The sequence below is a fragment of the Cupressus sempervirens genome, chromosome 1 (genome assembly GCF_028749045.1).
Source record: "Cupressus sempervirens isolate cs-2001-9-10 chromosome 1, ASM2874904v1, whole genome shotgun sequence".
Classification (NCBI taxonomy): domain Eukaryota; kingdom Viridiplantae; phylum Streptophyta; class Pinopsida; order Cupressales; family Cupressaceae; genus Cupressus; species Cupressus sempervirens.
The window spans coordinates 218176427-218320605 of record NC_143118.1 but is presented as its reverse complement, the minus strand read 5'-3'; the positions used below and the strand labels follow the sequence as shown (position 1 = coordinate 218320605).

The 144179-nt window shown below is 33.6% G+C and overlaps 1 protein-coding gene and 1 long non-coding RNA gene across 2 annotated transcripts; one reads left to right on the top strand and one right to left on the bottom strand.

The window, feature by feature from the left end:
* Positions 1–60616: 60616 nt before the first annotated feature.
* Positions 60617–75985, top strand: LOC149576929 (uncharacterized). The gene is made up of 3 exons (XR_016362445.1): positions 60617–60771; positions 74640–74786; positions 75206–75985. It is a non-coding gene; the product is annotated as an uncharacterized LOC149576929 (long non-coding RNA).
* Positions 60658–137321, bottom strand: LOC149576928 (purple acid phosphatase 2-like). Its single transcript, XM_089820834.1, has 8 exons — positions 136612–137321; positions 135947–136147; positions 118661–118772; positions 80061–80284; positions 64634–64772; positions 61294–61514; positions 61049–61170; positions 60658–60862 (listed from the first exon to the last, which is right to left on the bottom strand). The coding sequence occupies exons 1-8, from the start codon at positions 136783–136785 to the stop codon at positions 60658–60660; spliced, it is 1398 nt and encodes a 465-aa protein (XP_089676960.1). The 5' UTR covers positions 136786–137321.
* Between the last annotated feature and the right edge of the window lie 6858 nt (positions 137322–144179).

The following is a 144179-nucleotide window of genomic DNA, read 5'->3' as shown; positions in this document are numbered from 1 at the left end:
AAGTGAAGCACCTGAGAACAAATTGAAATTAGTTATGGTCTCCAACCAATCACAAACTAATTAATTATATCATTTCATCAATTAACATGACTAAATTAGCATTAGATTAGTGTAGAAAACTTTCGGATAAGAATTATGACTTGCAAAGTTAATATGAGTAGAACCTATTGTTAAGTGTGCATATGATTTTGAATCAATATGTGAGTGTGTGAAGTAAAACAAGGTTACTAGTAAAGTATGCACAACTTTTTCAACTATAAGTACTTACATAATTAATGCATAAGTGAATTAGATGTTACTTAAAGGGAAAAGTTGAGTTTTCAAGTACAATTTTATCACATAAGAGTTAAAGGATTCCTTGGAGAAAATTAAAAGGTGAAATTGAAATGTTTTAAGTAGAAAATTCAAGAAGCCCTACTTTTACAAATTTGAGGTATTTATCGCTTGCACAATCATCATTCAAAGTTTGAATCTATACGAAATGGAAACCTCAATTCTATGTGATGTTTGTGAGACGTCTAGGTACAAATTTAAGATTCATCCCTACATTTCATTAGAAGATGACCAATTAGGAGCATTAGAAGAAGTACCCAACAATGTTTTACACATAGAGGGCATTCGTGTGTATATAAATTATAAGTTTGAGATTATAGGTGATGATGATATCTATAATGACATGGACTTGGTTTTCAACAATGACCTATGATTTAAACAAGGGTTTGAGCATATGAAAGACCTTAACATCACTAGACATATGTTTTATATATAATTTGATAATCATGAATGAACAAGGTTAATTATGAGTTGTATATATGAGGACATGTTTTGGATAGGATATATACTTGTCATGACAGATAATGCCATGATTCACAAACTCACTAGATTAAGTAATGAAGGTAGTAAATCTATAAATGTCAACAATGCTAAGAAGTTGGTTGAGATAAACTTAAAGACAGTGTCAGGTGGCAGAAACATGAAACTGGACATGATCAAGGAAACTAATGCCAAATTGATAACAAAAGTTATTGGGTATAAGATGAACTATAGTTTAAGATTGAACTCATCACCTACTAGATTTATCCATGCAACCTATCTAATGATGGTCAAGAAAGAAAAAGTGAAAATTTCTGAGATACTTAAGCAATAGATACTGGATGACATTAACATAATCTAGAAGACAAAGAATGCAATGTTTAGGTTTGAATCTTTCATTCCACATCTATTCTTTAGAGTGATAAAGAAACTCCATGGAATTCTAGACTATGAGTTGAACACAAATAGATTTATAATGAACCTAGTCACATATTTCTACAAAAAACATTCAAAGGACATAATGACTAAAGATATAAAAGGGATGATCAAAAGTTTTCAAGAAGAGATGAAACAAAAATATAGGATGCCTCCTCCATTGGTTGAGAAACACAAATATGACATCTATTTCATGTTTGAAACTAATATAACTTGCATAGAAGTAGTTGAATCAAGGGTAAAGTTCATTGATGCTATGGGGTATGAAGTGATAGAAGAATTGATACAAGGATATGCAAAGATTATTCTTGAGTTAGAAAGAGGCAAGGAGTGTCCTAGATGAGGCACATTTGAAGAAAAAGTCAAAGAAATACATATACATTTTCATAGAAAAGACATCAAGAAGAAAGTGGAAAAGAAGATCAATATTATACTAAAGGAATCAAGAATGAGCAGAGAAGAGTTTAAAGAAGCCATGGGTATAATAATGAAGATGTAGTCTAGTGGGTGATCAGAAGTACTCATTTCTAAGCCTTTAGTTATTGGAAGTACTATAGAAGGAGTGACTATAGTAGGACCATCAACACAAATACCAAGCGCACCCTATGTAATAGTGTCATAGGTGCAAGCTCAGTTTATCCCTCATATTCAGAAGAAGCAAGAAGAAGATCTCAATATAATTAAAGTACATTTAGCCACCCCTCCAAGCACCATAAGGTCTATGAGGTTAATTGAAGTCAAAAAAGAGCCAACTAAACCTCCTAAATACAAGAGAGTGAAGAAAATTGCTAGTGGGAAAGAAAATAAAGGAAAGACACTTCTTACTTACAAAGGCACACGAAGAAGAAAAACATAGATTATTGAATCAAAATCAAAGGAATTTGAGAAGGAAGATACATAAGTAGAGGAAATGGTGAAAGAAAATGAAAAATAAAAGACAAAAGTTCATACTAGAGGAAGGAAACCATGGAAGCCAAAGATTGAGACATTGAATTGCACAATTATAAATGATGGCAACTTTGTGCAATTGAAAAAATTTTAAGATTTGTATAGTAATTTTGAAAGGTTTGAACTTAAGAACTGATAGGGAGGATCATCACAACATCCTAGTTTACTCACTAGCACTCTCTTAGGGTTTCTCTACTAGCCTCTTAGGGTCTCTTAATTTACCCAAACCTAAGGTAAACTCTTCTCTATTCCCCTTAATCTATGATCCTCACCAATCAATTAGGTCCACTCCTCAAACCTTGAAACTCACCAATGTTCCATTGTGTCCAATCTTCCATTCGCTCACCCAAAGTGCTTACCTAATCAATATGACATGAAAAGTCTCCTATTATAATCCATTTAGTTTATTTTTGAATTATCTTTATGGTTAAGTTCATGGGTTTATATCAATGTCATAGAAAACTCTTTTAGGCCTTATAGCCCTTGAGCCGCAATTAGGTCCTATTGGGAATTTGAAGTAATACCTCATCAAACTACATAACTAGGTGAAAAAATATTGTTGGATATAGACATCCTTTTGGACAACCTTAAATATTCTTCAAGTTAGGGTTTCTCCTTCCATTCGTATAGTACATTTTCACATACTCCCTATTTTAAAAGGTTTTTAAGAGTTTAGAGTAGCCAATCTTTGTTTAGGGTCAAATGGGCAGTGAAATGAATTCAAATTCTCACCAAGTCCTATTCTAATGGCCTCCATACATATCTCTTCATCCTACCAAAATTTTTTGGCATGAAACAATCCAAGTTGATTACCTTATTCTCTCTACAATCAACAAAACACCTTGTCTGACACACCATGACTCATCTAGGGATTGGTGGTAAAAATAGTAAATAGTGATTTAATGAAATAAAATTAAATATATAAAATGTATATACATTCCTCTAACATATTCCTAAGGTCTATTATGTTTCACCTAGTAGATTTCATGCTAGAGGAGGTTTTGTGACAACAACCCCAACTGGGCCAATGAACAAGTGACTTATAGAAAGATTTAGTAACACCTTTGAAAACAACATAATTTTTTTTAAAAATTGCACACACTAAACCAAAAATGAAACACTAAATTTCCATGCCAACAAGGTTCCTAGGTTAATCCATTAATTTGTGGATGTCGGGCTTGTAAGTTCACTGTGATAGTTTACAGGTATTCCTTATTACTACAAATGGTTAAGTCATACAAAATTCCTTCCAACCCCTCTAATAGTTTTGAAAAGGGATTATATACTTGATATTTAGGTGCTACAATCTTATAAACCAACTCCCAACTCATTCTTGTTTTGTTGGAGAAAGTTGCTCTTTGTTGTCAGTGTAACTTTACAAAGTTGCAAAGTTCTCATTGATAACTTTTGCAATTTTTGAAATCTATATATTTTATCCCTTTCTAAGTCCAAAAATGGATACAATTTGGTCCCTTAAGAATATATAAATACTATTCACACCATTAAAATATTTTTGGGGTCAAAGTCAATTATTTGACCAAGTTTGACTCTTTGACAACTATTGCCTATTATAACCTATTGAAGCCAAAACACTAGGCTAAAAATTATAAATTCATGAAGGCAACATCTTAATCTACTAAATACACTCTAAGGACTCAAACCAAGTCCTCATTCTCCATTGGTTTGGCTAGAACCACTTACAAGCCAAAAATGCATAGGATTAAGCCATAATCCCTAGGTGTTCTTGCACCATTCTCCCTTGCAACAAACAAGTCAAGTTACCCCTTGAGGAATGAGGCCTAAATTGATTCCAAACTTGTGGAAATCACCTTCATAAACCCAAGTAGCCTCTAACTCAGGTTGGCTCTTCCACTTTACTAGGTGCTCCATGTATACTTGATGCCTAGTTTTCTTCTTCACCATAAAGTCAAGTATCCTTTATGCTTTGGGGTTTGGGTTGATTAAGTACACTTAGATCCCTTACATATTTATCCAACTTTGTGATGCCTTCTTTCTCTATAACATCAGGTCCTTTTTATTTGACTAATTCTTTGACATTGAATATAGGAGAGATAATAAGCATTTGGACCATATTTCTATAAGACTATGCAGGGTCCAATCATCCCCATTTGTAGCTTACATGGTACATTCTTATAAAGTCTAGCCTTATTAAGGTGAACCATCACCCAATCTCAAACCTCAAATTGAAGGTCTCTCCTCTTCATGTCCACCTTAACTTTGAGTCTTTGATTTTCTTCTATGAGTGTCTTCTTGACTTGTTCATGTATCTCCTTCATAAACTATACAAAATCATCAGCAAGGCCACTCACTCCTTCTTGGCTTGTAACTCTCTAAGCTCACATACACCCCTAGGATGCATTCCATATACTATCTTAAATGGAATTTTTCTAGTTATCATGTTTGTGCTATCATTGTAGGAAAACTCTACTTGAGAGATAACTCGGTCCCACACTTGACCATACTCCTTGGTCAAACACCTAAGAAAGTTTTCAAGCACACTATTTACTACCTTAGTCTAAAAATTTGTCTAAGGATGATAGACTAATCCAAAAACTAGATTTGTACCCAATATCTTACATAGAGTCTTCCAAAAATGGCCCATAAATTTGACATCTCTATCTAAAACTATACTTCTTAGCAACCCATTAATCATGACAATCTCCTTGAGGAAGAGATGTGCAATATGGCTAGCATCATTTTTTGTCTTGCAAGGTATGAAGTGACTCATTTATTGAACCTTTCTACCACTATAAACACATTGTCAAACTCAATAGTGGTTCTTGGCAAACCTACTATAAAACCTATACTCAAGCATTCTCATGGCCTATTTGAAGTTGGTAAAGGTTGATACGAACCAACATTAGTAGAGATTCCTTTATCTTTTTGACATAATCTGCATTGTTCAACATATCTCCTAATGTCCTTTTGCATCCTAGGCCAATAGTAGAATCTTTTTACCAGTTCCAAGGTTTTGTTTAGGTTAAAGTGCCACTCAAACTTCAATTATACTTTTCTTGTATTAGGTTCTCCCTCATGGAACCTCTAGGAACACATGACTGGTTATCCCTAAATACTAAGCTATTTTTCCAAGTAAAGTTAGCAAATTCACTATGAAAATGGTTCTTGAACTCTACACATACCTCGTAAGCTTCTCTAAAGTCTTCATCTTCCTCATAGAGGTCCTTGAATCCTTCTATTTCAATACTCTTCAATTGAATCTCTTAGACTATGAGTAGTCTTCTACTCAATAAATCTACTACCTTGTTACACAACCCCACCTTGTGCTTGATGGTGTAGGTTTAGGTTTGTCAAAATTCCATCCACTTGATGTGTCTCAAACTAATCTTATCTTGAGTATTGATGAAGCTAAGTGCTTGATTGTCAAGAAACACCACAAACTCTTTAGGTAACAAGTAGTGCCTCCATTTCCTAAGGGCTTGCACCAATGCATAGAGCTCTAGGTCATAAGATGATTACCTAGACTTAGCTTCATTTAAGCTTTCAGTAAAGAATGTCATTAGTTTTCCCTCTTAGCTCAAGATTGCTCCCACTAATATATTGCTTGCATCACACTCCACTATGAAAGGTTTCTCAAAGTTTGGCAACCCTAGGATGGGTTACATAGCCACTTCTTGTTTTAATTTTTCAAAAGCTACAATGACTTCTTTGGTCCACTTAAAGTTGGTCATGTGTCCTCCTTTGATGGTGTTTAAGATAGGTGCACCAATTTCACTGAACCTTTTGACAACCTTCCTATAGAATTGTACTAAGTCATGGAAGCTTCTCACCTCAGTCCATGTTCTAGGTGTAGGCCAATTCAAATGACTTCCACCTTGCTTGGATCCATCTTAAGGTTTCCTTATGAACCAAAAATCCTAGGTATACTATCTCTTGTTTTAAGAATGAACTTTTCTCCAAATTGATGGCTAATTTCTCCTCTTGTAACCTCTTCAACACTAACTCTAGGTGTTTTATGAGCTTTTCTTTTAAACTAAGTGAAAATAAGTATATCATCTAGGTAGACTACCACAAACCTACCTATGTAATATTTTAACACTTCATTCATCAATCTCATGAATGTAATAGGTGCATTTGTGAGGCCAAATGGCATAACTAAACACTCATAGAGACCCTCTATGATTTTGAAGGTTTTCTTCAATTCATCTCCCTCTTTCATCCTAATTTGGTGGCAACCACTCTTAAGGTCAAATTTGGAGAAATATTTAGCACCCCTTAAGCAATCCATTAAATCTTCTACTCTATGTATAGGAGATCTATATCTGAGAGTAATCATATATATTACCCTAGAATTAGTGGACATTCTCCACTTACCTCATTTCTTTAGGGACGATACAATTGGAATTACACATGGGTTGATGCTTTTTCTAATTAGGCCTTAATCTAATAGCTCTTGGGACTTGTCTAGCAATCTCCTTGTGTTGGTCTGGTGTCATTTTGTATGTAGCTTTATTGGGTAAAGATGCCCCTAGTATGAATACTACTTATTGACTTTCTTCTTTTTGAGGTGGTAGTGTAGCTGGTGTCCCATCACAAAGAATGTCCTTGTATTGTGCTAATAGTTGTTTGAATTCTTCTAGCATGATTACTTGTGTAAAAAATTGCTCTTCTTTAGGTTTCACTATGATAGCAAACCCTATTTCCTTGTCTTTCTTGAGTTCATTAAAAAAATCCCTACCACTCATTAGAAATACATTGGTTTCCATTGCCTTATCTAATTCCTCCTTTATCACTAAATGAATCTTGAAAGTGATATAATCCTTCTTAAAAGTATACATTTTTTTCTTGCCATGATGCACTGCATCTTTTTCATACTCCCATGGTCTACATAGTAACATGTGGTAGGCATCCATTGGCACCAAATCACACAATATTTTATCTTGATATCCACATATAGTGAACTCTACCCATACTCATTCACTAACACATTTTTTCCTTTGTTCAACTAGGTGACCCTATAAGGATCAATGTGAGGTAATGTATTCAGTTTTAGCTTCTACATTGCCTCCTTTAGGATGATGTTATTAGTTGACCCTAGATCTATGATGACTCTACACACTTTCCCAAGTATCTTATATTTGACTCTAAAAAATTCCCTTCTCTACTTTGGTTCTTCTTTACTTGGTTCCCTTATCAACACCCTCTTGAACACCAGAGTCTCTCTACCCTCAGAGTCAAGATTGACCTCAGGTGACATGACACTACTAGTTTGTTCTTATGCATAGACTATCTTTTTTTCACTTTGTGACATTGATACCTTATCAGGATAATTATAAGCCGATGACCCAATTAGCCACAGTTGTAGCATTTCAATGTTAGAAAAGTGTGAACCTCTTCTAAAGTTACCAAACCTACCTCTTCCACTATTTTTAAAACCTCTACCTCTATTGTGGTTTCCCCTTCCACCTAATTCATTACTTTGTTCAATCATTTTTGAGTCTCCCTGAGTTTTATTCTTAGTAATCCCACCACCATATCCACCCCAATTTCCTCCTCTTTATTCTTTTCCTCTACCTCTTCCCCTTGAGGTTAAATCTTGCTTTTTCTTGTTCTCTTCCTCTACCTTAAGTGCCAACTGATAACAATTGTGAATGGTGGTAGGTGTCTACAAACTGACATCTTCTTGGATGCTCCATCTAAGACCTCCTAAATACCTTTCCACCCTAATATTTTCATCTTCTTATATTTTTTACCATAAACACAATCTTTAAAACTCCTCTATATAGGATGCCATGTCCATACCTTTCTACCTTAAACTTTGCCTTCTCTTGTGCAACTTAATTTCATAGTCTTTTCATAGGTAATTCTCTTTAGCTTTTTCCATCATAGCTTTCCAATTAGCTATTGGCTTCTTACCTTCTCTCTCCCTTTCTCTTGGAGGAACTTTCACCAAGTTAATGCTAATTCTCTCAACCTTTCTTTTTCCACCTTCACCTTTTGAACCTCTGTGACTCCTTCACACTCAAAATGGTGTTGGAAATATTCAAGACTATGCAAGGTTACTAAGAGGGTAGGGGTGAATTAGTAACCTCAAAAACTTTACCAAATTCAAATCTTAATTGTAATCATCCAATTATCATTTAATTCATTAAATCAGATCTAACTACACACATGAGAAACTGAAAACATAAACATCTATAACACTTGAAAACAATAATTTCGTGACCTAGAAACCTTCCAAATAGAAAGCAAAATTGGGGTGGGGATGATACCCACAAAACTTCAATACTGCAGCATTAAGTATTAGTGCTAAGGACTTATCCCAATTTTCTTATAAAACTTTGCACATATGTAGAGAAATTTGGACTTCTACAGAGAGTTTTATCATGTGATTTGCAATGGAGAAGATGTTGTCATGGATCAATGTTTTTGAGTAAACAATGTGCTTCTATATTGTATCCATGATGGGAATTATTATATTCTGAACATCTATCAATGAAGACTAGATCCTTGCTACTTTTCTCAACAACTCTGCCTACATATCTAACAAGAATCTAATTTTCATATGATGTGCAGAGCTTGAACTAGGGTCAAGTTGCAACTATTGTGCACTAGCCTTCAGATCTTCATCAATCTTTGTTAGTTTTCTCTTTATTTCCTTTGTAAATAAGGTAACATTAGATAACTTTCCAAAAAGTAATGTTACATTTGTGCAAGAGGTTTCAAGATTGGTCAAAATTGAGGAAAGCTCTACTTGCTGAATGAAAATTTGTTGTGCAATGTGCTCAAGCACTTTGTTATCAAATTTCTTCTCTGCTTTCTCAATAAATTTGTCTTGACCACTAGAGTCCTCATTAAATTTATGGACTGCCTCTTCCAATTGAAAAAAAATGTGTTGAGAATTATCAACTTCAACACCTATCACCTCGGTCAAAATATTCTTAGCATCTTCTATGATTTTATATTCTTCATCTCTTTCCTCTCTCAATTTCTTATGTTTTTCCTTCTTTTGGAGGAGTTGAGTAGCTATTTGCATTTGATCTACAATGGCATTATCAAAATCCCATTTTGGAATCTCAATCTCCTCATCTAGGTCAATATCCTCCTCTATCTCCTTTCACTCAAAAATCTTGTACTTGGTTGAGCCTTAGGTTCAATTTCCTTTATACTTAATGCCTTAAAATCTAGAATGGAAATAATAGTAGAGATAGTAGGACTAGATGTGAAAACTGATATAGTACCAATAGATGGAGTTCTAACTGGTATGCTTACTGAATCCAAAACTGAAGTACTTATAGAAGTATCTAAAGTTGTAGAAGAAAAAACTGTAGAACTCGAAACTGAATTACTTACTATTGAAGAACACAAAATTGTAGAACATATTGTACTCATTGTTGATGATGTTAACTTAGGATTTGAAGAAGATTGAGGTTGTAGTTCAGTAGATGAAGTGGTAGACACTTCTATTAGTGATGTACTGAGCTATGAGGGAATGAAGAGTGATTGGACATTTGATGTATCTACTATGGTCACGATCAAACTTGTTGAAGTTGTCTCTGAACTTGATGTAGCTATTGATTTTCTTGGAGAGTGAGGAAGTGAGGTAATGACTGTAGCTACTATCTTCATAGGATTAGTCTCCTCATCATCTTCTTTTTCTTCCTCGATAGCTTCTTTCTCTTTAACTTCTTCAACTTCTTCATTGTCAAAATGTGTTGGTACAGAGTATGTTTCTTCTTCCTCATCATCACTGTCATCATCCTTGACTTCTACTAGGAAGTCACTTTGTTTATGCCAATGATAAGCATTCTTCCACATACCTGTGGCATTCTTGACTACATGCTCTATATCCTTTAACAAAATTAAACAAGTATTAAATCCAAGAGTCATCTTGTCTTCATTTTTCTTTATAAACTCTTTTACCTCAGCATTTGTGATGCTCAGTAACAACTACCTCAAGGTTTGTTCATAGATATCTTTTTTTGTTTGCATAGTTGAGTCCCATCTTGGCTTTAATTTCTCTAATAATTCATTAAAGATCTGGGAGGCTATCTGATCAGGGCAATACTTCCATTTGCCCATCTTGGTTAGCACCAATTCTTCAAATTGTTTCTTCTCAACCTCTGTCCTAGTCTAATACTTTAATGATTTGAAGTTAGTTATACCTTCACCTTCTTCTAATTTTTTTAGTTTTTCTTGGAAGGTGGGAGGAGGCTTGCTAAACATAACTTCACTACTTTTCTTCCTAGATCTCCTAGTGAACACTGCAGTGGATGGCTTGGGTGGATTTCTGATGATCATCTTGCCTTTCTTCTTCACTAGATCTTCTTCCTTTTTTAACTCCTCTTCATCCTCTACTTCATCATCATCTTCTCCCTTACCCTCAATCAACATAAGAGGTGTGTTGATTTTGAGTTTTTCTAATCTCCTCTTCCCTTTGTTAATCGCCTATGGAAGCTTGATTTCAAGCTCTATTCGTGCCTTGACCTCATCATATGTTCCAAAGTGTGGTGTCTTTGGATCAATAGGTTCATTTATCAAGGCTTCAATTATGTCCTTTGCTTCATCAATGTTCACCTTGTAGGGAAGAGATTTTACCCATACAACTTTGGATTTCACTGCCTGAATGTAGACTTTTTCACTATCTACCATGAAACAAACATTCTCTTTGTAATCTTCAACCAATTTCCTGGGAATCCTGAATCTATTATTCATTTTCTCCTTGAAAAAATCAAAGTAATTATCCATTATACTAACAAAATTCTCACCCATTTCTGCAATATAATCATTAATCTAATACAAAACTAGCACATCCTTTCTCCATACTACCGTGCCTTTTGAAGGGAAAAACTTTTGAACATAGAAAAAAAAACATGTCAAAAAAGAACCAAATTTACAAGGGTTGTTCTTGGATGTCCTTATACTTTCCATGCTTTTTTTAAACTGTTTCAACAACAAATCTACAAGATCATATGATAGATTTTTCTTCACAACCTTGAATGCCAAGTCTACTACTTCACATGACACACTATTTAGATGACTAGAACTGTAGATCTTGTGAGCATCACATGTATGCTGAATTTCAGTGCTACATTAGTTACCTGACTTAGGGTTTTGGTAGTTTTGGCTTTGAGAGGATGGAAAGGTTGGTAATACAATGAATCATCTTCTTAGTGATCAAAATTGGTTGCTCAAGCCATAACTGACCATTGTGAATTTGGCTTAGGATGTATTTGATCCATTTGATTTGGAAGCTTTAGGGTAGGAGGGGAATGTGGGTTAAACCCTTATCTTCCAAGTGCTTATGTTCGAGTTTAAGAACACCATTCACACACAATTCACCTAGGGAATCATCTATCTCTAGGGTTCTAATTTCTTGAATTGCAAACTAAAAATGAGTTTGGATATCATTAATGAGTAGTACCTTAGGAGGGATCTGTGATTGTGCTTCATTTGGATTGAGGGTTTCAACAATTGCTAGTACAAATTTGAAATCTAGTGGTTTCCATTCAACTCCTCAAACCAACATTTATGACCCTTTAGTTTCCTTGCTAGTGTAACTTGATGTTTCCATGGCTACTCGATACATTATGGAAAACTTTGAAAAACTTTATTGCAAATTCCACTTGAAGTCACTTGATCGCTTTGCAATTTTCTTGATCGCAATAACACTTAAAATTCTCGATGAAAAATGAATTTGATTTCATGGTTTTTTATAAGACTTCACCATTAATGTTTGATACAAAGGTAGCTATAATGACATCATTATGTGCAACAGGCTATCATCCACTATCTATTCAGATCACTCAGTGAATGCTTCATAACTTAGTAACCAAACATGTGTGACTTGTTACTCCTAACCTTGCTCGATAGAGTCCATGACCTAACCTTACTTGATAGAGAAGGTAACTTGGTGATAACTGATACTAATCTTCTATGATCCTTTTATATCTTGAATACTAATTTGGATCTTTGTTTCCTTTCAATTTTGAAACTATTTGGATGTGATCATGATAATGCAATTCTAGTTATTACTTAAGAACTTAGTTGGAAATGGTGGAGTCACCCACTTCTTGAGTGACATGACCATCATTTCTTGGACTAGCTTCCTTGGTGGATTTAGGAATCCATTGCTACCTCATTTTCTTTTTGATGTTTTTTGCTTTTTCTTTCTTTTCATCTTCAATTCTACCTATATTCATGTAATTCTTGGCTAGTTGACCAAGTTCTGTACAAGTGAAACATCTTATGGTGGTATTTCTCTTCCTTATGTGATGTTTAACATAGTTCATGCTAATGTGTCCATACTCCCATAGTAATGACATCTACACCAAGTGTTATAGTCCCAATCAAATATTGCTTTCACAATTTGCTCTACTAGATTGAATGACTTGGTTCTATAGTACAATGCTTTGTGACCTTGTTTCTTGCATTTGTGACACTTGCCTTCAAATTTTGGTTTCTCTTTACATTCATTAACCTTGTGACCATGCTAATTGAAATTGTAACATTAACCATTGAATTTTTCTTTACCATTACTCCAACATTTGTTTGATGTATGACCTATCTTACCACGGTGATTGCAAGTAGGTCTTTGATTCCTTTGAGAACCTTGTCTAGAGGATTCACCTTCTTCTTTGTATCCAATTCCTACTTTACCTTTTTGTGTATAGAGATTTTTCTCATTCATTTGATTCATGTCTACTTGGGATTTCATCATTCTCTCATTAATTTTCTTTTTAGTATTTAGGTCATTTTTCAATCTTTCACTGATTTTCTTTTCAGATCTTAGCTCACTTCTTTTTTTTTCATTGATTTGTCTTTCTAAATCTAGATCATTCCTTAATCTTTCTTTGATCTATCTTTGGCTCATGATTTCCTCATTTTCATCAAAGATTTGATCTATAAGATCTATATGTTCAAGGGATTGGTTCTAGATCTCATTGTTTCTTCCATCCATTTCTTCTTTCATCTTGTTCCTTTGTTCCAAGATTTCACATAGCCTTATTGACTGAATTTCTTGTTCTCTTTTGAGATTTCTTATTTCTTCTTGTAGGGAACTATTCTTCTCTAAGAGTTCTTTGATTACATCATTTGCTTCATCTAAACTACTTGAAGGAAAAAGGTCTTCAATGCACTAATGATCATTCATTTGATTTGCAAGTTCCTTCCTTCTTTTCAGGGATTGGGAAGGTTGCTCCTTAGCTTTCTTGAGTTGTGCAATGGCCATTTCTATATTTAGCTTTTCATTGTCAATTGCCTTATCAAATCTAAATATCTCCATCGTCCTTGATCTTTGCTTAAGCTATCAAGCTTTATCCTGAGAACCACAAAGCTCTAATACCAATTGTTGGAAATATTTAAGACTATGCTAGGTTACTGAGAGGGGACGAGTGAATCAATAACCTCAAAAACTTTGCCAAATTTAGATCTTAATTGTAATCATCCAATTATCATTTAATTCATTAAATCAAATCTAATTGCATGCATGAGAAACTAAAAACATAACATCCATAACACTTGAACACAATAATTTGGTGACCCAGAAACCTTCCAAATAGAAAGTAAAACTAGGGTGGGAATGATACTCACAAAACTTCAACACTACAGCATAAAGTTGGTTGTTAAGGCTTACAATGATCACTTTTGATGATTTTTCCTATTAGGAGCAATTAGGATTGCTAGGTCCACCTTGTTAGAGGTTTTACAAACATACAATGAAGTGTGCACTTGGTAAAGAGATTTGTTAAAAGACTATTAAGTCTACCTTGTTAGAGGATTTGGACTGGTTCACATGTTAGGATGAAATAGTAGATCTCTAACTTACAACTAATTTGCTAACACAGATTCTTTGAAGTACTGATCACCTTTATGTGATAGATATGACTCTGTTGCTCCTTTGTTGATATGGCCTTACAATACACTTTGCCACTGATTCACATTCACATGCTTTACATCCATCCTTCTTACTCTTTCATCATTTCATGCTTGCTTTCTTTTTTTCACACTTGAATATGATATAATACATTACATATATATCAATCCAATTTACAAAACTACAAATTCAGCCAACATAGAAGTTAAAATTAATATTACAAAATCAGCTCAAATGAAGACACTCGAGTTCTAAAGACTGACTTGCTGAAGTTTTGATACATGGCGTCCACTGTCACTACTTGGCATCATCATGCATTCAGTAGAAGTAGAAGCTCGATCCATACTAATCATCTCAGAGTAGTCTCAAACTCAGTCTACACTAGTGACTTGGTAGATACTGTGTAACTTGGTAGAAATTGAATTACTCATTTGCCATGACTGCACTCAGTAAACACTAATTATCACATAGCTTGGTTAACACTAACTTCATATCACATGAACTACTAGCTCAGTAGAAACTACAAAGCTTGGTAACCATTGAACTACTCGAGTTGAACTATTGGACTTCACACTGCGTGATTCTACTCGGTTTAAACTATTGCACTTCATACTAACTAAATTCACTTGGTAACCACTGGGATGCTCGGTAGGAACTATAAAGCTCAGTAGGTACTAAATTACATGGAAAACACTATAGACTATTCAATGAGATTGGTAGTCATACATAATCTAAATAAGTGTTGTCACTAATAACAAACTTGACTTAATGTCAACAAATGGTTCTTTGTGCCTTCTATCCACCCCATTACTAACTTGATATCCATTTTACCAATGAACAAGGGATATGCCTTCTAGTGCTTTACCACCTAATACCTTGATGGCTTTGAGGAAGGGTTATTTTTGTAAGGGAAGGTCTAGTTTAGGTATCACATCATCCTCATTCACTACTTTCCCCTTGTCCTCATCTACTTCTAAATTTTCTTTCACACACTTGTCTTTCTAACCTCATCCAATTTGTTCCTCATAGCCTCTAGGGATTCCTCTAGGATTCTATTCCTCTCCTTCTATTATGTGACCTCTTTAGCTAACTCAATATTAGTAATCATGATGGATTCACCCACTGACTCAAACATATACAATGCTAATCCCAAGTCTATTAGTGCTTTGATACCACTTTGATAGGGAGGATCATCACAAGGTCCTAGTTTACTCACTATCGCTCTCTTAGGATTTCTCTACTAGCCTCTTAGGGTCTCTTCCTTTACCCTAACCTAAGGGAAACTCTTCTCTATTCCCCTTAATCTCTTATCCTCACTAATTAATTAAGTCCACTCCTCAAACCTTGAAACTCACCAATGCTCCATTGTGTCCACTCTTCCATTCAGTCACCCAAAGTGCTTCCCTAATCAAGATGGCATGAAAAGTATCCTCTTATGATCTATTTATTAGATTTTGGAATTATATTGATGGTTAACATCATGGGTTTTCTACTAATCTCATAGAAATTCATTTTAGGCCTTGTAGCCCTTGAGCCTCAATTAGGTCTCCTATTGGAAATTTAAAGCAATATATCCTCAAACTACTTAACAAGGTGTCAAAATAATTTTGGATCCAAACACCCTTTTGGACAACCTTCAATATTTTTTAGGTCTTAGTTTACTCTTCAATCTGTATAGTACCTTTTCACATATTCCCTACTTTTAAGGGTTTTCAAGGGTTTATAGTAGCCAGTCTTTGTTTTGGGTCAAATTGAATTCAAATTCTCACAAGATCATGTCCTAATGGTGTCCATACATATCTCTTCACTCTCCAAAACTTTATTGGCATAAACCAATCCAAGTTTATTACCTTTTTCTCTTTGCAATTACCAAAAATCCTTGCCAAACACACCATGGCTCACCTAGGGCTTGGTGGAAAAATAGAAAATAGTGCCATAATGAAACAAAATTGCATATATATAATGTATATATATTACTCTAACATATTCCAAAGGGTTATAAAGTTTCATTAAGTAGATTTCATGCTAGAGGAGATTTTGTGACAACCCCAATTGGGCCTATGAACAGGTGACATATTGAAAGATTTAGTAACACCTATCAAAACAAAAAAATTTGTAAAATAAAATTGCACACACTAAACTAAAAATTAAACACTAACTTTTCATTCCAACAAGATGTCCAAGTCAATCCATTAATTTGTGGATGTCAGGCTTGTAAGTTCACTATGACAGTTTACTAGTAATTCCTTATTGTTGCAAATGATTAAGTCATGCAAATGCTTTCCAACCCCTCTAATGGTTTTGAAATGGGCTTATATACTTTATATGTATGTGCTCCAATTATCAGAACCAATTCTCAACTCATTCTTGGTTCCTTGGGGAAAAATTACTCTTTATTCTCAATGAAACTTTACAAAGTTGTAAAGTTGTCATTGACAACTTTTGCAATCTATATTTTTTATCCCTTAATGAGACAAAAAATGGGTCCAAATTGGTCCCTTAAGACTATATAAGGACTATTCACGCCATTACAATCTTTTTGGGGTTAGAGTCAACTATTTGACCAAGTTTGACTCTTTGATAGATATTGCCTATTATAACCTATTGAATCCAAAATACTAGGCTAAACATTACCAATGCATGAAGGAAACATTATAATCCCCTAAAAACACTATGAGGATTCCAACCAATTCTTTATTCTAGATTAGTTTGGCTAGAACCACTCACAAGTCAAAAATTTATAGAATTAAGCCACAATCCCTGAGTGCTCCTACACCAAGAACACAATAATAAAGCAGTTGATACTAAGTGGCAAGAAGTTTCTAGATATAAAAAATCTTATTCCAAAAGACTTGTATTCAAGACTTACTAATTGAAATAAGAGAGTAGTAGAAGAAGACCAAAAACTAAGAGAAAATCAAGTGAGAAAGCTTTGCGCAAATACTAGTGAAAAGAATAGAACTTGCAAAGCTTAGTGAGTAGTCTTGGACCCTATCTTAGGAACAATAAAAGGCCTATATTAATCATGGGGGGAAACTATAAAGAGGTTAATAAGGAGAAAAAGGAAACAATCATAAAGATGATGGTAGACTTCAAGACATCTAGCCTAGAGACATTAGAACAAAAGAAAGAAACTATTGTGATAGGGGTAGGAATTCCTATAGTTCAATCACCAGAAAAGTTAAAGGATAGAGAAGAAACACCAGCAACACACACAAAAAATGTTTACAGATGAAAGAAGTAACATAATCATGAAACATGACATAGGTAACAATTGTCACAGACTCTATGCAAATAGATAGCTATTGGAAATATAACAATGAAGTAAACTCTAAGAGGGGGGGCGGGGGGGCATCTGAATCAATACTTAAAATTTTCAGCCTCAAAAAATATTCACCACACATCCATCTCACAATCTATGCATATAAACTAAAATACCAAATTAAACATATACATCGATAGCATGAAAGTAAAATATTCAACACATGTATGACACAAGATATTTGGTTACCTAGAAACCCTCCAAGGAGAAGGTAAAACTGGGGTGGGGATGATGCCCAAAAATCTTCACCATTGAAGTAATAAAATGTATCGAATGAAGGTCACAATGTTTGATCATGAAACATGATCTATCCCATGAAAGGCCTACGCTATTAAAGGCTTACAAGATTTTTAGATCTTACCCTGTTAAAGGATTTATACACCCTACTAAAAGTGTGCCTAGTAAGAGGACTTCAACTTACAATGAAGTAAGCACACTATTAAAGGATTTACAACAGCTTATTAAGATTACTCTGTTAAGAGATTTAACTAATTCACCTATTAAAATTTCACAACAATAATCCTTCGGTTAGTACTATGTTGCTTGATGTTAGATCACCTCTATACTAATTTTTACTTTTATCCTTTTTGATTAGATGTATCTCTTCTATCCTATGATTCCTTTCCTCTATTCTCCTTTAACTACTTATGCAATGTAACTCAGTTCATAACACCTTAATCACCATGAATGCTCTATTTTCGCATGCAAACTCTCTTCAACTCTCCTTTTTTTTTTGCATTTTTGAAATTTTAGGGTTTGTCTTCCTTAAGAAGACCTAGGTGACTTAGGGTTAGGTATGAATCAACAATTGTGACTCACCCATATTGCCACTTAAACCTTCCCTTTTTATGATTGGATACATCTAATGCATAGAGATTCACATTTAAGATTCATCCTTATCAACAAAGATCATAAAATAATCCTTAAGTCAGCCCAAAAATAGTTTACATAGAAGTTTGTGCCATTACAAACAACTATGTCAAAACTATGTAACTCGGCACTTGAAGTCCTTGATGCTTGGCATCAACTACAACTTTAATGTTGTAACTCAGCCTCTAAATGACTCAGCATCCACTGATAACTCAACATCTAAATAGCTCAGCACATACCATCTACTTGGTACTTGAGTGACTTAGCACTTACTAGTTACTCGGCTCACACCAAATATTTCTCTCCCAACATATACTATCTAACAACCTATGCTTGGCATGTATTACTTGTTTGGCATGAACTAAGTAAATGACTTAAGTATATTGTCACTCATATGTCAAAACCAATCTGAGATTAAAAATCTTCCCCTTTGACATGAGTGGAAAAATGCTTGATCATGTATGAATAACTTTTAGCCTTGCAAGCATAACTCAAATAATATTTATATGAGTAGATGCACTTGTACTTTGTTTCTATCATTAACATCTCTTTTCTTCAAAAATAGTATCTCCCCCATACTTCTTATTTATCCCTTCATATTACTCCCCACTTTGCATTTCCTCATTTCTTATTCTCCCCCACTTTGACACTTAGGTCAAAGGGTTATACACTAAGAGTGTGTTTGTCCAAAAATGATTTGTAGACCTCTAGCATTATTTTCAAAGCTATATTTGAGTTATCACAAGCTACCTCCAATGATTTGATCTGGATGGCCAGCTTGGCAGTAAGGTGAACTAAGCCTTCATGAGTAGAAAGATTTGGATCTTTCTTCATGAGTGTTTCTATAAAGGCTAGTTCCTTGTGCAATATCTCCATATGTGGAGTTAGAATAGACTGGATGTTGATCAGTTTAGTGTTGATGTTAGCCTCATCTATGTGTAATACTACTAACTAACTCTAGAAGTTGAGGAGGTTTCTGAAATGTTTCTCACTCCAGGCTAGAGACTTAGGCAGAGTAATACCAAATGACTATATATGAGTCTCCAAACTTAGTATGTGACTCGTTATTTCTTGTGTGAAGAGTGTGGGATTATACAATTTGATGTACAAAGAGAAAATTTTCTCTAGTACCTTCTTCACATAGTCAATTTTGGTTGCTAACTCAATCTGTGATAGCACAATAGTACTTGATATATTTTCATCAACCTTATGCTAAAACTTCCTTTCAAACCATTCAATAGTTTAACATTTGAATCTAGGTCTATGTCATTTGGCTTCTCTACTAAGCTGGTTAGCTTCTCTATGATCAGCTTTGTTGCTTCTAGTGCTGGTAGACTAAATGCATCAATAAAAATAACCTTTATATCTATCAAGGCTTGCTTCTTCCTATGCTCCTATCTAAGTAGTTGTTGATTCTTCTTCTTTGCAGTAGCATCCTAAAGTATGTTCATTTGTTCTATAGTGATAGTTGCAAAATCAAACTTGGGCAACTCAATCACTTCATCCAAGTTCACATCAACATATGATATAACTTTAGCTTCCTTGGATGTGCTTGGACTTGGTCATGATGATTGTAGGGGTATAGCTTCTATACTCAGCCTATGAAGAGCTTGAATAGGAGTAGTAGTTTATGGTAAAGTTACTAGTGTTCATATTGCTAATTGCTCCTCATGTTTGGTAGTCATACCTAGCTCTTCAATCTTGTCCTTTGCCTTCTCTATATTCATAGATGAACCTTGGTCTTGTGTTGTAGGTGCAGGAGTATCTACCTGACCTGTTAGAAGTTGGGTTCCTTCATTCTTTTCTATCTCATCTATGTGTTCTCCAACTATCTTACCCTTATCATTTTTGTTTTTCCTATATATTAACTAAGACTGGAGTACCTTTGCATCAATGCAATAATAGTGGAAGTTGTTGTCTCCTTCCTTTGATATACCACAATGGGTAATATAGATTACATTAATGTGAATTAAGAAGGGGCTATATATGTCTCTTTAGTTTGTACTTCCTCCCCTATAGATACTTTGTCTACCTTCTCAATTTCATCAACACTCGCCAGTATAGGATTTTCACAAAGTTTGGCTTGGGTAGTGAATTCAACTAGCATCTTCTTAAAGTCATCCTCTATGAGGGGATTGATGTTCTAAGTGATAGTATTAGAAACATCATTAATCTTTACATTATCACATTTTTTATTCACCTCATGTTGAGGACTAGCACTTGGCACTAGTGTATCTTGTACACTATGTTCTATCTATTGCTCTTCCTTAGCTAGTGCATGTGTTTCTTCATTTGTTTCAGTTCCTTCCTCTTGTGTAATTATCTCAGTGTCAACTATTATTATCTTAGTTACCTATTGCTGCTCAACTTTTTCATTACCTACCTCAATAGCTGCTTGCATAATTGCCTTGGGTGTTGTCAAATTATATAATGATCTCCAAATCAAAGTGATCTTTTGTACAACATCCTCAACCTTGTTTTGAAATATGTTGAATGCCCTATATTTTAGTGTAAATTTTCCAGAATTCTTCTTTAATGCCTTGGCCATTGTTTCCCTATCCAATTCTGGCATTACTTGTGCAAGTTTAGTCTCTCTAATTTATCTTTCAATGTTTAGACTATACTACCACTTCTGCTCAACTCTATTAGATAATCCCTTTGGTAGAGAGTTGGCAATCTCAATTGCAGTTTGTTTAAATGTTTCCATCATGGCATATATTGACTCCTCTACTTGGTTCATCTCAACTTTTCCAAGTGTATCAAATTTAATATGTGTGAGACTAGATAAATCAACATTATTCCTTATGTTCTCACATATATTATATAAATATAAAGAAGGACAGTGACTTACCACTTGAAATTGGTTGTTGTCATTAAATTTTGTCTTCTCTTCATCAGATTCAACTGAAGCTCTGCATTTTCTCCTTGATCTCTTCTCAAGATACTCTCCATTGCTAGTTGGTCTAGCTTTCTTCTCTTTTAGCTTCTCTTCTTCTTGAGCCTTCTTTGTAGTAGCCCTTGTGTTTTCTCTTGTAGAGGAAACTGTAGGCTTAGGTTTTGCAACCTTCCTTGGTTTGCTAGTAGCTAGGGTCTTAGCTTTCCTCTTCTTTTTCTCAGGCTCTTCATTGGTTTCTTCTCCCTTAGAACATTCTTCAATTTCCTCTTCTTCTACTTGATCCTCTCCTTGACCTTGAGTTAAGGCCAATGGTTCTTGAGCTAGTATTTACTCTTCTTCATCATCATCATTTGCTCCTTCACCAAATTTATTTTTTAACTTCTTGACAATTTTGTTCTTCTTCCTAATGACTGAGGTAGTCTTCAAGTTCATTGTTATCTTATATTTGGCCATCTCATAATTTACAAAGGTAGTAGCCTTAACATCTACATATTTTGCAAGTAGTGATGTTATTGCTATAAAGGCTTCGTTGACATTGATGTCATAGCCTAGTGGCCTTAGCCACCTCACCCTTGGAACAATAGCTTGAACATATGTAAAATTAGTGTCAACTAGAAAGAAAACATCATTAAAATGTTTCTCAACTAGTGAAACTGGTATCCTTAGACTTTTCTTCATTGATTTCTTGAAGTCCTCAAAATAGTTGGTCACAATTGACTCAAAATTGTTTCCTAGTTTCTCAATAAACTCACCTATCTACACTACAATAGATCCATTTTTTTTCCAAGAAAATTTATCAAATGTGTGGAATGTATTTAGTACATAAGAGAAGATACATACAAGAATTGAACCAAATTTACATTGTGAACTTTTGGTCTTCCTTATAGCTCCCAAATTTTCTAACAATTGTTGCATCTGCAACTCAGCAAGGTCATAGGTATGATCCTTCTTTACTATCTTATAGCCCATGTCAACATCAATGCATGGTACATTGTTGAGCCTTCTTGATTGGTAAAATTTATGTGCTATTATCCTCACTACAAATGCAATTTTTCATGCCCCATTTGTTCCACATTGTTCTTGTATACTTCTCAATTACCTCTTTAGATTAACTTCTCATGGTTTTAGGTTGATGAAGTGTTGGATATCTTGTTACTCTATGTATAATTTTCTTTGTGATTTTCACTGGTCCATTATCCAACCATATAGAATTATCATGAATTCTACTCAGGACTATCTTAATCCATTCAGTCTTGAAAACATTTGGAAAATCTAGGGCACGGGTCAACCCTTTTCTCTCTACTATTTTGAATTCATCCTTTAATGCTCCAATTTCACATAATTCCCCATAGGTCTCCCTAATCTCCATGTCTCCTATACTACCCACCTTGCATATGTATCAACATCTTACATCTTGAATCATCAAAACTCGAGGTGGTATCATCAACAATGCACTAGATGGATCTTTCTTGTAAACAATATCAGGAATGGCTCCAAAGCTTGGTTTTTTGATCTCATTGCTTACCAATTTCACATTCAAAACTTATTTACCTATTTAACCTTAAGATTTGAAGAAATAGATGCCATTATGTAAACTATGGTTTGCAAAAATTCAAACTTCATAGCTCGACACATGATAAATAACTTTACAAATCTAATGTTATTGTGCTGAGAAACTGTTGAATTCTACCTGAAAATGCTAGTATGATCTCTTTAAATTCAACTTTTCCTCTTCATGCTCTCCTTCAAATTTGAATGATGTCAAATGAGCAGAAATCAATCATATAGACCTTAAAATCTTGCATTTAATGCTTAGTGCTTACACAATTGTAAGCTTGACTTCAATAAAAAAATTGACTCACTCAACTTCCATGAAGTTTCCTTTTCACTCATCAACCACTAAAAGCTTAGTCAACACTATCACCTTTGATAGCTCAACATCTACTAACATTTCACTCAACAGCCATAGTGAAACTTTTCATGCTTAGCAGTAACACGAAAACTATCAAAACTTAAAGATTTTTTCTAGATTATAATCAACACTTTGCATCTTTCTTCATGCATATGTAATATTTTTAGAACTCAATCCTTGAAACCAAAGTATAGTATATCCTTTTAAATATCATTCCCACTTACCTCTTGATTTCTTAATTTGAGGAAGTGTGACCACCTAACCCATTGGGTGAAGTGATCCCTTCTGAACTTGATGTGATGCAATATTTCTTTCTCTTCCATGTCATGTTCATCTCTTCTCTAACATTCTCTACATCTACCTTTCCTTTTCCTTTGTTGAACTCACTACATGGTGCCTTTGACCTTGTTAAACAATTTTTGCTTATGTGACTAGTCTTCAAACAACTAAAACATGTGGTTTGACTCAACCACCTTTTGCAGTCACTTCTGAGATGTGTTCTTATGCAATTTTCAGCAACATGTCCATACTCTTGATAGTAGTGACAACTATACCTTGTATTATAATCCCAATTATAAGATTTTCCATTATGCTTTACTTTTGTCTACTTGTTTGATGACCATTTAGGCTTGGATATGCACTCATATGCTTTATTTCCATACTTCTAATAGTTATAGCATTATCCTTCAAATATTTGTGTGCTTATGGTCTTGGTTTTGCATTCATGTACCTGATGTCCTTGTTTGTTGCATTTATCGCAATGACCCGTGAACTTTTGCTTAGGATTCTAATTTGTAGTCTTGCTCCTACAAATATTAGCAGTATGACCTATCTTACCACAATTATGACAAGGAGGTTTGGAGTTCTTACCTTTATTACCTCTTTCTTCACCACTTTTGGATGATTCTCCTTCTTTAGTACTAGTGTATACTAATCCAAAAGTATCATTGTTGGATCTAGGGGATCCCATCAAGTGTTTAGAGTACTAGATAGCTTCACTAGGTTTGTTGAAATTGTTAGCAAACTCTTTTTCTCATTTCAGATCATTTCTCAGTTGTTCATTCTGCAACTTTAGTGTTGTGATCTCAATATCATTTACATTCAGTTCATGATTTGCAATAATCATTTGACCCAAAGTTTCCAATTACATGTTAGCAATCCTAGTTATCTCTAATGTTTCCTCTTCCAATCTGTTGGTCAAAATCATTTTTTCATCTTCAATCATGACTTTGTCCTCTTCAACTTTTTTTTTCTACTCGATCACCTCAAATCGCAATATTGATTGGACTTTTGGTTCTCTCTTTAAATTTTTGACTTCTTCAGTTAGGGTTCCATTCTTTTCCATTAGATCTATAATTTTTGCATCAAATTTATTAGAGTTTCCATTTGCAAATAATTCAGTAGTGCCAATCTCTTGGTATTGTGTATTATTCTCTTCAATAGAAATTTCCTTCCTTCTTTTCACTGATCTCTTTAACTCATCTCTTGCTTCATTTAGCTGATGTAGGGAAAGTTGTATTTTAATCATCTAGTTCTCAATGTCTTTCCCAATTTGTACACTTCCATCTTCAAGATCTTTCCTCAAAGCTGCAAAGCTTTTCTTTTAGAGAACTATGCTCTAATACCAATTGTTGGATATATAATAGGGAAAAGTAAACTCTAAGAAGGGGGGGTGGGGGGGTGGGGGGGTAAATAAACACTTAAAACTATCAACCTCAAAAACTATTCAACACACATCCATCTCACAATCTATGCATATAAATTGAAATACCAAATCAAACATATACATCCATAGCATGAAATTAAAATATTCAACGCAAGTATGACATAAGATATTTGGTTATCCAAAAACCCTTCAAGGAGAAGGTAAAACTAGGGTGGAGATGACACCCACAAATCTTCACTACTATAGTAATAAAGTGTATCCAATGAAGGTTACAATGTTTGATCATGAAACATGATCTAGCCTGTGAAAGGTCTACCCAATTCATGGCTTACAAGATTGTTATATCTTACAATGTTAAAGGATTTAAACACCATGCTAAAATTATTTCTAGTAAGAAGACTTTAACTTATAATGAAGTAAGCACCTTGTTAAAGGATTTATAATAGCTTGTTAAGACTAATCTATTGAGATATTTAAATGATTCACCTATTAAAATGTCTCAGCAATGATCCTTCTCTTAGCACTTTGTTTCTTGATGTTAGATCACCTCTATATTGATGTGTACTTGATCCTTTCTAATTAGATGTATCTATGTCATCCTCTAATTCCTTTCCTCTATTCTCCTTTAACTAATTCTGCAATGTAACTCAATTCATAACACCTTAATCACCATAAATGCTCTATTTGTGCATGCAAACTCTCTTCAATTCTACTTTTTTTGCATCTTTGAAAGTTTAGGGTTTTTCTTCCTTAAGAATACCTAGGTGACTTAGGGTTAGGTATGAATTAACGATTGTGATGCACTCATATTTTTGTTTAAACCTTCCCTTTTTCTGATTGGATGCATTTAATACATAGGGATTCACATTTATGATTTGTCCTTATTAACAAAGATTGTAAAATAATCCTTAAGTTGCCCAAAAATGGTTTACATAAAAGTTTGTGCCATTACAAACAACTATGTCAAAACTATGTAACTTGTCACTTGAAGTTCCTAATGCTCGACATCAACTACAACTTCAATGCTATAACTCAGCCTCTGAATGACTCAGCATCCATTGATCACTCGACATCTGAATAGCTTACCACATAACATCTACTTGGCATTTGAGTGACTCAGCACTTACCAGTTACTGGGATCACACTAAATATTTGTCACTTGTCATATACTATCTAACACTTTATGCTCAGCATGTATTACTTGTTTGGCATGAACTAAGTAAATGACTTAAATATTATGTCACTAATATGTCAAAACCAATCTGAGATTAGCAATAGAACTAGCAGAATAGTGGATACTACAAAAGATATACTTAAGGACTATGGTACTTCCATTGTTGACAATTTGGTGGGCTATACAAGCTCAAAAGATGAAGGAGAGGAAAAGAGGAAGAGAGGAGAAGAAAAAAAGAAGAAAGAAGCAAAAAAGAAATAGAAAATAGAAGAAAGGAAGAAAAAAGTAGAAGAAAAGAAAGAAGAAGAGAGAAAGAAGAAAGAAGAAGAAGAAAAGGAGAAAGAAGAAAGAGAAAAGAAAGAGGGGGAAGTAAAGAAAGATGAAGAAGAAGAAGAGAAAAAAGAGGAACAAAATCAAGAGGAGAAAATTTGGAACAATTGGAGAATAATCATGTAGGAATTAATATGTTTTTCATAGTTAAAGTATGCAAAGACCGTGATTGATAAAGTCATCTTCTATCATGAGGGAGACATCCTATTAGAACCCCAGTTAAATCCAAGTCTCCATTGGAATCAACATTGGAAAATTTATATAGTGATGATGATGATCAAATTGGACAGATATCATCTTTAATTAAATTGTTTGAAAAGAAAAAGAAGATAAAGAGTCTTCATGAAACTTTAGAGCAAGTCTTTAAGAAACTACAAAGTATTGTGTCTACCAAAATAACAGAGGTAGATCCTCAAGTGAGAGCCAAGGAACTGATTAAGGCTTTTGATAAAGAGGTTACTTAGTTATCAGAAGTAGCAGCTATATATGATGCTAAACTATTTGATACAATGTATAGTAACATTAGAAATAACTTAAAATAACTTGACTCATGTATAGAACAATTAAGGAGATGTGTAATAAAAGGAGGGAAATTGTATGGACAATCTACATATTCAAACAATTTCATCAAATATCTAAATGAGGAGCTAACTTATAAGCAAAAAAATGATAGAACTTTGCAAATGAGATTCAATAGCGTGATAAGATGATTAAAGACTTATAGATAGGAATTGCAAAGATTTATGATGATATAGGTTTGATTGAGTTGAAAAGAGAGAGAATTATCAAAAAGTTCTCATTATTTAGAGAACATTTGACATTAAAGACCACCAATGTGTAGAAGTGACTAGAGGAATGACTTAAGGCTAAGACATCATTTGAGAAATAATTTCTATATTCATATTTAAATGCAGTAGAGGTAGCATCTTATGGACTATGTGCCATGATCAATGTATTTGAAGTAGTCAAAGACATGTGAGACAAATAATTTGGAAATATGAAAGCAAGCTTTGTTGATTGCATTTCAAGAATATCAACATGAAGAAAAAGGTAACACAATTTTGACATGTATATAAGTTTTGTCACTACCTTTTTCATTTATGTCAAAGGGGGATTGAATGAGGAAAATTGTATGTAAAAATATGTAAAAGATAGAGTATAGTCAAAGGGGGAGTATCCCTATGTATGTAAAGAGGGTATATATGAAAATCCACAATTTTTGTAAATTTTGTATGGCTATATAAAAAAAGTACAAGTTTTTGAACTTTTGGTTTTGGAACTTAGCCAATTTTCCCATATGTTTTGGTCAATGCAAAAGGGGGAGATTGTTGAAAATTTGGCTAGGTTACATAGGATGATGTTGCCATTTATGGAAAAATATAGTCAATATTATGTCAAAAGATCTTGGAGATTAAGTTTTGGGATAAAGACTTAGAAAATTGTTGAAGTACAACAAAGTTTATCCATAAGCACGTGAACTATTTTGGTCTGTGTAGTCTACATAAGAATTTTTGGCATGTGTGTACTTGCCTAGAAGTAGTAGAGTATATCAAAATGATGTATGAATGAGTGCAGGATAATACAATTAGTATAGAAAAAGCTATTTTGGTTTTACAACAACGGTGTTGGAAAGAGAAAATAGAGCAAACTTGAGAAAATGGGTAATTTACATTAATGAATTATTTTGTTTATCAAAGTAATTACTAAATTAATTAGGGATGACATCCTATATGTTAACTTGAGCAAGAGTTAATTTTGTGATTTGGCAAGCATGTGAAGTAATGAAGGCCATTAGAACAAAGAAATAAGGTATAAAGGAAAATTTGTAAATGTGAAAGTAAGTGTGGTTTTTGTGATATGTAAGTGATTGACTTAAGATGTGAATTCTAATGTATGATCAGTAGTACATTTATTTTTTTGTGAAGAGCAATGAAAGAAAAAATTAGATATTGAAGATATCAATAGTAGTGAAGAGGTTTTTGTATCGATCTCTTGAATTGAAGAACTTCATTGTATACTTCATGTTTGGGTAGTGGGCTGATCTTGCATACTATGTATATTGTAATAACAAGTACTAATAGGGTTGAGTCTTCTAACAAGGCCTAGTCCTCTAAAATGGATTGAGACACTATGCAAATGTAATAGCCCCCTAACAAGGTCAATTTCTTTAACAAGATATTTTTGATTAGTAGATCATTTAGTCGGTACCATCCCCACTGAGGTTTTTCCTTAGCTAGGGATTCCCTAGTTAAAAAAAAATAAGGTGTTATGAGTTGCATTACTTTATGGTTGTGTTTTATGTCAACATAAATAGTTTACTTTCATATGCAAGTTATTATTGGAAACTACAATTGGAACAATTGTTATGTTGTCATCGATGTCAAACCTTATTGATGAGACAACTGCTACCTGAGTAAAGTTCCATATCAAGATGATCAATGAAGAGGATTTGGAAAAAAAAAGATAACAAGAGGACCTAGTGGAAAGGTTGAGTTATGTGGAATTATAATGGGCACTTGATCAGTTGGACCTTGACAAGATAATGTGTTTTTTAATCATAACACTAAGTAGCTAGAAGAGATTTTCAATGAAGAACCAAATACATAGGCTAAATCAAGCTTCAAAGAAGAAGACTAAGGAACTTATAGATGAAATTGAGCTATGGTAGTATCAACCAAGTGAAAAGTAGAAGCTGAGAAAATATAGTGTCCACCGAGCACCAATTAGACAAAGCATCAAAAAATTTGACCAAGAAAAGATAGTAATAGCTAAGAAAGACAATTAGTATTGACCCAGTTATCTAGTGATGATAGAAGCCCATGAACAAAGTTTTGGCTAAGTCTTAGCATTTGTTATTTTGTGAAGGAATTGAGATTCTTGGCCAACATAGTTGAGTTCTTGAAATATGTAAATTATTTTGAAGATAAGGATTGATGACTTGGATCATTTAATGGAAGATAAACCATGCTTGAGTGTTTCTAGGCATGGATTCAAAGAGACTTTTTGAGAAATTTCTAGAAGGAGAAGGAGGAAATGAAAAGATGGAAGGATTTGATTAATCTGACCTAAACCTAAGATCAATGGTGATGTTTTATAAAAAAAAGATCAAAGCGACCTATTTAAGGAGGCATAAGGATTAACCTAAAAGAGGGTAGCAATTTCTAAACTTGTTGACTGGTGAACTTGAGTAGAAGCTTGTGAAGAAGGAGAAGAGCTTAGGTGAAGAATGGTTTATTGAAGGATTTTCCAAGAAGATCAAAGATAGTGATGGAGAAATGAATGAAGTTTAATTGGTGAGTTAGTAGATGAGATACATTGTGATCTGCATTTGCAAAGTGAGTTGTATTTATCAGATCAACATCATGTTACTTTCTAACCATTATATCAATTTAAATCCTTTAATAAAGGTGACATTCTAAAGGAATTTTCTTAAGTCCTCTAACAAGGCCACTCCTAATAGGGTAATTAAATCCTTTAACAGGGTCACACCTAACAATTTCTACTATAACCTTTAATAGGGTTGGTTACTAATAGAGCTCACTTTAGAAAAGTGAAAAATTGGTGACATGTTACTGGTGATTTTTCCCAAATTGGATTTCCATGTTAAATCCTGGTGTCTTACTTTTTTTGGATGTTATTTGAGATGTTTTACTATTTAATGTTTTACATTATGCAATTTTTTTATTATTAGGATAGAGGAATAAGTTTATGTTACTAATAAGTTGCTATAGAGATTGAGTGGATTAAACATTAGATCTAAGTTGTTTGAAGAGTTCAAAAGTTTAATTGTTACATCTGGACCTAAGGATAATTGATTCACCTACCCCTCTCAGTTATTACAAATCATTCTACCATATGGTATCAGAGTTGTGGTGCTTGTAGAGCAACGTTTGAAGGTACTCGAAGCTAAAGATCAAGATGTATAAGAAGGAGATACCCAAGTTGAAAAAGGAGAACTTTCCTGCATGGAAAAGTTTGATGAAGTTACACATTGCTAGAATTACATATTTAGTATTATTCTACTTAGATAATGAATATGTAATTATACCTACACCTATGACAACCAATCAGATAAAGAAGAAACAAGAACATAATAATGCAATGTTGGATATTACATTTAACCTAAGATATTTGGAATTTGGTGATATAAAGGACTACAACACTACAAAGAAGATGTGGCAAAAGTTGACAAAGGTCGATGGAGGAGATAAGAATTTACTAAGGTCCAAATAAAAAATATTGAGAGGAAATTTTAATGACATAAAGATGGTAGAAGGTGAGAGCATTGTTCAATATGTTGGAAGAATCAAAGTTTTGTGAATGCTATCAGAAAAGGTGATGGAAAAATCAGTGATGAGACTATGATAAGCAAGGGATTGATAAATTTACTTCCTATTTATGTTATTAGAGTTCCTAAAATACAAGAACTAAGATGTACACTTGGGAATTATCTAACCTTGGATAGTCTAGTTGGTAGACTAGTTGATTTTGAATTGTCAAATTTTGATAATTTTACTACCCCTGCTATTGAATCTTCTTTCAAGTCACAACTGGTTTTGCATAAGTTTGAGAAAAAGAAAGGAAAGTATGATGATAGTGAAAGTGAATATTTTGATGATGATCTTGATGATATTGAAGTATTAATATCTAGGAGACTACCTAGAGGAAAAGGAAAATTTAAAGGTAAACTTCTTATAATCTTCTTTTCATGCATTACAATTGGTCATATTGCTACAAGATGTCCTGATAGGGATGACAAGGATGAAAGGATAGATGAAAATTTCAAAGGAAGAAGATATTTAAGAGACAACAAATGATACAAATACTACAAAGGAAAAGTTAAGAAGTCTTGTTACATTGTTGAAGAAGAAACTGATGATGATTCTAATACTAATGATGAAGAAGTTGCTTATGTTGCTATGAAAGATGATTCTGATGAAGATGATAAAACTACACTTATTTCATATGTGAGTAAAGGTGATAGATGGATAACTGATAGTGCTTTCTCACATCACATGACTGGTGATAAAAGTAAGCTTGAATCCTCAAAACATTATAAAGGAGATAGTGTTAAGTTTGGTAATGATGTACCATGTATTATGAAAGGTAAAAGGTTAGTAAAATTGATTGATAAGATCATATGTGATAATTCCTATTAGGTTGAAGGACTTAACTATAACTTGTTAAGTGTGGCACAATTGAACAGTTTAGGCTAAAAAGTTGAATTTCAGCACAAGAAGGCTAAGATCTACAATGGTTCTAGTGAAATGATTGGAAGTGCATACCAAACAAGAGGTAATTTGTTCTATCTAGACCTATCTGATAATACTTTTTGTTTGCACAATGTGATGATATATAGTTATGATATAAGAGGCTATGTCATGTGAGTTTTGATCATTTGGTAAGCATTAGTAAGATGAAAAAACTAAGAGGTTTACCAAGATTGAAGAAATCTAATAATGTGATGTGTAAACAATGTCAATTGGAAAAAATGACACAGTATAGTTTCAAAAGCAAGACCTATACTTCTAATGTTATTTTGGAGTTGGTCCATACTCACTTTTGTGGACCTATTGGTGTACAAATCTACTATGGTGAAAAAAAAATTATTCTATTTATTGATGACTACTTTAGAATGATGACTGTGATTTTTCTTTAAGCACAACTGATACATTTCAAATATTTAAGTGGTATTTGGATAGAATTAAAATGAAAATAGGAAAAAGATTGAAATGTATGAAATCTGATAGAGGAAGTGAATTCATATCTAGAGAAAACATATTCTATAATGATAGAGGAATCAAGAGATAGATTTCTACACCAAGGACCCTCCACATAATGGTATAGCTGAAAGGAGGAATAGATCAATCATGGACTATGCTAGGACATTGATGATGGAGAAGAATCTTGTACCTAAATATTGGAGAGAATTTGTAAGTACAATAATTTATACCTTGAATAAATTACAAGTCAAGAAAAGTAAAAAATATCACACATTTTGAGTTATGGTATGGTTATGCACCTAATGTGAAATATTTCAAAATTTTTGGAAGAAAAATTCTATATACTAAAAAATAACAAAAATAGAAAATTTGATGCAAAAAGTGATGAAGGCATATTATAAGGATATTTCATAAAGAGCATGCCAAGCGTCAGGAAGAGCATGTCGAGCATCAACAAGTGATTGTTGAACAACTAGAAGAACAATCTAAAATACATGAAGTGCTACCTATAGCTAATCTACAAGAAGAACCTGAAGAAGAAGTGAGAAGACCTAAGCCTACATTAGAAAAATATGTGATAAGACATCATGTGATGTGGGAGGATCTTAGGTTTCCTTAGTGACTACTTTGGAGTTCATGGGAGGAGGCTTGGTAGTTGCTTTGGTGGGTGCTTGGACTAGTACTCAGTTGAAGAAGGAGTGGTGCTTAGTCACTGTTGGGTTTAGTGTTGGTCGAGTACCTCAGTCTTGGAAGGGAGCTCAACATACACTATGGAGATTGACATGGTCTTGGAACTTGGCATGGTCTATGGAGCTTAGCATGGTCTTAGAGCTTGACATGGTCTTAGAACTTGACATGGTCTAGGAGCTTAACATGCTCTAGGAGCTCGGCAATGCTTGGGAATTTACTAATGCTTGATTTAGTCTTTCTAATGATTGACTTGGTCTTGGTTCCTATTGGTGTTGAATTGTTTGTGAGCTGACTTTTGGCATTTAATTTATGTATGGGTATTTAATTTGTATTGTAGCCAACTTGTGGCTCCACATATATTTAATGTGAGGGATTTAGTTTAGTTTGTAATGAACTAGGCCAACTTGTGACTTAGTTGGTTATAAGTAGGGGGTCTTGTAGATTCTTTAGGCATTATTAGGAGGATTCATCTTGGAGAAGAGGATGTGAAATTGCAAGGGCCAATAGCTACAGCTTGAGGATTAGAGGATTGCTTGTTTGGTGGAACCAAGGGTACAAGTGTGGATTCTTCTTGGTATTCTTATCTAGTTGTGGATCTAGACTAGCTGGGATTGTGATTGTAAGTTGGATTTTGTTAGATCTTGCAGAAACGATATTGTAATTTATGTTTATATTTGGCCCTAACTTGGAAGGCCTTATAGTTGAGCATATTACATGTAATCAATTAATTTATGAATAAAGAGTTGTGTTTTGGTATCAGATCTTGCATTCTTCTTGCCTATTATTGTACCTCCATTATGTGCTTATTTGTTGGGGGTTTGGACATCTCCTTTGGGGATTCTCCTACCTTGCACTATGTCAGGTGGTATTAGAGTATGTTCCTAAGTGTGTAGACTGATCACCAAAGTTAGGTAGTTTGCACCACTACTTGGGTTGAGAGAAGTTGATCTGAGAAGATCTTGATTTGGTGGTGTATTTTTTTTTTTTGGAGTCCTAGATCTCTTGGTTGGGAGGTGGTAGATCATGGTTTTGACTTGCGATTACAGAGGACTTGTAGATGGATTGATGTATACTCAGTTTGAAGCTAGCTTAGCTGATCAAGTTAAGGATGGGGTGTGAAAGGCACTCTGTTGATGTTTGTAGAGCTGAAGCCTACCAATCTAGAAGAGATTTTTCTAGTTGGTTAAGAGACTTGATCCAGAGAGGACATGTCATAACAAGGTCAAGGTGGAAGATGATGGTTTTGTTGATAAGTTTGTGGAGTCTGATATAGAGCTTGCAAAGCAACTTGAAGCTATTGTTAAGGATATTCCTAACCTTGTTGATGTTGGGATGGAGATTGCTTTTCATGATTAGTCGGTTGGGACTGACATGGAGATTACAAAGCACTTGGTTGTGGATGATCTAGTTGTTGTTGGTGATGAATTGTGTGTTGCAGAGCATCTTGTTGTGAGAAATGAGATTGATGGTGTTGTGAGTTTGACATGTGTTAATGGAGATCTACATATTACAGTTGATGTGGAATTTTTTGTGCTAGTGTGGATTCACTAGTTGTTGCTGTGGATGAGGATTTGTCGATGAAGCATTATGGTTAGTTTGTTCTTGGGAGTGATCATACTAATTGGTTGGTTGAGATTCTAGTGTTTGATAGTGCTGCAAATGTCGATGATGTGCATGTTGGTTTTATTGTCCCTATTCGAGTGGAAGCCTTTGGTGAACATGAAGGTGGTTGTTGATCTTTCTTTGGGCATCAAAGTGTGGGACACACTTTTCTATTTACTTGGAGAGTTTGATGTAGGAGCATCTTGGGTTTTCTCAATGACTACTTTGGAGTTCATGGAAGGAGGCTCAGTAGTTTCTTTGGAGGGTGCTTGGGCTAGTACTTAGTCGAAGAAGGAGTAGTGCTGGATCACTTTTGGGTTTAGTGTTGGTCAACTAGCTCAATCTTTGAAGGGAGCTTGACATACACTGTAGAGCTTGGCATGGTCTTGGAACTCGACATCGTCTATGGAGCTTGGCATATTCTTAGAGCTCAACATGGTCTTAGAACTTGGCATGGGCTAGGAGCTTAGTATGCTCTAGGAGCTTGGAAATGCTTAGGAATTTTTTGATGCTCATCTTGGTCTTGGTTCCTGTAGGTGTTGAGTTGTCTATGAGCCAACTTTTGGAATTTAATTTATGTATGGGTATCTAATTTGTGTTGTAGCCAACTTGTGGCTCAACATATATTCAATGTAGGGATTTAATTTAGTTTGTAATGAACTAGTCTGACTTGTGGCTTAGTTGGGTATAAGTAGGAGGTCTTGTAGAGTCTTTATGCATTATTAGGAGGATCCATCTTAGGGAAGAGGATGCAAACTTTGAAGGGATAGCAGTTGGAGCTTGAGGATTAGAGGATTGCTTGCTTGGTGGATCTAAGGGTACAACTATGGATTCTTCTTGGTATTCTTATCTAGTTATGGATCTGGGCTAGCTGATATTGTGATTGTAAGTTGGATCTTATGGGATCTTGTAGAACTAATATTGTAATTGATGTTTGTATTTGGCCCTAACCCGAAAGGCCTTACAACTAGACATATTGCATGTAATAAGTTATTTTATGAATACAGAGTTGTCTTTTGGTATTAGATCTTGCATTCTCTTGCTTGTTGTTGTGTTTCCATTGTGTGGTTATTTTTTGGGGGTTTGGACATCTCCTTTGGGGATTCTCCTACCTTGCATTATGTCATCATGTACCTTGATTAGATAATTGGAGATAAAAACTCGAGTTATGAAAAGAAAAATATTAAGGAGTGATAATGCCTACTATGTGAATTTGAGCCTAAATCAATAAAGGATGCCTTGAATAATAAACATTGGATTCAAGAAATGAATGAAGAGATTAAGTAGATAGAGAAGAAGAAAAAATTTGTCACTGGTACCTAGACCAAAAGACACAAATTCTATTAGAACAAAGTGGGTATTCAGAAATTCAGAAACAAGCTGAATGAAAAAGGTGAAGTAAAAAGAAACAAAGCAAGACTAGTTTGTGAGGGATATGCACAAGAAGAAGGTATTGACTATGGGGAGACATTTTTCCTTGTTGCAGTATTAGGAGTGAGAATAATAATTGTATATTCTACTTACAAAGGATTCAAAGTGTACCAAATGGATGTCAAGTCTACAATTCTAAATGGAATTCTAGAAGAAGAAGTCTACATTAAATTACCTAAAGGATTTTTTGACCCAAACAAAACTGATATGGCATGTAAGTTGCGCAAAGGTTTATATGGATTGAAACAAGCCCCTAGAGCATGATATGAGAGGTTTCACACTTAAGTGAAGATTGGTTTTGTAAGGACAAATGATAATGCAACCCTTTACTTGAAGACTGAATCTAAAAATGGGACACTACTAGTAGAGATATTTGTTGATGATATCATATTTGGAGGAAAGGATGGATTGTGTAATTCATTTATAGATCAAATGAGGAAAGAATTTGAGATGTATATATTTAGAGAGATCAAATTCTTTGTTGGCCTATAAGTGTATCAAATGAAGCAAGGTATCTACATTACTCAATCAGAGTATTTCAAGGAGATACTTTAAAAAATTGGTATGGAAGACTCAAGACTAGTTAGAACACCCATGGCTATTGGACATAAACTTTTAAAGAATGATTATTCTACTGATGTGAATCAAACCTTGTACATATCAATGATTGAATTTAGTTGCAATATGGTGCTCATAGAAAACTAGATATTATACTAGTAGTTGGGATAGATGCAAGATTTTCTACAAAACCTAAGGAGAAGTATATGATGGTTGTAAAAAGAATACTTAGATACTTGAAAGGAACATATAATTATGGATTGTATTACAAGAAGAATGACAAGTTTGAGCTTAAAGTGTATTGTAGTGCCTTCCCCTAGTTTACATTGTTGCTATTATTGCCAAACTCTTTTAAACCAATTTTATGTTTGATGATTAGTAGCATTATTTTGAGATTATCAGATATTGTTTCAGATTCAGTTGATATATGATGAGATTACTTGGTACTCTATACTTCATGTGTGCATGATGACTATTATAGTGTTTTTCAATTATTGATGATGTTTAGTTAGATGGATCATTATATGTGTTTTCTTATGGATACTTACCCCATATTGCATGTGTATGGTGTGCATGCTTGTTTTCTCTATGTATGGCATTTCTGATGTGGTTGAGGGGAGTCATAGTCACCTACTAGTAGGGACCTACACGATGCACCACTTCCTACCATTGCTTGTTTAGCTTAGTATATATTGTGTTTGTACATGTGTGGATTTTATGTAGGTTGCAGGTACCGGGTATCAACTTCCCTGAATTGCTAGGATCATGAGCATACCCTATCGCATTATCTCAATGGTAAGAGAGGGGAGATAAACTCTTAAGTCCAAATCCTAAACCTTTGAACCATTTGTCTTAGAAAATTAGGACAAGTATCTAAGTTGTGTACCCTCTGAATGTGTCAAATGATATTAATTCATGATTATAACCCTGTAGTTTGATTTTGTATGTATTTTTCTATGATGGGTTTGTGTATTTTATCTTATGAGTCTTTGATGAATTTTCTATTAATTAAGTTTAATTAAAGGATTAAATTAATGATTTAATTTAATAGAAATTATTATGATTTTTAATATTTAATTAATTGAGAAATTAATTAAATAAAAAGAATTGAATTTGAAGATAAAAGTTATAAGTATAAATTTTGAACGTGATAATATTTATTTAATTTAATAGTAATATATATTGAGTTCATTTTTAAATAAGTGCTAAATAATATTATTATTTAAGTTAATAAATAATTATCAAATTTAATGTTTGAAAATAAATTTAGAAGTGGGAAAAGAAATTAATTTATTAAAAGTTTCATGATTGCATGACACGTGCATGAGATTAAATTTAACAAATTAATTTAAAAAGAGTCAAGTAAAAATTAAATAAAGTAATTTAATTAATTAATGAATGTGAATGGAAAAGATAAAAGAAAGATAAATAATAGTCAATAATGAGTTAAGGGTTGTGAGCAAGGAGTTCTTTCGGTTGAACGCACAATTAGTGCCCTGATTTTTGGGAGAGAACTCCATATCACAACTTGGGGGTTCATTTTCGAATCACTGCGAATTTTGGAGAAGGAAGAAATTTTTGAAAAGGAGAAGGTTCTGGGAGGAGAAATTTTCTCTACAATTTTCTGGGGCATAGCAATTAGCATTAGTGTCTAGGTAGACGCTTGTGATTTTTACATATCTTAATACACTTTTTTATTTCTTGTCTTCATCGTGTCTGTTAGATAGTTGTCTGGATAATTCTTGTAAGGAATGTATTATGTTGTGAGTTCTAGACATTTGATATTTCTTATGTACATGGAATGTTTTTAATTGATCAATATAGTCTTTATTTCAATAGATTAAAAAATCAATCAGGGAAGGGTTGAATTAAAATGGGAGATTTCTTTTTAAAATAATAATAATAACTAATTGGTGGGTTCACTGTAAATTCCCAATCAAATTAATGCTGAGATTTGATTTAAATTATTTTTTAAAATATAATTGTTTGGTTTAATTCTATTAATTACGAAATTGTTATTTAAAAAAATTAATTATATAAAAAACCTTTTAATGGGGAAATGTTGTTTATCTATATATATATATATATATATATATATATATATATATATATATATATATATATATATATATATATATATATATATATATATATATATATATATATATATATATATATATATATATATATATATATATATATATATATATATATATATAAAGTGGGAAGGGTGGAAATAACCTCGTACCCCACTATCATTGGCTACACGCAAAGTACCTGCCATCATAGGTACTGCGACAACAGCGGTACTCTATACCTGCTATCGTCACAGGCCCTACAACAACAAGGTATTGCATGCAGGCCGTGGCCCAACATGTAAGCCAACGGGCTTAAAACACAATTTTATTTTATTTTATTTATTTTTAATGTTTTAAATGTTATTAAAGTTAATTTATTTAAAGATTTTAAATATTATTTATTATAAATTGTTTACTATTATTTTTTTATTAATAAAATTTGTTAAAATTTTAATTTATAATAATTAATAAAATGATATTTAATAGTTATTAATTTATTTTAAATAAATTTATTATAATTAATTAAATGTTATTTAATAGATATTAGTTTAATTATTTTTTTTTTAAGGATAAAGGGAAAAAAAGAGTGGTTCAGAGTAGTTAATCTAAGTATATTTTATTAATAGAAAATGACACTATTCATCAAAAAAAGAGTAGTTAATGAATTTAATTCATTAATGATTATTAAAAAAATTGTAATTATCTTATTGAAAGATCAATAGTATTATTTTTATGATTTAAATAAACAAACAAATTATCCTTAGGGTATTTTGAAAAGTTGATTTAAAATATTATGGGTTGTAAATCTTTGTTTTATTTAAACAAACACATGGGTTAATTATAGGGAAAAAAAGAATCTTCTTACTTAAAATCATACTTTGAAATGAAAATTGAAACCTTATATTTAACCTAACCATGTGCTTTCAAGACAAACCAAAACATGAAACGTACACCTTGATTTTTGTGTGATGTCTATGTTTGGGGTTTGGGGTTGACTAGATTGTTAACCAGTTATAGGATGTCTACTAGAGGCTCAAGCGTTTTGTGAGTGTGGTATCATGCTAACTTGATCTTGATTAATTTTACTTAACCATGGTATGTGTTGATATACTCTATGTTGAGTGTGTTTATATTGTTGATTACTATTTTTGATGCCTTAACTAGGAGATATCTGACTTAACTATTTTTGAGTCATTGATCAGTATTATTGGGATACTTTTTGGTTGCTCATTGAGAACCGATGGGTATTGTGATTTATCTTTTGATGCTTTCTAGTCACTTGTATAGGACTAAGATGAATTTTACTATGATTATTTGATTTTTGATTTCACGAGCTTAGGGTAGGTTATCTATATGTAATGTCGGGAAGTGGCTTGCAATGGAGGCTAGGGCCCTAAGTGGCTGCCAAGGTAACTATTGTAAGTTGTTTAATAAGTGAAAACATTACACTAAATGAGAGTAAAATGAACCTAATAAGAGTCTTTGTATGTTCTCGCCCATGCCTTTAGTGCTAGTATAGACTAGGATGGGAGTAGAGAGAACACCTGGTTGTGACCTTGCATCCATAGTATGCCTTTTCAGTACGAGAGGATAATAGTAGCCACATAGGGATCACTAGGGGGCTGGGGCCCTGAGAGACTACCAAAGTAACTCTAGTGTGATTCATGCGATGAAACTTGTCCGCTTACATAGTAGGTTTCCTACATATCTTGTGTGCCTCTGGTATAGATGTCAACCTATCTTGGAACTCTTTGAGTTAGAATACTTTTAGGATTTCCTAGACTTAGAGAGTATTTTTATATTTGGTTTGATATCATGTTTGGGACTTGAGACTATCTCCTCAATGTGGTGGGAGTGGGCCATTTAGGTTTCACGTGGTTAGGTGGTAGTTCTTTTTCACTCTTACCATTGAGATTCATCCATAGTCATCATAGCTAAGCATTCCTTATCTTCATTTACTTTCATTCTTTCTATGTATCATTATCATGGATGGTTATATTTCATGTTGGATGTTATATCTTTTATGATGGATGGATGTATCATGTATGGTGGATGGTTTCATTTATTTTATTGTACTTGTATCATGGATCTAAAGAGGATGATGTATTTCTATTTCTACATATGTATATTCTTTTAGCCTTTCTTACCATGTGAGATATATAGTGGATGATTGAACATTTTGAATTTTATTTACCAAGAGGCATTTGGAACAAATGTATATTATTTAAATAGACATTGGACTTTATAATTATTCTTTCATATGGATGCAGTATTTGATGGACTTAGTATTAATTAAATTTATATGTGATTCAACATCTGGGGATCCTCAAGAAATGCAACCTATTATGTATGTTTTAGTTGAATGTATGTTATTGCTTCCACTACTATGTGTTTGATGTGTATATTATTCTTCTTCTTTCAAAAAAAAATGTTGGCAAACTTAGTAAAACTTTAGGTTATTTATTTTGGATCCCTTGGTGGGGTGTTACATGTATATTGATGCAAATTGGGCTAGAAATGTTGATGGTAGAAAGAGTACAAGCAGTGGAGATTTTTTTTCTAGGAATTAAACTAGTTTCACAGACAAGCAAGGAGAAAAATTGTATCTCCTAATCTACAACAAAAGTTGAATATGTACCAAAAATAGTTTATTGTTCTAACATAGTGTGGATCAAATAATTGTTGAAAGGAATGAAGGAAGATATCATTGAACTAGTTGTTATATTATGTGATAACACAAGTGTTATAAACATATCTAAAAATCTTATGATGCATACCAAGACCAAGCATATTGCTATCAAGTATCATTACTTGAGAGAGTTGGTACAAGGCAAAGAAGTGAGATTGGAGTATGTGAATACAAAGGAACAAATAGATGATATATTCACAAAATTCTTACCTAAGGATGCACATGAATATCTAAGAGGTAAATTGGAGGTGATCCCCTTAACTAAAGCTACTTAAGTTGAGATGGAGTTCTGCATCAAATATTTTGATCAAAATATCTTACAAATTGATGTAGAAGGTCACACTTTAGGACCTGCCTATAGTTGTGAGGAGAGATAAGAAAAAGATGTTGAATCAATCATAAGCAAGATGAAAAAAGAAGAATCTAGTTTAGAGAACTAACCAAGAGATATATACACATTGAAGATGTATGAGATCAATTTTACTAAAGATGTTGAAGTGTCTTTGGCATTGTTGTCAAAGAGGGAGAGAATTGTATATTAGTTACCATGAGTCAAAAAATTTAAGAGGGTGAAGTTCATAAGTTACATGAGTGAAGAGGGAGAGATTGACAAAAAAGATAAAGAGGGAGAGTATGTTACATTATAGCAAGATGGAGAGATTATGAAGTAGTTACCTATGTAGTAATCAGAGGAAGAGGTGTTGCCATCAAGAGATAGTGGAGAAGTTCAGGAGATGTATATCAAAGAGGGAGATTATGTTCTGATATGATAGAGAGATCTATTGCCATTGTTACTAAGGGTCTTTCATATTAAAGCTACATGAGATAAGAATAAAAATAGAACTAAGGATATTAATGAAGATTTGTTACTAAACAGAGAGGGAATTGATTGAAGAAAACCAAGTGTTTTGGATTGTATGGTAACTAGAGGTGTTGCCATCAATTCTAAAGAGGGAAATTGTTGGAAACCACAATCGGAACAATTTTTATGTTGTTGTTGATGTCAAACTTTATTGGTGAGATAGTTTCTACCTGAGTAGAGTTTCATATCAAGATGATTGATGAAGAGTATTTTGAAAGAAGAGATAACAAGAGGACCTATTGGAAAGGTTGAGTAATGTGGAAATGCAATGGGTACTTGATAATTTGTTATTTATTCATAACACTAAGTATAGAAGATAGTTGTGTTAACACCTAGAAGAGATGATCTATGAAGTGTTGGAAATATAAGAGGAGTAACTAAGAAGGGAGGGGTGGATTAGTTACTACAAAAATAAATCCCAAATCCCTTAGATGTCAATTCAAAATTCAAACAAATAACTAAATGTTGTTAAAGCTCAGTAAACACACAAAATGTTGTAACTCAATAATAACTGGATTAGCTCAGTAAATGATTAACACATAAATCATTAGATGTTATCTATGTTTACCGTTATGTTAACTTAGTTGCAAACACATAAAGAAAATAGCATGAACACATTTGACAATAGGATTTAACATGGAAACCCAATTTGGGAAAAACCACCAATAGGAACTAGTTATTGATTTTCACTCTTTTGAAGTGAGCCATGTTAGGAGCCAACCCTGTTAAAGGTTACAAAACACACTATTAGGTGTGACCATATTAAAGGATTCAATCACCCTATAGAGTGGCCTTGTTAGGGTCTTGAGAAAAATCGAATGGAATTGACACCTTGTAAAGGATTTGCAAATAGTAGTTAAGCCAACTCTGTTAGGAGATTTAGATCACTGCTCCAGTGGTTAGAGAGTAACAATGAGATGACCTGATTTGAATGCAACTAATTTTCTAATTTTAGATCTTTGTTCTAGCTTGTACTTGATCCTTCTTGATCAAATATGGATTTGTTGCATTGCAAGAATATTTTGTTTATCCTTCAAATTCGCTTCCTTTGCTCATCAATAGATCTTGAATCACATCATCACAATTCACACATTCACTTCCACACTTTGAAATCACAACTTGACCTTATACTTATATCTTCCACTTTGTTAAGTCAGCTCAAATACAACTTAGAATAATCAATATTCATCACCTTAGTCAGCTGGAATCAATAGATAAATCAGTTAATCTTAATACAACAAAATAAGAAAATTCTTCATTAGCCGACCCTACTCGATAGAAACTAACTCTAAAACAATTTCTTTTGTTAATCAATAGAGCCTTGGTTAACACTATAAACTTACAAAAATCCTTTGGCAATTAAGTGAGCTCAGTTAGCACTGGTTCCATCTAACTTTCCTCTATTACCCGAGTGAGCTCAGTTAACACTCACTTCCTACAACTTTACCTTTGATGCCCAAGTGAACTCAATAAACACTACCTTCTAAGCTAGGCAAACATAGGAATGCTTAGTGAACACTAAGAATTATCTTCACTGCCAAAGTGAGTTCAGCATATACTAACTAATAATGATATGACATTTGTGTATCATCAAAGACAACACACAATTGACCAATTGTATTCAACAATCCCCCTCTTTGGAATTGATGGCAACACAACATGTCATAGCAAAATGAAATTTTGGATTTTAGACTTGAGAACTCCCTCTATCAATATGAGCTCTTCCTTTCACTAGATTTTGTCTTCAACAGTTGCTACCAAGTCCATTTAGAACATTCTCCCTCTTTTAACAAACTTCTTCTTTGAAAACTTCTCCCTCTCTAGTTTCTAACTTTATTCTGGTTCCAAAAATTTCTCAGAGATATGACAGTAAATTTTTCCCTCTTTGACAACACATGCCAAAGACAATAACTTTGTAAATACCAATGTACCTTAAGTATTGATTCATCTAGCAATATTCCCTTTCCAATTCTACACCAACTGATTGATCTTCAACATGTTTTGGTTGATGCATTCAATAAATTTCATTTAGTGAATTTCAAATAGGGGAATGACCCCTAGCTTACCTCTTAGATACAAAAATGCATATGTAGGTAATGGCTTAGTGAATATATCCGTAATCTGTTCCTTTGTATTCACATATTCCAATCTAACTTCTTTATCTTGCAATAACTCTCTTAAGAAGTGATATTTTATAGCAATATGATTTGTTTTGGAGTGCATTACTAGATTCTTTGATATATTGATTGCACTGGTGTTATCACAGTATATGACAACTAGATCTTTGATCTCTGCCTTCATTCCTTCCAACAGTTCTTTGAACCAAACAATGTTAGAATAGTTGACTATTGTTGCTACATATTTTGCCTCTGCTATGGATTGAGATGTACAATTTTGCTTCTTGCTTGTCCGAGATATTAGTCTTTTACCAAGAAAGAATGCTCCATGAATAGTGTTTTTTTGTCATCAAGACTTCCTACTTAGTCAACATTAGTAAATACTTTCAAGTCCAAATTGCCTCCAAGTTTGTACCATAAACCATAATCTTCGGTACCTTTCAGATATCTCATGATTCTCTTCATTGCCATCATATTATTTTCTTTAGGATTTGCTAAGAATCTTGCCACTATTCCAACTGCTAGAGCAATATTAGGCCTTGTGTGTACTACCTACTACAATTTTCCAATTATTGATTTATAAGTGGCCTTATTTACTTTTTTGGAGTCATCATTTTTGGAGAGCTTATGTCCAGTAGACATAGATGTTCCTGTTAGAATTTTTTAGAAAAACTAGGGGGGGGGGGTGGTGAATCAGTTATTCAAGGTCCCATAATGTTCAATCCAAATTTTCTAATAAAATGAGAGTGAATTAGAAGTACTATCCTTTTTACTTTCTCATCATGCATGCAATTAAACATTAAACAATCATCAAAAGTAAACATGCATCACACCATAACACAAAAGATTTTGGTGACCGAGAAACCCTCCAGGAATAAGAAGGTAAAACTGGGGTGGTGATGACACCCATAAAATAACTGCGCAATTGATTTCAACCACTTTTGATGGTTTTCCTTGTTAAAGGTTTGTCCTATTAAAGGCTTTACACATTGTTAAATGTGACTCTGTTAAAGGATTTCTACACCCTATTAGGAGTGTGCCCTGTTAGAGGACTTAAGAACATTCAACTTAGAATGCCACCCTGTTAAGGGATTTACGTAGAGCTGTTAGACTCACACAAGTCCATGGGATTTACAGTCACCTTCTCAAAAGAATCTTTTATCCCTCTCTAAGGATCTCCTATCCTTCTCCTAAGGATCTTTTATCCTTCTCTTGAGGATCTCTTATCCTTCTCCTGGGGATCTTCTATCCTTTTCCTGAGGCTTATCCACCTAGCTATTAAGCTAACCTAGCAATGTGGGATTTCAATGTCTAATACAATGGTAAGAGAGTATTAGAAAGGTTTTGACCTAATAAAGATTGCAACTTTAACCTTGCAGATTTTAGATCACTCTTTAGTTCTTTTCTTTGCTTGGCTTTTCTCCCTTGCAATGCTGACAACTTGTTCACCCTTCAAGATCTATCTCCTTGAGTTCTTCCACTCGTTATGTCAATGCACTCTATGGTCACTTGATCAACTTAGAGTCTTGATGCTCTATGCTTACTCCTCACTATGTCCTCTTCTTGACACTTCACACTAGCCTTCTCTTGGCTTCTTCACACGACCACTCTTATGACTAACTCCCTATCACACACACGCTTGATCTCTAACCTGTAACTCCTTATAAAGAAGTTATGTTCTTCATTTCCTGCTCATCAATTTGATTTAATCTTGAGAAAAAGATATTGTTTTCCCTCCAAATTATTTCTTCCAGAAAATTCATGATAAATCCATCAACATTCACCTTGAATTGGTTTGCATGGTTTACATAAAATTCTGTGACATCTACTCATCATCCTTATCATCCAACTAATTCACAAAATTTAATGTAACAAACTTATTATTACTGATCTGGTGAATCTTTTGACTTAACAAATAATGCAGCAACTCGACATCATTAGTTTACTAATGCTCGACACCTGAAGAAATTTTCTCAGCATCCATTACCTTTTTTTGATGCTCAACACTTGTACAATTACTCAGCACCTGAACAATTACTCAGCACCCACTAAAGTTGAACTTGCTCGGCTCGCTCAAATGAACTTAGTTAGGCTTTACAAATGACTTAGTTAAACCTTACATCTTTGATGTGTCTCAGTGTGTCCATCCTAATGACTTAGAAAAACCTTACATCTTTGATGTGTCTTAGTGTGTCCATCCTCTTACACTATTTCATCAATGGCTTAGCTGATCCTTATACTCCATTACAACATCATAACTTCAACCTTTCTCTAGGTGCTCTAGTTACATCTTATTGATTGCCTCCCCCTTGTCAATCAACCAATTGATAGTATTTGGATCACTTAAGCAATTGTCATTCCAAGTTTGACATCAATGACAAAACAATGATTGAAAACATTCTTTACTAGTTCCATCATTCTTCATTCATGATCTTTTCAATCATTTCCAACAATCTCCCTCTTTGGCATTGATGGCAAACCAAACTGATCAATTGATCGAGCTGATCAACTTAGTTACCACCAAAATTATATACCAAACAGAAAACTTGTTGTCATTACATATCTTCGTCTTTGTATCATGTCTCCCTCTTTTGATGATACTAACTGAATTCTTTGTTCTGCTTCTCACTCTTGATTGTTGTGTCTTTACTCTGTATTCTTGATCCTTCCTTCATAGTTGCTTGTTGATCAGTTTCTTATCCCTTCAAAATCTCCCTCTTTCATCTCTCCTTTCATACATTCTCATACATCTCCATATCTTTACCTTTCATTGACCAGTTTCTCATAAATCTCCCTCTTTGACATAAATGCCAAAGATGTAGCATCTTCAACATGCTAAATATAAGCTTTGCGTCTCATGTGTTCTCCCTCTGTCACCATGCTTGTGACTGATCTGGAATTTCTATTCCTATTGTCATCCTCTGCATCATTCTTCTGATATTGCAAGGATCTACTCTTGTTGATGCAGGGCAGCTTCTTTGTTGCTTTAAAATACTTGAGTTAGGGGCATTACCCCCAACCTGCCTCTAAGATATTAATAAGTATCCTTGGGCAATGGTTTGGTGAAGATATCTGCAATTTGTTCCTTTGTGTAAATGTACTCCATCTTCACTTGTTTGTCTTCCACCAATTCTCTAACATAGTGATACTTGATTGCAATATGCTTGGTTTTTGCATGCATTACTAGATTCTTGGATATGTTTATAGCACTTGTATTATCACAATACAATATCATAGGTTTGGTTACCTCTTCTTTCATCCCTTTCAATAGATGTTTGAGCCACACAATATTTGTGCAATTGACTATTGCTTCCACATATTCTACTTATGCAGTGGACTGAGATGTGCATGTTTGTTTCTTGCTAGTCCAAGTAACTAGCCTTTTACCTAAGAATAATGCTCCTCCACTTGTGCTTTTCCTGTCATCAATGTTGCCTCCCCAATCTGCGTCTGTGTATGCATTGAGCTCAAACTTCTCATTCTTTTTGTAATATAGGCCAAAATCATCAGTCCCTTTGAGATACCTCATTATCCTTTTTACTGTCATGAGATGATTTTCTCTAAGATTAGCAGAGAATCTAGCCACTATTCCAATTGCTAATGCTATGTCTGGTCTGCTATGTACAACATATTGTAGTTTTCCAATCATGGATCCGTGCATTGTTTAATTGACTTCAGTTGATTCATCATTTTTGGATAGCTTATGCCCTGTTGCCATTGGTGTGTTGACAGGTTTGGAGTCTTCCAATCCAAACGTCCTAAGTATCTTTTTGATGTACTTTGATTGTGTCACGAATATACCATGTTTTAGTTGATGTACTTGCAATCCAACAAAGAACTTGATTTCTCCAAACATAGACATCTCAAACTCATGTTTCATTTTGTCAGCAAAACTTTTGCAAAGTGCTTCCTTTCCTCCAAAAACTATGTCATCCACAAAGATTTTAGATACAAGGATATCCTTAACTTTTTTTGATTTGATGTACATGTTGATGTTATCATCAGTTCTTTCAAATCCTATTTGCACTAGATACTTGTGAAGTCTCTCATACCAAGCTCTAGGGGCTTGCTTTAATCCATATAGAGCCGTATGCAATTTACATACCTTGAGCTATACAAGTTTCTAGGGACTCGGGAGATGAAGCTACTTTTCTCTCAGATATATTTGGGAGAGTATCAAGTTCATAGTAAATGAATCTTTTGTAGTCTCCAGGTTCCTTGTTTCTTTCTTCTTCACTCTTTTCTACAAATTCATCAATTTTGACATGTGCACTCTCTATAATTTTGTGAGTAGACAAATTCAAACATCTGTATGCTTTACTTCTACAGGAGGATCCTAGAAATATACTTTCATCACCTTTCACATCAAATTTTCCTTTTCTAGATTATTTTAATATATAACATTTGCTGCCAAATACTTTCAAGTAATTTACATTAGGTTTGTAGCCATACCATAGCTGATAAGGTGTCTTGTTTGAATCTTTCTTCAACTGGCCTCTATTCAAGGTATGAACTATAGTGCTGATAGCTTCCTTCCAATACTTGAGAGCAACATTCTTTTCAATCATTAGGGTTCTTGCACAATTCATAATAGATCTATTTCTTCTTTATGATATACCATTCTGTTGTGGTGTACCAAGGATTGATACTTGTCTTTTGATTCCTCTTTCAATGCAAAAATTATTGAAGTCATGGGAGATGAACTCACCACCTTTGTCTGATCTTAAGCATTTCAACTTCTTTCCAATTTCTTTTTCTACTCTTGCTAGATATGAATTGGATTTTTGAAAGGCTTCTGATTTTTCTTTTTGGTACATTAGTGTCATCATTCTAAAATAGTCATCAACAAAAAGAATGAAAAAATTTTCTCAACTATAACTCTCTATTCCAATAGTTCCACATAAGTTTGTATGAACAATTTTCAAGACTTCTTCTGATTGATAGTCTTTGCTCTTGAAACTAATCTTTCCCATTTTACCAATTTGGCAATTCTTGCATAGACCCATGTCAGGTTTCTTCAAACTAGGAATACCTCTTCCTCTTTTATATTTTCTTATCTTAACTAGATTATCAAAATTCACATGACATAGCCTTTTGTGCCATAACCAACTTTCCACTACTTGAGCAATGAAACATGAGCAATCATTTAGATCAAGATAAAATAGATTACCTTTTGTTTGCATGCCAAATCCAACCAAATTTCCTTTCCCATCCAACAGTTTGGCCTTCCCATTCATGAATTCTACCTTGAATCCAATGTTATTCAATTGTGTCACACTTAATAGATTATGCTTTAATCCTTCAACCCAATAGACATTGTCACATACAAGTTCTTCAGTCAACAAGATACATCCTTTTTCTTTTATATTACAAGGTTCATTATTTCCAAATCTTATACTACCTCCATCATAATATTCCATATGCTCAAATTTTGTTTTGTCACCAATCATATGATGTGAGTAACCACTATCAATAATCCACATATCATTTTTGCTAACATAAGAGATAAGTGCCATCTTATCTCCTCGATCATCAAATTCATCTTTCACAACTATATATACCATTTCATCTTCACTGTTATCAAAATCTTTGGCCATAAAACAAGATTTCTTACCCTTTTCCTTGAAGCTCTTGTAGTTCTTGGAGTCCTTCTTGCCTTTATGTTTGTTACTTTTCTTTTCATCCTTGATTTCCTTGTTTGGTCACCTAGCATCAATGTGACCAATTTCTTCATAAGAAAAATAGATCAGAGGAACTTTACCTTTGCACTTTCATTTTCCTTTGGAATACTTCCTTGCAAGTAGGGCTTCAAAAACTTCAAGAATATTGTCTAAACTTTCTTCCAATGATCCATCTTTTCCACTTCTTGATTGACTGGATTTTGACTTTTCACCCTTTTCTTTGAGTAAAAGTTTAGCTTTAAATGTAGATTCAATATTCTTTGAAGTAGGAACATAATTATCATAATTGTTTAATCAAAGGTTGTCAAACTTCCAACTAGAGCATCCAACCCTATTTTATTATTTGGATCACATCTCATTTCTTGAATAGAAGATACTCTAATTGCATAAATAGGAAGAAGAGTTCTAAGCACTTTACTTGCAACAACTTCTTCCTTGATGTTCCTCCAAATGCTTTGGTTGCACTTACACTAGCTTTGATCCTTTCCACATATTTTTTAATGTTTTCATCTTATCTCATTTTCATTTGATCAAATTGTCCTCTAAGATTTTCTGCTTTGACTCTTTTTACATTGTCATCTCCTCCATAGATATCTTTCAGTTTGTTCCACATTTCAAAAGCAGGTTTGTAATCTTTTACTTCATCAAATTCAGCATAACTAAGAGCAGATGCAATGTCAATCATCATGATATTATGATTCTTCTTTTCAGCTATGTCTTCAACTAATAAAGTTCCAATGGGAGTCTTATACTTAGCATCAAGATACTTGTAACCTAAATCACTAATACTAGCTAGATGTAATCTCATAAGTCCTTGCCATGCTGCAAAATTGTCTATGTTCAGCTTGGGAATCTCTCTTTTGTAAGACATCCTGATCTTTAGCTTAGGTCCTTGCAACCTTCTCTGCAAGCATCACAAGCTCTAATACCAAATTTTGGAAATAAGAGAGGAGTAACTGAGAGGGGAGGGGTGAATTAGTTACTACAAAAATAAATCCTAGATCCCTTAGATGTCAATACAAAATGCAAACAGATAATTGAATACTACCGAAGCTCAGTAAATAGATAGAATCTTGTAACTCGGTAATAATTAGATTAGCGCGGTAAATGATTAACACATAAATCATTAGATGTTATCTGTGATTACCATTACTTTAACTTAGTTGCAAACACATAAATAAAATAGCATGAACACATTTGACACTAGGGTTTAATGTGGAAACCCAATTTGGAAAAAACCACCAATAGCAACTAGTTACTATTTTTCAGTGTTCTAAAGTGAGCCCTGTTAGGAGCCAACCTTGTAAAAGGTTAAAAAACATGCTGTTAGGTGTGACCCTATTAAAACATTTAATCACCTTGTTAGGAGTGGCCTTGTTAGAGATCTTGAGAATAATTCAATGGAATTGCCACGTTGTTAGAGGATTTGCAAATAGCTATTAAGCCAACTCTGTTAGAAGATTTAGATCACTGCTACAATGGTTAGAGAGTAACAATGAGATGACTTGATTTGAATGCAACTAATTTGCTGATTTTAGACCTCTGTTCTAGCTTGTATTTGATCCTTCCTGATTGAATATGGCTTTGCTACACCACAAGGATATTCTACTTATCCTTCAAATTTTCTTCCTCTGCTCATCAATAGATCTTCAATCACATCATCACAATTCACACATTCACTTCCACACTTTGAAATCACAACTTGACCTTATACTTATATCTTCCACTTTGTCAAATTGACTCAAATACAACTTAGAATAATCAATATTCATCAGCTTAGTGAGCTCAAATCAATAGATAAATCAATTAAGCTTAATACAACAAAATAAGAAAATCCTTCATTAGCTGACCCTGCTCGATAGAAACTAACTCTAAAATGATTTCCTTTGTTAACCAATAGAAGCTTGGTTAATATTTTAAACTTATGAAAATCCTTTGGCAACTGAGTGAGCTCGGTTAGCACTGGTTCTATCCAACTTTCCTTAGTTACCTGAGTGAGCTCGGTTAACATTCACTTCCTACAACTTTACCTTTGACACCCGAGTGAACTTAGTAAACATTGCCTTCTGAGCTAAGAAAATACAAGAACGCTTGGTAAACATTGAGAACTATCTTCACTGCTCGAGTGAGCTCAACATATACTGACTGATAATGATATGTCATTTGTGTAATATCAAAGACAACACACAATTAACCAATTGTATCCAACAATTAAGGACCAAATAGATAGGCTAAACTAAGCTTCAAAGAAGAATATTAAGGAACTTATAGTTGAAGTGGAGTTGTGCTAGTGTCAACCAAGCACTAGTAAAGATAGAGTATCAAAAAAGTTGACCAAGAAAAGATAGTGTAAGCTGAGAAAGAATGTTACTATTGACTGAGTTATCTAGTGATGATCGAGGTTGAGGAACACAATTTTGGTCAAGTGTCAACATTTGTTATTTTGTGAAGGAATTGAGATTCCTGGCCAACATAATTAAATTCTTGAAACATGTAAAGAATTTTGAAGATAAGGATTGATGACTTGGATCATTTCATGCAAGAGGAACTATGTTTGACTATTTCTAGGCATGGATTCAAGGATAAGTTTCTAGAAGGAGGAAATGAAAAGATGGAAGGATTCGATGAGTCTTACCTAAACCTAAGATCAACAGTGATGGTTAAGCAGAAAAATATCAAAGCTACCTATTTAGGGAGGCATATAGATTAACCTAAAAGAGGGTAGCATTTGCTGGTTTTTTTTACTAGTGAACTTGAGCAGAAGGTTGTGAAGAAGGAGAAGAGATTATGTGAAGAGTAGATGCTTAAAGGATTTTCCAAGAAGATCAGAGATAGTGATGGAGACAAGAATGGAGTTCAGTCAGTGAGTTAGTAGATGAGCTATATTTTGATTTGTATTTGCAAAGTGAGTTGTATTTATTAGATCAACTTGTTGTTACTTTCTAACCATTATATCAAATAAAATACTTTAGTCAAGGTTGACCTAACAACCATTTGTAAATCTTTTAATCAAGTGACATTCTAAAGGAATGCTTTTAACTCCTCTAACAAGGCCACTCCTAATAGGTTGATTACATCCTTTAACAGGGTCACACCTAACAATGTCTATTGTAACCTTTAACAAGGTTGGCTCCTAACAGAGCTCACTTCAAAAGAGTAAAAAATTGGCGACATGCTACTGGTGGTTTTTCCTGAATTGGGTTTCCATGTTAAATCATGGTGTCTTATGTTTGTGGATGTTATTTGAGATGTTTTAGTGTTTGATGTTTTACATTCTGCAAGTTTGTTATTATTGGGACAATGGAATACGAGTTTATGTTATTGATAAGTTTCTATAGAGACTTGGTAGATTAAAGATTGTATCTAAGTTGTTTGAAGAGTTCAAAAGTTTAATTGGTACATCTAGACCCAAGGATAACGGATTCACCTACCTCTCTTAGTTATTTTGAATCATTCTAACAATTGGTATTTGAGCTATAGTGTTTGTAGAGCTCACTTTAGAAGAGTGAAAAATTGGTGACATGTTATTGGTAGTTTTTTCAAAATTGGGTTTCCACGTTAAATCCTAGTGTCTTATTTTTGTGGATGTTATTTGAGATGTTTTACTATTTAATGTTTTACAATTATATGCAAGTTTGTTATTATTGGGATAGTGGACTGCAAGTTTATGTTACTAATAAGTTGTTATATAGACTAAGTAGATTTAAGATTAGATCTAAGTTGTTGAAGAGTTCAAAAGTTTATTTGGCACATCTGGACCTAAGGATAACTAATCCACCCCCTCTCTCTCAATTATTCTAAACCATTCTAGCAATTATTAGTCTATTAAATATATCCAATTTTGGGCAACAATTTGTGAAATACTGATTCACCCCCAACTCAATATTTCCTATTTCTAACAAACATACAATTTCCTCAAAAAATAAAAGGGGACATCCAAATTTTTATGTGGTTGTTTGTCAAAATCATCCACTAACAATCCCAAAAGTTTGCATACCTCATGTATGCACCATTTTATTGACAATTTGGGATTTTTTTAATATTATGGTCAACTTTGAGTACAATTTTGGGGTTCAAAAATAGGTCAGCTATATCATGTTTACTTATATTAAGGGTTGTGACCCAGTCATAATCCAACCCATCATCAAACTTGGCATGCATCTACTCATGCCAATGAATAGAAACATTATGTTACTCAGAAAATTTCTCAATATTTTGCATAGTGGAATTAACATAGGGATATTTGGATATGTGTTCTAGAAGCCCTAGAGTTTGTTTAGATTGTCTTATATGAAATCTTCTATACAATGAGGGTTTTGAGGGACTGTGAATCATTTGGGGGTGGTTACAAGTTGTTTTTAGGATCATTGTTTTGTGGGGCATGGTTCTAAGGTTTGTTGGTGTCAGTCATGTCTAGTTAAATAGTAAATAAATTTGAAATTATAAATTGATTTGAAAAAATATAATAAAAAATACAAAAACCCTATATTAAAAAAAAAACCTAAATTTGAATTAAAAAATTAATTAAAAAAAGTGAAAAGGTAAAAAAACTATTTCAACTTATCATTGAGGAAATAGTTGAATTTGATAAATAAATAAAAAATGATTTGGTATTGTTGGTTATTTTTCCTTAATTTAGCCCATTAAAGATAACCAATCTAAGGAATCTTTAATGGGTTGAGATCTATTATAGTGGGTTAACAAGAAAAATTTGTGGCTAACCTTCATGTTATGCCTCTTGGAGGGTTTCTGTTTTTTCCCCTATAAAATGGAAAAATCCTTATGCTCTGCCACATGTTTTCATTCCATTTGGCAGTGGTAGTATATTATTTTTTAAGTTTTAAAGCTCAGACTTGTACTATATGGTAGGGTGTTAACATTTTGTGTTATCTCTTCCCACATTTCCTTTTTCCATCTATCATGGGGAGCTATGCCAACCATTTGAATTAAAGGCTTTTCTCTACTGATAGGCATTGTGGGCCCATGCCAATGCCACATTTCTCAAAGTTTTATGTTGTGTGTCTTTTTTATGATCAACGGACAAGGTTTATTTTCATGTTTTCACCATAGCTTGTTGAAGGTGCTTGCAAAATTATGACTATCAACAAGTCAATTTTACAGGTGTGTGCAGGCAAGTTAATACTTCATGTTATCCCATCTTGATAGTTTTTGACAACAATATGATTTGATTTTTTATGATCATGATAGGTTTGTAGGGCCAATTCTTTAATGTAAAGAAAATTTTTGGGCCTTATTATTATGATGCCAATGCACTCCATGTCTATTCATTGCTTGCAAAGATTTTCTTCTACCAAATTTATCCTTCTATGAGTTGGGTGCATTCATTTGGCTATTTTCTATCACTTCCAAGAGCAAGTTGCTTACAAAGATTTGGTTCTATTCTTATATTTCTTTAATGTTGTCCTCTGTAATCTAACTCCACCATTTTTGGTGTTTGAACTCCAAGTTGTATTTGAGTCATACTTAAACTCTTTAAAAGGCAATTTTTTGTAAATATTATGGGTTCTTCTCTATTTGTATTTTGTAGCAACAATATGCTCTGCAATTGTGTTCCTTTTATCTTTCATTAATGAAATTACTTTTTTTACCTCTTCTTTCCATTCATTAATACGTTCATGCTTCTTGCCTTATTTTGAATTTTTATTTTCTATTTTCCTAATTCATATGTTGTGTTTAACCTATTGCTAGTTTCTCTATAGTGAAAATCTATTTTCTTTTAGCATCTGATCAATTCTAACCTACATACAAGTTCTTCGAAGGTAGATTAGATTTGAGACTAGTGTATTTTTGATGTTTCATTGATGTTTAGTACAACTATAGCCAAATATAGTAATTGTGTTTCAATTTGGTGCATCATTCCCCTTTCCCTTTCAACATTTACTCTCATGCAATCCTTCTTCCATTTCCCTCAAAGTTTTAGTTTAGATGCATCTTGATTGTAAGGAGGTTAACCTTCCCCAAATATTCAACCTTAGAGAACAAGTCCTACACTTGGAGGTTATTTTCATATTACATGAGGTTACTCAAGAATAACACATCAGACATGGGTGCAGACTTTTGTGTCAATAGTTTTTGGCATGCCTGGTGGGACCTATTGGTAGCTAGTTCAATATTTATTTAATGAGAATTTGGGTGTTATTCTTGGTTCTATCATCCTTTGGAGGAATTTCATCAAACACCATAGCAACTCTTAGTGAAAAATCTACTAGTTTCAAGTAGATCAAGTGCTATTATATAAAGATCATTCATGATCTTTTGTGATTTTCAAGATTTTTTATGAATTTATAGTTTTTTTATGAAGTTCTAATCATAGAACCATTTCATAGAAATGAATACTACTCTTCTCATATCATGAACATGTTATTCCCTAACCCTTATATTATCAATATCAATCTCAACCTCAAGTTGGTTGTGGCAAAAATTCATTTACAACACCAAATGGCCAATATGCTTGAATTTTCTACTAACCTCCTACCACTACTTTGCTAGACCCAACACCTTTAAATGATGAAAAAAAAAAATCTATGATGAATAGCATGGGTGAGAACCTTTTTGAGCCTCTAAAGGAAAACAAATGAATGAAGTGGATAGACAGACTTTAGGTTTCAAGAAGAGAAAAAAAAGAGTTGATAGCTTGGGATAGACAGCTTGATGAGATTGAGAGGCAACAAGAGTTTGACTGACAACAAGAGAAGATGGAATACATGGCTTATTTTTAAGAAGAGAAAGAGAGGGAGACACAAGAATGACAACTTGAGGAGAAAATCACTATGCAAGTTAGTGCAAAAAAAAGAAGAGGAAATGAGGCTCAAGTTAGCTCATTTTCAGACCAAAGAAGAAAAGGCAACCCCTTCTCCAAAAAAAAATCATTCCATGCTTCAGGAAGCCCTATCCTTTACAAGAGCCTATTGTTTGTGAGCCTTCACCTAGGCAAGAGGAAAACAAAGCAGTGAAGGTAGAACAAAATGAAGAGGATTTGGTCCTCTCATTTGAAGAATTTCCTTCTTTTATTGAGGAAGAAGAAGAAAACAAGGTTGTTCCTATCCTTGTGGAACAAATAATGGCTTTTGAGCCTTTATAAAATTAGAGGATTTTCTACAAAACCAAGAAGCAAATAATGATTGTAGTAGAAAATCCTCCATTATATGGAAGATGATAAAGATGATCCTAAGGACAACTTTGTCTTTGAGGAAGACGTGCTAATATGCATGAGGTTGTTCCTTAACCTATGCATATTATTGTAGCTATGATAGAGGATATTAATGATGAAGATGACCTTACGAATGATTTTGATGCTATTTTCTCTTCCATTAATATTGATCCATCATCTCCTATATGTGAAAAGTGTGTTCTACAAGAAGAAGAAGAAGAAGAAGAAGAAGAAGAGGAAGAAGAAGAAGAGGATATCCACACCATAACAGCATGATACAATCATTGGGAAGTATAAAAACATGGACAAGGTTGATTTCTTAGACCCGATACCATCAAGAGGATGTCTCATAAGGCATCTAGCTCTAAACAAATTAGCAAGTTGTCATTGATCATGCTTGTTTCAGAGCATGAGGGAGAGTTTCACAAAAAGGAGAAAAAGTGTCTTGCTCAAAATCAAGGTGTCTTAGTGCTAAAAATCTTTTTTTTCTCAGCATTGGGAAGGTATTCTAATGTGCAACAATATTTCTTGCATACTTGTTGCTATATCTAGTTTCCCACATGCATATCCATTAGTAAGGAAGGGCAACTATTTCAATAAGCTAGTTAATGACTTTGTTTAATTTCTTTTGTTGTAAATAGTTGTATATATTAGAGTAGGTGTTTTCATCTTTCCAATTGTACGCATGCACAACTATTCCCTCCCAAAGATAGAAAGTTTTGCAGTTTTGCTTGTAGAGGTTGTAGATTTTTGTGAAGTTACACATGGGCTAACATGTCATTCTTTGTTGTGACTCCAGTCCAAGTGGATTTCTTAAGGCCATTGATCTTATGCCTAACAAACAAGCATCCCTTTTAAGTCACTATAAATATTGGTATTATTTTCCCCATTTAGTCCATCACAAAAAATTGGTTTGAGAAATCTTCAATGTGTTAAAATATGTCACAGTGGGTTAACACAAAAAATTTGCAGCTAACCTTCATCTTATGCTTATTTTGCTACTTCACAGGGCTATCTTATTCCCCTTGCAAAATGGTGAGGTCCTTATGCTGTACCATGTGTTTCCATTACATTTATAGGTAGCAATGCAATTTTTTTTCAGGTTTTAAAGTCTTGAATTATGCAATGTGGCAACATGTTAACATTTCATGTTATCCCTTCTTGCATTTTATTCTTCTAGCTATCATCAAGAATTGTACCAATCATTTGATTTAAAGGCTTTTCTAATGCCACATTTCTCAAAGTTTTATGTTGTGCATCTTTTTTATGATCAATCGACAAGGTTTCTTTCACGTTTTTGCAATAGCTTGCTAGAGGTTCTTGCAAAATTATGACAGTCAATGAGTCAACTTTACAGGTGTGCCCAGGTGGGTTAATCCTTCATGTCAATCCTTTAGGTGTTTGCGGCCATGACACATTTCAAGGGCTGATTCTTTAATGCAAATAAATTTTTGGGCCTTGTTATAATAACACCAGTGTACTCCATGCCTATTTATTACTTGTCAAGAATTTCTTCTATCAGATTTATCCTTCTATCAATTGGTTGCATTAATTTGGCTCTTTTCTTTCTCTTCCAAGAGCAAGTTGCATACAAAGAGCATATTTTATTCTAATATTTCTTTAATGCTTTTCTCTGTAATCTAACTCCATTGTGGTTGGGGTCTAAACTTCACTATGTATTTGAGTTATACATGAAGTCTTTTAAAAGCAGTTTTGTAAATATTATAGGTTCTTCTCTATTTGCATTTTACAATAGCAATATGCTTTGTAACTATATTCCTTTTTCCTTCCATCAATGAAATTCCTTGTTTTTTTACCTCTTCTTGCCATTCATTACTACGTGCATGTTTCTTGCCTTATTTTGATAGTTTCTTTTCAATTTTCCTAATTCGTGTGTCATGTTTTAACCTACCGGCAGTTGTTGTATAGTGAAAATCTATTTCCTTTCAACATCTGATCAATTCTAACTTGCATATACAAGTTCTTGGAAGGTAGATTAGAGTTGAGACTAGTGATGTTTGGTGTTTCATTAATGTTTAGTGTAGCTATAGGCATAGATATTAACTGTGTTTCAATCTAGTTCATAACTCCCTTTCCCTTTCAACATTTACTTTCATGCAATCCTTCTCCCTTTTCCCTCAAAGGTTTAGTTTAGATGCATCCTAATTGTAAGGTAGCCAAACTTCTTTGGAGATTCAACCTCAGAGTGCTAGTCCCACACTTGGAGGTTGTTTCCATGTTACACAAGGTCACCTGGGGATAACACATCAAGGATGGGTGTAGACTTTTATGTCAAGAGGTATCTAAAAGCAATCGTATACCCAAGAGCACATGAGTGAAAAAGTTGTTTTGGTAGGAAGAAATGGGGACAAATTGCATTTTTCTTAAACACACAGTTATTGAGTATCTGATAGATATCAGGTACTTGATAAGCCTTGGTATTTTCTTTTTGGTTCAATATTAGGATTGGATGGGGAAAAAGTCAACATAGATTTTGAAGTGCTTTTGGACGATTGAAAAGTTTTTTTCACATCGTCACTTTTTTGCCCCTCGTGATCTTGCACATACCCTATACATAATTGATAGGTGGGGGTGAAGGTAGTAACATGCTTAACAAGATAAGGGAACAATAAGGATACTTCCCAACGCTCCCCCATCCCCACATTAATTCATAAGATTACTAGTAGCCTAGTGCATATTAATCCATAACTTATGAAAAAATAAAGATGTAACATACTTTGACTTGCAATTTATACTAACCTTCCAAATTATCTTGCTCTTTATTAGATTCTACTTATAAATTATATTACAAAAATCAAGCTCTTCCCTTAAGTTTAATAAGTTTAGGAGGCAACTAGGGGAGGGACAGTATAACACCATCCGTTCATTTTTCGAAGGTAGATAATACCCTAGGTTACAAACATATGATTCATGAAGATAAATAAAATTTACATCATTTATATTCTTATACCATTACATAAAACAAACTCATGGGTTTTTAATTAAACTATTTATACTTAGACATTTTAGAGCTTTTACACAAATTGCAACAACCACTATAATTCATGTGAGCTAGTGACATAATTTTGAAGCCTTTGCTTCTATCCAAAAAATTCACTAATGAGCTATAATTTGCCTTCTGTGAAAAGAGCTAATTAACACCTTTTAGTATTTTTTTGGTTATCTCTAGGGGTAAATAAGGATAGGCATATTTGAAAAAGGTTTAATTCATTACTAAACAATGTCACTACTTGAATTTTAATTTTCATTTAAAATCTCACTTCCAAACAACAATGTGATAAATATCCTTTTACAAATATCTAAACTAAAATTTAAAATAATTATCTTATCAATTTGAAATGTAAATAAATAAGGAATAAGTGCTCACTCTAGATTTCTTTGGTTCACTATTTTATATTAGCATTATGCTTTTAACATTATGTTATTTAACTAAAAGTCGAACAATTTTTAAGGAGGATGACAATTTCCAACTACACTCAAGTAATTTCTACTTGTTCATAACCATGGGTCTTTATTGCTCACATATCACTAAAATGCATTAGCACTCAGCTATTCTATGAAACATAACTTAAATGATCCAATCATATCTTATACTAAAAACAAAAAAACATACCAATTCATAGCTTTTTTAAAACTCTACAATTACTAAAATTAAATAATTTAAGTGCTAAGTCCATTGCATTAATCAGCAAGTCCATACAAACATGCAAAAATGGCATGCATGATTATAAGTTCACACCTAAGTCCAAATGCATCGGGCCATTGGGCAGTAAATATAAAAAGATAATATAAAGTTTGCAGGATTGTACGATAGTTAAGCTTTGGACATATCTGATGCAGCTCCACTGTGAGGATACCAAACCCTATTGTAGAGCCATTGGGAATCAGCAACTACGGCATCTCCGTCCTGATTACGATGCCAATAGAAGTAAGCATGTGTTCTATTTTTTACATCTAATATTCCATGCCCAAAACTTGCTTCCCTGTATGCTGAGTATTCAGGTTGAGGTTCCGTATAGCTGCAGTCAATTCCCATGCAAAACATGTGTGATTCTCATTAGCTGACTAATGAAATTCAATGGTTGTGATAGACAAACTAAGTATTCTGAAATAAAAATAAAACCTAATTGCAACTTATGAAAGAAATTTGTTCCGTTGCATGATGCAGTATTTGACCTAAAATGTCGGCCACTTTTCAAACTTACACTGCTGCAAGGCCTTCTACATTTCCTCCGTCACCTATAGTAATGTAAACTGGAGCAGATGAATTATACACAGGTGTGCACAGCCCATTCGTTACGTTATAAGCCACATTTGATACCCGCTTCTGCAAAGAAATATATCAGGGATATAAGTCAAAGTGGAGCGAAAGGGGATATCTTTTAAAATACATGTTCACATTCACCCTTAATTTCAGAAAATTAATCAATAACTGAAAGATGAAACTTACTGATCTCTCATAGGCATGAACATGCCCTGTAAAAACAACGTCAACTTGGTATTCTGTAAACCACGATTCAAATTGGAGTCGTAGAGTCTCTCCTTCCATGTAGTGGGCCTTGTTGCTATTGTACCATGGTATGTGCATGATAACAATCAACCATGGAGTTTCTGATCTGTTTACTTTTGGAAACTCTTCCTTAAGCCAGTTGTACTGTGGAGTATATTTTGCTGTGCATCGAACAAAACAACTTTGTTAATCTAATGTCATATTGTATCTATTTTTTTTTATGGGTAATAAGTCGAAGTCAAGATTACTACATTATTATTATTTGTTAAACTTGAGTAGACTTTCCAAGACCTTCCAGATGATAGGCTCATAATTTACCTGCTTTTTATCATATTAAACTCGCAATTTATCATTGTGTTATAGAATATTACCTTCGTCATATTACATCTATTGTTCAGAATGATCCAAACAGTATATTTTCCTCTGACATTGAAGTTCAACTTGTATTTACAATCTATTTCAATGCGGAAGGACAAACATGATTTTGGCAAAGCTCTTAGGAAATACACGAAATAGGAGATGTTAATGCATAAAAGATGATTTCTACCTTACCACATGCTCTAGAATTGATCCAAATTATGCAAAGAGTGTGGATTGGTTTGCTTAGAGGAATAACATGACCTATGAAGGCACATTTTACAACTGCATATTTAATCACTGGGCTCAACTTTGGTGGCAATCAGTTGCACAAGCGAAATGGTTTAGCTTCGGGGGTTGAAGCATCTAAATAATTAATTACATATAGTTTAACGAGCATATGAGAAATTGGAAAATAACTTAGCTACTATAACACAATTGCATACCATGACGTTCAAACTGAAGCTTACAGAAAACAAAAATTGATAAATTGGACTTTTTGAATATCCAGGGGATTGAGTTTACCTGTCTTCACAACATTGCATTCAACAAATTTGTGTAATAGATGTATTTCCATTGACGTTAAGCAGTGTCCTTCCAAACATGATTCAATTTTTAAATGACTTCCTTAGCATGAGATTTGTCAATTGATATAAGTACAAATTTAAATAGAAATTGAAAGCCTCTAAACTACCCAAGAAAAATCATATGATACCATACAAACACATTTTCAAGATATCTTGGGGTCTTTTGATATTTTGATTGCTTTTAAGAATAATTTGTACTCAACACATTAGCTAAACAGAAACAATCGATTCAGTTTATTTCTGTTAAAAAATATTCTTAATCATTTCTGAATTTGCACAAGATAGCACATAAAGATACATCTGCAGAGTTTATCCAGTGGGTTATATTTGAATAATAAAAGCAAATCAATATTTGGCAGCACTGATATCTTTTCCTTTAAAGGAAAGATGATTCAAAAATTCAAAATATTAGAAATACTATTAGTGTTCAAAATATATCTTATGCAGTGTCATTTACTTAATAGTCTGTCATGTCATCTTCTCTCAGTAGTTTAAAACTTGAATCCAACTACAGCAGTTCAGGGTCCTCAAATCCTCTGGATTCATTTTGAATCCACAAAAATAGTTTAGAGTCATTTTCATCATAAGAAATTACAAATATATAAAGTTTTTGACTTCAACAAGATCCTATAGTTATGCAAACTGATACAATTAACAGCAACCTAGATACAATTAACAGCAACCTAGATATGACTGACTACTAACTAGAACTATTTGTCAACTAACTCAAACATATTGGACACCTAATCCTATTTGATGACACGTACTTATGACTTATTCAATTATGTTGGAGCATCAATTCCAACACCCCCTCTTAATGTGACAACATTAAGCTGACATACAATAGGAAATATGTTATGCATTTTCTTTTAGGGCAATTCTTGGACCAGTGAGACTTCTTCAAGCTCCTTTCCAACAATAGGTATAGTCATGCAGCTATCATCCAAGTTCCCAACACCATTGGACACTATTTTCACTTAAAGTGCCCCATTATCCTCATAAAAGAATGATGTTAAATTTCTGGATTTTAGATCTCCCCTGAACAAATGGACACAAATCCTCACATAATTGTCTTATTGCCCCAGTGAGGTATAGTTTCTCTGTTCTATTAGCACCTTAGACTATTAAGCATTTTTCGAGTCCCTACCACACCCTTTCTTGTCTTCAAAACATTGAACTCTTCAAAATAGAATATATGTCTTATCCTCAATGAGATCATCATCCCCATCAATATCTAGTGGTTCTTCCTTAGGCCTCATTTCCTTGATAACTTTTTCAGCAGCACAAAGGTCTTCTCAAGAAAACACACTAGACAGATTTTCAATAGGAAGATACCTCTAATACCATATTAAAAATTTAAATATAGAAGAAAAAGAACTTGCAGCTTATTATTCATCATAAGAAATTACAAATAAATAAAGCCTTTTAACTACAACAAGATCTAATTATGCTAATACACATGACAGCAAACTAATACAATTGACAACAAACTAGATATGACTGACAACTACCCAGAACTATTTGACAGCTAGCTCATACACATTAGACACCTAATCCTATTTAATGTCACATAATTGTGCATTATTTCTTTATGTTAGAGCATTAGTTCCTACAGAAAACTGTCTGAAATTTACGCTTATTTTTCTCGAATGTTGAGAACTTGAGACTATGTTAAGATGTCAAGCAACAGTTTATGTGCCCTAAATAATTTGGAGAAGCTGTGATAAGATTTTTGAAAGATTTCCAATACTTTTAGCCATTGTTATACTGAAAGACTGGTTTTAACTTTTTAGAACATGGATTATAAATTTAGACGCTAATATTGATCCGTGGTCATTAATTCTCAATGAAGTGATTTTAACTGTGAACATGATTTGATTTAGGTGAAGAGCGTGTTTAGATAGTCAAATAGAGACTGAGTGGAATCAAATTATCTGAATCCAAGAATGCTGAATACTTTTGGAATGAAGTAAATTGTGACTCATTTCTATGTGTAAGTGTAGAGAATCAAAACGATTCAATCCCTGTCAAGGAATCCTAATGGAAATCACAGAAATGTGGGGAATATTTTATTTGAAAATGAACTTAGCATGCTCTGTTTCTAAGAAATTTATTTTCTAAACAGGCTGCACCATACTTCTAATGCCGATTTTTTATTTCCTTGAATTTCCATACATTTTATCATATGTAAATGAACTGAATTAGATAAAAGAAAATTTGGGTTTATCTCTACTGTTTGCTGAGAAAGCCATACAGCTTTATATCTACAAATCTTATGTTGGAAATGAAAAGGAACAAAATTGAAAGCGTTGAAAAATAATCTGAGGAAGACTCACCATAGGCTGAGTATGAGGAGATAACAATGATGTAAGCTGATGCACGCTTAATTGAGTACCATAAAGGAGATGAGCTTCCTGAGTACTGATACGGGGTTGGGTATCTATGCGTATATGGTTTGAAAGTTTCTATCTCTCCCTGGTATATACAACACCAAAATAAATTAGAAAATGAAAAAAAAACATTTGTGGGAGCACTAAAGTACTTCACTTCTGTGAAGTAATATCCACTTCAGAAATACATACATGCCAAATTATTTAGATCAATAGACACAACCAGAAAAATGAGGACTGAGATAGACGAAAAATATTTTGAGATTATGTATACAAGTGTTAGTAAACAGTTTTGTCTTTCCAAAATTAAATACAAAGAATGACTCAAAATGCCCAAATAGAAGAACAACTGCCACTAACGGTTGGAAATACTATCATTAGATTGATAGCTTTCCTTTGAATTGAGAGGTACAACTCCCTCTTAGAAAGATATTCAAAGAATTTTAATAGCTGGTTATGCCTTTTACCAGAAGACACCAAGGCTTTCTAACATACACTCATCAACATGAGATGAACAGGATTATAAGGTTAATAAGTTGATAATGAGAGAAAAACTAGCAAATAGCCATAGGACTATCTACCAAGTCTTTCACATTACAGAGAAAACTGAAAGAGAGAAAGTTGTAAATATCTTTATGCAAAAGCGTGAATACATAACCACAAGACTACGTATATCACATTCAACATGGTAATAAAGGACTGTATCTAAAATAGAAATAAAAGGACTCAAAATCCTTCCAGATCAGAAACACAAATATATATGACTACAAAATCAAACACACTCATATCTCTCTTTATTTCAGAACATGACGAAACAATAATAGTATTGTTCAATCCCCTTATCACAGTCAATTTGCATAAAGAAAAATTGCTTCCCCTGTTACAGAAACATAACTATCTTCTCCATGTAGCAGCAGCTGTAGAACTCCCACCCCCCGGAAAAGAAGAACCCTCCTCTCATTATTCTGTGAACTATTTATCTTCTCCTTCTATCGGTTCTTTTCTAGTTTGAATAACTGTTTCTTGAAACTACTCACATCTCCCAATATTATTCTGTCCTCATATGATAATTAAATAACCTTTCCTATTCCACTGTCCATTATTGAGGAAGGGTAATGTATCATAGATAAACATAATGTTTAATAAACATTATGATATTGCTTACATTCCTCCAAATTCCACTTATGGACACCTGTCACTATAAAATTAAAATGAATCGCATGTGCATATTGGACAGGTAGCGTATGCTGGTAACAAATTACTGTCATGATCTTGTAACTGTCATTGATATACTGCTGCACTTAAACAGTCATAAATTTTGATCCGTTATGAATTTTACAAAATGACTTGGACAGATTTTAGATAACTAGGTTTCCTCAAACATATCTGAAATTTAGCTCAATCCAACGGTTGGATTAAAAGTTGTGGGCCCCACAACATGACTGTTTTTCTGATTACAGAACATTTGCATTTGCTAGTGCGTTGATAGACTTGCATACAGTTCATTATAACTTTTGACTTTGGCCAAATTTTAAAGATCGCTTCGGTGCACATTAAGAAAACTTGATTTTGGGAAACATATCCAAAATTAAATCAGATCCAACGGTGGAGCTAAAAGTTATGCTCCCTGCATTGTGACTGCTATTTTAATGTTGACAAAAATTTGTGGTTGCAAGCTGTATTAAAACTTATAATAGTATATGCACCAATATCTGCACATAAATCACATGTTGAAGCCTTCTTGTTGTACATCTCATTATCCACCATCACCTTCTACTCGTGTTTGAAGTGAGACCCTTTTATCAAACAATTTAAATATCACTCTTTATTGAATCTAAACATGCTCAAGCCTTAATGAGGATTCTGCCACTACGCCTTGCCAAGATGATCATGACATGTTTGGAGCTGCGATTTGTTGAGGGTTCACTCAAGTTGTATCTTGAAATTCAAAGAAATAGTGTCCATTGATCTGATTCTAGAAATCTGAACTAAGCATCGAATCTTGATCTTGAACCTTGAAGCTTGAATTTTGACTTTGCAGGCTCGAACATGAACTTGAAGTTGAAGTTGAAGTTGAAACCTTTGGTTCAAGTTCGAGTTCAACTTCGCACGGGTATGCTGTACCTTGGAATGTATTAACAATTCAGCCTTCTGCAAACCCGATCTTAAAATGAAGCAGAAATTGAAGTTCTGAATTTGATGGTTCCACCTCAACATATCTTCATAACTCTATCTTCTTCATAGGTTATATCTCATAAACTATTAGCAGTGATTAAAAATTGAACAAAATTTACTTTAGGGAGTTGACTTGAAAGCTTAGAATGCTGGTGTTAAAAGCAGGGTAACAATTGGCTCTGACTGGGGATGTGAGCCGTAAGGGATACAAAGAATCCAGCAATTTGTGGTTGAGACCAGTGCTTAGCCATTGGGCAACAGAGTCATGGGAGAAAAGAAAGGGGGCTGCTTGCAGAGAGAGAGAAAAAGGGACAACACTAAAACAACCAAAGCAACCAACAACACAACAACTGAACAGCTACACTAAACACCACCAAAAATGGAGAGCAGCGATATTTACAAATGTACATAGGTGAGAAGAACTCACCACAGGACCAAAGGTGAGGGAAAAACTTACACGAAGCCATTCACTGGCTGTGAGAAGAAAGAACCCATTTTGAATAGCGAGTTGTGCTGGCATGGTGCAACCCAACACTTCCATTTGGCAAACTTGTCTTCTTGGTATTTTAGGCTGATCATGCATAGTAACCTTATCCGCCAATCATCACATCCAAAGAGCCACATCTCATCATAAAATTCTGAGTTTTCTTGGTCACTCTGCAAAGAATTTTCAAGTCCTTTTCCAACAATCCACTGAAACAAAACTTGCTCTAAAATTTTCAAGGTAGGGATTATGTCATTTTCAGTACACATACCCTTTGGATCAGCACACAAAAGAGGCTTTTTAGAATTCAAAACACCCTCAAGATAGGAGTGAGCCTTTTCAAGCATAGGGCCAATTTCAATCAGAACAAATCCATCATCCTTTGCTTCTAATAAGTTTGAAAACTCTTTATCTAAATTACAGGAATTTGAAGGGCTTATACCTAGAGTTTTCATGAGAGCAACTCCTTGCTTGCTTGCTGACAGAAAGCAGGACAACACTTCTTCATTGTAAGATAATGTGTTTGCTGAAACCTTCAATGGTCTTTGTGGCTCCCCTTGCAGTATACTTGTTTCAGCATTCTCTATTCCAAGGGGAGATAAATAATCCTTCCCACCCGAAGATGATTCTTGTATTTGGAAAAGAGGATTTTCCCTGATAATGACATCTTCATGAAACCTCGTTGGTAGATATAACAGGTTAAGCTCATTCCAAGACCACTTATCATCCAGCTCTTCAAATTCTGTTTTTGTCTTACTTGCTGATCCATCCATTGCTTGAAGAGAGTCTCTTTTACCCAAGCATGTGAGAGGTTCTTCCTTTTGGGAACCTTTGCTGTCAGGAGTGAGTGTGATTTCCTTTGACTCATGAAGATTGCTTGACTGGGGTCTAACCTTAGGCTGCAAATCAGCATTTGAACACCTCATAGGAATGTAGAAGTCCTCTTGCTATGACCATTCTTCTTGAGAAGAAGGGAAATGAAATAAAAAGGCTTCATATTCGACCTCTCCATCACCTTGAAAGATGCCTTTCATTCCTTCCTCATGAATCTTTGCTTTGTTGTACTGATTTGACATGCTTTCCTGATTAATGCTGATTGCTGAAATGGCATTAGAAAATTCAATAGAAGAAGATTCAAAAATTGGCTGAGAGGTATCCATTGGTAAGCTTGTATTTAACTCATTTTCAGCCGGCTCTTCCTCTATAGGAGGCATACTTAGGTGCTTCATAGAATCATCTAATTGGGAAATATGTTCGCTATTATTCTCATTGTGTGAATAGCAGCAACCTATTATATTAGAAGAACTATTTTCTTCAAGTGTGACTTCTTGAGAATCTTCATCATCATATTCGACATGCAGGTGATATGATCCTAGTGTATGGTGAGAATTGTTTTCAGATAAAGGAGGTATTACCAAATCCTCTACACGAAAGACTGATGTAATTTGACAATAAAAAATAGAGGGTGTTGTTTTTACTTTTTTGAAGACAAGTCTTCTCATCTTGGGTTTTGCCGTCGGATGATATTGCTCTTCATAGAGGCAAACTCTTTTCTGTGAAGGTTTATCGCTTATATGCTCATCTTTTAATTTAAAATCTGGACTTGAGACTTTTGCAATATTGTCTTGTTGAAACCAACCAGATAAAAATAAATCATCTTCAATTTTAACAGCCTCTTTCTTGGCAATTTCAAAGTCACATACCTTACTTCTTTTGAGATGAAATCGAACTTCTGGATGTAATGCTGCAATAAAGATTGACAATAGGTTATCTTGGCTGGGATGGTCAACTTGTGGAATCTTTGTCAAGGTTCGTGTGAATCGATCGACAAAGCTTCTTATCTCTTCATTTTCTCCTTTCTGAATCTTGAATAGTTGGCATAATAGGTGGCCCACATTAACTGCTGGTTTAAATCTCGCAAGAAATTTATTTTCCAGCACATGCCAACCAGTTATGCACCCATCTTCCAAATGCTGAAACCAAACAGCAGCATCATCGACAAGAGATTTAACAAATAAGCGAACATACACATCTTCTTCCAAAACACCAAGAATCCCATAGGCTATCTTGAATGCTTGAATGTGGCTATCCGGATCTTGATCGCTTCTTCCAGCATACTTAGGAAAATATTTCTTCGATCCAGCAGGCATGAGTGTGAAATGAGGCAGACCAAAAGAACCAAAATGCAGCTGCCATGATTGAGTTGCAGCCAAGGCCATGATTAAACTAGGCTTCTTTTACCAAAAAGATCAGAGTCGCCAACCTCCGTCCTCGGGGAGGTAACCTTTAGATATCCAAGGAAAGAAAGCACTGAAACTTCACTTTCTTCCCCAGCGGAGTCACCAAAAACTGTTAGTAAACAATTTTGTACTTCCAAAATTAAATACAAAGAATGACTCAAAATGCCCAAATAGAAGAACAACTGCCAGTAACGGTTGGAAATACTATCATTAGATTGATAGCTTTCCTCTGAATTGAGAGGTACAACTCCCTCTTAGAAAGATATTCAAAGAATTTTAATAGCTGGTTATGCCTTTTACCAGAAGACACCAAGGCTTTCTAACATACACTCATCAACATGAGATGAACGGGATTATAAGGTTAATAAGTTGATAATGAGAGAAAAACTAGCAAATAGCCATAGGACTATCTACCAAGTCTTTCACATTACAGAGAAAACTGAAAGAGAGAAAGCTGTAAATATCTTTATGCAAAAGCGTGAATACATAACCACAAGACTACGTATATCACATTCAACATGGTAATAAAAGACTGTATCTAAAATAGAAATCAAAGGACTCAGAATCCTTCCAGATCAGAAACACAAATGTATATGACTACAAAATCAAACACACTCATATCTCTCTTTATTTCAGAACATGATGAAACAATAATAATATTGTTCAATCCCCTTATCACAGTCAATTTGCATTAAGAAAAATTGCTTTCCCTGTTACAGAAACAAAACTATCTTCTCCATGTAGCAGTAGATGTAGAACTCCCACCCCCCGGAAAAGAAGAACCCTCCTCTCATTATTCTGTGAACTATTTATCTTCTCCTTCTATCGGTTCTTTTTCAGTTTGAATAACTGTTTCTTGAAACTACTCACATCTCCCAATATTATTCTGTCCTCATATGATCTTTAAATAACCTTTCGTATTCCACTGTCCATTACCGAGGAAGGGTAATGTATCAAAGATAAACATAATGTTTAATAAACATTGTGATATTGCGTACATTCCTCCAAATTCCACTTATGGACACCTGTCACTATAAAATTAAAATGAATTGCATGTGCATATTGGACAAGTAGCGTATGCTGGTAACAAATTACTGTCATGATCTTGTAACTGTCATTGATATACTGCTGCACTTAAACAGTCATAAATTTTGATCCGTTATGAATTTTACAAAACGGCTTGGACAGAATTTAGATAACTAGGTTTCCTCAAACATATCTGAAATTTAGCGCAATCTAATGGTTGGATTAAAAGTTGTGGGCCCCGCAACATGACTGTTTTTTTTACTGCAGAACATTTGCATTTGCTAGTGCGTTGACAGACCTGCATACAGTCCATTATAACTTTTGACTTTGGCCAAATTTTGAAGATCGCTTCGGTCCACATTTAGAAAACTTGATTTTGGGAAACATATCCAAAATTAAATCAGATCCAATGGTGGAGCTAAAAGTTATGCTCCCCGCATTGTGACTGTTATTTTAATGCTGACAAAAATCTGTGGTTGTAGGCTGTATTAAAACTTATAATAGTATATGCACCAATATCTGCACATAAATCACATGTTGAAGCCTACTTGTTGTACATCTCATTATCCACCATCACGTTCTACTCGTGTTTGAAGTGAGACCCTTTTATCAAACAATTTACATATCACTATTGAATCTAAACATGCTCAAGCCTTAATGAGGATTCTGCCACTACGCCTTGCCAAGATGATCATAACATGTTTGGAGCTGCGATTTGTTGAGGGTTCACTCAATTTGTATCTTGAAATTCAAAGAAATAGTGTCCATTGATCTGATTCTAGAAATCTGAACTAAGCTTCGAATCTTGATCTTGAACCTTGAAGCTTGAATTTTGACTTTGCAGACTCGAACATAAACTTGAAGTTGAAGTTGAAGTTGAAACCTTTGGTTCAAGTTCGAGTTCAAATTCGCACGGGTATGCTGCACCTTGGAATGTATTAACAATTCAAGCTTCTACAAACCCGATCTTAAAATGAAGCAGAAATTGAAGTTCTGAATTTGATGGTTCCACCTTAGCATATCTTCATAACTCTATCTTCTTCATAGGTTATATCTCATAAACTATCAGCAGTGATTAAAAATTGAACAAAATTTACTTTAGGGAGTTGACTTGAAAGCTTAGAATGCTCGTGTTAAAAGCAGGGTAAAAACAAGGATGATCAAAATGGATGTTATTAGAAATTTACTGTAGAGCTAAAAATTCAAAGACTAGCAGTAAGTTTCCCATATCAAAGGCAACTGAGTTTAAGAAGTTTATTTTCTCCTGTTGTGGAATTCCAAATTTCATGTCCGTTATTGTGAATATCTCATCGCAAGCCATGTGAAGCTAATATAATTAATACATAATCTTGTAATTTGACCTTGCATATCAAATGATGGTGCCTCCATCATGAACTAGATTAACTTCTTCGACAAAGAATCTTTGAATGATCTTTTAAATGCCAGTGGGTTGGCTTAGTGTCCTTTTTTCAATTATTTGATTCAAACAATTCATGTGCTATTGGAAAGAGTTTTCCAAAAGGAGCAAAAAGAAAACTTCTTTGTGTTATTGAGGAAGTGGTATCCATCCATAGCTAACCCTTGGAATTGCAAATCTGTTATGTTCTCAAAGTATGACACTTGAAAAATATTCAGAGCATGCAATCTAGACAAGCAAATTGGATGCTGGTACAGGTCTAGTTTTTTACATATTTTTATTCTTAAATCGATGGGAGGAAAGGAAATCATTTGAATGCGAATTTTCTTGAAACACTAGCTTTCAGTGTGATACAACGGCTTAATAGGAAGGATGCTTCAATGCTGGACAATGGTGTTTCTAGTTTAGAATTACCTGTTTTCATTACACATCTTGGAATTTGTTTTCACATAACATTGATCCATTATTTTTGTTTTCTGAGTAAAGTGGAAAGAACCTTACTTAGGAAGGAACCTACTAAATTCCTGATCACTCGTCCAATCCTTGTTGCTGTCACCTTTTGATTTACTTCCATCAAGTTGATTTTAATCCTTTAGAGATATCAGATTTCCACTATCCATCAGTATTGCTATTCTGTTTTCTGGATTTGACTGTGTAAACAATTTTTATCATCAACATTTCGGATCACACTACATGATCCATCATCGGAATGTTCATGCATCAGAATGTACTTTTGCATGAACATCCCGATGTTGGATCACGTAGTGTGATTTGAAATGTTGATGATAGAAAATATTTACACTATCAAATCCAGAAAACAGAATAAATGGTTTTAATCCATCCAAAAGGAAGATCCATATAGTTCGAGTGAAAACCTTGAAAAGCTGGAATTTTTAACAGAATGGGATTTTCTGTTCTTGGGCAAGCCCTATGTCCTATATATTAGGAGAGAGAGAAAAATGTTGAGCCAATTACAAGAGAGGATATCTAGTTCTCTGTATGATTTTTTTATAAGGGGTGAAAGTATTTTGTAAGGTTATTCCATTGTGTTCCTTTCATAGAAACTAGAGTCTTAGTATTGTTATAAATAATAATAGAAATCTGATATTGACATTTGCATTTTCTGTGACGAGCAACTCTTTTTGTTCTTTGGGTCACCCAGGGTATCACTCTGACCTAAGAGGTGTACCATTTTGGGGTGAGCTAAGGAAAGAATAGTGTTTGGAGGTAAATCAAGCAGCCATAAGCAAGGTCCATTGGGTGAACCAGAGCCTCAAGGTTGAACCGGTGATTTATGGGGAGAAAACCTGCTGCCCAAGCTCACTCTCACTCTGCCACCCATTCGGACTACCAAGAAACTCTTATTTTATTTTCTGCACAGTTGCCACTTTGGCACTAGAGTAAAATTTCTCAACAAAAGCTCCCCAAATAGAAGTAGCAATGGGAAGGCGAATGACAAGATGCGAAATTGTTTTATCACCCTTAAGGCAATTTTGATAGATCGAGGAAGTAAACAACTCTTCTTTTATGCAACTATTCCATAGCAAGTATTTTTCCATGTCAAACTGATGTCCTTTCTCTTTTGCATATTGATATAGATACATATTTATGCTCTAAATTTGCTACTAATCTGCATATAATTATCAAGATTTCACAGATATCCAAACAGAAGTGAGTGGAAAATAAATACAATCTTTTATTCAGTTACCCGATTGTTCTGAGGGTATTACATTGTTACAATTATAAAGACATTCAAATTGGAAAGTGCACTCAGAAATGAATCTAGTTCTTCATATTAACTCACAGGTTTGCCCTATCTGCACATCAGCTTGGCACTTATGAAAGTTTAATCATTCACATGTAATAACAGCTAAAACACCCCTAGTGCTCATGTGATTGGACCTTGTAAGTGTGATGACTGTGACAGCAAGGCAGTATTTTCAATTTGAGGGTGTTGTGATATGCTTGAAATTAAAATACTCCTTATATCACCTTAAACTAGTAATTTCCTTGAGTAGCTCTCAATTCACAGATGTTCAATTGTGATTTCCTTATTCCTCAGTTTCCCTGCTCGTGACTTTATGCTGATAATTATGGAGTTTCTAGCTTCACATCTTTATAGCAATGATCCAAAGTAAATGGATGTCTAGTATCCACCATGCTGTGCTGCGATCTTTCTTACGGTTGGCTAGTTCGGTTATTTGAGTGACCAATATTTTCTTTTCAATTGTCCTAAGATTTGGCACCTTTTGTGGCAAGTGATTTCTTTAGGGCCTATGATTTGGTGTGCCAATTTACCTATAAAGATTCAACTAGTGACTTGGTAATAGTGATTTGAGTATTTGATTATAATTATTCTAATTGCATCGCAATTGCCAGATTGCAGGACAACGCAATGTCCCCAAAACGTCATGGGGATGCTAGACATCCTCTATTGTCCCAGGGATGTCTGTGCATTCCCCCTTGGTTGATGACCTATAAAGAGGGGTTTTAAAAAATATGCAAGTTTTAAATTTTTTTTAGGTTCTATTCAAACCCTAATTTATGGTGGTTCCCATCTAAGCCCCTCCAAGCTTCATTTTAACTCACAATTTCATTTCTCATTGTTAGCTACAACAAATAGAGAAGAGTGGAAAGGAGAGAAGAAAATGATTTGAGGAGTGAAAGGAGTGAGTGCAAGTGAAAGAGTAGTATAAAGGAGCAAGAAGAAGAAGAGGAAGATTCTACACCTTTTTGAAGAGATTTTTCAAGCACAAGGTAAGTTTTTTATTTATTTTTATTTTCTGATTTTCATTTGTAAATTGTAATTGTTTTTGTTGTTTCAATGTTTTTTTTGTTTTTGCTGTTTCATTTTCTAAATCACGTTTTATGTTGAACCTTGAAGGAAAAATGATTCTTTATTTTGCCCTAGAGATAGAAAGATTTCAAATTTTGTTTTAGAATTAAACAATTTACAAGAAGAATACCAATCCCAATGCCAACAAGTGGTGGCATAAGGAAATGGAGATGCAACATCTGTAATATGGAATGGTTTGGCAGCATTACTAGAGTTAATGTGCACTTCCTCTTTTGGAAAGGAAAAGATGTTGATTCATGTAAATTTGTGGAAAAGTCTAGAAATGTCCACTACAAAACTAAGTTTAACAAGATCTGGGGTGTTCTTGATGACAATGCAGTTGTAATGCCTACTACTTTGTGTAGTATAGTTTAGATTCAGACTATTCAGAAAATGTAGAGCCATTCATATGTTGCTACTCATACATTGCGTCAAAGAATAGGAACAATGTTAGGGTCAGCCTCGGGGCCTTCATCCACTCGTAGTATTGTGCCAAAATCATGAGAAGGCAAGGGGGAACACAAGGTGCAAAGTAACTGCATAGCCCAAACTATAGGCAAGGGATTATTAAGATGCAACAAAGATGAATAAGAATTAAGGCATTGGAGGACCTCATTCTGCAGTGGAACTATCATAGAAAAAAATTAAATAATATCACAATAGCCATTTGTTTACTATCTTGGGTTTTTATTTCTTCACCTGTAGACAGGTACCAGTCTACTTATAGCTTCATCCAGTCTATTAAGAGGAAATAAAACTTACCTCTGGCAAAGTAGAGAAGCTAGTTATTGTAAATAGTACTTGTATCTCATTGACTGCAAGATGTGTGCACAAGAAGAGTCTAGCAGCACAAAGGGATGTAAAGCCAGAGGAGCCATCACAAACTGATGAAGATCAGCACATTGCAACTTCAGTTGCAGGGATAGTTGGTGTTCGTTTGGCGGATCTTGATCGTGAGGAGTCTAGTAGTTCCAATGATGAGGAGTTCTCCTCCTTGAGGGATGATTAGAGGCCTCCCTTCATTACATTTTGACATTTTGTACTTGTTTTGATATCATGCTACTCATTGTAATCATATTTATGATATTTTTGATATAAAATGAAATATTCAATTTGCTGATTTGACTATTTCATTTTTTAAATTGATATTTAATTAACTATTCTTAGTTCTATTTATAAGTGTTTTCTATTTAGAATTTAGAATTTTTCTATTTTACTTCTTATTCATCTTTTCATAACTAGCATTTCAAGTACTATATGTATAGTATATAGTATAACTATATACAACACAAGCCTTTGACAACCCCTGGTTCCATCCCCATATCCTCGAGGAGTGGTGGAACACTAGTCTTAAGCTCTAAAATAATTGCCAAGGGGTTTCATTGTTGCAATTATGTATATTGGAACCTTAATGTGAATTTCTTATCTCAAAAATTGGTTGGTCAAAATGAACAAATGGAACTTGTACATATACCTCTCATGAATTGAATGCATGGACCCAATTTTGTCGCCAAATTTTGAAATTACTCTTATTGATTTATTTATTTTATTTATTTGATGCAAATTAAAGGTGCTTAACTTTGGGCCATCTTGGATAACTCCATAACTAGTTCCAATGCACATTATGGATTCTCTTCTCTAGATAATATAGTTACATATGCAAAGCCTATTTACAATGTCCTAATCGAGTGAAATCGCATCAGATTAGATCTTGGGCATTGGTAAGATGAATCGTACAAAAGTCCAAATTTTTGTATTTCAAAACTAGGCAACATGTAGGTCTTCTAGTAGTGGTGCTCAATATTTGACTATTGCATATTAACATACAATGGACAATACTTCATTAAGTGGTTGGAGTTTATTTCCTTAGAGCTAGGCATGACCATCACTGTGGTCATATCAAATCTTATTTGATCGTTTCCCATTTACAAACCGAGCCTTGCCTGCATATTAATGATTTCTTGTTTAATGTGCTTGGCCATTCTAGAAAGCGATTTCTTTTTTTTTATCATTTTATGTTTAGTAAGAAATCAGTTTCAAAATTCGTATGTTTGTGTTTGAAAACTGCAGCAGAGAAGAAATAGCAGAGTCGATGAACATTCCAAGCAAGCAACATTACAATGGCTTAGTTGACTACTTCCATTCTTTTGATGTTTAACTCCCCTTCTTCAGTTGTCCCTACCATGGTGTCCTAAATTGGAACCCCTTACAATTTCACACTCCCTTTTGTGCCCTTTCCTTAGTGTGTCTCCTCTTTGCTCTTTCCAAGCCCATCTTTGGCAGAAAGTATTGTCGAATTATTGTGTTGGTATGGAGATCAAATCATGTACCCTGGACCTTTCATGACCCTTGTACCATTCTATCACCCTTTTTGGGCAGCCTATGGCTCTTGGCACCAGGGTCCTTGTGGACTATGGAACTAAGTGTCAGAGTCCCTCCAAAATGGGCCCAATTTTGAATATATTGTCATGTCACTTCCTGCCAATTATTATTTGATCTAGATATTTTCAGATGACCATTGGAAGGTTGGCCAAATTTATGAAATACATTGGGAACCCTATATAAGAGCATCCTCTCCCCATTCATTGTCATATATCATTCACTTCTCAAGTCTTCTGAGAGAAATCATTGTGGACAAATTTCTTTAGATCTAAGCCTTAAGGAGAAGCAAATTGCAATATTCTTCATATCAAGGAGCTTTTTATGTTTGATCTTGTTTTGAGGTGTCATGTTGTAGCATCAACACTCGGAGATTTTGTCCAAATAGCATTAGTACTCATTTAAGCATTATACTTCAGATTTTCTTAGCATCATTACCATTGGGAAGGTTGAACTCTCCTCGGGCTTGACTGAGGCAAGCCCATGTACAACACAAACACCATTTTTCTCCCTGTCGTGTACAAGCTCACAGATCCATAGGTGAAGTGTTGCACATCTGAAGAAGGTGGAATGAAAGAAGAAGATTCAGAATCTGAAATAGGGACCGGGATGCTTTAGTACTCTGCACACACTCCACGGTTAGCAAATTAGTCCAACACTTTTTCTGAGGATGCATTAGAGCTATGTTCCAGTTTTGGATCTGCAGATCATATCGTTTTTGGGTCTACTAGGATGATGGCACTAAGAAAAACAGTCCTATTTTGATCCTGAATTTCAATGACAAGTTCCTCCATGAATTCCCTTTCCAGATCTATGTTCTATACTGCAGTGTGAGAGCTGTAGCCCTTTGTTTATGCTGATTATTGTTGATTTCCATAGTCTCAACAAAACCAAACCATCAACCCAATTCAATAAAAGGGGTGTATCTTCCTAAACTCCTTTGCATTCAACTCTGTGTTGCACCACCACCCCCCCCACCACCCCCCCCCGAAAAAAAACAAAAGTGGAATGAGGAGTTGGCTTGATCTCTAGCTTGTATGATTAGACCCCTACTAAGCTCACAATTTCACTTACAATGATATCCCAAGCCACAAAGGAGCGTTTGAAGATTGGATCAAACCTCTCCAAGAGAAGTCCTCTAGACCCCTTTGATAACTAATAATTCCACCCTTTTCTGAAAAGGGGAATATAATATTAAAGAATATATGAGTGGATTTGCCAACCCTTATTTGCTTCCTTGAAGTTGTTTAATATTCAATTAATATGATCTTGACATTTTTATCTCACTTGAGCATTGAGCATAGGATAATATCACTCAGAAAAAACTTGGAATCCCGAGTAACTCTATCCTCCTCCAAGAAAAAGTAATCTGTATCATTTTCCTTCTCTTGAGGTACTATACAATAGCTAAAGCAGAGAATATCACTCTTGATGATGATTATATACTGTCTTAGAAGTTGTCTTTATCCCAGTTCATGGGAGAAGCAAAACCAACATCCAGGATAGTCATTCATGGTAACTTAGAATACAGAAGTGGCTATGCAACACCTTGCCTAGGCCAAGGCTTTGATGCTGAAAGCAAAGGGCTGTCATAGTTTTAAGAATAAGAGTCCAAATATCTACTGAAGGTTTTGGACATGTCTAATTTTATGAATAATTGCTGCTTGGTTATCTAATATTATCCTGTGGTGATCTTTATTGAGTCAAGAAGCTAAAAGTTTGGCTATAATTTAATAGACCATATTACGCAGGAGTATATATTGGTAGTGATCTAAGAGGCAGCCTTTGCTGTTTGAGGATGAGAACTAGTTCCAAAGTGTTCATTTGGGTGAGCATTTGATCTTTACATCTAGATTCTTTTAATACTTTCAGTGGTTCTTATAAGATTCTAGGAAGTAGAGATCTGTCCTTGTGAAAGAAAAAGACTATTCTCTCCAATTCCTCTTCCTTCACTCCATTTGCTATTGAGCACTGTCCCAACCTTGGATTAATTTTCGAATCTTATTGATCTGTTCTAGATGTGTATTTCATTCCTTTGAAAAAATTGTTTCTTGAAGAAGTATGCTAAAGTAATTTACTCATAATTTCTGACAATTATTGTGTTTATCGGGGTGGTTGATTTGGCAGTGCCCATTAACATGTCTGTCTTCGACAAAATTACTAGAAATTAAAAACTCTTTGAACATGGATTGGTAAAGCTCACAAAATAAAGCAAGGGTATCAAATTCCCTTTCAAACAATTGGGAGCGAAAGAGGATGACCACATCATAAATAAAACTATATGGTAGTCAAAGCATGATCTAATAGATAACCATCTTCTACACAAGTATGATTTTGGGGAAAATCTTCAAGCTCATCTAAGTATATCACTTTTGGTAACGCAAAAGTAGATATAGCAGTCAAAGACATAGCTTGATGTAGTAATAAACAACCACCATCTTGTAAGTTATAAACGAGCAGACAAAATAATGAACATATTCAAGACAGCAATGAAAGAAGATAAAATACAACACCACAAATTATAGTGGTTCGCTACATCCACTCTTAAAACAGGGAATATCTTATTAATGTTTAACCAATACAACTCTATATTCATGGTCTGCACACATCTATTTATACAAGCATATAGAGCAATCAAATGAAGAGATGAAAAGAGGTAAAGTCATGTGACTGTTAGGATTCAAAATCCCAACACATCTGCACAAAAATGACGCCTAAGAAAACACTAAAGCTAATCTATGTAAATATCTTTAAGTAAGATTTTTGAAGCAACACCAATGATAATCCCAGTTCATTATAGAGGTGTATCTACTTACAATTTCAAGATCAAAATCAATATCGTGATTTCCTACTGTAAATATCCAAGGTTGGTAAGCTGCACTTTTTTCAGTAAATCGTCCCCAAGTATCCCACCTCCTATTGTCGTGGAATGGATGCTTATCTGCATAAGATAGATCTCCTACAAATAGAACGGCCTGTCCGTTGGTCTTTAAATAGTGCTGGAAGGTCCTATTTGAGTCATATGTTTGACCAAGATCTCCTGCATATACAACAGCACTTATAACAGTGAAATTACAAAAAGTGAAAATAAGACAAGAACTATATCTTGTTTGCAAGGAAAGACTTAGTTACCCTTTCAAGTTAGAATTTCATTGTTACCAATCTTGAAAATAAGTTTCTATCTCGTAAAATTTCATAACTTCTTGATAACTTTATCAACAATAAAAGCTTTATATTAGAAGATCTCCAAGACTCAGCAAACATATTATTACAAAACTTGAACTAAGGAGTTGGGACTTTGGAGGATGGTTATTACCATTCTTATGAAATCCAGAAATTTCATATAGGCTTTAAGAGTTATAATTAATGGGAGGATTGGATTAAATTACATTAGACGACATGATCTTTGGGATTAAAATCTTTCTGCCAGAAAAGTTTTAAGGGATTGGTAACATTCTATCCAAAGTTCAGAATAGTTTTATAGATTTTAATAATCACAAATACATCCTTCCAAAGCCAATGAGAATGGTAGAATTGAAAATGAACATTGGTGAAAGAGATTATGTCAATATGTTTCTGAATCGTTGCATAAAACAAAATCCAATGCAGGGGATAGTACACTTCAATATGAAGACAACAAATAAAATGGATTGTACAGTTGAATATTTGTATGACCTAAGGAAGAAAACCAGGATTTTGAAATTTTTACAGAGATCGCATCACCCCTTTCCTTCCTCTTATAATATGTTTATCTTATTTTGTCAATGTAGACACAATTTCCAGTGTTGATATTTATTTACTCACGAATGAGAAATATGATGAGACAACGACAGATATAACTTGTGAATGTCTATCACCATTAAACATCACACAAGTAAAAACTAAACTTGGAAGAAAAAAGTCAACACTTTTACCCTAGGAATCAATCCTTAGTGTGTGATGTTTAAGTCATCTGGTGAATGTCTCACCTTTTTTGGCACCATCTTTTTTAGTCTGATTCTCTTGATTCTTCGTACTTTGTTGGAACCTTAGTGGTGGTTCCCACAGTAGCCTCACCCCGTAGTTTACAATCTTTGCCATTTTGGGACTCTATGACTTTACAATGTTTTCCTCCCAGGTTTGATATGTTGGTTGTAGTAGTTTTTTTTGGAATCCTTTTTAAGTTCAATTTCTCTCTTTACTCATAATTCAATATTTATCTTGGAATATACTTCTTCCTCCCTATGGATTTTGTAATATTTGTTTTGTACTGGTTGTATTTATTTGCCCATCAAACGACTAGCTTCCAAACTCCACTTCAAGGTGGAGGGTTGGTTTCAAGAGGGATGATCTCTAAGTACTTCTTCAAAGATGATGTCTTTGGCCTTAAAGAGTACTTTCTAGATATGTTCATTGTCATCTTGGAAGGAGAATGTATGATTGAAAGCTAAATAGACTATATCCAAAAAAAAATTCCTTCTCCTTTTTTAGTTGATATACCAATGTTGTACCACTAGTGTAAAAGTCCAATAGAAGAGTTGTATATATATATATGAAAAAGACAAAATTCCTTTTTTGTCTAAATCTAGGTGACAACACAATTGTAAAGGTGGTCCTCTAGAGTGATCAATCCTTCATAGTTGGGAATATTAGGATAATCTTCGCCCTAATCTCTAATATAGATAGTAAAAGTAGGTCAATCTAGAATGGTATGCTTATGAGTGTTCCACCAATAAATGATGATGTAAATTAATGTATCTTGAAAACATCTTGAAGTGCAGTAGTTCTCATTTCTAGTGAAAAAGTCCTCTCTATTGCTATAATGTACTCTGTAACATCTCCTACTCTAGTAAATCTTGGTAATTTTATGTGAGAACTACCATCTATGATGTTCTTTGTCTTTGGTATTTCTTCTATTTTCTCAGAGAGGGTATTGGTGTGACTATTGATCATACGTACTTGTTGAAATCCATACCATGTGTGGAGATGGTTAAACATTTGACATATGGTTGGCTAGAGCTCTAGTGTTATGTTTCTACATATGATCAATTCCCAATTTTCAATTGGATGTGTATCATTCACTTAATTTTCTGTACTTTTTGAGTCAATTATGTCATTTGTGTGTATAATCCATTTATGGCCAAGAAGAGCCCAAAATGTGTTAAAAGGTTCTTTCATCTGGATCACTTCATCTGGATCACTTCAAAATCAACATATTTGATGAAGGGTGCTCCCCTTAATACCATAAACCATTACAGAAAAAAAAGAAACAACATCAAATGCAAGAACAAAATATAGATTTCTTATGTGCACCGCAAATGCGGAATTACAGAATTCACAAGTACAATATGCTAACTCACATGGGTGCTTTCATTATAATAATCTTCAAGACAAGTAGCGAACTATCACCCAGAACTGTTCTAGACAATGTTCGTGTTACATCCCAAAATTTTGAGATGTTCGCTTAGTTCTGTCATCAAGATTGACAGGTATGACCTTAAATTTCTTTGAAAAGGACGCAACGACTTGATCATAGGATACATTTATGGGATCCGCATGAGTTATTAAGAAAATAATTTAAGAAAATATAAAATAATCTAATTAAAATATATAACATACCTCAAGAGATTTTTAATTTATCTTCATCATATTATTATAATAAATATTTATATATGTACATATAAATATAAAAGTGAAATGGCACCAATAAATTATAATAATGTAATTTAATGATGTCATCACATTGATATACTTACATGAACGTATATAAGTATATATTATAAAAATGATTGAAATTATAATTTTTTCAACTCTTTTCAAATTTTTATTTTTCTTTCCCTCTCTTTTCATAATCGATTTGATACTTGAAATTTTGAATTGACTATAATCTTTTGAAACCGACGGAAGCCAAGGAGTCATGATTGCTCTCCATATATGGAAGTCGTGAGGGAGAGATGGGATCACCTTTTTCCTTGGTGCCCGAACTTCTTTCTACCTTGCTAAGTTCCAAATTTTCCTCGTCTCATTAACCAAATTTGACCCTACATTGTTACGTTTGCAATCTACCATTGTTACGTCTGCAATCTGCCATAGTTACATTTGCAATATACCATTGTTACAACCTTGTTCAGATAGTGCGATTTCACCATAGCCAAGCAAGCATTCCGGTAGGAATACAAAGATATAAGTGCTGGAAGTGACGTTTTTAAGTAATGAGAGGGAGCCGATTAGTTTTCCAATTCCTCAAGCAATACATATCAAGTCATAAATTACCTTTCAATGTTTTTGAATACATATTTCATTGCAGCCGGCTAAGTTTAGGAGTTTCCTTCTCTATATTTGTGATCATACTATTTAACTTCTTGAACATTCCTGTGATATACATTGAGCTTTTTACTTTTTATTTCATTGTATCTAGAACCAGCTTCAAAGAAGTCAAGTAGTACCTGTTAAAAGGATTCTCAGAATGTAGTAAAAACCTTATGAAATTATTGATTTCAATAATAAGTTTTATGTTGTCTCAAACTATGATAAAATATATTAAGAGTAGATTGCTCATAAGCATGCCAAAACCCCTGGAAATCACCAACAAGATAGCCATAATATGGTGAAGAGGTGTAAAAGGGTAGAGTGCTCATAATTTTAATATACTTGGGAATCACTAGCTATGTAGCCAAGTATGGTGTATAGGTGGAATGAATTTGCATGAAAATAAAATATAAATCAAACAAGAATACCTTAAATGAAATGTACTTACTAGCTCATGCTCATCTCTGTAATGAATCTTGTTGTCTAGTTGAGCGACGGTGATCGGGTCATTGAACCCATCAGAAATCCATGGCCAAGGTAGTTTATAGGTATGTGTGCCATCTAATGATCACTCGATGTCAGTAGCATCAGTTATGTAAGCATGTCTGTTTCATAACTGAGCAGACATTCAAAACACCACGATGCTCAGGTGGCTAGACTGAAGAACATCCCAAGCCCGATCCCGAGGTAGGGAGGGTCATTCTAATTTGATAGAATGTGTGGGGATAAGTATGGTTTGAGGTTGGGAGGTTAAGCCTATGTGAATGCTTCTCCTCTCACCAAAGCCGAGGCTTGCACAACCAGCTAAAGATCTTTTGATGATACTTGTATGTTCCATTCCTTCTTTTCTTGTTAAGCATTTACTTTACTTGAATACAGTTATGAATAGTTAATTGTTGATCTAGTTATTACAGTTGATTATGAATACAGTTATGCTAGTTAATCATTAATTTATTTATTTCAGTTGAACATGAATATAGTTGTGAATGGTTAATCATTGATCTAGTTATCTCAATTGAATGTGATTTCAGTTATTTTCTATTAATTGTTAAAAGCAGTTAATGTCATGTGAAAAGGATTCAGTTATCTAATTAAAAATATTGGGAGATTTTAGTTTAAACTGTCTTTGATTTAGATATGAAAATCCGTATGCTACATATGGTATCAGAGCCCTGGGTTCAACACTAAATGTAGGGCACACTACCTTCCATGTAAACCTAAAAAATTCTTAGAATGATTGTACAGGATGCAAGTACATAAAACACCCCGCAAGAAGGCTTGACATCCCATCTTGCCCTATTTAGTTAAAAACATGCCTAAACATGATTATACTTGTTGCTCCATGCCCAAAGATAACGAAACTCGGAACCAAGCATTACAATGAATGAAGAAAGAAAGAGTGAAGTGGACCCCTGGTAGTAAAGCAGCATATAGGAATAAGTTCATTCAAAACTGGAATGTTCGATAGGGCAACTCTCTTTTGCATTTCCACAAATCTTGGATGGTGCAGGATATGTACCAATCCGAGTAAAAAACTAAATGTTGAAAAGCAAGATTAGATATTCTGATGTAAACATCATCAATAGAGAATTTTTTTGTAAATAAGGTTGCTATAAGTGTAGTAGCAAAGTATTAAGTTAATCAAATAAATTTATTTAATTCATGTATTTCATGCATTCACAGAACTCTTTCTGTTGTGGAAATACTTAAATATGTATGAATTCAATAAACCGACTCAAATTTTGTAAATTATCAGGTGAAACCAATAAACAAAATAAAATGAACAACAACAAGAACGTTGTAGATCATGACATGGTCCATGAAAATACTCAAATCATCCATTGAATTGTTACTTCAGATTTTGCAAGAAATGCAACTGAAGTTGAATAATATGGAAAGGAGAATGAATGAGATGGCAGCCTAGATGGGGCATAACCATGAGGAAACACAATCATCACCTCCTCTTAGAACATAGATAGAAGTCTCTAGATATAACAAGAGAACCCCTTCACCCATTCAAACCGAAAAACAAAAGAACCAAGAAATAGTGGCTGATCTGTCAGCAGATATTAAGAAAATCAAACCACCCAACTTTGTCGGTTATGAGTCTAAAGAGGATGCAGAGGCTTGGCTAACTGAAATGGAACAATATTTTGAAATTATGAACTTTTCTGAAACCTCAAAAATGGTTTGGAAAATATACCACTTTACAGGAGAAGCTACAACCTAGTGGGGAAACACTAAAGTCAAGCAAAACATTAAAACCACTAAGATTACTTGAGAAAGTTTGTAACCATTTTTAGAAATCACATGCTGCACCAAACCTTTTAGGATCAAAAACTTCTAGAATTCCAGAACTTGAAGCAAGGAGATATGACTGTATATAAGTACGGGGATAAATTTACCCAACTGTTGAAGTATGTACCACCATATCAGCAGGATATAAATCTGAAGGTGAGGAAATTCATTATGGGTTTGAACAACAAAATAGGAGGAGCAATTGATGTTCTCACTCCTCGAACTATGGAGGAAGCTCTAGAGAAGGTTATTCGGTAAGAATACAAAATCAAGAAAGATGACTCCATCCAAGACAATAAAAGGAAATCAAATTGGAATATAGAAAGTGCTAATTATGGATCTTAGAAAAGATAGTTTAAGGATTTTAAGTACAAGAAGCCAAAATAAAAAGGAAATAGAGTCAAGGATGTAAAAAGTAATTTTAGTACAAGTAAGAATAATAAGGGTAATGAAAGGAAGGGACCACCTTTAGGGTGCTACATTTGTGGAGGAGATCATTATGCTAATAAATGCCCCATCAAATCCAACACTAATCAGCTACAATGACCACCTCTTTCACAACAACATCAAATTTATCAGCAAAGGATCCTTACGGCCCTAGAAAAGAGGCAAGCAAAACATCAAATAAGCTCGATTGAAACTCTGGGTAAGATCTACGGGAAACCTATCTCCATTTTAATTAATACTATAGCTTCGGAATGTTTTATATCGCCTAAATTGTTAAGTAGATTTCCAAAGAAATCTAGTTTTATGGCAAAACCATGGATAGTCAAATATGCAAACTAGTCAAGAGCTAAGGTAGAGCAATGCCTGTTTGAAGCTCAGGTTGACTTTTCAAATTTCTCAAACGGAATTGAACTTGTATGTAGCACCTCTTGGGTCTTACAACATTGTCATAGTCATTAATTGGCTCAGTGCATAAGGCCAAGGTGGATTCTCTTGCCAAAACTGTAAATTGTTTGGATGATCGAGGTAGGCCAACAAACATTATTGGGATTAAACATGAGAATTAAATCAAAATAGATATTTGCCATACAACTTAAGAAATATGGAAGAAAAGGTTGTAAGATCTTTGTAGTCAGGGTTGAGGACATGAGAGAACCTAAAAACACCACATATGGAGATGACTACATTTTTGAAGATGGGGAAATCAGAGAATAGTTAAAGGAATCTTTTAATGAAAAATATCCATATCTAAAGAATTATCAAGATGTGTTTCCTGAAGAACTCCCCAGTCTACCACCTTCCTGAACCTTTGATTTCACCATAGATTTGATACCAGGAGCATAACCCATTTCTCAAGCACCATATTGAATGACTACCATGAAATTAATGGAGTTGTAGATACAACTACACGACATGTTAGACAAGAAACTGATCCGACCCAATGTTTCACCATGGGAAGCCCTAGAGTTGTTTGTCAAGAAGAAGGATGGAACTATGAGATTATGTATAGATTACAGAATGCTCAATAAGGTTACCATCAAGAACCGGTATCCACTTCCTAGAATAGATGATCTTTTTGATCAAATGAAGTGCATGACAATGTTTTCAAAAATTGATTTGAGGTCGGGATATCACCAGCTTTGTATTAAGGACAAAGATATTCACAAAATTGCATTCAGAACTAGGTATGGACATTACAAATTTATAGTATTGTCATTCGCGTTAACCAATGCACCAACAACTTTTATGAACTTAATGAATAACATATTTCAAGATTGCCTAGATAATTTTGTACTAGTTTTTATAGATGATATTCTAATATATTCAAAGAATGAGGAAGAACATCAAAAACATTTGGAAACATTTTTGCAAAGGTTAAGAGAACATATATTGTATGGAAAATTCTCTAAATGTGCTTTCTATCAAAAGAAAATTTAGTATTTAGGGCACATTATATCAGCTTAGAGCATAGCTGTAGATCCGTCAAAAATTAAAGCAATTAAGGAATGGCCTATAACTAAAAATGTGTCAAAAGTTAAAAGTTGTATGGCATTAGTAGGATTTTATAGAAAATTTGTCAGGAACTTCTCTGAGATAGCTTACCCAAATACATCACTTCAAAGAAAAGGAAAGAAATTTGTTTGGACAGAAAAATGTCAAACAACCTTTAAATTTTTGAAAGAAAAGCTAACTACAACACCCATACTAAAGATATTTGATCCACAAAAGCAATTCTTAGTTATAACAGATGCATTAGGAGAAGGTTTAGGAGGTGTAGTAATGTAGGATGAACAAGTAATTGCATATGAATCTAGAAAATTTAAGAATTATGAACAAAATTACGCACCTCATGATCTAGAATTAGCAACTATAATACATGCTCTTCAGATATGGAGAAATTATTTGATTGGAAAACCTTTTGAACTTTGATCCGATCATCATGGTTTAAAATATATCTTTACTCAACCAAATCTAAATGCTAGAAAAAAAAAGATGCTTAGAATTTTTAGCAAACTATAAATTTGCAATAAGTTATATTAAAGGCAAGGAAAACAAAGTGGCAGATGCCCTAAGTAGGAGAAGACACATTTCTCTAATGACTACTATAAACTTCAGATTAAAGGACCAAATTTTACAACACCTAGAACATGATGAGTTATATGCAGAAATTAGACTAGCTCTTATCAGGGACCCACAGGATTCTAAGTATTTGGAATTTAATCTAGAGGAGGACAGATTGTTAAGATATCATGACATAATTTATGTACTTAACAATTCTAAACTTCGAAGAATGATTCTGGAAGAATCTCATTCAACTCCATATTTAGGATAGCCTAGGGTAACTAAAATGTTGTCTGATATAAAACCTCTATACTTTTGGAAAGGAATGAAAATGGAGATAACAAAATTTGTGGTAGGTTGTTTAGAATGCCAAAGAGTTAAGGCAGAAGATTAATACCTAGCAGGCCTCTTGCACCCTAATGTAGTACTAGAATAGAAATGGCAAATAATTTTCATGCGTTTTGTACACGGATTACCTATGACATGAAATCAACACAATACCATTCTGGTAGTAGTTGATAGTGATGCTGAAGCATCTTGAGTTGCCTTGTTATCCTGCTCATTTTGTTCATTCTGCAAGTTGGTGTCTAGCAATTCCTTCATGTGTCGAGTTATTGAAGCAATTCCTTCATGTATTGAGTTACTGTAGCAATTCCTTCATGTGTCAAGTTACCCAGTGTATGCTGAGTGACTCTTCGTGTGCTGAGTTACCCAGTGTATGCCGAGTGTCTCTTCATGTGCTGAGTTACCCAGTGTATGTCAAATGTCAGCATTTGGATGTGATTTCTGCTAGCCGACTTGCAAGATTTATTTTGATCCTAACATTTATGTTAAGATCTTTTCTTGGGATGTGTCTAGACCATTGTTGAGTCAACCCTCCTCTTATGTAATGTTCTAGAATAATCTGTAAGCCATTTTGGAACGTATATATAGAGTGTTTAGGCTTAGAGTTAGGAAAGTTTTTGGGGGAACAGATTGGAGAGCAGAATTGAAAGTACGAATTTGTAGTTGGATCTTTGAATGTGAATGTATTTGTGATTGGTCGTAACCTAGAAGGCCTTACAGTTGAGCATGTATGAAGATATTTTGATGAATCAATAGAAGTATTTCACTCTTCTTCCTCATTTGGTTGTTGTTCCTTGTGTTTGCTTCTATTGTGTTAACTTTTGCAAGGTGGTTTGGATAGTGAGGTGTGTTGTTAGCCCTAGTTATTCATCCCTTAGCCTACATTAGTTGGTATTAGAGCTTGAAGTTCATCCTTGTGGAGATTGGATCATGTAGAACCCTGATTCAAATTTGGTTGTAGGGTGGCAGATCTACGAATTTGACCTATAACTTGCAGAGGGTTATGATCGTCCAAGAACCTAATTTGTAAAGGTGGTTTGTGGAAGAGGAAATAATATTGATAATGTTATATTGGATCAGTTGAGACAAATTGCAGCCAGATTAGATGCTGTGGAGATAGCCCAGAAGAGAGGTGTGCATCTTGAAAATGTGAGTGATGATGAAGTAGTAGAACCAAACCAAAATCCAGAACCTGAAGAAGATCAAGATGAGGAAAGATTGTTGCGATTGTTGTCTAGAGAAAATTTAAAGCCTATTGTAGAAGTTGTTCCTTATGATAGAAAATTGGATACCAATGTTGTGTTGGATTGGATATCTAATATGGAGAAGTTCTTTGAGTATGAAAACACTCTTGATAATAGAAAGGTGAAGATTGCAATCACTAGGCTGAAAGGTTATGCATCACTATGGTGGGAGTAGTTGCAAACTAATAGACAAAGGAGAGGAAAGAAGAAAATCAGAATTTGGCCAAAGATGGTGAACAAGGTAAAGAACAAATTCCTTCTTGTTGATTTCCAAGTTAGCTTGTTGAGAAAGATGTAAAATTTGAAATAAAAAGACATGACTATGAAAGAATATACCGAAGAATTCTATAGATTAGACATCAGCTCTGGACATGTGGATGATGATGTTGAGAAAATTGCAAGGTACATTAATGATTTGAGATCTGGAATTCAAGATGAAATAAGTTTTATGAAGTTGGAAAGTGTAGAAGAAGCATATCAATATGCCTTGAAAGCTAAGGAGATCTTGACAAAGAAGTATGAATAAAGACAAAGAGGTAGAGATGGTGGATTCCAAAGAGGCAAAGGTAGATCTTATGGAGAAAGTGGCAGATCTGATAGTTCTATATAGGATAAAGGCAAATCTGAATGGAAAAATGATGAAAAAGGCAAGACCGAATGGAAAAGTGGTAATTCTTATCAAAAAGGCACTAATCCTTACTGAGGAAGAGGTAATTCCTATTCTAGAAGTGGATTTTATGGTAATTGTTTTAGATGTGGTAAAGAGGGACATAGATCTTTTGAATGTAGATCTTCTGAAAGTAGGCAAGGTAACCGAAATGTTGTGATTCAAGGAAATGATGAGGGTTCACCAAGTGGACTTGAGGCTGGAGAAAATTTGATTGTTAGAAGAACCTTATGTAATAAGGGAAGTGATAAGGAACCTATTTTAAAGAGAAGTCTTTTCAAGACAAGATGTAAGATGATTGGAAAATGCTGCAAAGTGATCATTGACAGTGGAAGTTTTACAAATTTGGCATCAGAAGAGTTGGTTACCAAGTTGTAGTTGTAGAGGCTGAAACATCCCAAACCTTATCACATTTTATGGATCAAAGATGAGCATAAGATATTGGTAAGTGAGCAATGCCTTGTGAAGTTCAAAATTGGACATTACTTTGATGAAGTTTTGTGTGATATTATGCCTATGGATTGTTGTCATATTTTGTTGGGTAGACCTTGGCAATATGATAGATATGTTGTACATGATGGAAGATTGAATCAATATACTTTGTGGGTAAATGGGAAGAAACAAATATTGTTGTTTTTAATTGAAAGTCCAGATGAGGTTAATTGTACTGCTGTAAAAAAATTGTATGGTTAATGAGAAACAATTTGAAAAAGAAATGAAAAAGAATCAAGTTTGTTTTGCTATAGTTCCTAGAGGACCGAGTGTTGGTAGTAATGACCAAGCAACAAAAGTTAGTAATGACCGAGTGATAGTAGATAGTGATAGCCGAGTACCAGTAGAAATTATAGAATTGTTGAATGAGTATAAAGACATTATTGCTAATAATATTCTTGATGGTTTACCTCTAGTAAGAAGTATAAGTCATTGTATGGACCTGATTTCTAGAGTTGGTTTGCCAAACAAAGCACCATATAGATTGACACCTGTAGAGAATGAAGAACTTAACAGACAAGTACATGAGTTGTTGCAGAAAGGTTTGATTAGAGAAAGTTTGAGTCCATGTGCTATACCTGCTATATTAGTACCCAAAAAGAATGGAGAATGTGTATTGATTTTAGAGCCATTAACAATATAATAGTGAAATATAAGTTTCCTATGCTGAGGATGGATGACATAATGGATTGTTTGAGTGAAACAAAGTATTTTACCAAGATTGATTTGAAGAGTGACTATCATCATATCAGAACCAAAGAAGGTGATGAATGGAAGACTGCTTTCAAGACAAAGGATGGTTTGTATGAATGGTTGGTTATGCCTTTTGGTTTGACTAATGCACCTAGTACTTTCATGGGGTTGATGAATGAAGTTCTGAAAAGATTTTTGGGTAAGTTTGTGATTGTTTATTTGGATGATATTTAGATATTTAGTAAGACTAAGGAAGAACATCTTGAGTACATTAGACAAGTATTTCAGAGATTGAAAAAGGAAAAGTTGTTGATTAATCTAAAAAAGTGTTCTTTTATGCAAGAGGAGATTGTGTATTAGGGATTTGTGATTTCAACTAATGGGTTGAAGATGGATCCTAAAAAGGTTAAAACAATTTTGGAATGGCCTACATCTGAGAATGTGGGTGAGGTAAGATCATTTCATGGTTTGGCTAGTTTTTGCAGAAAGTTTATAAAGAATTTCAATGCTGTTTGTAATGATACGAATGAGACAATGAAGAGAGATAAAAAGGAATTCAAGTGGACACATGGAGCTGATAAGAGTTTTGAGACTTTGAAACAAAAGGTTGTTGAATTACCTGTACTAGCTTTGCTTGATTTCAACAAAGTATTTCAAGTTGAATGTGATGCAAGTGGTAATGCAATAGGAGCTATATTAATTCAAGAAGGTAAGCCTATTGCTTTATTTACTGAAAAGTTCAATGAGGCTAAAAGGAAGTATTATGTGTATGATCAATAATTTTATGCCATTGTTCAAGCATTGAAGAAGTGGAGACATTATTTGATTCTTAAGGAGTTTGTGTTATATACTGATCATAAAGCTTTACAATACTTGGGAAGTCAACATAAATTGAATCAGAGACATATGAAGTGGGTTGAGTATTTGCAGAGTTTTACATTTGTCATCAAGCATAAGAGTGAAGTTACTAACATAGTTGTTGATGCATTGAGTAGGAGACGTTCCTTGCTGACAGAAATGAAGGTTGAAGTTCTTGGTTTTGATGAAATGAAAGAGTTGTATGATGTTGATCCTGATTTTTCGGAGGCATAGAGAGAGTGCAGAGCACTAAATTTGATAGATCACATAAGTAAGTATGATGAGTATTTCATTCAAGAAGGTATGTTGTTCAAAGGTATTCAATTGTGTATTCCTAAAATTTCTATGAGGTTGAATCTGATTAAGGAAAAGTATAGTGGTAGATTGGCTAGACATTTTGGAATTGATAAGACATTGAGTTTGCTGAAAGAGAAGTATTGTTGGCCACAAATGTATAAGGATGTTCATAAATTTGTAAAGAGTTGTGGAGTTTGTCAAGTTGTAAAGGGAGCGAGTCAAAATATTGGTTTATATACACCTATTTTTGTTCTTGAGAAACCTTGGACTGACATTAGTATGGATTTTGTTCTTAGATTGCCTAAAACAGTGAAAGGGTATGATTCCATATTTGTTGTAGTGGACATATTTTCTAAGATGGCTCATTTCATACCATCTAAGAAGACATCAAACGTTGAGCATATTGCTGAACTTTTCTTTAAAGAGATTGCGAGATTGTATGAATTACCAAGAAGTATTATTTCAGACAAAGTAAGTTTGTTGGTTATTTTTGAAAGATTTGTGAAAGAAGATGGGTACTGAATTGAAGTTTAGTTCTACATTCTATCCACAAACAGATGGGTAGACAGAGGTTGTGAATAAAAGCTTGGGCAATTTGCTAAGATGTTTAGTTGGGAATAGGCCAAGTAATTGAGAGATGGTATTGACACAAGTTGAACTTGCATATAATAATTCTGTGAATAGGAGTACAAGGAAGACATCTTTTGAGATTGTTACTGGAATGCATCCTAGAGGCATATCAGATTTGAGAGATGTTGTTGGTGAAGAAAAGAGAAGCGTTGCAGAAGAAGAATTTGCTAATTTTATGGAGTCTTTGCATAAAGAAGTGAAGTTGAGGTTGGAACAAAGTAATCAAAAGTATAAGGAGAATGTTGATCAGTTTAGAAGAGACCATGATTTTCAAGTTGGTGATGAGGTAATGGTTCATTTGAAGAAAGGAAGATTCCCAGATGGAACATACATTAAACTGAAGATGAAGAAATTTGGACCTTGTAAGATCTTGAAGAAGTTTGATAGTGGTGATGCTTATGAAGTTGAGTTACCTAATGACATGGATATATCTCCTATATTCAATATTGCTGATTTGTATAAGCATCATGAGTCAGAGGATGAAGTTGTTGTATTAGATGACTATCCTAAGAAGCAGATTGAAGAAGTTGAACAAATATTGGATCAGAGAGTTGGCAAGAGCACAAGAGAAAAATATTACTATGAATATTTGGTGAAGTGGAAGAACAGACCTATTGAAGATGATTCATGGATTTCTCAATTGAAGTTGGATTCAACTCAGGTTGTGACATCTCAATGATTCAAGAGAATCATTTCTTTCAACCTCAATTGTTTGATGTAGGAGCATCCTAGGTTGCCTTGTTATCCTTCTCATTTTGTTCCTTCATGTGCTTAGCAGTTCTAGTTCCTTCATATGCCTAGTAGTTCCTTCATGTGCTTAGCAGTTCCTTCATGTGCCAAGTTACTATAGCAATTCCTTCATGTGCCGAGTTATAGTAGCAATTTCTTCATGTGCCAAGTTATCCAGTGTATGTTGAGTGACTCTTCATGTGCCGAGTTACCCAGTGTATGCTGAGTGTCTCTTCATGTGTCGAGTTACCTAGTGTATGCTAAGTGTTAGCATTTGGACGTGATTTCTGTGAACCGACTTGTGAGATTTATTTAGATCGCGACATTTATGTTAAAATATTTTCTTGGGATGTGTCCAGACCGTTGTTGGGTCGACCCTCCTCTTATGTAATGTTTTAGAATAATCTGTAAGCCATTTTGGCAAGTATATAGTGTTTAGGCTTAGAGTTAGGCAAGTTTTTGAGGGAGCAGATTGGAGAGCAGAACTGAAAGTGCGAATTTGTAGTTGGATCTTTCAATGTGAATGTATTTGTAATTAGTCGTAACCTAGAAGGCCTTATAGTTGGGCATCTATGAAGATATTTTGATGAATCAATAAAAGTATTTCACTCTTCTTCCTCCTTTAGTTGTTGTTCCTTGTGTTTGCTTCTGTTTTGCTAACTCTTGTAGGGTTGTTTGGATAGTTGGGTGTGTCGTTGGCCCTAGTTATTCATCCCTTTGCCTGTATCAGATTGACTGACAAAAGTTGCCTATTTTATACCTAGAAATCTAACTGATGGTGCACTAGAAATTGCTCATAAATTCATGAAAGAAAATTTCAGATTGCATGGAATCTTAGAGAAAATTATTTTAGAGAAGGATGCGACGGTAACTTCCAAATTTTGGCAATCATTATTTTTAGCGTTGGGTACTAAACTAAACATCAGTTCAGCTTATCATCCTAAGATAGATAGTCAGACAGAAAGAGTAAACCAGGAATTAGAAGATCTTTTGAGAGTATACCGTATGGATCAACAATACCAGTGGGAAACATATTTACCCTTGGTTGAATTTGTGTATAACAATTCCTATCAGTCCATTATTAAGATGGCTCCCTTTGAGGCTCTATATGACCACAAATGTAGAACTCTTGTTAGTTGGAATCGCTTAGAAGACAAAATAATTGTTAGACCTCAAATGCTTAAGGAAATGGAAGAACAAATAATCCAGATTCGTCAAAGATTGAAGGAAACTAATGACAGGCAAAAAAGTTATGCAGATGCAAAAAGAACACCTAGAGAATTCTCAGTGGGAGAAAAAGTACTATTAAGGGTAAAACCTCAGAAGAGTACTATCAAGTTTGGTAAGAATGCCAAGTTAGCCTCAAGGTATGTGAGATCCTTTGAAATATTGGAAGTTGTGAAATCAGTAGCTTACGTAATTGCTATACCACTAGCCCTTGCCAAGATTCATGACGTCTTCCATGTGTCATATCTTAAGAAATACATTACCCATCATGATCATATAATTGATTGGAAACTATTACAGGTGTGAGAACTAGGGGTGATAGAAATAGAACTACTCAGAATACTCAAGGTGCGTAAGCTACACTTACGAAATTAAGAGGTGACACAATGCAAGGTCTAGTGAGATCAATATGCTGAGGATAATGCCACTTGGGAGGATTATCATGAATTTTTCCAAAAATACCCTCATCTTTTCTCTAGGGTTGGAAACTGAACATTTTTTTCTTTTCTTAAATTATATTGATTCAATATTGTTTAAAGTTTTGTTATGATATTCATCAGAGACTATAAAAAATTTAAGGGGGAGGGTATGTTACATCCCAAAATTTTGACCTAATTTTAAACTTGTTCATAACCGTTGGATTTAACAGAGTATTCTTTCATGATCATGTGAAATAGGTAGTTATTTTTATACATTGTGTTAACTGTTAATGAGATGGTCGTTAACCATTAACTATTATTAGATGATTAGTAGTTACTTGATTTCAAATAATGATTATTATGTTTATATGAAATTATTATAGAATTATTATTATCGCAAAAATGTTTTCAAGGGTGATTGCAAGAGAAGATGTAGAGGGGACCATTGTTAAATGAGATCATCGAAAATGGGATGTTTGCTTAGTTCAATCATCATGATTGGCAGGTATGACCTTGAACTTCTTTGGAAAGGACGCAATGACTTGATCACAGGATACATTTATGGGACCCGCATGAGCTATTAAAAAAATAATCTAAGAAAACATAAAATAATCTAATTAAAATATAAAACATACCTCAAGAGATTTTTAATTAATCTTCATCATATTATTATAATAAATATTTACATATGTACGTATAAATATAAAAATGAAATGACACCAATAAATTATAATAACGTAATTTAATGATGTCACCCCATTGATATAATTACATGAATGTATATAAGTATATATTATAATAATGATTGAAATTATAATCTTTTCAACTTTTTATTTTTCTTTCCCTCTTTTTTCATAATCGATTTAATACTTGGAATTTTGAATTGGCTATAATCTTTTGAAATCAATGGAAGCCAAGGAGTCATGATTGCTCTCCATATATGGAGGCTGTGAGGGAGAGACGAGATCATCTTTTTCCTTAGTACCTGAACTTCTTTCTACCTTGCTAAGTTCCAATTTTTCCTTGTCTTATTAACCAAATTCGACCCTGCATTGTTACATATGCAATCTACCATTGTTACATCTATAATATGCCATTGTTATGTCTGCAATATACCATTGTTACAACATTGTTTAGATAGTGTGATTTCACCATAGCCGAGCAAGCATTCTGGTTTGAATACAAAGATATAAGCACTAGAAGTGACATTTTTAAGTAATGAGAGGGAGCCGATTAGTTTTCCAATTTGTCAAGCAATACATATCAGATCATGAATTATCTTTCAATGTTTTTGAATATATATTTCATTGCAGCCAGCTAAGTTTAGGAGTCACCTTCTCTATAACTATGATCATACTATTTAACTTGCTGAACATTCCCTATGATATACGTTGCGCTTTTTTCTTTTTATTTCATTGTATCTAGAACCATCTTTAAAGAAGTCGAGTAGTACCTTTTAAAAGGAGTCTCACAATGTAGTAAAAACCTTATGAAGTTATTGATTTCAATAATAAGCTTTATGTTGTCTCAAACTATGATAAAAGATATTAAGAGAAGATTGCTCATAACCTTTCCAAAACACCTGGGAATCATAGACAAGATAGCCATGATATGGTAAAGAGGTGTAAAAGGGCATAGTGCTCATAATTTTAATACACTTGGGAATCATGGACTGTGTAGCCAAGTATGGTGAAGAGGTGGAATGAATCTGCAAGAAAACAAAAGAGAAATCAAACAAGAATACCTTAAATGAAATATACTTAATAGCTCATGCTCATCTTTGTAATAAATCTTGTTGTCTAGTTGAGTGATGGTGATCGGGTGGTTGAATCCATCGAAAATCCTTGGCTAAGTTAGTTTATAGGCATGTGTGTCATCTAATGATCACTTGATGTCAGTAGTGCTAGTTATGTAAGCATGTCCATTTCATAACTGAGCGAACATTCAAAACACTAAGATGCTCAGGTGGCTGGACTGAAAAACATCCCAAGCCCGATCTCGAGGTAGGGAGGGTCATTCTAATTTCATAGAATGTGTGGGGATAAGTATGGTCCGAAGTTGAGAGGTTAAACCTATGTCAATGCTTCTCCTCTCACCAAAGTCAAGGCTTGCACAACCAACTAAAGATCCTCTGAGGATACTTGTATGTTCCATTCCTTCTTTTCTTGTTAAGCATTTACTTTATTTGAATACAGTTATAAATAGTTAATCATTAATCTAGTTATTACAGTAGATCATGAATATAGTTATGTTAGTTAATCACTAATCTATTTATTTCAACTAAACATGAATACAGTTGTGAATAATTAATCGTTGATCTAGTTATCTCAATTGAATGTGATTTCAGTTATTTTCTATTAATTGTTAAAAACAATTAATGCTATGTGAAAAGGATTCAGTTATCTATTTAAAAATGTTGGGAGATTTTAGTTTAAACTATCTTTGATTTAGATATGAAAATCCATATGTTATAGTTTGGGCCTTTCTTAAATAGGAAATTTTATGCCACCTGAGAAGGTTCTAGACATTGAAACTTAATACCTAGGGCCGACATACCCTAACAATACATATAGAGTCGGCCAAATGCATCTTTGCCAGTTATTTTAGATATTTCGAGTAGCTCAACTATTAAAAGCCATAACTCACGAACCGTTACTCTGATTGGCTATTATAACCACTTTTTAGAAATTCTAGCTCGTGATCTACAGGCTCTAAATCGCACAAGGACCCCTCCGTCAAGTTCTTGGACCTCATCTGAGCACTCTAAGGCCTCCAATAGTGAGCCTAAAGATTTTTCTGCAAAGTTTTCAACCGAAAATCTGCAATAACTTCTCCAATACATGTGCTTGGGAAATGCGATTTTTAAGGTAGGCTTACAACTCTAAATTGAACTTTCCTATGAAAAATGAGAACATTCCAAGCTCATATGAAAAACTTGCTAAAAATAGCAAGTTCCCATAAATAGTAACCACCCTATCTACTAGTCCTTATTAAAATAGAAAAGACTAAAATATAAATATTTTTAGGTGATGCAAGATTGCTCTTACATCTAGGATGCTCCTGCATCAAACACCTGGGGTAATTTGAGAAGTGAACCCATCACATCTCAAGTGTTCAGAGGAAAACCAAAACGGTTAACCTCCTCCCTTACTAGCCATGATAAATCCTCTACTGGCCTCCCTTTCCATTTGACCAGGTATTTCTCATAAGTTCTGTTCCTTGTACTTCATGGGTACCTTCATTACAATAATTTGCAAGACAAGTTGCAAACTATCACCTAGAGCTATTCTAGACAATGTTTAGGCCTTTCTCAAATAGAAAATTTTATGCCGCCCGGGAAGGTTCTAGACATTGAAACTTAATACCTAGGGCTGACAGACCCTAGCAATACATATAGAGTCGGCCAAATACATCTTTGACAATTATTGTAGAAATTTCGAGGAGCCCAACTTCGAAAGGTCATAACTCTCGAGCAGTTGCTCCGATTAGCTATTATAACCACTTTTTGAAAATGTCAGCTCATGATCTATAGGCTCATAATTGTGCAAGTGCCCTTTTGTGAAGTTTTCAAACTTCATCCAGGCACTCTAATGCCTCCAACGATGAGCTTGAAGATTTTTCTACAAAATTTTCCACCAAAAACATGCAATAACTTCTCTGATACTTAAGCTGGAGAAATGAGATTTTTATGGTATGCTTATAACTCTAAAACGAACCTTCATCTAGAAATGAGAACATTCTAAGCTCATATGAAAAACTTACTAAAAATAGCAAGCTCTCATAAACAGTAACCACCCTATCGACTAGTCCTTATTAAAATAGAAAAGACTGAAAATAAAATAAAAATTGGGTGATGCAAGATTGCACTTACATCTAGGATGCTCTTGCATCAAACACTTGGGGTAATTTGGGAAGTGAACCCGTCACATCTCAAGTGTTCAGAGGAAAACCAAGACGGTTAACCTCCTCCCTTGCTAGCCATGGTGAATCCTCTACTGGCCTCCCTTTCCATTTGACCAGGTATTCCTCATAAGTTTTGTTCCTTGTACTTTTTCCAACACGACTGTCCAGTATCTCCTTAATCTCCTTTGTAGCCAAACTAGCTACTGGAATACTCCATTGCGCTTCTGCAACTTCACCTCCATCACCTCCTTCATAATACTCTATCAAATCTGAAATGTTAACTATTGGTGAAATATTCAATTCAGTAGGCAACTCCACTTCATAAGCATTTCCAGAATCATGCCTTTTCACTATCTTGCACGGTCCAAACTTCTTCATCTTCAACTTATTATATGTACCCACTAGAAAACACTCCTTTCTCAACTGAACCATGACTTTGTCTCCAATCTAAAATTCCTTACACCTCATTTTGACATCTGCCTTAGCCTTATACTATGCATTTATCTTTATGATGTGCTTCCTCACTTCCTCATGGATGTTTTTCAAATATTTAGAAAAATCTTCTGCTTTAGCACTACTTATCTTGCCTTTATCCAACTGCCTCAATTCAGAAGCATTTCCAAGACTACTCCCATACACAATCTGGAATGGTGATTTACCAATACTCCTATTGATAGAATTATTATATGCAAATTCAACTTGTGGTAAAATCATATCCCATTCTTTTGGTTTATCTCCAACCAAGCATCTTAGCAAGTTTCCCAAACTCCTATTCACAACTTTTGTCTGTCTATCAGTTTGTGTATGATGTGATGAACTGAACTTCAAATTTGTCTTCAACTTCTTCCACAATGTATGCCAAAAATACCAAACAAATTTGGTATCTCAATCTGAAACTATACTCTTTGGCAGACCCTGTAGTCTCATCACTTCTCTGAAAAACAACTTTGCTACATGAACAACATCACTAGTCTTCTTGCAAGGAATAAAATGTGTCATCTTTGAAAACTTTTCAACCACCACAAAAATAGAATCATGTCCACACTGCGTCCTTGGTAATCCAAGAACAAAATCCATGCTGACATCCTTCAACGGCTTCTCTGGTACAAGTAATGGCTGATACAACTCTATTTTTCTTTACTCCTTTCGCCATCTAACATACTCTACAACTCTATATAAACTTCTTCACATCTTTCTGCAACTATGGCTAGTAATAATTCTCAGCAACCAAAGCTATGGTTTTATCTTTGTCAAAATGTCTAGCCAATCCTCCACTATTCTTGTCATGGATGAGATTCTCACATTGAACTTCTTGGAATGCACAACTGACTTCCTTTGGACAACATACTATCTTGGATCATGAAATCCAAACACTTTGTCCTGTCAAGCTTAATAGGTTCTGTATAAGCCTTCCACACTTAACCAAAATCAGGATCATCTGGATAGAAAGTATCGAGTTCCTTGAACCAACCACCTCTATCTACATTTCTATCAGAAAAAGTTGTCTTCTACTAAGAGTATCTGCAACTCCATTAGACTTCTCACTCCTGTGTTTCAAAACAAATGTATAACTCTACAAAAACTCAACCCACTTCAAATGCCTTTAGTTCAATTTTCCTTGACTATTTAAATATTGCAAAGCTCAATGATCAGTATACAAAACAAACTCCTTAGGAAGAATATAATGTCTCCACTTCTTCAATGCTTGAATTATAGCATAAAATTTCTGATCATAAACAAAATATTTTCTTTTTGCATCATTCAACTTCTCACTAAAATAAGCAATAGGTCTACCTTCTTGGCTCAAAACAACTCCTATTACAATACCACTAGCATCACTATCTACTTGAAACACCTTGTTAAAATCAAGAAATGCTAAAACAAGTTGCTTAGTAACTTTGTTTTTCAATAGATTAAAACTCTTATCTACTCCTAAAGTCCACTTAAATTCTTTCCTATCTCCTCTCATTGTTTCCATCAAGGGTCCACAAATACTACTAAAACCTCTTATGAACTTTCTATAAAAACTAGCTAGTCCATAAAAAGATCTTGCCTCTGTCGCACTCCTTAGAGTAGGCCATTCAAGGATAGCCTTCACTTTCTTTGAGTCCATTTTCAAACCTTCTGCTGAGACTACAGATGCCAGGTACACCAACTCCTTTACAAAACTACACTTCTTCAAGTTTATCAACAACTTTTCTTCCCTCAACTTATCAAACACCTTGCGAATATGGATCAAATGCTCCTCCAATGTCTTACTAAAGATCAAAATATCATCTAGGTAAACAATGAAAAACTTACCCATAAACTCCTCTAGTTGCTCATTCATAAGCCTCATGAAAGTGTTTGGTGCATTTTGTTAGCCCAAAAGGCATGACTAACCACTCATACAATTCTTCTTTTATCTTGAAAGAAGTCTTCCACTCATCACCTTCTCTGATACGAATCTGATGGTACCCACTCTTCAAATCTATCTTTGTGCAATACTCAGCTCCACTCAAATAGTCCATAATATCATCCATCCTTGGCAATCAAAATCTATACTTGATTGTGATCTTGTTGACAGTGCGAGAATTTGTGCACATCCTCCATTCTCCATTCTTCTTTGGTGCTAACACTGCCGGTAAACACATGGACTCAGACTCTCTTTAATGAACCCCTTCTGCAACAACTCATGTAACTTGCATGTTCAACTCTTTATTTTCTAGTGGTGTCATTCTATGTGCTGCCTTGTTTGGCAAACTGGCTCTTGAAACCAAATCCATCTAGTGATTGATCTTCCTCATTGGGGGCAATCCATCAGGTACAACTCTCCCAACATATCTGCAACTTCTACAAGTACCTCCTCTACTTCTTTACTAGCTTTAGGAATTAGAGAAAAACACATACACTCATGGTTCATACCTTTGAAAAACTCTTTTCCATCAACAAAACATATTATGATAACACTACATACCTTTTCTTCTTTCTCCTTCAATGACTTCAACTTATGTTTCATCCATCCTTAGTCAGAGTGTAGGTATTTGCTCGCCCATCATGTACAACATGCCTATCAAACTGGCATGACCTACCCAACAACATATGACATATATCTATAGGTATGATATCACAAAGTACCTCATCTTGGTAACTTCCAATCTTGAATTTCACTGAGCACTGCTTGTTGACCATGACCTTGTAGTCATCTTGCACCCAAGCAATATGGTATGGACGCAAGTGTTTCTGTCTCTTTAGCTTCAACTTGGTGACCATCATTTTTGACCCCATATTTTTAGTACTTCCACCATCAATGATCACATCACAACACTTATCTTCACATTTGCACCTTGTGTGAAACAAACTCCTTCTTTGATCAGGTTCATTCTCACCACTCAACAAGACTTTTCTGTGAACTAGGACTTCTCCTCTTTCAACATCTTTAGAATGTGATAATCTAGCATCTTTATCAACATGTGCAACTTTGGCCTGGCCTTCTATTCTTCAATCTACTCTTCCTTGACACTAGGTATATTCAAATGCTCTATGCCCTTCTTCTCCACAGTGAAAACATTTCCCACGAAAGCCTCCTCTTTCAGATCCTTGTCCTCTGCCTCTTCCTCTTTGATCTCTATTGTTATGATCATGGAAACAATTGGAATTGTTTCCCATCTGGTTTTGATTGCTACTTCCAGCCTCATCCATGTTCTTTTGATCATCATTACGACCTCCATAAAATCGTCCACTAGATCTTCCACCACGAGCTCTTCCACTATTCTTGTTATCAAACTTCTTGCTTAGTTTCTCCTCAACCCATAGGGAAAAATGATATGCCTCCTTAATACTGGTCACTCGAACAAGACTCATCTCATCTTGAATGCTTGGCCCTAACCCATTAAGATAATGAGCTACTTTCTCCTTATTAGCTTCTGCATGGCTAGATCTAATGAGAACTCGATAGAACTCTTCAGTATACTCTCAAACAGATTTTCTAGCTTGCTTCAATCCTTGCATTTTCTTCAATAGATCAAGCTCATAGTCCATGGGAATGAATTGTTGCTTCATTTTAGCTACCATCTGATCCTATCTAGCGATTTTGTCCTTTCCTCTTTTATTTCGATCCAACTGGATCTCCTGCCACTAGATCTTTGCATGAGCCTTCAGTTTGGCCTTCACAAACTTGACCCTATCTGGATCTTCAATATCTTCATATTCAAAGTACTCTTCCAATTCATTGATCCAATCGATCAATTCCTCTGGGTTGAGATTTCCTGAAAATGTGGGAACATCAAACTTAGGTCTTTTCCCAATATTGAAAATGGCACTAAAAAGCTTCACCTCCTTTGGGTTAAGGACTTCCTCTACTACATCTGGTTTTGCATTTCCTTCTTCTCTTTCATCCTCACTTTCATCATCTCCTATGGCAAGATTCATTCCTCTACGAATCTATTCTTGCATTGCTTACATTTGCCTTTGGAGGGTTCTAAAATCCTCAGGCGTAACATCTTTGACTCTTCCACCACACTCTCTTCGTGGAGGCATTTTCTCACTTCTGCTAAAACCTTAGTGCAAACTACCTCACAATCAGTGATCTATCTACACACTCAGCCCAAACCACAGTCCTGGTGTGAACTACCTCATAGTCGGTGATCTGTCCACACACTTAATAATTCTAGCTCTTATACCACTTGATGAAGAGTGCTCCCCTTAATACCATAAACCATTACAAAAAACAAATAAACAACAATAAATGCAAGAACAAAATATGGACTTCTTATTTGCACTGCAAATGCAGAATTCACAGGTACAATATGCTAACCCACATGGGTGCCTTCATCACAATAATTTGCAAGATAAGCAATGAACTATTACCTAGAGCTATTCTAGACAATGTTCATGTCTTTCTTAAATAGGCAATTTTATGCCACCCTAGAAGGTTCTAGACATTGAAACTTAATACCTAGGGCTGACAGACCCTAACAATACATATAGAGTTGGCCAAATACATCTTTGACAATTATTTTAGATATTTTGGGTAGCCCAACTTTGAAAGGTCATAACTTACGAACCGTTAATCCGATTGGCTATTATAACCACTTTTTGGAAACATCAACTCCTAATCTACAGACTTGAAATCATGCAAGCGGCCTTCTATCAAATTTTTGGACTTCATTTGGGTACTCTAAGGCCTCCAATAGTGAGCCTGAAGATTTTTTCGTAAATTTTTCCACTAAAATTTCGCAATAACTTCTCTGATACTTATGCTTTAGCAATGCGATTTTTATGGTAGACTTACAACTCTAAAATGAACCTTCTTGTAGAGAATGAGAACATTTCAAGCTCATATGACAAACTTACTAAAAGTAGGAAGTTCTGATGAATAGTAACCACCTTGTCTATTAGTCCTTATTAAAATAGAAAAGACTGAAATAAAAATATTTTTGGGTGATGCAAGATTGCTTTTACACCTAGGATGCTCCTACATCAATATTGTTTTATGACTTTCACATTTACTTCTGGTAGCCGCACATATCAGTCATTGTTGGACTTTTTCCTGTGAAGACGAATACCTAATCTTTTCCGTGATGTTTCCTGCTTTCTTCTTCTTTTGTTGTGCTTGTTCTTTTTTGGACACCGTTTGGTGCTCCGTTTGTCTGCTTTTTCCTTGTTGTAAGCTTCCAGTCCCATAGACCCACGTTGTGGTCTTTTGTTGCACATTAATACATTTATCTTATCTTATCTTATCTTATCTACATGCTTCCAAGTTCCCAATGTGCTCATCTGAACCCATCTACGAGGGATATGTTCATAGTTGTTTTAACTGATTTAGGGTTGCCAATTTTCTCCCATGCGGTAGAGAGGAGTATACATATTTCTACTTCAAGATCTGCCATTGCATATTTCACCTTGTGGTCATTGAGTTAGAAATCAATGAGAAGAGGGTCATTCTTGCACATTCTTGCACTTTTGGTCTTCTAAGAGATGACTCGCTTGCAACCTATTTTTCCAATATATGCTTAATGTCTAATCTTGATAGCTAGGTTATTGTTTTTTAACACAATGATCAATTCCTTCAAAGTTTGGACCTCTTTTTCTATAAAGAAATCTACTTCATCCTATAGTTGTTGTTTGATTAATTTCTTGGCTTTGTCTACAATTTGGTTATGCTGCCTATTATCCAATTTAAACAATGAAGGTTCCTCTTTTGTTTCCTCATCTTCCTTTAGACTATTGTAGTCCTTAAATCCTTTTACTAATGATTTAGTTTTGTTCTTTTCACTATCTATACTTTCTCTAGTGAATACTTGTGCTTTTTTCTTGTCCACCATTTCCCCCCAGTATTCTAGTACAATATCTTCTCCAAAATTTTCTACTTGGAAGCTATCTGAGGTCCTTTCATCGCTTTGATGGAAACTTCTAATAAACCCCTTTGATGGAACTTACTAAATTACCTAGTGTTATATTTGGAATTCATCGCTTCGAGAATGTTAACAATATCTTGGTAAAGTTGTTTGGATTTCTCAAACATGATTATAGTATGACTCTCTCCTCTAGATAATGTGCATTTGATCTTCTTATTAGCCCAACACTAGTCACATCATGGCCTACTATACCAAAATTAGAGGAAGTACCCTCTTCTCTTTTATGTCCTCAACCTTCTCTATAATTAGAGTTCTTGTTATCTTTTTAATATCATTGATTGTTATGTACTACACAAGCATTATTTTATCCTACTAAGGAGGGGTCCAATTTCCTACCTCATCTCTTTCTTCTTGATTGTAATTGTTTTTGATATTAAAGCAGACAAAACTAGGGGGTTAGCCCTTCAACAAAATGGTGGCAGTCCAAGCAACATAACTAAAGCACATTACCACACCACCCTTAATCATTAATAACACAAACAAAATTAACTCCCCAAGTTCCCCCCAGTATAAGTTTCTTCATAACCATGACAATAATACTGCCATCCATGTTATAGTTATAAAAAAACCACAATTATGGTAGCAACTATACCACTTAAACCTACTTAATAAATAAAGTCTTAAAAGCATAAAGTTTAAAGCCATAGAAGATCAGTAAAAAAGTATCAAGGCTGGAACACCCCATCATAATCAAGCAAGTGAAAAATAAAACAACAAAAAGAGAAAGGCTTAATCTTAGCCTTCTCTTTTCCCTTTCTAGCTAACAACACATTAGCCCAGTCTTTAGTGAGGAACTTTGTAGATTAGCTTAGAGTCCTCCATCCCAAGGCCTTCCTCCTCTTTCTCCCACAACAACAACTGAAGCATAGTTTTTCACAACATGAATCAATTTCATAGAAAACCTTGAAAGGGTGTTGAAGGTCTCATCTAGAGGTGAGAATCTCACTTTGAGATCATTTAGCTCACTACTAGTATCCACCACATTCTCATCCAGAGTAAGGAAAACAACACAATCTCCCATGGGGGGGGGGTCTTTCTCCTTAACTTGCAACATAGGGGGGTTAGAAAACAACTATTTTTCTTTTTTATCATTCATTCCAAGAGAGGAGGTAGTCATAGGAAAACCATCTTTAGAGGCATGGGTTTCTAGGTAGGTATCATGGATGAAGTTACAAGGCTTCATGGAGAAGCTTTTAGAGACATGTGAGGGGTCATTATTCATTGCTTCCTTTATTTTTGACTTCCCCTCCACAAAATCTAAGGTCTCCTCTCCAATACCCACCTCTCTCTCTTCCTTATCCCCTTCCTCTAAATTCCTCTTAGCCATCTCTTTTATTCAAGGATTTTTCATCCTACTTTCTCAAAAGCCCACCTCCTCCTCCTCCATGTCTAGGTAACTATTTATTTTCTCCTCCTTCCTCCTCTTTCTCGTATAGCAACAATTGAAGCATAGTGGCCGCAACATGAATCACTTTCATAGAAAACCTTGAAAGGGTGTTGAAGGTCTCATCCAAAGGTGAGAATCTTGCTTTGAGATCATTTAGCTCACTACTGGTATCCACCACATTCTCATCCAGAGTAAGGAAAACAACACAATTTCCCATGGGGGGTCTTTCTCCTTAACTTGCAACATAGGGGGGTTAGAAAACAAGTATTTTTCTTTTTAATCATTCATCCCAAGAGAGGATGCAATCATAGGAAAAACATCTTTAGAGGCATGGGTGCATGGGTAGGTATCATGGATGAAGTTATAAGGCTTCATGGAGAAGCTTTCAGATACATGGGAGGGGTCATTATTCATTGCCTCCTTTATTTTTGACTTCCCCTCCATAGAATCTAAGGTCTCCTCTCCAGTACCCACCTCTCTCTCTTCCTTATCCCCTTCCTCTAAATTCCTCTTAGCCATCTCTTTTATTCAAGGGTATTTCTTCCCACTTTCTCCAAGTCCCACCTCCTCCCCCTCCATGTCTAGATAACTATTTATTTTCTACTTTAGTCTAGCTTGACTTCCCCACACACCCCCCACCCTCCCCCTCAATCTCCTCTTTTGAATCTCCAAGATCAAATCAACAATTTTTTCAATTTTAGGAATTTCACTTACAACCTAACTTCTAGAAGTAACAAGTTTATTTTTCATAGGGTTTCCCAACAAGGTAGGGCTAGATGAGGGTTGAGGGGTGGGGGCCCTATGCCCTCCACCATAACAAGTTCTTAGAGGATTCTGTGGGCTCAACAACAACACACCTAGGTAGATAGAGAGCAAGATGGAAATTATACAAGTGAAGAATACAACCCTAATGTAGGATGGTATAATTCATGCCCTTTCTTTTCTTCTCCGTAACTTCTAAAATAGTATCTTCAAGCTCATGAAGTGGGAAAAAAGGAATAGAAAGAATGTCATGATTATGCAAATGATTTAGCAAAGGAAAGTGATAATAGTTGCAAACCCCAAATCTACCACCACAGTTAGGTATTTCATGATAACCAGACATACCTCATTCCACAGTTCCAAGATTTTTTTACATAGGAACCCACCTCTATGTTCGACCAACTCCTCACCATCTTTGAATAATCTGTTAAGGCTCATTTCATTTGACACTTTAGTCACTTTTTGCTAGTTTATTCCTTCTATTGAAAGCCTCATCACCATAGCAATGATCTCTTCATTCACTTGGAAGGATATCCCATTAATCATCACTCTCCTATATGTCCAAGAACTAGCAAATTGTTGAGAGCAATTCTCATCATAGCCCACCATGGCTTCCATTAGGGGAACTAGACCTCCCTCCTTAAACATAATTTAGGTGCAGAGCTTCCTCATACTATCCTCAATGCTAGTGGGTTCAATTGTCACCTAGTCACCACCCATATTTTCCTCCAAACCTGCACCCACTGAGAACTCCAGATTTGTGGACTTAAAATTATTCTAGAAAACAAGATAGCCTTTTAAATCTTCAACATGATGAGAGAAATTTATGTATCTTTCATTCCTAAAAAGGTAGAGTTTTTCGTAAATATTATAGTGAGTGGTCTTAAAAATTATGTCCCTTCTCCACAAGGAAGCCACATGTGCCATGTTGGAAATTTTTTCAGCAGTCCCCTTGGGATTCATGACAAGGGCTTAATCGCCTCCTGTGTACTATAAGTTGAGTGGTTATATCGGGCATTGATAGATCGATATTTTGGTGCAATGGCAACCCCACTCTAACAAGTGGTATTAGAGCTTGGTCACATGTTTGAATCCTCAGACCCTTGGGTAATGTTGAGGGGGAGATTGTTGGAAAAAAAATTAGCACTCCCCTAGGGATTCATGACAAGGCTTAACTGCCTCTTGTGTACTATAAGTTGAGTGATTGTATCAGGCATTGATAGATCAATCTTTTGGTGCAATGACAACCCCACTGTAACATGCTACCTCTCTGATCAATCATAAATATAAGCCTTTGTTGAAGATCATTCAAAATGTGATTCATTTGAAATTCTTATATATTAATTAAATTAATTCTGACAAGATCTTGCTTAATTTTTTTTGTAAGCTTACTAGAGGGCATTATAATAATTAGACCTCTGCACTCCCAATTATTAGTCACATAAATTCTCTTTTTCCCTAACTTATTTAAAATATATGTTCTATTATAACGCGTATGTACACCCCCCCGCCCCCAAGAGATGCAAATTAAAGTTAAAATAGTCATAACTTTATACTTTAAATATCTAGTCATCATATCTAACCAATAGGAAAGCCAAAAAAGGGACACATCATTCTTCCCCATGTTCATTATTTTTCTCCCTTTCCATAAGGGTGAGGATATCAGCTAGCAAACTTGCCATGTTTTGCCAACACTTTAAACCCTGGATATGCAACCCCAAGTTAGCCATAGTGTCTGCCACTCCATTACCTTATTTGTAAGTGCATAGGTATCTAAATTTGTTAGGAAGTGCCAAATGTCACCCATCATGCCAATAATGGCCCATCTAGGATTTGTATACCCTTTCACAAAGTCCACAATCACCTTCGAGTCTCCCTCCACACATAGGTGTTTCCATCCAAGGCTGACAATCAGATATAATCCCCAGTAGAGAGTCATAGCTTCCACAACATTATTAGAAATGTTTCGAAGACTTCTTGCATAAACCATTAGCTAGTTACCTTCTAAGTTTCTAACCACCCCGCAACTCACAACACATCCTCCTCTCGTAGCCCATTCAAAGTTGAGTTGTTTGAACATTTCCTCCATTTTTATATGGAGATTGATTTATAGAGAAATCTTTAGTAAGATGTAGGTCCCATTCCTAACAATAGGTACAATAAATTGGTATATATTTCACTATTCTCAAAGCCACAATTGTTTCCTCCACTCAATCCTTAAGATAACCATTTGATATATGTTTTTACCTATTGTAACATGTACACCATATCTATTGAGGAGATGATTACCTTATCACCTATTGGATTACCAATCTCCTTACTTCCTTTAAGCTTTCTAATAGTTCCATGTTTATATTTATTTCAAGTTTTCTCCACATTTAGGCTTCAATCTGGTAGGTCGATTGAATCATGTCTACATATATTTTTGAAAATCTCTTCTATCCAATATGGCTTGGATACCCTTATTCAATCTTAAAATGAATCATCCCATCTTCTATTTTTTGTCAAAGGTTCAATTAGTTTTCTGGCATACTTCCTTAAATTTCCTATCATATTCTTTGATGGATATTGTGCCTTGGGTTAGATTAATTTCTCATTTTTGTAAAACTCCATGGGGGGAGTTTTGATGTCTCAAAGTTTATATGAATTTAGTTTTCATTCCATTCCACATGCCTTAGTGTTATGGGTAAGTTTTCACATACCCCTCTACTTCATCATCCCTTAGTGATCCTATGAAATCCAATAATTTGTCTTTATCAATGAGTCTATTGTTTCTCTCTCAAATAAACTCCAAGAGGAAGTTGTGATATTCAACATTATTTGTTTCGATTTCAAGACAAATATCTTGATGGTGGTATCCATGTTGTAAGGATTCTTTTAATTGGCCCGCTAACTATAGTTTGTCTGCTAGTTTCTTTAACTATTTAAGGTTTTCATTCATTATTGTTGATATAAGATTGATTTAAAGTGAAGAACCTGTAATGGAACAATCATTATTTTGTCAATGATGTCAAACCTGCTACCTGCTAGTGAGACAATTGTTTTTTGGTCTAAAATCCATCATTTAGTTGATTGATGAAGAGGATTTGAAAAGAGGAGATAACAATAGCACCTAGAGAAAGGTTGAGTTATTTGGTATGTAAAAGAAGCACTAAGATCAAGTAAAGAATTGATACTATAGTGTATTGTTTATCTACTTAAAGTCTGAAATGAAGGATTACTCAAGTTAAGACTGGAAGAAGATTGAGTATGAAAAGTGTATGCCAAGCCTTGCCAAGTAGTTAGTGCAAGCCGAGCAGAAATCGGTGGAAGCCAAGTGAAAAACAAGAGGTGCAAAACAAAGATGAAAAATAGTGCAATCCAAGTGATTTCTAGTGTATGCTATGTAAAGTTTAGTTGATGTCGAGCATTAGTAAACTTTAGTGTTTGTCAAGTAAACTAGTGTTGGTTGAGTAATTGAATAGTATAGTTGTTGTGTGACAACATATTGATGCTGAGTGCTAGTAAATGTGTAAAATCAAAGAATTGATGAATCTGAGCTAACTACTTTGTTTACTTGAATTGTGAGAAGTGTGTGGAAGATAACTATGATGAGTTGGTGGCACAGAATTCAAGGTAAACCATTTTGAGGTGAATTCAAGAAAGATTGTAGAAGTTTCTAGAGGAACCAAATGGAAAAGTGGGTAGATTCATTATATCCTACCTAATCCTACCTAGCCTTAAAATGGATGATTGTGGTTAAGCAACAAAAGATCTTAATTCTCTATTTATAGAGATAGCTAGTCAGAAGCAAATGTTGTCATGTGCAAGACCCTAAAGAAGACAAAAAGTCTAGGGTATTGCTTCATTCAGTGGCCGAAAGGAAGTGACTGCAATTGGCATGGAAAGAAAGAAGGCTTAAGAGTATGAATGCTTGAAGGGTGAACAAGCTATCAGAGCTTAAGTGTGTGAATGCCAAGCAGAATGGAGGACTGAAACAAAGATCTATAATCTGCAAGTGAGTTGTAAAGTGTGTGAATGCCAAGCAGAATGGAGGACTGAAACAAAGATCTATAATCTGCAAGTGAGTTGTAATTTGTTATCAAGTCAAGCCTTATTGTTACTTTCTAATCATTGTATCATTCTAGGGTAAATCCTTTGGATTAAGGTTGACCTAACAATAATTTGTAAATCCTTTAACTAGGTGACATTCTAATAGAATGGTCTAAAGTCCTCTAACAAGCCTCACTCCTAACAAGGTGATTGAAATCCTTTAACCAAGTCACATTTAACAGTGTGTATTGTAACCTTTAATTGGTTTGGCATTTTACAGGGCATCACTTCAGAAGAGTGAGAATTAGTAACATGTTACTGGTGGTTTTTCCCAAATTGGGTTTCCACATAAAATCCATGTGCCAAATGTGTTATTGAATTTATTATATTTCATGTTTACATTTCTGCAAAGTTGTTTTGACCTAGGACAGAAACCTACAAAGTTTATGTATTGTATGATCCAATGGATGCATGCATGATAAGGTTTTATGAATATGGGTCTACTAAGCATTGAAAAGTTTTATTTGAACATCTGGATCTTGGATAACTAATTCATCCCCCTATCACTTATTCTAAAGATTCCAACAATTATTTCCTCTATTATTATTATTCTTAGAATTATTCTCTATTACCCTAGTCTTTCTAATTTGTTGTCTAAGTAATATTATCCTAACATCTCACTCCACAAGATCACTTGTTTGTTGTGTCCTTTGGTTTTCTCTTATTCTTCTCTATTTTTTCTTTTTTCTTTCTTTATCTCAATTCTTTTACTCTTTTTTATCTAGCTAATAATGGTCCTATTTTAAGGAATATGTCATTTCAAAATTTATTTTGACTCCTTGATTTGTAAAAGACATTTATTGATGATGCCTCTTCATTCATTCTTTAGTTACTTTAATATTTTCTTAATCTCCTTATACTTAAGTTAGCTAATATTTCCAAATTAGTAATAAGGAAATCACTTTGAACCTTTCATCTAGCCAAACTATGACATCAATGAAATCCTTGTTAAAGGGTTGTGGTGGGGTCCTAACAATAATCTCCTACTTTCTTCATATATCTCAACAGTTGTTTGTATGTCACTTACCATCTCCTATATTATCTCATATTGTGGATTTAGATCCTCTGGGATATTTTCTTCTCTAATTCTCTTTATGTTTCCTTATTTTGTAGAAACATCCATAATGACGCACTCAACAACACCGTTAATGGTGTGCTCATATCTTTTTCTATGTTTTCCATGTCTACATTGTTTGTCTTAATCTTATTTACTTTCTATTAGGACCAACCATTATGTCTATCTTAGTTTTCATTTTAATGTCTCTTGAGTTCTTATTATCACTTTTTGCCAAGGGTGCTTCATGTTGATTTCTTGTGTGACCCCTACATTGCATCTCGTTGGTGGCTATTAAATTAGGTGTTTCAATTGCACATCTCTTCATTATCTTTGAGACACTTTCCCCCTTTTCCTTTCTCTTCTTCATAGCGCCTAGCCCCCTCTCACAAGTTAGATGTTAAGGAGATAGAGGTCTACTCAATTTTCTATGTTTTTTCTTTTCTTAATCTAGTATTGATAAAAAATTGAAAATTGTGTTTTGAAAAACCTGAATAAGACTGATTTAGGGTCCTGACAATGGAACCAATGTTAGCAAGAACTTGAAGGTGACAAACTGATTTTATCATTTGTAAATAATCTATGCTAGTTGTAGCCTATAACCCAAGACATAATTCTATAAAATTAGAAATCATAAATAATCTCTAGATCTACACTTGGTACTTAATCATAAAGAACCATGCTTTGTGCAATCTTAGGCCAAGAAAATATCTTTGTATTGACATATCAATGAGAATGTAAATTCCTCATATCTTCTAATTATTCTATACTTCTATATTCTATTCTCCTTCATCCAAGTTACATCATTCTATCATTTATCATCACTTAGTGATTATATATCATGTCTACATACTTATAACTTCTATTAGGGACATGATCCTTCAATGGTATCCTATCCTATCTCTAAGTTATTTATTTTAGATTATAGCCTTGTCTCTCAGAACTAGTGTTTGTGTCTTAAAAAAAACAAAAAAAAATGGACTTGTTCTCAAGTCAACTACTTTGATGGCAATGTTTCACTTTGGCTCCATCGACATAACATTATAAGATGTTTCTTAGTGGCTCTAACTGGATCCCTCTAGATTCTAGAATATCATCTTGGGGTGTTATCATAGGCCATGATCATTGATCATGTTTTACAATTGAGTTTTTATTTTGTTGATCTAAACATTATATGCTATATCAAACATTGATTGCCCCCAACATACTTTGGACTATACTGTGTGAGATCTATGAAGACCCTCACATCTCTTCATTACTAGAGGATCCTACTATAAAAAAAATCATTTTCCTTGCATATGAAAATTGGATACCCTATGATGACGCTTTCGACAAGCTTAATATGTCATAGGTCTTGAATGTTTCAGTGAATTGTAGGATTATCTCCTAGTTCCTACTCACATTGAGATCTAATCTCCTTCTTCTATTATTTTATTCTTATCTTGGTATCATCAAACATCTATCTATCACTGATTTAGTGCAATAAGACACTCATCTCCTTCCAAACATATCTACTTAATGTTTATATCACACAAACATATAATTCTTGTATCTAGAGTCTTAAAATGTAAATTTGGAGAATTATCTCTAGGAAATTCATCTCCTCTTTCATAATACAACCACATTAGGCTTATTAGAACATCTTCATCATCTATAGATCTTGCTCTATATTAGTTTTCATGGGTTTTATGTTATCATCATATCATCCCAACATAGAACATTTGAGTAGTTTTCAAAGGTCCCCAGTATTTGGATTCAAATTCCTAAATTTTCTAGTTTATAAAAATGGATTCTCAAATCACTATGGTCTTTTTTCTTCCTAAGGAGAGAAATGTTATTTGTTGTTAGTGAATTATTCTCTATCTTCAAGCTTTCAACACAAGTATAGGAGCTACATCTTACTAGGGGAATCCTTGTTCTCATTTTCTCTCTCCTATGAGGATACATCTACTAGAAAAGTGTGTGGCAACATTAATCCTTGAGGGGTCACATTGAGTCCTATCCTTCTTTCATTAATTTATCTATTTTATTTTCTCTTTTGAAGGAGTTTTTCTCCTTCTCTTTGATTATGAGATATTATCTTTGTTTGTACATGGGTATCTCATCAAGCCTTGTAGGTAAGACCCAACCATGCATCCATCATTGCATTCATCATGAGGGTTTGATTTCATCCCTAAGTTGATCTTAAGAGGATGTTAAGGAGTAATTAAGATAATTGCCTAGTTAATTTTCTACAATAAGATCACTTATTACTTTATTACACTTAAGATAAACTTAGGAGAATTTTATATTATTAGATTCATCTAATTATAGGTCATGTTATCTCATACATAGGATGATGACACTAAAATTTAATCCTCTCTTAGGTTTTAGATCTAGGGTTCTATCTTTAAGATTCTATAATTATATAATAGACTCGTCATAATCTATTTAGGTTTTATGTATCTATTCAATATAGACAATTTAATCACACTCTCTTGAGTCAATCTATCTCAAGGTTGCATATCATATAATCATGAATTTCTCTCTTCAAATGTGATAGATGCTTTTATATGCACTCATTGTAATTTATCTAGGTTTTCATATATAAATGCGATAAGGGAATATCCATCATACTTTCAAGGATCAATCTCTCTCTGAATTTTACATAACACACCATCATGAGTTTATCTATTTAGATGGGAAATTAGACATTTTCGTTGCAAATGATTTTTGGGAGATATGGGGTTAACTATCAACCCGAATAGTCATGCCTCTATATGAGAAAAAAAAGTTGCATTCACATTATACATGTCATACCATCAAACACATTACATTAATGTAAGTAGATTGTACTTATACATACATAAATATGGTATAATACTAATACCAAATATTTAAAGGGTTGTACATTGAGATCATAGATTTGAATGACAATAATTATTGGAGTAATTAGGAAATCACTATAGTGATTAATTAATCAACCATCAATTAACCAGGCCCCTTATTACTTTCTTACACTTAAGGTAAAATTAGGAGTTCTTTCCTATTGTTAGATTGAGCTAATTGTAGGTCAAGTTGTCTCAAGTCATATGATTAAAGACACTTTTCATACTATGTGTTAATCCTTCCCTAGGGTTTCATATTTATGTTTTTATTAACATCTATTATATATAATGAATATTCAAAGTTGTAGAAGCCCTTTTATTCACTCCACATCTCTTCAAAATTTGACTTGCAGTTACATTGCCATATATCTACAATTACTCAATTTCATAATTTTTAGGAATATGATGTCTCATCAAAGTGATTAGCTATTCACGTAGGTGATATGACAATCTCACAATTTATTTCAACTCCTTTGCAACCAAAGAACTTGTACAGGTGATGGAGTATGATGGATAGCCAATAAAATATAATATATGACTTATTCTAGAATATCTATGACTATGTAATTCAAAGAAAATATTATTTTTTGATTTTTTGATCTACAAAGAATCCATGATAAGCCAAAACTTTTGTAAGCCTATATTTGACTTCTGCATGAAGCCAACAAAGAGAATTAGATGATTGTCCCCTCCAACTCTTGATAATACAAGAGGGATTTTGTCCTCAGGAAAGATGTATAACCAATGCTTTGCAACAAGAGGTTTTGTAAATTGGTCTAATGATAGACTAAATCTTTTTCTCCAATATTATTTTTAAATATTTCTTCCATCCAACCCTTGATATTTTTTTGTTTGAAAATTCATCTTTATTTTTCATTTGTGATTATTAATTACATTTTTAATAGTTAATATTTATTTTAGTTGAAAATTCACCACTTTTTCACTTTATAATTTTCTTTTTCTTTTTAGGTGCATTAAATAATAATATGATTTTCCATAGTTGAGACTTACAGTATCTTTTAGACAAACTAATAAGTTATTAGTATATTATTCTTATATAAGTCTCCTCTTCACTATTTAGATACTCCAATTTGATTTAGTTAGAAAAAGAGTAAAATAGGCATCTATATAATACTAACCTAAGGTTCAAGGCTTGTATCATATAGGCAAGTTGTGTAGCTTTTAAAGTCTAACTAATAAGGGAATTATTGGTATAGTTCTAAACTATCCTAAATCTTTTGTTGTACCCCAATCAACTTGCAAGATGATCCTATCAAGATTTATGTAATTCAACTAACAAATTACAAATACCTAAGTCTGATCTTTCCAAGATTTTTGTCAAAGTATGAGATCTCAGATTTCAATCACTAGAAGTATGTTTGGTCCAGAGGAAAAAAATCTTTTGGTACACATTATGTTAAAGGATGGGGCAAGGATAGACCTTGAAAGGGTCAAGGTCACAAGCCAAAACAGTCATAGGAACTCAATCCTTTTTAGGGAAAATCATCTTTGTTATGAAGTTTGTTCCAAAATTTATTGAGAAGACCAAAGAAATATATAAAATGATCAAGAAAAACAATGGAACAAATGGAGTGTAGAACTAATTAAAGAATTCATAAACATCAAACAAGCAATATTTGAGCCACTCCAACTATTCAAAGATGTTGAATCTATTCTACCTTGCTTTTGTTGAGAAAGGAATTACCACCTTTGAGATTGATAAAACCTCAATGGATAGTTGGTGCAATGCCACCTAACTTCTACAATGGTCTGGTGAGATAAGGAGATTTAATTATAATAAGTAGGAACATAAGCTAAATGAATGCAAAATAAGAAATATGGAAATAACTCTATCATATAACTTGATAAAAAAATATTGAGACTATGAGAAACTAAAAAGATGACAGCTAAGACTAAATGTTGGGTTCCATTAGTCCTTAGTGTGGGATAGTTCCATGAGTCAATAACTAGAACATCAATGCAAGATGCCAACACGACATGCATTTTCCATGAACAAATATGGTACAAAAAGTCATAATAGAACAATACAGAGATGAAAATAATATACTAAAATAGAAAGTATGCTATGAGAAACTAACTAGAAAGCTAAATACATGATGAAAATAACCATTCAAAGTATGGAAGAATGAAAACAAGAGATCTTACAACCCTTTTGAGAACCAATAAAATGTAGCTAATGATACAAAATTCAAATAATTGATAACACAAAGTGGTAATTGACATTCTCATAAACATACCAATGAGACCAAATGTATATGGTGTGTCCAAACCAATTCTTGGAGGGGTTGAGAATGAAAACTCCCGTGTTGTGTTGCCTAATCCAATCTTGTAAAAATATTTGGTGTCATACTGCAATCTCATTCAAACAAGAGTTAGCAACATTACAAGTAATAATCGGTCTTCAAACATATAGAAGAGAAAAATCAGAACTGCCACTATGAAATATTAGAGCACAAAGTTGAGGAGAAAAAATAAAATTTGACGAAAATAATGTAACATCACTCCTCAAATCTCTTGCATAGAATTGTAAAAATATTTGAGTATTATAAGTAGATTCAATGAACTATTATATCATATTCGTGTTGCAAATGATAAGAGAAGAACTCTCATTTGGTTATTTATCTGATTTTAATTTATTATTCAATTTTTTATATTGGACTTCTCCAATTAATAGTGTGTAATAATATATAATATATAATGTCAATCGAAGGCAAGGGCCTACAACACAATGGTAAAATGTTAGCCTCTTATATGGGAGGTCTCAGGTTTGGGTCTACTTGAACTTAACACATAATAATAATTGATTTCAATAAATAAATAAAATATTAAATAAACAATAATCTAGACTTTGACCCATTATTGATCATACCAAGAACAACTATTAAGCTATAAAAACTAATTTTTTAAAAATAGATTTGTTTTAATCAATAATAGAATGATATTTTAATAATAAGAAATGATATTAGCATAAATAATTTTATAGAAATGATATTAGAAAATGATTTTTGTAATAGATATTATTATTATATTATAGTAATAAGATAATGATATTAGTATACATAATTTTTTTATTACTAGAAAATGATTATAATTAATGTTATTATATTTTGATATTATATTAATTAAATAATTAAAAAATCACACACACACAAGTTGTTATAATAGATAGAAATTTACAAATTATAACATCATCTATGACTTAGTTTACAATATAATACTATATTGACTTTATAGCTATATTCATTGTTTACATATTATATAAAATAACTTATAATAAATCATAATATTATATATTATAATTATTTATACTTATTAAATTAATAAAATCTTTCTAGGATTCAAAATAATAATGTATATTTATAGATTTGATTATAAATATATTAATCAATTAGTAATTTTATCATAAATATTTATACACTTAAATGTCAATACATAGAGAAAATTTCCAACACAAAATATGTAAATGCTTGTCAAGTTTAACGAAACAATAATTGCATAAATGTTGTTCCCATTGTAGAATGTCTTTGTACTAATTATCTCAACTTCAATTTAAAGAGACAATCTCCCCTATTGTCTTTATGAATAGAGTGTATTTTTTAAAAAAAAAATTGACACTTATGTTTGTCTTATTTTTTTTGCGATCAAAATGGTTTTAGATTGTTGCACCTTGATTTAATATATTTGCATCCCATCTATAGATTTTTTAATATTTAAAAAAAAATTATTAAATGATTTTGTAATAGTAAGCTCATTCTATTGATTGTTTAAGTTTTGTTGATTTACATCGTAGGCTATTTATGATATTAGTATTAAAACTCTATATTGTCAATTACTATAGGTTGTAGACAATTTAAAGTCTATAAAGGAGACCAAACCTACAATCACTTTTCTCTTATAAAAACTTGTATTCAATAGGTCTATATCTATCTCTTTAAACCAGTCTATGTGGTTCCTATTTTGGGTAGTTAAGATCCATGAAAATTGAAAGAGTATTATGTTACACACATTGTCATGAAACATGGTGGTTACCTAGCACATGTTATGTTGTGTCTTCTCCTATACTTGACACATGGATGTTGGTCACCATGTCTTCCATCTATTTCCTTTCCTTCCTTCCTGTTATTCTATCATAATTAAACTATTAATCAATTTTCTATCATAATTAAACTATTAATCAATTATAAATATAACTTACATACTATCTAATATTATATAATAATTTATAAATTGTATAACAATAGTTTATAATAATATTTCAACAACATTGTAATATATAAATGTAACAATATATTAACATTATTCAAATTCTATTTAATATCATATAATAAATAATATATTATATCAATACTCTTTTGTAAATAATATTCATTAATTTAATATCATATCTAATGATAGAAATAATGGATACTATTATATATACATACATACATAACAATGTACATGTGTAGATACCTATTAAATTATAAGTTTAGTTTGATTGTGAAATAGAAAATCAAAGCTAATGTTAATTTATTTTAGAATGTGATTATTAACATATAATCAAAATAGTACTTTCATAGTTAAAAGGTTTTATATGAAATTAAAGAAAATCAAGTATAAACATGAAGACAATAATGGAAAAATATTATTTAAGACTCTAAAAGGAGAGAAACAAGTGCAAACAAGAGAAGTAAAAAGAAGGGGTGATGATACTAAAGCGCTCTCTCTCTCTCTCTCTCACACACACACACACACACACACACATGGAAAAATATTATTTAAGGACTCTACGCACGCACGCACGCACACACACACATGCACACACACACACACACACTCAATCTTTGTCCATTATTCAAGTTCTCGCTTCACCACTCTTCATTGGGACAATTGTGACATAATAAACATCATTTCTAATTGTCCTACCAATTGATACGATGTACTACACAAAAATTGCAAAAAAAATTAAAAAATTAAATTAAATTGACCTTCCACACCTCTTTGATGTACCCATTGCATTGAAAGGTGCAATTTGTACTTAATAAATATTTCTAAGAGTTATTAATGTTATGATTTTTTATGATTCTTTATTTTTAGTTATGGAGTTATTGTGTTTGTGAAATAAGTTTTATTAAAAACATAAATAAAACATATGAAAAAGTGTGGAAGAAAGTGTGTTTTATATGAAATTAAAGAAAATCAAGTATAAACATGAAGACAATAATGGAAAAATATTATTTAAGACTCTAAAAGGAGAGAAACAAGTGCAAACAAGAGAAGTAAAAAGAAGGGGTGATGATACTAAAGCGCTCTCTCTCTCTCTCTCTCTCACACACACACACACACACACACACACACACACACACACACACACACACATGGAAAAATATTATTTAAGGACTCTGAAAGGAGAGAAACAAACACACACACATGGAAAAATATTATTTAAGGACTTTGAAAGGAGAGAAACAAGTGCAAACAAGAGAAGTAAAAAAGAAGGGGTGATGATACTAAAGCTCTCTCTCTCTCTCTCTCTCTCTCTCTCTCCACACACACACACACACACACACACACACACACACACACACACACAAACACAAACACATGCACAAGCACATGCAGACACACACACACATGCACACACACATGCACTCACACTTGCACCCATACGCACGCACGTGCGCGCGCGCACACACACACACACATGCACACACACACACACACACACACTCAATCTTTGTCCATTATTCAAGTTCTCGCTTCACCACTCTTCATTGGGACAATTGTGACATAATAAACATCATTTCTAATTGTCCTACCAATTGATACGATGTACTACACAAAAATTGCAAAAAAAATTAAAAAATTAAATTAAATTGACCTTCCACACCTCTTTGATGTACCCATTGCATTGAAAGGTGCAATTTGTACTTAATAAATATTTCTAAGAGTTATTAATGTTATGATTTTTTATGATTCTTTATTTTTAGTTATGGAGTTATTGTGTTTGTGAAATAAGTTTTATTAAAAACATAAATAAAACATATGAAAAAGTGTGGAAGAAATAGGTAGAATTATGTAGTACGTTTTACATAAGTATAGGTATATAACTTTAATTCTCACTACTTATATATGCCATAATTTCAATCCTTAAATTGTAGCAACTATATCATTGGTTTGATGGTTTCTATTTTTTACTTTGTCAAATATTTTGCCATCAGCATTTTGGATCACACTCCAAGATCCATCATTGAGATGATAACTCTTATCATTAATCCAAATTTGTTGGTACAATTTTTCTACCCCTATGAATCTTTGCCTTAGTCCAATTCTTTTTTGTCATGCTTGTAATTTAGCACTAATCAAGGATATGAGATTTAGGGGGCTTACTTCTAGTAATTCAAGTACTTCCATTTCTACAACTATATTATATTATTGCAAGGTCTACATTCACACACACACACACACACACATATCATAACAATTTACATGTATTATTTTGTCAAATAAACATCAAACATATCTCTAGGTGCTACTTTATAGGTTACTTTGTTCCCAAAAGTTTTAATTGAAATATATATATATATATATATATATATATATATATATATATATACATGCAAACATGCATATTTACATACATCCATGCACGTGTACACACATACACATATTATTTCTATTTATCTATCATTATCTTTTTCAATGTGGGTGTATGTGCACGTGCATGTGTGCATGACTCTTCGTATGTAAGCATATATGTATGCATGTATGTGTATACATGCATACATAGATTTATATGCATATTCTTATGCATATGTATATATAAATCTATGTATAGTTGTATGCATATATATACAAACTATTAGTTCAATAGAGACTATTATATTTGAACTAATAGTCTCAATTGAATAAGGTAACCAACATTATCTACTTATATAATTATCCCAACTATTAATATATATGCAATATATACATATATACATGTGTATGCATGCATGCATGCATATGCATTACATGAATCTTTTGGAAAATATAATTGCAACATATGAATATGAGAAGAAATGACCACCATGAGGTTGCCCCATACTTTAGTTTGTCTAAATACACGCATACATTACATACACAACTTACACAAGATGGAGTTCACTATATTTTGACAAAGAAAACTAAAATTTTAGATAAGAGAGAAAAATACCACCATGGGGGTGCCACATAATTTGTGTTGGTGTTTGAAAATGTTACCGAGTTTTCAATTATCCTCATGAGAATATGACATATCTAGGGGTAGCGAACTCCCATTCTCAACATATTATTTCAAACACAGGGCCAACTATAAGGCTTGACCCTTCTTCTACTTCAGGCTCTGCTAAACCTAGGCAGGTAGACCTCATATTCAAATGATATCGTACCAATGCAAAAACGTATCCCTGAATCTATTAAGTAGATTTTACCCTTATTTCTCCTAATGACTCATGAAATGACACAGATCTACAGTAGCTAAATGCAAAGCTATGAATCTCATAAGCTGAATGAGGGTTGAACATTTAGGTCCTTCAACATGAAAGGGAAAGAATGTTTGATTAATAATGTTGAATTCAGCAAAACCTCAGATATGTAGCAGTAAGACCTAATGATCCTGTAAACTAATCAGTGCCTCATCCATTGGGAAAATCTATGAATAAAAAACACACATATGGATATCTAAGACATATTTATATCTTTAAATATACGATCTATCCATTCACCTTGTAAATGGACATCCATGTTCAATCTGAATCTCATTCTTACATGATATCCTTCTCAATAAACTTGCAACCCTGTTGATTCCCTGAAGCATTTACATAACTCTTTGAGTCATAAGCAACAATAAAACAACATACAGCCTTAAGGGACTGCAACTATGACCTAAGCTCTTTGTTCAAAGATTATAAAATATTGAAAATTCACTGAGACTAGAGACAAGAATTAGAATGAAACTAATGAAATTCCTCTGCTCTTTGTATTATTTCCTTGAAATTATACAGTCATATGCATGAAATGAAAACCTAGAAAACACCTAACAGATCTGAACTATCTGTATTATCCTTCCTAATGCTATTCATACAAGAGAGAATATGCTGAAGAAAATGGTTTCACAGTAAAACATTGGAACCCTGCTGGTATTATCTAGAGAAAACTACCAACCCTTGCAAAAGAGAAGAAGGAAGAAAGATATAGGAAAGAAGCCATTCTCGGATTGAATCTATAATTGACAAGTGTCCCCTCAGAATTCCTTCCCAAGAAACTAAAAAAGCTTCTCTCTACCTTCTCTCTATAATTGCTAATCATATCTTTTTTGTTTTGCCTCTCAAATGCAAAATATCTCAACAAAGACAAATATCTGCTAATGAATCCGGATATGTGCTAATTTATCAAATTGAAGCCAAAACATCACAAAAACTCAAAAAAATCTGATACAATAGTCACTGAATACTTTCATGATGTTTTTCCACTGAATTTTGCAACTGGTGACTTGAAACACCTGATAAAACATGCCATTCAATCTCTGAGAGAAAACCTTCTGTACCATGAACTAGCTGCTTCCTATGCAGAAACTAACTGCATAATCAAAAAATTCATTTTCTCTCGATTTCGGCGATATATAACATCGCATATCTAGCCTTCCGAAAACCTCCAGAAAGTCATTTCGAAAAATACTCCCCTGGCATAACTATCAAGTCTGCATCCTTTAAAATTTAAATTTTCAAAAAATTTGAAAATATTTAAAGTTCAAACTTTAGAAAAGAAATGCCCTTTTGAAATTTTTAAAAACCTCATGTGCATTCTGAGAAATAATAAAAAATATTATTTATTATTATTTTTTTGAACCTCTCCATACCCTCTGACTTTGGGTCAACCCTCTGTTGACCAAGAACCACGTGATGCTCCGTGATTGGTCAAACCCTAGCGCCACATCATCGCAGGCTGGGACCTGTTGCCACATGGCGCTTGCCCGCTTTCCCGCTTTGCTTAATGATCGAACACTTCTGTCTTGCAGGGATGCGCAGTCCATTGATCTATCCATGTGGCGCAGTCTCAAGCCTCCAGTCTTGATCTGCTAATTTGGCGTCACCTCATCGCTAAGCGGGGCACGCTGCCACGTGGCAGTAGCTCGCTTACCTGCATTGCCTATCTAGCATGCATCTTGGTTTTGCGAGTATGCCGCCACCATTCGATCGGACACGTGGCATCATCTCGTTGCATCTGGATTTTGGATGCCATGTCATCGATCTCACATTTTCATTTAAAATTTTGACTACCATCACGCTAACATCACCTCCAGGTCGACTACACGGGCCCCGTGCATGCTCCATGGCTTCCAAAAGCCTCATGCTTTAAAACACTACGCATTTGCAATTATTTGTATTTAAAGATTTTAAATTCCCATTTCCTAGCCAATGTGGGATAATGGGAATATCACTGTTTCCACTGCCCTACGAACTTGATGGGAGACCTAGGCACCCTCGGATCAAGAGGACCATCAATCTTCATGATTGATCATTAAGAAACTGAAAATAATCGCCTACCTATGCGTGAGATTATTGTCTCTGACATTTTACTTTCGCCACTACCTTCTCATGCATGGATTTCTACCTTTATACACAACATTAAAAACTATGGCTTCTCCTTCCAACAGTCGCCTTCTCCTTTGATTCGTGTGTGCTTCTTTGATATGTCGTGGAGAATCCTTTCTTATCATGCGTGAGTTTTTTTTTACATGGGCAGCTTCTTGCAATCATCTATGTTAAGACTACTATTTCCTTCCATTTTTGATGCTGTGGATGGCTTTAAACTGGCGTGAACCTTCAAATCAGCTTTGCCTTTTCACTTTAGCCAGCTCCATCCCTTTTTTTTTATAATCAGTGGCTTCATCTCACAACTCTTCACGTGGGCTTTGATGTGCTCTGTCAACGGGCTCCCTGCATTATGTGCACGTTCTTCTATTTTATTTAACTTGTAGCCTTTTGCTTAAACTGCCTTCTTTTATGATGTCAATTCTCCATATTTTTCTTTGACTGTGTCCTTCACAGCGGTGAGAGACCCCTCTCCTTTAGCGTGGGGTGTTCTTTCTTGTATTGAGCGACTTTGCACGTGAATGACCTCTTCCTCTCCATGCGATGGACACCTTTAGCCGTGGCTTCCTCATTCCTATTTGTTGAGTCTTCCCTGCTACAAACTGTGGCTTCATCTATAGATACACCCCTTGCTCCAAACTTTTTGTCCCTGCCTTTGTTCTTGCCATCAAAACATAGGCATCTGCATGCAAGTCATGGGCCATATTGCTGAAGCCATGGACTTTCCTTCAATCCTTGGGTGGCTCTCCTGCTTCCATCGTGGACTATCTTGCTTTGCACATGGGCTCTGCCAACTACCTTTGTTCACATGTGGAGCCTCTCCTTTTAGCGTGAATTGCCTCTTTACTTCTTTGCTGCTCTTCCAACTGCCTTTGACCTGCAGTTTTTGATCATATGGTGGATGTCTTCCCTTCAAATTCACAAGCTTCCTCGTCCCTACCGTTGCTTGTACTCTGTTAAAATCAAAATATAGTTTTGAAGTTTTTAGCACTGGGGTAAATTCTATTTCTCATCACTTCATATAAAAGGTTCAATGAAAATGCCTCTTTTGATTTTCTCTCTCTAATGAAATAAACAATCAGAGATGTATATATATGAACAATAAGTGAATAACCAGCACACTTCATGCTCTCCAATGTCTCCTATGCCTCATTCAATTGACCTGACTTGTGAAATAATCCATTCTCTAAAGATCATCAACATACTTACGAGCCTCTGTTAATTGGTTGTTCTCACACAAACATGTGAGAAATAGACCACAAAGTGATTTATCTAGCATAAACCTTGCATGTAGCCTTTCTTGAAACTTTTTGATTGCTTCCAATATATTTCTTCCTTTCTTTCCACAAAGAAATGTAATGAGAAGTTTATATGTACTTAGATTAGGCTTGCATTTATTAGCTTTCATCTCTTCATATTTCTTTAAAATAAGGTCTATCAAGCCAGTTCTTCCATACTGGATCAATGCAACATTCCAGTCCAATTTATAAGTGAGGCACCATTGAAATATGTTTGAAAATTTTCAACATAATACTCATAACAACAAGCTTCAAATTAGGTGATTTCTTAAAATTTCCTTTAGAAGTTTCCCCAAAACCATTCATTTTCCAAAATCTTAGGGAAATCTATTTTTAAATCTTTTTATATAATGTCATGAGATTTGAACCATCAAAAGGAAAATACCCTGCCATTAAAACAAATATGATGACATCACATGATCACAAGTCTGATGTTATCCCATCATAACCTTTATCATTGATGACTTTAGGGGCAACGTAGTTGGGGATTCCGTAAGTAACGTGAAATAAACCATCATCCCTAGCTTGATTAGAAACATGTTTTGCATTGAAATAGCATAATGACCAAAGTCATCATAAAAACATCCTCAAACCTGCCCTATCATCCAGATGAAGATAGTCGAGCCTAAAAAAAAATTCATTTCTAAACACCTGAATTGCAAAACTGACCTACCAATCATCTTGAACTGATTGAAAACAAAATCCATCACTAAAACAACATTTAAAACTCATTTTAACTCTCCTTTGCAAACTGTCAAATTATGTCAGGAGGTTCGTTGATTGGCCTTAAAAACTGATCCAAACCTATGACCGGGCTCTGAAATCGAACATATTGATTCTCTGTTTCGCAAACTTGCACCATGTCGAATCTTGTCTCATGATGAATTCAAGGTCAAAAGATATTCGCTATCAAAGTTGACCTCTCAGAACTGCCTACCAAAAACATGTCAGAAAACACTAAATTGGGATCAGAATTAGCTTCAAAAACTAGGTAAACTGACACTTGGGAAGACGAAAACTGGGGCATTGGTTCTCTGTCATGAGGAGAGTATGGATCTGTGATTTTGGCTCATGAAGAATAACTGGGCGCAAATGGCGAGTGGTCAAAGTAGGCTACTTGGATTTAGCAGATTGGGAACAATGACAGAAAAGCGTTTTTTGATCAAATGGAATTGACCAGGAAAAGTTTGCAAAAGGATTCATCATGACTTGCAAATTGACACACTTAAAGTATTTTCAGAGGACAACACAGTGGTACAATCCATTCGATCTAGGCAATGACGGATCTCAAGTTATGACATCACGAACAGGGGTACCAAACAATCTGCATTTGTTGACATCAGTAAAAAGATAGAAATTGCATTTGGAATCGCATTTGAAAATTGATCAAATAGATTCGTCATAAGCTGAAACTTGAAACATAACAAATTTCTGACATCTACAATGCAATGCAAAAGGAATTTCAACATTTCGGTCAACTAGGTCAAAGTTATAACACGTCAAACAGGGCTTCCCAAAATTATGTACAATGTGCATCAGCATGAAAACAGTAAATGACCAACTTTCAGGGATTCAAAACCTAGTCAAACTGACTCGAAATGACTCAAAATTTGAAACATCAGTTCTCGGGTATGGACAATAGACACTCCCAAAGTGGAAAATTATGAAACATTTCTGGGTGCAAGATATTCATATGCAAACATGGCCTCCTGTTGCTGTTTGACACTTAAGTGAAAATGCAGAAATGACAATTACTCAAAACGGGACTTCACGGAATGGCTGAGAATGGTGATTTAACTTCATGGAACAGGTAGATGCACTAAAAGGAAGGTGTTAGAAGCATTGAACACCTCTTAAGCCTCAAAGGTACAACCAGGTACAATCATATCAAAAGCATTTATAGGGCTCAATTTCTTCAATGGTGCTCAAAAATTGGGCTACAATTTTGAGCGCCAACAATTTGGTTGATCAATTCATGTTTGATGATCAATCCCACTACTATTAATTGAGTTTAATGAAAAATACCCCCTTTCTATTTCTATAAAATGTGGGAGCTTGAACTAGCTATTTTGGCACTTCTCCCTATTAAGCTTACTATATTTATATTGTTAATGCATCTGGATATGTTACATTACACATTACTTCATTATATTATTAGTTTTGATGGAATACTTATATATACAATATCTGTTGGTGTAAATAACTATTATTTACACTTTACTTAAGTTTACTTAGAATAAAATGGATTATTTTATTATTTCTTAAGTTAGACACCTAGGAGTTTGTGCACTCATATGAGTTGTCTTGGTGACAACACAGAAGTAAGCAACTCTAATTCAGCACATGGTGTCTACAACATAAATTTATGTGACACATCTTTGTAGGCTTATCCTCTCATCATCACACTAATTCCTGTGCTTAATGGAGGATAACCCATTCCTGGTGGACATGTGCTTAGTTGTGAGGCTTATCATATTGATAACTCCTAGACATTCTAGATGCATCATAGAGGCCTTTATATATAGGCGCCTCTAGTGTACTATATAATGAATTGAATATCATATTGTTATTCTGATCATACTTTGTTGGTCTTTTGTGCTAGTTATTGTGCTTCTTGGTCTTGGGTAAATTTCACCCCAAGGAAAATTCTTACAATATTATTTTCTTACATGCGCTATCCTAGTGCTAAATTGATCAAACTTGATATCTCAATTTGAGTTCCATTGAACACATGTTGATCAAACTCTAGTATTATTATCTTATTACCTAATTATCTCACCTCTAAATTGATCAAACTAAAATCTATCAAATAGAGTTCAACCAAACACACTTTGATTGAATCCCTAGGTTACTTTTCTATAAAAGGTGAGACTAACAAGTATTTTGGCTCTTCTCCCTATTAAGCACTAAGCTGATAGTGTTAATAATAAACTATGGATTCTACAACACACATTAATCCATTGAGCTAATGGTTATGATGGAATACGATAACCAACATTATCTACTTATCTAAATACCCCACCTCTAAATCACTTATCCCATATATTATGGCTGCAAATGAGGTGTTTTTTTGCATATTTATTTTGTCATGGTTTTAAGAGAGATTGAATTATTTTAACTTTCACAATCAACAATGAAATCCAAGTCTTTCCCATTCAACTACATCTATGAGTGGAACAAGTATTATTTTTCTTCATGAAATATTACTTCAACAATAGAATCTCTAGCTTACATGTGTACTTAAATTATTTAATCACTTTCCTTCTATTCAAAATGATCTAGAGTTAGATAGTCAAAAGAAACCTCCACTTCAAGTGTGCCTATGATTAGAATGGTGGTTCAACAATCATTAATATTATTTCAAGGGATCTTATAAGTTGAGATCACATACTAGTACCTATTTGTGTTTCTTTTGTTTCCTTTCATTGGCGATTCTTCTTGAGATAGAAATTCCTTGGTTGATTCATCTTATATGAATAGCTACTACCTTCTCTCTTAAGCAATCCCTAAAGTATCAACTACTTACTATTTCATTTTATTTTATTATTAGTTAATATTGACTGCATGTAAAGCAATCCATAAGTTCTTAATATTTTGTAAGCCTATCTCTATTGAAATATATTAATGAATTTTCTACAATAGAACTTGTGGACTCAGTGCTTCTCTCCATCTTTTAAATGTTGAGATTTGTTGATAATGCATAGAAGGAGTTGACCTATAATCATTGACTAGAGGGTCCTTTTTAATAACTACTATTAAATTCATATACTTATATTCAATTGTGTCTTCAAGGAAATAATCCTTCTTGATACATTACACAAATCATCTTCATGTAGGGTTCTCATTACAACTACATCAAAATGTCAACCATAAACATTTCCTATTCAATTCTCCTTGATAGAAACTCAACCTCTCATGATTATTGTATAGGAGTATTGACTTTACCAAGGATGAATATTATATGCTCAAAATCTGATAAATGGCTTTTAAAATAGACTTTTGCAATGTATATAGCTAAACATTGATAAAATCTAGATCAATTTTCAATTGAAAAGTTGGACTCACAAATTTTACTTGGGCCTTGAAAGGCATGTGACAAAAGAATGACATTTCTATTCATTTTGTATAATTGGTTGGGGTTCATCTCAATTTTGTTGGACTTAAAAAAACTCATTCATCATTATCTTTCATCAACATGTTGAAGGAGTTTGCAGAATCAACTCATTCTAACCATCTATAATTATCTACATTTAAGAAAAAAGTAGTTGTAAGGACCTCTTTTCTTCAACCCAAGTGTTTGATAGCTTAACCACATATAATATGATATATGTAGGAAAAAAATGATGCTTATACCACTTATCTAAATTATGTTGTAAAAAAAAATTAGTACAACAATAAGATACTAGATGTGTTATAATGAGCAATTAATATAATAAGATAATATGAAATGACAACTAGTAAAGTTGAATAAGATAGTTTTTATTCGAAATTGAGATCTTATGGTCTATTTTGTTGATTCAAATTTTATATATATATATATATATATATATATATATATATATATATATATATATATATATATATATATATATATATATATATATATATATATATATATATATATATATATATAAACTAGTTCAAAGGTGCACTAAGGAAAGAACCAAAAAGAAAACCTCCAATGGTTACCAAATACAAAAGATACAATATATAAATTCATACATTTTATAAGTTCAACAAGGACTTACAACAAAAAACAAAGAGCCTCACACTTGCTTCATCTTTAGAAGTTCAAACACATAATGAAAAGAGAATAATTTTAATTACAAAATTAAAAAAATACTAATAAATTATAAAATTTGGTGCCCAACATGCTAGGGTTGTAACTCTCAAGTTGTTGAACAAATATTGAAGTTGTTGAATTTGCTGAAAAGTTTCCATAAGACCTACCATAAGACCTAATTTGAGTTCCTTAGAAGGTATAGTGAGGCTCTCATCTTAAGCTACTTATGAAATTCTTAGGGTTAATTTGCAAAGGCCTTTAAAAATAGATTACAAAAATGTTGCAAATACCAAAATATAAAATTTTCATATTTCATAAATATTTCTATAAGAATATCAAAGAGATGTCAATTGGAAGACGATTTCAAATTATGCTTTGTGTTTAATTAAGAAGAATTCAAATTATGTTGTGTGTTTAATTAAAAAAATTGTAGATTGCTAAAATGAATCACAATTGACAACTACTTTATAAGATTTTAGAAGTCTAAGTTAGATTGACAAAAAAAATGTATTAAACAAATTGACATTTCATAAACAAAATGAAAACAATTTTTGAAATTTTAAGAATTTGCTTTTAAAAAATGAGAGCTATTCTTGCTTAGGGTATATAATTTTAACTATAAAAAAGAAAAGAAATAGATTCACCCTAGAGCTTTAGATTTTCTCATATTTTTCTATCTGATTTAATGCCTAATTTTTCTCTACTAAAAATATAAGGAGTAATGTAAAAAGGTATTCATAAACCTTTAAAAAAATTAAAAATCTATTTCTAAATTTTTAAAGAAGCCACTTCATAATGCTATTGAATTTCTAGCTTCGATTGTGTGAAGATTTTTCATCAATGTTTTGCATTTTGATGATAGATCACATTGTGTGTTTGAAATGTTGATGGAAAATGCATCCTAATGGCGGATCACATAGTGTGATTCAAAATAATGATGAAAAAAACTCTATACAATCAAACCTAGAAATTCAATAACATTATAATGAATTGCAGAAATCTTATAGCTCTAACCACTTCATAAATAAAACACCACAATATAAACAAATTGGAGTGGAGAAACTATTATTCACATTTAAAATGGTGTAATAAATGACTTAGAATTCTCTAAATGATTCTCAACTTCTAAATTTTTTCTCAAGATTAACACCTTTCTTTAACATATCACGTGCCTTCCCTAATTTGCGTTATAACATTTCGACAATTCTAAACTATCTAAAAACTAGCAGTCACATGTTTTTGTACATGCAACAAGTGCACCGATAGGAGATGAGATTTAAGAGAAAAATGTAGAATGAACATTAAATAATGTAAATATAAGTTTTTAAAAATGAAATACAAAAATAAAAAAGTTGAAGATTAAAACATAGATATAATATTTACAATATTTAGGAAATTTGAATATTTCTTAAGAAACGTATTCAATAATTTCAATATTTTACAATTAAATTCAATTTATCAAATATGAAAAAAAATCATTTAAAAAAAACCATCAAAAAATTTATTACAAAAAATTAACAAGAGAAATACAAAAAAATATATGAAAAATAGCGACATCTCTAACAAATATTCTATTGACTAAATAATTTATAGAAATTGAAAAAATAATAATAAAAAAAAAAAAAAACTAAATTAATATTAAAAAATTAATTTAAAGTAATTTAAAAACTAAAATCTAAATCAATTAAAAAAATTAAAAGTTTAATAAATAGAGATCACAACATAATCTAATGTGGAGATCATAAGTAATTATTTTTTAAATAAATAAGAAAAGAAAAACAATAGTTGAAAGCGGATATTTAAATTGTAATCTTATGTGAAAAATTAGATTATTAATAATTTTTAATTTAAATAACATAATATTTATGAAAATCTTTCAAATAGATTAATAAATATTATTTATTTAAATTAAATTTATCAAATATGAAAAAAATATTCATTTAAAACACCATCAAAAACTCTATTGTGAAAAATTAATAAGAGAAATATAAAAAATAATATGTCTAATAAATATTCTATTGACTAAATAAATTATAGAAACTAAAAAATAATATTTAAAGAAAAAATTAAACTAATATAAAAAATAAATTAAAATAATTTAAAAACTAAAATCTAAATCAAGTTTAAAAAACTAATGTGGAGATCACATATGAACTAATGTGGAGATCACAACTAATAAATTGAAAAAGAAATAAAAAAGTTAAAAGTGGAGATAACAACTAATAAGTATCAAAACAAGAGTTAAAAGTGGAAGGAGATAAAAACTGGCTAGTAAATAACGGGAAGGATTTTCAATTTTTTGGCCAAACTCTTGCAAATTTTTCGTCAAAAATTTAATTTCCAATAACAACGTTCCGAAAAATAGCCTATCGACAAATTTTTTTATGTGCTACATGACTAGAGCAACAAGAAGTGAAAACTTTCAGTGTTATTGTTTCAATTTGTGGCTACTAGGGGAAGAGACTGAGTAGTTGTCAAGGTCTAATAACTGATATGGTATCGTTATAGATCCCCTTAATTATCGCTTTTAATAAGCTCTCAAAAATGATAATACATGTACTTATAACCAATAACACGTGTATTAATAGCCGATCACACATGTAGTAATAGTTAATCATTTTTTAGCTTTCTTGGTTGTTGATTGGTCCATTTGTGGAAAAAGTACTTTTTTTTGGTAAGAGTCTATTGGGGGATGAACATAATAGGGATCGGGCGAAAATTTTGAAATGACACTTTTTAACCACTTCACACTCTACAATTTCTACAAAGAGCTCCGTAAATGAGAATCATCTAAACTTTAGCTTGAAGTTCTTTAGCCACCTACAAAGGTTCACTAGAAAAATCGACAAATTTTGACTTACAGATTAGGAATTCTAGGTGCACAAAGTTAACCTGAGTAGCTAAAGGATCTCTTCCCCATTCTTATAAAATTTGATTGGTGGTTCTATAGTTTACTAATAAACAATTTATATAAAAAGAGCTTTCAAAAGAAAATTAAGTTTTGGATTGACTGTAGTTGGCTGCTTAGATCTCTTTCAAATTTAATAATGTCTATTCACAAAAATACCTCATTCTGGTGGCAGTAAAACAATTAAAAAAAATACATTTAACTAATATTATTTGTTAATCTCTCAAAAAAAAAAAATTATAGAAACATAATGACATTACATTATAAAATATTTGATTTAAAAAATACTTCAATCAAATATATTAAAACATTAAAGATATTTTTTTGACCAATCTTTTTTAAAAAGAAAAGACAACAAAAATTACAAAAATTACAAACTTTCTGAGGAGACAACAAAAATAACAAAAATTACAAACTTTCTGATCAAAACATTAAAAGATTCAAATTCTGAAAAAAAAATTCTTTAATAAACACTAAATATATAGAACTTTTCTATATTAATTTTTTTTATGCTTATCTACATGCCCACTATTCATAAGCTTCCTTATGAAAGTTATTAAAGGGAACCATCTATCCAATGTAGATTCAACATTTCAAATGCTAAAATTAATGCAATGGCAGTGCTTGAATGAGTTGGACAGGGACATATCCAGTTTTATATGGTGTCATAAGCGCCGGTTTCTAATGGTATATGGACAAAGAAACTTGATTGAAACCAAACGTAGTACCATCCCCATAATATACACATTATAACACAATTTTTTTGAAAAACACTGGGATATTTTGTTTAAATCTACACAGACAGAAATATTTTCAATCAAGTAAACAAGATCGTTCCCCAAGACCCCACTCTAAAAATCTTGTTTTAATATTGAAGTAGAAGGAAACAGAGAAGAATGTTGTTTTAATATGAACAGTAGAAGGAAAAAAGAATAGTCTACCGTTAAGTTCTTCAGCACACAATGATGAATATAGCCAGATGTATAGTTATAATACTTGTAGCTTGTAACAACCCCCTCTGCTGAATAGCCGTACTTTGACTCCTCAGTGCCATAAAGAACAGTGTTGGAGCCAGGCTCAGATGGTGTAACCCATGACACAATTACACTCCTACCCACATGGTCTCCTTGAGTTATATGCACCTGCATTCCACCAAAACAGATTAAATACAACTCATGATCAAATGAATGCATTAGGCAAAGCACCTGATCTTGATCCATAACAGGGAAAGAGAACAACCCATTACAGCCAAAGTAATAAATCTATTATTGATAAAAAGAAATGTAAAATGTCGGGTTCTTATTGTGTAGAACTCTTTATTATCAAAGTTTCGGATCACACTATCTGATCTGATGGATCAATGTTTCGGATGACACTCCCTTCACCAATCAGAATCAGGAAGTGTAATCCAAAATGCTGACGATAAAATTCTACACACTCTAATCCACAAACTATAAGAATGTAAACATTTGGGATCACAGTCCCCTCATCAATCAATCAGAATCAGGAAGTGTGATCTAGAAGACGGATGATAAAAAATTCTACACAATCTAATTCGAAAACTATAAGTGATTGCAAAAGTGTAATGTAGCTTGGGGCAAAATACCTGTTGAGGGGCATTGTAACCAGGTGGAATGCTGAAAACATCACTATTCATGGGCATGTCCACTGATGCTTCAGTTTTCCTGACATACTTGCTCGTTATTCCACCAAAACATGGCACACAACAGAATAACCCTAAAACCAACAGAAACAGTAGGTGTTTCATTGGTGTTTCCATTCTCTAATGAGACCCCCACTATTCAACTTCTTCAATCTGTGTGAATTCTAGATACCTAAAGCATTGCATTTATACCCAATCCTCTGCCTTCAGCTTGCCAGATTTGCAGGGTGTGGATAAGAGTTTCGAACCCATGATGCTTCTCGTGTGGGTTGTCACCATCATAGCCAAAAGCTGCTCTCAACTGGTTTATTTTAAAACACGTAGGAAATAAGCTGGGACTGAATGAATGTATGATTTTTCTAATAGTCCACAAGAACAGACAGACATAACTAGATTCAAAACTCATATGATTTTTCTAATAGTCCACAAGAACAGACAGACATAACTAGATTCAAAACTCATGGGTAATCAGCTGGGATAGAGTGAATATATGGTTTAATGATGTCTGAATTATTTAAAAATTTGTGGGTAATCAGCTAGGATTGAACGAGAGTATGATTTAATAATAATAATAATAATGATGTTTAAAGAACAAACAGCCATGAATATATTCAACAGTTGTGGAAAATAAGTTGGGATTTTAAAATAGCAAGAAGATCTAGCTGCAGCTGCTATATGATTTTGTATGATGGACTCAGCTAACTTTTGTCACATGGCGTTCACTTGTCACATGGATTCACATAATTCTTGTGATAAATAATCAATTATTTTGAGGTATGCTATTTCTAAAAGCTGTACATTGATTACAGCATTTGCATAGGGAAACAGGTTTGGCCACGTGGTGTTCAGAGAGAGTTTGGCCGTAATCTACTGCCACAATTCTTGGTACATAATTTACATAGTTGTATACATAAACTGAAAATGTCTATGCCACCGACAAAGTACACTTCATTATACAATTTGTTTGTATTTAATTTTTAAAAATTAAAACTACACTTACACTGAGTTTAATTTGTGATATTGCTACCAGGATTTAGCTATGTGATTTTGAGTCAAACTCATTGACCCATGTTTCATGAGTAGTGATTCAACATGAATCCACCTCTCATGAGAGTAAATGGAACACTTAACACTCATTGGATCTAGGTGATGCTCACAAGGGTGAAGCACTGGGACTCCCTGGGAGGTCGCCCATCCCAGTACTACTCCAGCCTGAGCGCGCTTAACTATAGAGTTTCCTCCATGGTTAAACCCAAAGCTAGCAACCCCATTTGCAAAACCTTCACCAAGTGTTTAATTTATTTAACAAATGTAAACAAATTGTCTAACGAGGTGTAATTTGTCTGCTGAATAGTCATTTGTCAAAAATACTTATTATGTTTAATTCTCTCTGAATTATGAGAGTTAACTTATTCCAATTCAAAAGAATTTAAAGTTAAGATGTTATTTTGAAAGAAACTAAAATCTATAATGTTTTCTATATGATTGTGGATAGAAAGACATTGTTGATGTTACTAAATGATATTGTTCTTACTTGCCTTTCTCAGCATATGTTTTAGTGTCATTCTGTATTTTTCTATTGGCAGCTTTTGCTGCACTCTCTTGTATCTAAATGTATTCTTGCATATTTTTCAATAATAATAAAAAAGACACCTTCTAAGTATACATTTAAAATAGATCTAGCCAAAACATCTTGAAAAGAGGTACTTACTAACAAAATGTGTAAGAGTGCTTAGTGTAAGTTAAGAATATTTTTTGAAAATGTAGGGTTGTATCCACAACAATTTACATCATTAATGTTTTCGAAAAAAAAAAACACTTTCATAGATCTAAAAGAATGCTAACTTCTAAAATATCAAGTTCTATTATTTTAATTAATGTTATTATTTTATCTTTTCTCTGTAAGTAACTCACTAGTGCCCAAACACAAGGCTAGTTTCTCTCTCAAAAAATAATAATTTTTTTTTTCATACATAATATAAATATGACCTTACCTCATATGTATTCACATGTTTTTATAGAGAAGCAAATCAAACTATCCGTATTATGCCAATATGAGAATTGAGCAAATTGAAAATTTTTGTTGTATATGACTCATTTTTTAACATTGGGGCATTATGATTTAAATATAAAAATTTCATAATGATGATATTGTTTCATTTTATGCACCCTTTCATTAATTTCTAAAGTTAGTATTCCATTTGAATCTTCTCATCCAAATCACCCATTTGCTCACTCTACAACTCCATATGGTAAACAACTATGGGAAGTCAGTGCTTTAATCTATACTTTTCATTAGAAGTTATTTAGTGTTCCATTTGAATCTTCTCATCCAAATTGCCCATTTGCTCAGTCTACAACTCCATATGGTAAACAACTATGGGAAGCCAATATTTTAATTTGTACTTTTCATTAAAAGTTATTCTAATTAGGATATGGTTAACTATATATATAATACCACCATAACCTATCTTTGAATCAATAGTAAATTTGAATGATATTGATCATTTTAGTCATCCCTTTTGGTTGATTGTTGGCATATTCATATTTATGGTCTCTTACTATATTAATTGTCATCTAAGATAATTTACTAACTTGGTGTTAGATCTTTAATTTCTAATTTAAATATATGAACTTAATGTATAGTATAAACTTCCTAATAGAGCATAGTATATTCAATATTTTCTGCTACCACGGAGTGTATATAGCCAAGTTATCATTTACTATAATGGGTGAGCCTTAACTAAGGCATTCATTCCCTCTTGAAATCATAAATAACTTTCATGTATCTTATTATATTTTCAATAGTATGTGGATTAGTCTAACTAGAAATGTTTTTGTCAGTATTATGCATGCCCACCACTCTCATGGTGGCTATCTTAGGGAGTCTTTATCAACTAGAGCCTTATAGGTTTTAATTAACTTCTTATTTGGCATGTTCATCCTTTAATCCCTACTAATTCTCCTTCCTCCATGTCGAATTTGAAGTCAAAATTTCATCTATTTTCTCTAAGGAATGCCTCATCAATCAAGGAAAACAATGTCTACAATGGTTTTTGATGCAGAAGCATCCAGAGGTATAAGGGCAATCCTGTGTCACCCAAAAAAATGTACTTAGACTTAGTTTTTGTTTCATGTGTTTTCATTTCTGGATACCCATTTGGGTCAAATAATAGTTTCAACTCTCACAGTTCCACTATTAGTGTTCTGGGTTAGAGTTTTTAATCACCTTGGGATACATGTAAATGCCAAAAAAATAGGAGTATGTAATTGAGCCATCATTTTGGTGAACTAGAAGGTGTAAATTGGTCGGATGATTGTCATTGTAATTTAGAGCATTCCAGAAAAAGAATCAGATCAAAAGGCCCCACAGTTTGAAAGTTATCGCAATTTTTTAGTTTCTGGAGACATCCTAAGAATGCTTCAAAGTCAGGTTAGGGGCATTAAATGACCTCGAACAGGGCCAAAAAATGGGGGACGAGCGAAGCTGGTCTATAGGGCTATAGAGCTTTCTGAAAATGTAAACGGTTCGTCCATCGGAGCTATGGTTCAAAAGTTATGCCTCCTGGAAGTTTGGTTACCGTTTTTGGATTCTTCTAATTTTGTGCTGACTTCTAATGCGACTTTTGGAGCCTTCTATTTGGTCAGTGGATGCCAACTAGCACTTTCTAGAATGTATTCCTAATCCTTAACCCTTCTAGGTCTATTTAAGAACATTTTTGGCATTGTAAAAGGCAGTTCGGAGTGGAGTTTGAAAGGAGGTACTAAAAAGAGAAATTATCTCTAGATTTATACTATTGTAAGCCCTTAGGGCATGTTTTGAAGTCTATTTTCTCTGTACTGAATGTATTAGCATATTTACATAGTTAATATAATTTTCCCCTTTCTTGTTGTGTCCATTCTGTTATTTGGCTTGACCCCATCAGTTTCTAATTTTTTTAAAATCAAAGTAAGAAAGATCAACTAAATAACCAATTGGAAACTCTATCACTAGATATGGACCTAGTTGCCCCACAGTCACAAGATAACTATGGAGGTAATTTATTATGTAATATAACCCATCATATATTAATTCTACATGGTATGTGAATATTTTACCATGATATTGACCTCAAATGACAAAAATAGAGTTATACAAAAGGGTCACAAATTGATTTTAATTCCTTTATCTAGATGAATACACTCTTGGATTTAACACAAAGAAATAGAACACTCACATAGAAAAATAAAAAGTCAAATTTAAGAAAATAAAAAAGAGACGATGCATATTTTTGTATATTCCTAAATGGACAGAATATAAAGATTTTATAAAAAGTGACATAGACATGTGCTTGGATTTTGATTACTTCCATTAACTTTAGAAGTCATAGAAGATCAACTAAACCTCAATTGCACTTTCAAAATTAAATATGTGTTTTGTAGAGTCAACACTTCATAGATCTTGTCAAGAAAATTAGTGAAGTGAACTTCTAAAAATAATAAGCACAAAGATGCATGCTCTAGTAAAAAGAAAGCTTAGCCCTAAAACATCCTAAACAATTACAATATATGAGACAAATTATCAAGAACATTATGTTGAAAATAAACGAGTTGAAATAAAAAAAACATTCTGGATGAATCAATAGTAGTTAAAAGGGATGAAACAAGGTTAATACATGAAGGCAAGGCCTCTTATATAACAACTAATAAATGTCCAAGAAAAAAATTTAGATAAATTTCGTTAGCTAAAGGTCAAAAAGAACATAAAGCATTTTCACAAAAAAGAGCTACAAGAATCACTTATATGAAACTTCATAGAGGATAAACCTCATAGCTTGAACTCATTTGAGTTGAATCAATCTCTTGTTTTAATGAATTACTTGGAAGTTACTCAAGGATTCAAACTTGTATCATAAAATAAAAATCTTGTGAATTCCCTCCATTATCACAAGTGGAGATAGTCAAATCTTACTAGCACCTTTCACTAAGGAGGACATCATCCTAAGGCCTAATGGGTTTGATGTTTTAGAAATGTTGGTATATGAATGAGAAATAAGTTGTGGTGGCTTTTTGTGAAGCCAAAAGATATAAATGTTACTATAAGAACTCAATTGTATTTTATTTTTGCTAAATAAGGAACCAAATTCGAAAGTTTTGTATTGAAGTATGATAAAATAAAAGAGTTTAAGGCTACATAGTTTCCAAAAGTAGTCCAACAAAAAACATATAGGAAAAATAATCTAACTTAAAATGAGTAGCCTAAGTTTCAAATTGACTACACTACCTAAAAATTGAACTTGTTCCACTGATAGATCAAACACTAGAAGCTGCAAGATCACTTTTGAAAAAAAGAAGAAGACAAAATAGGGTATGTAGGTTTTTATTTGTTAACCCTCAGCAAGAGGAATTCAAAGATCGTTTTTCCTCCTTGTCATCTCGTGGGTTCAATGCCCGAGAGACATCCTTCTCTTCCTTTTCTTCCTCTTTATCCTATGACTTGTCCAATGTATCCTCCTCGGGTTATGCTATTTCCTTCTTCCTATTCCACTCTTTTTCTTCTTTCTCACCATTTTCATCTACCTTCACTTCTTCCTCCACTATTTCTTCTTCTTCCCAATTCTATCATATTTATATTGATAAACCCAATCCAAATGCTCTTGCATTCTATTGACAAAACCATTTTAATCAATAAAGTACAATAAGGCAATGTACATTGTTTCAATCAAGCCAGTCTTGTTGAATTTTCAAAACTTCTAACCTTCCTTCCTTCCTTCATTCCTTCCTTCAAATGTATATTTGAGATGATCGTCGTATGCACCCATCTTGGATAAACCATCCGATAAACAATTCCCTTTTGTATAGATGCGGTTAACTGTGACTTTCTCAAATTTTCTAATCAAAGTTAACACCACTTCAAAAAGAGAATGCAACCTCCAATTTGGGGTAGCCTTGGATTTTACCAAATTTATCACAATCATTGAGTCCCCTTCAATTTATTCTTTTGTTAACTTAAATTCTAAGCATAGGGATACTCTTGCTAGTAAGCCTTTGAATTCTTCCATGATATTGATATATTTAGTTTGTTGTAGTGTTAACCTTGCTATAGTCTCTACATTGCTAGAGTGAATAATGCATCCAATACTCGACAAGTTAGGGTTTCCTCTGGAAACCCCATTAAAGTTTAACTTGTACCCACCACTAGCTAATAATGACCATCTACACCTTTCTCTTTTCCCAAAACTTGCTTGCCCTTCTTTACCTATAACCTGAGGGATAATGAGTTCAAACCAAATTTTAGACATAATATCGTCCCATGTGGTCTAAAACTTTGGGGAAAAATTATGAACTGAGACTCATAAGTTCATTGTTTCAATTATTGTTGCTTCTATTTTATTTAACAGTGAAACTATACCCATGCCTTTGTCTTGGAAGATTGTCCTATTTCTTTCCTTCCATAGTTCCTAGATAATGATTTAGGGTGAAATAATCCACAAGTTTCTTTTAATTCTATGTAACTTTGATAACATACTGATCTGAATAGTAGATTGTACATGTTTAGATAAAGCATGAACATCCTCATGTAGGATTTGTCTATTTGTAACCCTTTATGAATTACCTTATCAACATCTCATTTAGGAGCATTAAATAATGTTTAGTATGCATGGTTGTTAAACTTTATTTCTTATCTAATTTGATCTTCTAATAGAAACTGATCTTGGAGGATAATTATGTGTTTACTATAAGGGCCAACCTAGAAGAGTCATGTCCTTTGTAAGGACATGTGTCTTGAGCTCAATATAAATATAGGGTAAGTATGAGGATAGAGAGCACATGATACAAAATCAAGTTTTCTCCTCTACAATACTGCCTTATTTGAATTATTGTAGAGTAAGAACATTTCTTGAATAATATTTATACTATTGATAAACACTTCAAGTCTGAACTAAAGAAGATCATCTTTAGCAAGCAAGACAAAAGGTATTATCTCATAATCTAATTTGTAGCATAATTTGCAAAAAAATTACATGGTATCAGAGCTCTGGTAGTTGAACCTAGGCTCTGCAAATTAAATGATCAGACTTTATATATCTAGCAACATCCTTCTATCTCCAATGGCAAGTATAATCAAACCCAAGGAAAGGTTTGATGGGAAAGAACATTTCATTGCTAGGAAATTCAGAATTATGATGATTCTTGAAGACAATGATGTGAAACAGTTTGTTGATTTAGCATCCAAGAAACCTGTTGTTGAACCGAATAAAACTATCTGGAGTAAAGGAAATAAGAAAGCCATGCAAATCATATTAGATGGATTGAAAAATGAAATAGTACCTATGCTAATGAAACATCAAACAACATTTCATATGATAAATGCATTATTAAATACATATGAAGTTAACAATGTGACTAGAACCCTTGCAATAAAAAGGCAACTAAATCATATACAAATAAAGAAGGGAGTGTTAGAAATACTAGTCCACTAAGATAACTTGGGGGGTGGGGGGGGATGAATCAGTTATCCAATAATTAAT

What these genes read in the sequence shown, in the direction of transcription:
- LOC149576928 (XM_089820834.1), bottom strand. Translation starts at nt 136,785, where the DNA reads ATGGAAACACCAATGAAACACCTACTGTTTCTGTTGGTTTTAGGGTTA. An exon ending in GTTACAATGCCCCTCAACAG is followed by an intron (nt 136,148 to 136,611) that starts GTATTTTGCCCC and finishes GGTGGAATGCAG; the next exon opens with GTGCATATAACTCAAGGAGA. An exon ending in TTGATTTTGATCTTGAAATT is followed by an intron (nt 64,773 to 80,060) that starts GTAAGTAGATAC and finishes TGTATATACCAG; the next exon opens with GGAGAGATAGAAACTTTCAA.